The 144179-nt window shown below is 34.7% G+C and overlaps 1 protein-coding gene across 1 annotated transcript; it reads left to right on the top strand.

Moving 5' to 3' along the window:
* The first annotated feature begins 44521 nt into the window (after positions 1–44521).
* On the top strand, positions 44522–113294 carry LOC149542480 (potassium transporter 10-like). The gene is made up of 9 exons (XM_089797422.1): positions 44522–44808; positions 70806–71031; positions 71326–71571; positions 90521–90571; positions 91067–91327; positions 91447–91499; positions 91635–91749; positions 91841–92095; positions 112042–113294. Exons 1-9 carry the CDS (start codon positions 44680–44682, stop codon positions 113085–113087), a joined length of 2382 nt encoding a protein of 793 aa, XP_089653548.1. The 5' UTR covers positions 44522–44679; the 3' UTR covers positions 113088–113294.
* The last annotated feature ends 30885 nt before the right edge of the window (positions 113295–144179 follow it).

A 144179-nucleotide genomic window follows, 5' to 3' on the forward strand; every position in this document is an offset into this window, starting at 1 on the left:
CTTATGTTCTTGGGTTTTTATGGCATGTGAACCAATTTGGGTTCTTGGCTTCCATCAGGTGCTCCTTTGAACTTCACCACTCCTCTCTGTGTAGTCACTTATCAAGGATGCATTCCCTTACTTACTCCAACCATTGACTTGTACAAACCAATCAATCTTACAAGCGTTCTTGTTACTATTCTATGCAAACTCCTAGCCAAAATGCCTCTACACTCACCTAGGGCTTGCTGGAAAAAAATAGCTCCCCTAGAAAAAAGAACCTCAAAATACATATTTAATTTATTTATAATTTCTCTTACTTGATTCCAAGTGTCCATTTAATTTCAACCACGGGAATTCAAGTAGGGCTCATATTTACATAATTGGCATTGTTCAGGACAACGAACCAAAGGAAATTAAAGATTTTGCAAAATGACAAACAACAATTCAAAATATTAAAAATTAACCCCACAAAATTTAACTACATAACAATAATCAACATCTCAATGCCTCACATTAATCCATTCAATCCATTCAGAGTCTGACTAAAGGTAAAAGTCTCTCTGTCATACAAAATTCAATGTCTTTTCCAATGCAAACCGTACAATCTAACAACCAACTCCCAAATTAGGGTTTGTCTAACCTTAAACATGTCAATCCCTCATGTTTTGATCCTAAGGTCAAGCTTAGGAGTCCTTTAGAGCTATTTCCTATATTTTAGGAAATGTTGTCATGACAACTTTGCAAAGTTGCAAAGTTGTCATGAGAAACTTTACATCTTTTTGCAATTTTACATTTCTACTATCCTGCCATGCACAATTTGACCCAAATCACATCATATGATCATAAAAACACTTAAAAACATCAAATTTATAATTCCCACTCCATTTGAAGACTTGGTCAACCTTTTACTCATGTTGACTTTTATAGAACTTAGCCTTAGCCTTACTAAAAATAGACCACAAGCATGACTCTAAGAGCACCTATCTACAAATACAAATCACACCTCACTTGGGACCTTATTAACATTCCTTATTAACTTTGTGGTTGGATGGAACCACCTACAAGCCAAAACTAACTAGAATCTAAACAAGATCCTAGGGTGCTCTTGCACCACTTGCCAAGTGAGCAAACATGATGTACACGCTACCCAAAACCTATAAATGCTTCCCAAGGATCTTAGTGCATGAGGGGGATTGATGGGAATTTTAGGCATTCAAATAGAGGGAGAAGTTTGGGAAGTGGGCCCACCTACCAAGGTCCCCTCCAAACTTAATGAAGTTAAAGTTTTTTTGTTACATTATTTTTTTTTCAAACCTAAGACAGACTTGTGTGGCATTAGGATGAAATATGGGGAGGATGGAGTGTGGGCCCCATGTGGGTCACATCCCCAATTCCCCAACTTGCCAATATAAATATCATTTTAATATATTTTTTATGATTTTTTTAAGGGTGATTTATTGACATATTTTATGTTTCATTTTTATTTTCTTTTCTATTAATATAGATTTCTAAATTTGAAAGGTAATATTCTAGGACTATATTCTATGTGAATATTATGAGATGAGTTAAATCTTATCCCATACAATTTCCAGAAAGCATTGCTCTCCCAGAAAACGTATGGGGTGTGTAGTTTTTCTTTCTTCTTAGCTTTCTAATGGGATTTTTATTTTTGCATCATTCCTAATTAGTAGTTTACTAATTTGATCATCTAAAAATGTATTTAACCATTAGTTTTTATTACATGTGCTTTACTATAAACCACATTAATCTAGTTGGTAAATCTTTTTAGTCCATTTGCTCCATTAGGATTAAGTTTTAGGAATGATACTTGAATGTGAGATGCTTTTTTCTTCAATTTTACAAATGCAAATGGATTTACACAATAATCAAATTAAATCATTGAAGTGATAAGGATTTTAACTACAACATCATATTGAAAGGATCTCCTACATGATAGAAGAAATTTAGCATTTGTCTATTTTTAATACATTCTTGAAAATAACAAGTATTCCAATCTAAATACATTTTATTTGCTCCTAGATTCATTTCATGATGAAATTGGAATATTTGGATCTATAATACAAGATCATGAAAACTATTATTATAATTTAGGATATCTAACAGGGGGGTGAATAAGTTAGCCTCATGTCCAAATGTACCAATTCTAATTTCAACAACTTCAAATAGATTAATCAATCTCAAATATCCACTTAATCTCTATAGCATATCATTAGCAATTTAACATTTCATGCAATTACTTGACTCTATGTCTCTATATGTGTCAATTTCTAGTAAGTAAACTACTATAAAATATAGCATGTAAAACACTAACAAATACAAATAAAAGTAACACTTTGACACCAAAGTTTAACCTGGAAACCCAATTTGGGAAAACCATCAAGTAACATGTTGCCAATTTTTCACTCTTCTGAATTGAGCTTGGTTAAGAGCCAACCCTAGTAAAGGTTATACAACACACTATTAAATGTTACCCTTTTAGAGGATTTAATCACCCTATTAGGAGTGGCCCTGTTAGAGGACTTTAGAACATTCCATTGGAATGTCACCTTCATTAAGGCATTTACAAAATGAATGTTAGGTCAACCTTGATTAAAGGATTTTGGATTGATATAATGATTAGAATGTAATAGTAGGTTTGATTTATAAAGTACAACTCACTTTGCAAATTCAAATCTCCATTCACCCATCTATTGGTTCATTGGCTAGTCTCCATTGACATCTTCATCACTAATGTTCTTGGCATCTCCTCAAGTAATCACTCTTCACCAAACTCTCCACACTTCACCTCTTCTATTCTCCTCTTCACAACTTCTACTTGAGATCACCATTCAACCACAAAAAACCTTAAAATTCATTCCTTTTTCCCCCTTAAATAAGTAATTTTGATCTTTTTCACTTGAACATCACTGTTGATCTTAGGGTTAGGTTAGATTTAATGAATCCTTCCATCCTTTTTGTTCACCTTCTTCTTCTAAAAATATCTGATCAAATCCATGCCTTTGATCACTTAACAAAATCTCCTCCTATATTAAATATGCCAACTCATCAATCCTTATCTTCCATGCACTTTGACTAATTTAAAATTCTAACTATGCCTGCCTCAAATTCAAATCTTTCTCAAACTATAACTTTTGATGTCACTCGAGAATCACTGTATTCTTTAGCTCGATCATCACTGTGTAGCTCAACACACACTATATTATCTCACTCGACATCAACAGGCTCACTTGGCCATTACTACACTCAATCATTACTATGCTTCTTCATACATTTTCTCAGTAATAACTAACACTTAGCTTGAATATTTTGCTTGACTTCTACATAAGTTCCTTAATCTTCTGCTTCAACTCCTTCATTTACTTTGAAATATTGATACTCATTCAAGCTTATCCTTTTGACTTGTTTTAACTCTTAGTTTTATCCAATTGTCTTCTATACTTAATCTATTGATTGAACAACACATTCTCTTTTCTAGGACTAACTTATCAAGTGCTCATTGTAATTTCATTATACTTAACTCAACCTTTCACTAGGTCATTTCCTGATCTCTTCATTTTAAATAATCTTCATCAATAAAATGACATGGTAATCTACATTGTTAGTAAAATGTCTCTCTAGTAGATTTGACACTCTATCTTATCAATAGGTTTGACATTAATGACAACATAGCAATTGCTCCAATTATAGTTTCCAAAAAACTTTGTCTTTGGCATTGATAGAAAAACTACTTATACTTCACTAGTTACCATGCAATCCACTATATTTATCTTCTCTCTTTCTTAGTTTCATTATGATTCTCATCTATGTAGTCATAGAATGCTCACTTTATGAATTTAGTACATACTCTTTCTTTGTAGCAACATCATATCTTATGCTAACATATGTTTGTAAGTGTTAAATATAGGCCTCTAAATCCACACATACTTCAACGTGATCATTATTTGTTAGTAACATCTCGGAATGAACATGAGATTGTCCATTTAGTATGTCTACACAAGGTGATCTTTTGCCTTCTAACTAGACGGGGTTTTACTATTCCCTCTTAGAATTAAGAATTTAGTAACTAGACCAAACTAGTGCAAAGGATTTGAATGAATGAAAATGCAATCTAATCCATTTTTATTTATTTTTTAATGCAAAGATATGGATTAATCTAAATGAATTTAAAATTAATCTAGAAACAATGAAGAGTAAGTTAAGCTAAATGAGTGAATTGTAATCTAAATGATGAGAATTTAAGCAAAGTAAATTCGAATGCAAAGCACTTAAGTGATCAATCCAACAATGATTCAATACTCTTCATATGCATCCTCCTCAAATGAGAGTTCGGGGGTCTCTTTTATAGAATCTTGGACCCGATCAATGGTCAATATTAAACCAAGTGTACGGTTTAGATTAGATGTGACATTGAGTCCTCCATTTTTAATGGAGTTCAATGAGATGAAATAGGAGATAACATTGATCCATTCAAATATGTGCTCATAATTATTTTTATAATTAATTAAATAATTAGTTTCAACAATTATGATGAGCATATTTGATTTAATCAATATATTTAATTCCTTTTTCATATCAGATAAATTAGGAAAGAATATTGATCCATTAAAATATGATATCATAATAGAATATTCTAATTAATTAAATAATTAGTTTCAGCACTTATGATATACATAATTAAATCAATGTATTCAAATTCCTTTTTTATGTGTATTAGCTAAAGAGGGTGGATTTAATTTAATTAAAGTACTTAGGACTTATAATTAAATTAATTCACTTAGGAGATTAGTTTAGCTAATTTCAATCAATATTTAGGAATTAAATAAAGTATGTGATTAATATAGATTAGTGATTTTTTGTATTTGACACTTGGTCAAGTAGAGATGATCATAATCAAAAATGCCTAGTACAATAGGTCTTAATTTGATCAAAAAATAGATGTTGAAAGATTGATGCACCAAAATTGATTCAGAATACCAATGTGCCAATTTAGCAGTATTACATTTGCTCGTCTTTGAATAAATGTGTGAGCAACACGTTGATTCAAAGAAATTAGAAATCTAAAATATAGACCAAGAGCTGAGATTGATTTCGAGATTGATGATACTGAGACCAATTGATGAGATTTTTAGGGTTATCTCTAAAATGAAGCTTAACCCTCCAGAATCTAGATAGAACACCTAGATACCAGTCTTATAGAATGAAGATTGTCAAAATTCACAGACTTGTTCCCAGAATGAGATTAATTCTCAGGAGTTGGGATTAGAATGCCCTAGTACTTTTCCATTAAAAGATGACAAGATTAATCATGATTCATAGAATTATCCTCAGAATGAGGCTTAATCCTCAGGAGTCAAAATTAGAATACCCCAATGCCTGTCTATTAAACTGTGATTGAAAGAAAAAGCTTAGAATTATCTCCAGAATAGAGCTTAATCCTGTAGGGTCTAGATATAACACCTAAATATTGGTCTAGAAAAGATAACAAGACCTATTCATGAGTCATAGAATTATCCCCAAAACGAAGCTTAATCCTCAAGAATCCAGATAGAACACCTCGATACCTGTCCATCGAACTATGACTAGAATTGTTACAAGTTTGATCAATTAATCAATAATTAAGATTAGATAGCATATGATGCTAAATAGGGGTAACAAAGATTCCTTGAGTGATGATATTCCCCTAGCGATTAGGACATTATGTTTAGATTAAGTTGAAGCCAGATTTGAAAGATTCAATGATGTAATCATCTTGCCCCCTCGGGAGGGAAATTGGAAGATGACATAGTAGAATAGTGATACAAAATAGTAGATTGAAAGATATTGAATTTGATCAGAGATTTAGAAGAATGTTGAGTAGATCAAAAGAGCATGAAGAAATTTTTTAGTGGATTCAGAGTGATTTGAAGGTCTAATTGAGCTAGTTTGACCAGAATTAACTAGAGTTGACTTTTTTCATAATTTTTTGAAAACGTTGGAGAAATGTTGAATGGATTATATTCCAAGATTGATAAAGTATTAGCAAGATAGACTACACCAACATTTTATCACGTCAGTCCCAAATTTTCAAAGTGTGATTTTGAGTTGTTTAAGTGTGTCAGATTTTTTTTTTTAAATCTCAAAAATGAGTTCAGAGAAGTCCAATTAGTGAGGGGGTGATTTTCACATCCATAGGAGCTCTTTGAAAAATTAGGTCAAAACCTATATAAGGACTCAAAGGGTCATTTTAAAATCATTTGTGCATTTTTCTTTTATGGAGAAGGAACTCTAAGGTAAAAATGGTGGTCCCCGTGCACACTCATGGATTTGAGCATTCCAAGTGACACAGCTAGCCAGCGGACTATGGTCCTCTAGTGAGTAAGTTATTAACCTCTAGGACATGTCAAATTTCACACTGTTTGATTAATTTTTTGCTTATTTTGATGAATTTCAAATTTATGTCGTTGAGGTCCTCATGTGAGGACTTGATTTTTATGTGGGAGGCTCTAGGAGATCTCATGCGAAGAAGTGACACTAGCTTTCTCACATGAGATGTGGGGTTTCCTCACATGGGAGACACCCATTTGTCACGTGAGAAACTCTAGAAATGAGGGTATGTTGAGCAATTATTTATTTTTCTCTCACACATGAATATTTTATCATGTGCAGTGTAGGGTTTCCTTGTGTGAGAATGTATAACTTGCACGCACGATTGTAAGGTATCGTGTGGAATTGGGAAGTCTCGTGCAATATTCTGAGCAATTTTGAGTTATTTGCATTGATAATAACATGTTTTTCATGTCATCATATGTCATTGTAGCATGCTTTCAAAATGTTTTAAGAGCAACAATAGAAGCTTGTCTATACTGATCATGTTATGATGTTTTCTTGTTCACATGTTGACTTCCCAGGTGTAGGATTTTGATCCCATTATCCTGGTATTGCAGCATTGATTAAGTAGTTAGGTGCAGTAGAGGTGACACACATTGATACACTATATCTTTGATCTGCGAGTGAATCATGGTTTACTAACAGCTTTAGTGAAGTGTTTCCATTTGGAGATGAACACTTTCCATTTGCCTTTAGGAGAGATGACCATCACACCAGAGGACATATACAAGATACTTTGGATACCATTCCATTGGCTACAAATAGACTATAATACACAACCATAACTGGGGACATTGGCACTGAGGGCCATTTTTCAGGATGATATCATCATGGGCAGAGTTATCCCATGGGAGGAGATAATGCAAGTATATGGTTTAACCCATAGATTGGTAGTGGTACTGGGAGCTTTTCTTGAATGTTATCTAATGCCAGATAGAGGACAACATGGGTTGGAGTGTGGATGGGGACAAATTTTATAGAGGATGTTGGAGAAGCTAGAACATTTTGGGTGGAATCAGTCCATACTAGCCCATATGTTCTATGAGATGCATGAGATCGCCTATAGAGAGACAAAGAGTATGGCTACAGAGGTTTATGTGTTGCAGGTATGGGCACAGGAGCACCTACCCATTATTGAAAAGAGATTGTTTGAAGTGTGGAACCTATCATGGAACAATCATTATTTTGTCAATGATGTCAAACCTATTACTTGTTGGTGAGAAAATTGCTTTTTGGTCTGAATGCTATGATTTGATTGATTGATCAAGAGGATTTGAAAAGATAAGATAACAAGAGTACCTAGAGAAAGGTTGAGCTATATGATATATTAAAGGAGCACTAATACCAAGTAAGATGTTGATGATATGATGTATTATTTATCTATGCAAGGCTAAAGTAAATGGTTACCTAAGCTAAGAAGAAGTATTTTCACAAAAAGTGTCTACGAAGCTGAGCTAAGCAAATAGTGGAAGTCAAGCAAACTCAGTGCAGGCCAAGTAACTTTAGCATGTGTCAAGTGTTAGAAAATCAGTAAGTGTCGAGTATCAAAAAAATATACTAAGTGTTAAGTGTCAAGGAAATAATAGTGGTGACCAAGCTCAGAAGAATTAGTTGATGTTGAGCAACCCAGCATTGGTCGAGCATCGGAAGACTATTAGTGCCAAGTGAACAGTGTAGATGTCAAGTGATAGAAAAATGAGTTTAATCAAAGATTTGACAAATCTGAGCTGACAAAGTTGATTTCTTGAATTATGTGAAGTGTGTGGAAAATATGTATGATGAGTTGGAGACACAAAATTTGAGGTAAACTATTTTGAGGTGAATCTAAGGAAGATTGTAAAAGGAGTTTTTAGAGGGAACCTAATAGAAAGAGGGAGGATTCAATGAATCTGGCCTAACCCTAAGATGGACAATTGTGATTAAGCAGCAAAAGATCATAATTCTCTTTATAAGGGGATACAAAGCTAGAAGTAACTAGAGTCGTGAAGAGAGAGGAGGTGTTGTTTCATATGGTGGTCGAAGGGATGAATCTATAATTGACATACTAAGCATGAAGGCATGAAGGGTGAACAAGAAATCAAAGACAAAGGGTATGAATGCCAAGTAGAATGGAGGACTAAACCAAATATCTGTAATCTACAAGTGAGTTGTATTTTGTTATCAAATCAAGTCTTGTTGCTACTTTCTAACCATAATATTAGTCTGGATAAATCCTTTGGATTAAGGTTGACCTAACAGTCATTTGTAAATCCTTTAACTAGGTGAAATTTTAATGGAATGTTCTAAAGTCCTCTAACAAGGCTCACTCCTAACAGGGTGATTGAAATCCTTTGATCAAGGTCACATTTAATAGTGTGCATTGTAACCTTTAATAGGGTTGGCTCCTCACAGGGCCCACTTCATAAGAGTGAAAATTGGTAGCATGTTATTGGTGGTTTTTTCCCAAATTGGGTTTCCACATTAAATCCTTGTGTTAAATTGTGTGAATGAGTTTGTGGTGTTTCATGCTTACATAACTGCAAAGTTATTTTGACCTAGGACAATAGTCTACTAAGTTATGGAAGTATTGAATGATCTAGTCAATGCATTTAATTATATGTTTGGCGAGAATTGAAAAGTTCTATTTGTACATTTGGACTTTGGATAGTTGATTCCCCCCCTCTTAGTTATTCCAAATATTCCAACAATTGGTATCAGAGCTTTGGAGCTTGTGAGGAAATAGTTTGAAGGTACTAAAAGCTAAAGATCAAGATGTACAAAAAGGAGGTACCCAAGAAAAATAAGGAAAAATTTCTAGCATGGAAAATTTTGATAAAGTTGCATCTAGGAGGACTTGGGGAGTTTTCCTTATCAACTATAACTACCGAATTTGAAAAAGTAACTCAAGTTATGACTACACAACAACTGAAAGATAAGAAAGAGCACAATCAGGCAATGTTGGAGATTGCATCTGCCCTAAGCTATTTAGAGTTTGATGACATCAAGGAATGTACTACTGCTAAACAGATGTGGGATGCCCTAAAGAAGATCTATGGAAGTGATAAGAATGTGTTGAGAGACAATGGTTGTTCCAATCACATGATTGGAGACAAAAGTAAGTTCAACTCTCTTGTACATTATTATGGAAATAGTGTTAGATTTGGTAATGATGCACCCTATCTGATAAAAGGAAAAAGATCAATAAAACTAACAGATAAGATCATATATGACAATGCTTACTATGTGGAAGGACTTAACTATAATCTTTTGAGTGTGTCACAATTGAATAGTTTAGGATCTAAGGTTGAATTTGGAAACATAAAGGCTAAGATTTATGATGCTAATCGTGAACTCATTGGGAGTGGTGATCAGACTAGAATCTATTTTATCTTGACATGAATGAAGCTACTTGTCTTGTTATAAAAACTAATGATGTATGACTATGGCACAAAATTTTATATCATGTTAATCTTGATAACTTGGTCAATATCAGTAAGATGAAGAGAGTTAGAGGTTTGCCAAAATTGGAGAAACCTAATAATGTGATTTGCAAACAATGTCAATTAGGCAAGATGACAAAGTCTAGCTTTAAGAGTAAGATTCATACTTCAAAGGCAATTTTAGAATTAGTTCATACTGATCTATGTGGACCAATTAATGTGCAAAGATACAAAGGTGACAAATACTTCATGTTATTTGTTAATGATTATTCTAGAATGATGACTCTTATGTTTTTGAGAGAGAAATTTGATGTTTTTCAAATGTTTAAGTGGTACTTGGCTAGAGTTGAGAAGGAAACTGGCAAGAGTCTAAAGTGTTTGAGATCTGACAGAGGTGGAGAGTTTACATCAAATGAATTAAATTTTTTTTGTAATGATAGAGGAATCAAGAGACATAACTCTATACCAAGAAACCCTCCACAAAATGGGATAGTTGAAAGGAGGAACATATCCATAATGGATTGTGTTAAGACACTGATGATAGAGAAGAATGTTTCTTTGAAATACTAGAGAGAATTTGTTAGTACAATTGTCTATACCCTGAACCAAGTTCAAGTAAAGAAAGGTACAAGTATTACACCTTTTGAGTTATGGTATGGATACTCACCCAATATCAAATATTTTAAGGTATTTGGAAGCAAGTATTACATTCTAAAGGACAACATGAAAGGTAAATTTCATGCTAAAAGTGAAGAAGGCATATTTTTAGGCTATTCTACAAGAAGAAAAGCTTATAAGTGTTAAAATACTAACACTAAAAAAATTGTGAAAGTGAAATGTAAAAGTTGATGAGTATACATATACACATGAAGACTAACCAAAGAAGGAACATGAAGATTACAAGAAATTTGTATACTACTATGAAAGCATGCCTACTGATGATTCTAAAAATCAAGTTGTTAATCAACAAGAATCAGTGACTGTCGAGTCACACCCAATGGATGTCAAGTTGCATTCAAAAGCTGAGTTGCAAACTGATTCCGAGAATAGTTTATAAGAAAGGAATGATGAATTACCTAAGAGAGATGTACACGGTGAACCTAAAATTGAAATTCCTAAAAGGCCTATTGTTGAAGAAAGAAGAATAGAACCAAGATTGTCAAAGTATGTCAAAAGACATCACCCTACTAAAAAAATCATTGGTGGAAGAGAAGATGGACCAATGACAAGGAATAGATTGAAAAATGATACATGTTTTCTGAGTATACATGAACCTAGATCTATGAAGGATGCATTAGAATATGAAGACTAGATTAAAGCTATGAATGAAGAGATTGATTAGATTGAGAAGAACAAAACTGGGTCACTTGTGCCTAGACCAAAGAATAAGAATTTTATTAGAACCAAGTGGGTGTACACAAAAAAATTGGATGAGAATGGTGAAGTAACAAGGAATGAGGAAAGGCTAGTTTGTAAAGGCTATGCTCAAGAAGAGGGAATTGACTATGGAGAGACATTTTCCCTAGTTGCAAGACTGGAACGTGTGAGAACTTTGCATTCTTGCACTGCATAAAAATGTTTCAAAGTTTATCAAATGAATGTTAAGCCAACATTTCAAAATGGTATACTAGAAGAGGAGGTTTACATTGAACAACCTAAAAGATTTTTTGATCCTAACAATAAGAACATGGTATGTAGATTACACAAAGCTTTATATGGTTTAAAGAAAGCTCCCAAAGCATGGTATGAAAGATAATATAATTATCTTGTGAAAATTAGTTTTGAGAAGATTGGTGACAAGATCAACCTATACTTGAAGACTAAAAGAGGTAAAGGAAATTTAGTAGCTGAAATATTTGTTGATGATATCATATTTGGAGGACAAAATGCATTGTGTAAGATAGTTGTTGATGAAATGATGAAAGAAATTGAGATGTTTATGTTTGGAGAGATTAAATTCTTTGTTGGTTTGCAAGTGTATTAGACAAAATATGGTATTTACATTACTCTATCTAAGTATGTAAAAGAAATATTAAAAACTTTTGTATGGAAGATTTGAGACCAATTAGCAAACCAATGGTAACAAGACACAAACTATCTAAAACAAATGATTCTACTAAGGTTAATTAAACATTGTATAGGTCTTTGATTGGCAAATTGCAATATGTAGTGCATAGCATACCTAATATTGCTTTAGCTGTTGGGATTGGTGCAAAATTTTCTACAATTCCTTAGGAGAATCACTTAACGGCTGTCAAGAGGATAATGAGATATCTTAAAGGGATAGAAGACTATGGTCTATACTACAATAAAAATGACAAATTTGAATTAAGAGCCTATACTGATGTTGATTGGGCTAGAAACATTGATGACAGGAAAGTACAAGTGGTGGAGCAATTTTCAACAAAAAAGAATAGTTACCTAGACTAGTAAGAAACATAATTGTATTTCACAATCTACTATTGAAGCTAAATATGTGGTTGTTGCAGTGAATTATATTAATGTGGTGTGGATCAAATAATTACTCAAAGGTATGAAAGAAGAAATCACCAAACCTGCGATGCATACAAAGACAAAGTACATAGCATTCAAATATCATTTTTTGAGAGAATTGGTCTGGGACAAAGAAGTAAGAATGGAATATGTGAATACAAAGGAACAAATAGCTGATATATTCACAAAGGCTTACCTAAGGATGCACATGAATATTTAAGAGGTAAACTAGGGGTGATACCCCTATCTCAAGCTACTTGAAAAAGTTTGAGTAGTGCCCTACATCAACTAAGTTGAATGTCATATTTTTATAACTTGGTGCAGTGGATCTTACTTTAGGATCTACCTAAAGTAATGTAGAAGCTGAAATAGAAGATTTAGTCACAAGTAAGGTGATAGAGGGAGAACATAAGTTGATCATATTTGCATGATGAGATGACAAGCCTTTGGCATTGTTTTCAAAGAGAGAGATATTAGTATCTATATGAAAATAGATAGAAGGAGATATACATGTAAGAAAGAGGGATTATATGTTGATAGAAGTCAAAAGGAGAGATACATTAAAGGATAATTGAACAAGTTTACATTACCCTATCAAAAGGTAGGACACATATTGTATTGAGTTTCTTTTTGGTATAGTTGTTGGTTAGGTTTTTCATCAATGCCAAAGAGGGAGATTGTTGAAAAGAGATTGTTTGAAGTGTGAAGCCTATCCTAGAACAATCATTACTTTGTCAATGATGTCAAACCTGCTACTTGTTGGTGAGACAATTTCTTTTTGGTCTTAATGTTATCATTTGATTGATTGATGATATGATGTATTATTTATCTACTTAAGACTAAAGTGAATGGTTACCTAAGCTAAGTTAAGAAGAAGTGTTTTCACAAAAAGTGTCTACCAAGCCAAGCTAAGAAAATAATGGGAGACAAAAAAAATTAGTGCAAGCTGAGCATAATTCATCATGTGCTGAGTGTTATAAAATTAGTAGGTGTCAAGCATAAAAAAAATACAATAAGTGTCAAGTGTCAAAGAAATAATAGTGGTGATCGAGCTAAGAAGACCTAGTTGATGTCAAACAACCCAATGTTAGCTGAGCATCAAGAGACTATTATTATTGAGTGAACAGTCTGGATGTCGAGTGACAACAAAATGAGTTTAATCAAAGATTTGACAAATTTGAGCTAACAAAGTTGATTTTTTGAATTATGTGAAGCGTATGGAAAATATGTATGATGAGCTAGAGGCACAGAATTCAAGGTAAATCATTTTGAGGTGAATCTAAGGAAGATTGTAAGAGAAATTTCTAGATGGAACCTAATGGAAAGAGGGAGGATTTAATGAATCTGACCTAACCCTTAGATAGATGATTGTGATTAAGTGTCACAAGATCATAATTCTCTTTATAAGGGGATACAAGGCCAAAAGTAACGAGTTTTGTTAAGAGAAAGGAGCTGTGGTTTCATATGGTGGATGAAGGGATGAATCTACAATTGGCATACTGAGAAAGAAGGCTTAAGGAGTTGAAGGCTTGAAGGGTGAATGAGCAATTATAGATGAGGAATGCCAAGTATAATGAAGGACTAAACTAGAGATCTGTAATTTGCAAGTGAGTTGTATTTCATTATTAGATCAAGTCCTATTTCTACTTTCTAACCATTGTACCTATCTAGATAAATCCTTTGTATTAAGGTTGACCTAACATTCATTTTTAAATCCTTTAACTCATCAAGAAATCAACAAATCCTTTAGCCTAGGATAATAATCTACTAAATCATGGAATTATTGAATGATCTAGTCAATGCATTCACTTATATGTTTGGTGAGAACTGAAAAGTTTTATTTGTAAATTTGGACCTTAGATAATATATTCCCCCTCCCCCTCTCAGTTATTCTAAATATTATAACACCCATCATGAGCCCAATATGGGAGGATGAGTGATAGCCTCGCAAGCCTTACATTTGTAGAGACTAAGGACAAATGACTCAAAATTCTCTGGGTAAGACTGAGTAATGATGGACGCAATTAGATGATATGGTTGTAGTGATATGGCAGCCTTTGTGAGAGATAGAGGCATGGGATGATGCTTGAGTACATCTTGATTATATGTTTTCTTCTTGACCACTGATTGGTCATTCCATACATATTATTTAGAAGTTTCTATTGACACGTGCGTGGAGGCATTATGATCATCCATAAGACATATCAGAGGAGTATTGTATATACACCCACTTCATCAAGGAGGTGAAGAAGGGGTGGTTAATGAGACAAGACCCAAGGAGGACTATGATTGATGTATAGGGTATCACATTGACTCATTGGGATTACATGGCAGAGGTCATAGATGGAGGGATGACTCTTGAATATAGATTTTTTTTTTTGAGTCATCCCTTTCGTTGATTCACATATCTAGTAGGAATGGCATTACTAGTGTAGCTAGTTTAGGCACCACAACAATAGGGTCTGAGAGAATAGATGACATAGGTTCTAATCCCTTCATAGAAAATGAGAGTGGATCTATGTTGGTGGGAGTGGCTCTAGGAAAGAGGGAGATCAAGGAGAGATGGGAACCTTGGGTTTCATCGAAGGTAATGCTTAGAGGAGAGGGTGGATGACCAACCTCCACAATAGGTAGAGAAAGGTGTTGGAGATGAGGAGATGCAAGATCAATGTACTCCTAAGCCATGAGGTAGAGATATCCTGGCATAGACCTAAGATGCCTTAAGGAGATCTAGGGATCAAGTGAGGATAGCATAGTAGTAGCTGGGTGAGCTTCAGATCCAACTATTTGTTAGAGATACACGCCTAGTAGAGCAAAATCAAGAGATTTGCGAGCTTCAAGAGCACCTAGAGTAGAAATGGGATGAGGTTTGTATACAGACAACGAGAGTGGCATATTGTTATGTGGCTTATATTGGAGTGGTCTTCAAGGTAGAAGAGCAGGTGCCTCATTTTTTGGAGTATGCCAGAGCATTAGAGGGTGCACGCCCTATAGCAAGAGTAGATGCACCTCCTCCTCCTCCATCTAGGGATGAAGGATAAGGATGTAGTTAGGTTACTCTCTTCTATCTTACTTTTGATCATGATGTAGCAGTATCATTTTTGTATCATTCATGAGATTGATAGTCCTCAAGTAGCACCCATTTTTTTATCGACGTACATTCTAACTCCATTATATATATGAACATTTTTTTCTTTTAGTACCATTGTGTGTGTCACTCTTTTTCTATGATAGTTTTTCATACATGAGTGTGTAGCTATATGATTGTGATGGATGCAAATTGATTTGATGTATGAATCTATAGTGCAGATGAGATTATGCAAATTTGATTAATGAGATATGATGATATGTAGATGAAAGATATGGTAATGCAAAATGTATATTGACTAACATCTCCTGCAGGTTTCACATTTCTTATGACACGTGCTTCATCAAATTCATAAAGATTGACCAAGGGATCAAACGCTTGTGTAGTAATAAAGAAACATGATACATTGAAGAAATAAAAAACCTGTCAAGTGGAAAGATACAAGTAAAGAAGTAACCGAAGATATGCAATTTGAGTATGAAATGCAACCCTATGCTAAATGCAATCCCTGGGACTGGTTTCAAAACTCGTAAGATAATTTTCATCACAAATCATTTAGTTAGACCCATAAATGTCATATAATTTGCACTGACATTGCAATCATGAGAATTTGAATGTGAGATGTGTCTTAGTTTTGTCAGGATTAGATGTAAGAATTAAGGCACAAGCAACCATAATGACTAGACAATATGTCACTTTTAATGTAGCAAGCGAACATAAGCATTAGAGCATAAACACTAGGATGATCAAAATGTTTCTTCTTTGAAAACACACTAGAGATGCAAGAGATCCTTCTTATGCTAAGTAATAAATAAGTATTGTGTCTGCAATAACCCTTGCATTCGTAACCTGAGACAGAAGTGCACTAAGTATACTCGCAGTGACCCATATATTCACTTATTAGAATAAGTGTTAGTATTATATTATAGCATAGGGAATTCACTCAAAAATCAAGGAGAAGAGCCAAACTCACAAAAGTGTTTGTATAAAATGAGTCAAGGTATTGTTAGAAAAATGGATTATTGAGGGGGGTGGTGTGAATCAGTAATCTACAAACTTTAGTTGCCAACTAGATATTATTAATTACTTTAAACCATGCATAATAAAGCAATAAAGTAATGCTAAACAATAACAATAACAATGTACAAAGATAACTCATAACACAATATTTTGTTAACTAGGGAAACCCTGGCCAAGCGAAAAACCTAGTGGGGATGATACCCATTTGGATAATATATTGATATATAAGTTCCTTGTTAGAGGATGGAACTTGTTAGGAGTCAATGAGAAAATTCAGTATAAGCAGTCCTTGTTGGGAGACTTTGAATCCCTGTTAGGAGTTATAATATAATGTATGCAAGATGAGCCCACTTCCCAAACATGCAATTTCAACTACAAGAAGAGCTCACTACTCAAACAAGTAGTTTACTATCATTTGCCTTCCTTGTCTGATCTTTGATCTTTAGCTCAATCTCGAATCACCAGATAGCTCATACAAAACTTCACATATACTGCTTTCACAAAAAGTTCACTTACTTCGCATAACTTCACAATCACAAGCACACTTCTCATCATAAGAATTCCTTTGCATAAATACCATGCATTTACATAAATTATTGTTGGGTTGGCTAAGACCACAATTCACTTTTCCAAGTTAGAGTAAACATCTAGGATGTTGGCCCTAATTGGACAAGTAATTTTTTTGTAAACTAAATAATTCTTTCCTTCAATTCCATTGTCCTACATCATCAAAACATGATTACATATGTTTCGTACAGTCTGTACAAACTTTTGAGGTTATACACATCATCACCAACATGTATACTATCTCCATGTAACTTCACTTGTTATAATATGACATTTGCAACATGTTATAAACAAAATAATACATTGTTGTAAACAAATTCTATAATTAGACAATTTTTTGATTACCAAACACTAAGTATCTTTATTTTTGAGGTTTCCTATCAACATGTACATCACATGTTTCCATTAATGACAACAATTACATATCACAATTAGCCAATTGTCAACAATCTCCCCCTTTGGCATTGATGGAAACAAAATAGGGAAAATTGGCTAAGTGACAAAACTTAACTATCAAAATAAACATTGCATCTATTATAACTTGTTCAACTTTACATATATGCTCCACCTTAAATATGCTTTATACTTTTACAATCTTCACATGTATTTCTCCCAACAATCTCTTCTCTTGTCATGCATACACTTTTCACTTCTCTCCCCCTTTGACATCAATGACAAAGGTCAAAATGTCAAGATTTTGTCCAAAAATAGTCAAAACTATTGTCCTTCCTTTATGTTGAAATAATCTTCATACAGTCATCAAAAATAGTCTTCAGACTGGCTGTACCTTTTGTCCATGTCTCTTTGGTAAATTCAGCTGATGTGAGAATTGTACATAATGCATATCATGCAATCTCAACTACATTGATATCTAAATACGAAAAGTTTGTATATGTGTCCTTGGCCTTCACACATTCCTATAGCTGCTTCTAAACAAAAGATAACTTTAGAGCAATAGATAACTGGATCCTGCTGTGAACACTGGCAACTTGACTCTCAAAATCATCAACTTTGCTAGATGAATGTTGGATTTGGCTAGATAAAGCCTCTAGCTTACTCATCTTAGTCTCTAACTGACTGTCCAAATCTTTAGTTAGTTTGTATGATAAGGTACACTTAACATACAAGGCTTTCCCTTCCTGCTGACATTTCCAAAGTTCTTCTATGCATGTATCAAGATTGACTAAGTCATTCTTGATATTTTGGTAGATATTGCTAAACAAGTTAGCATCATGGGAAATTTGAGCCTTCACCTCTGCAACATTCAAAAAATTAGTAAACTCTTCATTGAAAGACTTTAGCACTGCATGTGCTCTCTGTTTGGGGTTTGACTCAGTATGTTGTACTGTCAAAGTACTATGCAGTCTATTGGTCACTTCCATTAATGATCTCTACAAACTTTTCACCATTTTATTCTTTTGTAAAAGTTTAGATAAGGATGAAATCAAATCAGTTTGATCATCATCATCAATAGCTAAACTAGAAAGAGAGAACATAATAGATGAACTAGATGGTTTAGTCTCATCCACCCTCTATTTCTTTGTTGCTTTTTGTGCTCTTTTCTCTTGCTCTTCTTTCATTTCCTTTTCTTCTTTTTCTCTCTTCTCTTTTGATCTTTTCCTCTCTTCTTCTTCAGTTTTCTTTTTCTTCTATTCTTTTGTAATCTTTCTCTTTTCTTCATCTTCCTTTCTTTTCCTTTCTTTCTCAAGCAATTGCTACTTGGCTTCCTCTATCTTCTTCTTTTCTTCTTCTAGTAGCCTCTTCTCTTCCTCAATTTGTTTCAACTTTTCTTCAATATCTTTAGTATCAGGTACATTTGGTTAAGAACTACCAAATGCATCGGTATCATTAATGTTAAGAGTAACATTGGTTTGATCAATCTTCATGGTGTCACCACTTACTAATACTTCCAAGGTTCTAGGAGTTGGAGGAGATGCTGCTTATGACTCTGACATCATCATATTGATAGATGTTGTTGTCTCCTTTCTCAACTTATCCTTCTCACCAACCATAAATTAGAATGGCCTCAACATATTCCTCAAATATGATGTAAGCTTATTCAACAATCTCTTAATTTCATCCTTATCATTAGTCTTGTAGATAGTCCTTAGCATAGATTTCTAAAGTTCAAGGTCTTTTTCCCTTGTGGGAGTCTTCTTATCTATAAGTATCTCATAGACTTTTTGGTTCACTACTCCTTTGATATCTTTCATACTAAAATCATTTGCTATAATATATCTCACAGTAGATATATCAATCTAATCCTTCTCAAAATTATTGTATAAGTCATAAAACTTGTTCATCTGAACAAAGTTTCCCTCATTGGCAATCGTTGTGTTAGTCTTCTCAATCTTCAAGTTCCAAGGTTGTTGAGCTATGTCTGTTGCTTGCTTAGGTGGAGTCATCTTTTTAGCTTGTTTGGTTTCCTATTCCTCCTCTTCTTCATCACTTGTGTAATGCCCCGCCAAGGGATCCAAAGAATTAACCTAGAATTTCACTAAGTTTAGTAGCATTTTTTTTAAAAAGTAAATACCACATATAACTTATGCACAATAACGGAAGCAATAGTAATGTCCATTTGAAAGTAAGCATAACATACATAACAGATTACATTCTTTAAAATCCCTTAACGTCGAATAACATACATAAATCCATCTAGTACAACATCCTCATGAAATGATAAGTCCAATGTTTACACATTACATTTCAAATACTCAATCATCCACTGTACATGTCACAGGGTATGACAAGCTCAAAGAATATACATATGTAGAATAAGGTACATCATCCTACTCTAATCCATGATACATCAAAGTAGAGATAATCACATGATACAGCATCATAGAGAACATATACATCCATCATAAAGATCAAACATAATAAACTAAGTGCACGATTCCTCCCAACCATCAATAGCATCATTAGACCATCATGGATCCTAGCCATCCCTCTGTGCGTAACATTCCAAATCACCGAAGAGATCATCGGTATTACATAGTAGGAATGTCACTCCTAATAAATACAAAATCATATGTAGAAGTAATCTAACATGCAAATAAAAGCATAAGATAGCATCATCTAACATATGCTAATCATCAATGAAAAGGATGCATATCCACCATCATCATGAAGGACGCATCAACCACGATGTCTCAATGAATCTCAAAAATGATAAGAGTAAAAAATACACTACCACCCGACCACGTGATACCAAAGTGGTCCACTCCCACCGTGCTAAGGAGATAATCTCAAGTCCCAAACAGGCTATCAAAATCACATAGCACAAATCTCCATAAGTCCAGGAATCCTAAAAGTATACTAACTCAAAGGTTCCAATCACAAAACTGACATCTAATCCCAGAGGCACACAATGACATGTAAGAACCTACTATGCAAGCAGGAAAGTGTCATCGCATTTATCACGTACAAGTTACCCTGGCAATTAGCTAAACTCCACGGGTCCATACTAATTTCATGCGGCCACTAGTATCCTCTCATACTGACGAGGCATACTATGAAATGCAAGGTCGCAACCATGCGTCTCACTACTCCCATCCTAGCCTATACAAGCACTCAAGGCATGGGCGAGAACAAAACACTTATCTTTTTAGGTTCATTTTGTTAGTATTAGGTGTGCATGTTATCACTTATTGATCCAACTTACAATGAGTTACCTTGGCAGCCTCTTAGGGCCCCGGGCCCCATTGCAAGCCACTTCCCGTCACTACATGCAGATATCCTACCCTAATGCTCATGGACTCATAAATCTAAAAATCACAAAAGATAATTTATAATAAAATCATCAAATATGCATAAAAACATCAAATCTCCATGAGCAAACATCCATAGAAAATCATGAACACAATAGCTCTCTATTGGCAACTGAAGTATCACTGATAATCAAATATCCAATGGTTCTCAATAACCAAAATATATATCTCAATCATACTGATTGAAGACTCCAAAAATGGTTGAGTTAAACATGTCACAACATGACATCATCAAGAATAAATCCACATCTCAGTCCCATCATGGCGACTAGAAAATAATCAAGGATAACTGATCGATGACCAAAATAATGGCTAGGTCAAGAGTCTCATACACAAGAATCTCAACTATAACAATCAGTAATCACATCCAATACATAGAGCATTCCATCACAAACCATGGTTGGGTTTATAAAGATCGAGATTAAAACATCATCATGACATCACAATCACATAACCCCCAAGCCTCTGATAGACGTCCTATACTGGTCAACACTAGTGAACCCAAAACCCAAAACAATAACATAAAGAATACACAATGTAAACACATGTTTTGGTTTTGCTAAGTTTTCAAATTTGAATTTAAAAGTCTCAGTTTACGTTTTTCCAAATTATATTAAGTGGAGAAATTTCACATTTTTCCTAACCCATGTATTTGTTTGATAGATAAAAGTTTCTCCCCAAAACTATTAGACTCAATTTTCTAATTGATCTAATAATATTTTGTTTATATAACATTGTTTGAAAATTGACACTTTCAATGAATCAAAACTTCGATTATATATTCTAATAACTAATCTTAATTAAACTGAGTTTAATTAAATTAATTATTAATATCTCTTCATAATTGACAAGCTCAATATCAATATTTTAAATCATTAAAAGAGTGATCCATTAATTTAGAACTTTATAATATTCATTTATAATTAATTATATATACATATATACTTATATACATACATACATATATATATATATATATATATATATATATATACACACACACACACACACATACATAAATATATATATATATATAATAACATTTAATAATTAATGATATTGCAACAAAATCGAGATTCATATCCAAATCTCATATGAAATAACGTTGCAAATAAAATTTTATATAATTAAAAACCAAACTCAAATTGCAATGTGATTTTAAAATCGCGTGGCCCAATATATCCGCATCGCAAGTACACTGCGAATCGTAGGTACCCTGCGATCTCGCAGGCCTGCGGTGGGTGGGGTATATAATACCTGCCCAACATCATATATATATTTTTTTAACGCGATTTTCAATAACATTTTTTATAAAAACGTTCCCATGCGATATGATATACTATTAACATGAAACTCTATCGCGATTTGACATTCTATTATTATATAAATAAATAAATATATGTATATATATACATATGTATGTATATATATATGGGTATATATATGTATATATATATGTGTATATATATATATACACACACAGAGTTTATCACCATCACAACACATACATACATACATACATACATACATATATGTATGTATGTATGTATGTATGTATGTATGTATATAATGATATATACGTATATGTGTATGCAAATTCACAGTTTACTTAGAAATTCTAATTTTCAGAATTTTCCTTTAAATCTTTGATCTTCAAATTTATCCAATAAATAATCTAATGGGTTTGGCTATGAATTTAAACCCTAGCCCCGTTTTCTTTCAGATCTATGCATATAAAGATTTCCACATAAATTCAATTGCCCATATTGAGAATGCATACAATAAAAATATGAAATTCCTCAGAAGACATATGGAAGACACGAAGAAGACAAGGAATGCAAGATGTGGAAATAGCATAAGTAAAATCACAAGAATCTACCCCAATTCTAATGCTAATTTGCTCTTCCTCAAAAAACTCGTAGAGCAAGCTCCCTTCTTCAGAATTCTTGAATCCTTCAATGCTCCAATTGCACTCCAAACACTATATCTAAGCTTCTGTGAATGCCTGAATATAAAGAGCTTTCAGGAAACGTCTAGAATGTTTCTAGAAACAACTAGAAGGTGTCACCAACTAAGCATGGGTCTTTTCCAACCTTCAAGATGAGCCATAGGGTTGTAGACACCATGCGCTTAATTAATGCACTAACCCCCGTGTTGTTGACACATGAGAAATAGAAAAGTGTGTTAACTTCCATGCAAGCTTATAACTCCAATCCACTTTTATATAATTTCTATCTAAATATTTATAACTTTCATCTTAACTTTTATAACTTTTATTATTATTATTATTTATTTATTACTTTATTATTATTATTAATTTTAATTTCTAATTTTCTTTTATTTAATTCTTTGCTCTCAATTAATTCTCATTTAATTAATTATAGTCAAAATATCAAAGATCATGATATTTTATTAATTTTCTCCAAAATAATTAATTTATTAATTAAATCCATTTATTAAGACTTAATTAATAAACAATTCACCATAGACCTCCAAGATAAAATATGAAAACCCATCATAGAACAAATCATACAAAATCAGTCTAAAGGGTTAAAAATCATGAAATATGTCATCCGACACATTCGGTGGATACTCAACTCTAATACTTGTCCTAACTCACTAGGACAAATGGTTTAAGGGTTTGGGATTTGGACTTGAGAATTTATCTCCCTTCTCTTATCATTGAGATAGTATAATAGGGTACACTCATCCTGGCAATTCAGGGAAGTTGATACCCAGTACCTGCAACCTGTAGAAAAACCATGCATGTACATACAATATATATAATGCTAAGCTAAACAGACAATGGCAGGAAGTGGTGCATCGTGTAAATCCTGACTAAGCAGGTGACTATGACTCCCTTCCTTAACCACATCAGAAACGCCATACAATATGAAAACACGCACACCATACACATGCAAGTATGGGGTAAGTATCCATAATAAAACACATGAGATAATATACCATCTAACTAATCATCATTAATAACTGAAAACAATGTAATGATCATCATACATACATGAAATGTAAAGTCTAAATGATCTCATCATATAACTACTGAATCCATAAAATAATGTCTGATAGTGTCAAAACAATACCACTAATCCATCAACATAAAACTAGTCTATTAAAGTCTGATAATAACAACACTGTCCAGAAAAGATGTGAACGAGGGTAGGCACTACAACTTGACTCAGTTGTCACCAATGTTTTCTGCCTCTTACGAGGTCCTGTGGCCATCTGTTTGACTCTCTTTGCCTTTGAAGATACTGCTTCAACTAATCTTTTTTATTTTCTTTTTTGCTCTCTGGGCTAAACATCAGATACTGGTGCACATGGTATGCTCTGCTCCGAAGATGTCTCAACAACTAAAACTGACAAGGTTTGTATGTTTAATACACCTTGCTTTAAAGTCTGTCTCATAGCCTCAAATTCACTCTCTAACATTCTGGCCTCAGATAGTGCCTTCTTCATGATTGACTCAACCTTCTTGTGTGATGCCTTCTCTAAGGTTGCTTGATGAGTGTTAGTAAATAGTTTTTTTTCCAAGATTTTGACAATTTCAAAGGAAAGATACTTGCATACTAACAAATTGAATTCCTAATTACAAGTAAGGAATTCTTTGCTTGAGATTTTCTTTATGTTACACAAGGTGCAGCTAACCTTTTTATGAAAATATAATCGTTAAATCCTCTATTGAGGGAAAATCTTCCCAATGAGTATTTTACTAAAAATATTGAAAATCTTTAAATTATCTCATGAATACAAGATAAATGCAAATGCTGAAAAACCATTTGATTTTAACAATCAATATCAACCACACGATTCAATGTTAAAACAACAGATAACTAGTGAAGTAATACAGATTCCACCTCCCACAACCTTCAAGATTTAAATTAGATAATTCCATAACACACAGGAAATGTAACTTCACTCCCACATAATCATACACTCTCAAGAATACAAATCATCATAAAGCAAACAATATTATCTACTTTAGGAAGCTTTAACAAGTCAAACTATAGAATTTTACTTTAATTGCTACTAATCCAGAAAATTTTCTATTCAAAATTCACAGAGCATCAAAACAAAAGTATTTTTGTTTTTAGTCCACTAAGAGATTAACCCTATTAGATATTAAATATTACATATTTGTATGGCATTGGGTTGGATAGTTGTCCAAAATTACCCCGCCAAGAGTAAATTGTCTCTTAGTTAACACAATCGTGTTAACTGAATTGCATAAAAGAAATAAAATAGGAGAAAATAAAAATGCAGCTGCCTAATGAACATGTGCCATGTCAGGAGGACCCATCAACACCAGTCACGATTCTTGCAGCTTTCCATGTTTCGTATGTAATGGTAAATGTAGAGATAACTGACTGATGAGGTAAGACAATGTACGCAATCCTCTACTTCTAGACTTCCTTTTCCCTCTTCAGTTATGTTATCTTTTCTTCATGCATCTCCAAATGTTTCAGGTTTATTATCAGCATAGCTTAAGTATGGGTGACATTTGAAAAATTCTATCTACATGGCACTTTCTTCTCCTAAATCTCTTGGAATTTCTTTTGGACTTCATTCATAAATTCTTCCACAAGGGCTACAGAGTCACTTTCCTTACCCGCACAATGCTTTTTGAACCACTTCAGATCACCTTGGATTATTTTGTCCACAAGCTTAAGACCATCTAAGATTTCTTTGATTTCACTTACTACCTAGACCAGTGCCTCATTCTTCCATTCAATATAATCTTTTATCACATGCAGAGTTTTATCATCCAGACCGGCTATAGGACATTCAACTTAGAATCTTTGTAATCCAAATCCTTAAATCTCCTCTATCCAAAGCACCACTTTGACCCAATTTTTTCTTTCTTTCTCAAAGCCTTCATTATTGGACTCCACCTTTTTGATGATGGCAGTGGTTTATTTTGAAACCTTGTCCAAAAGACATATCTTCTTTATAGTTTCACTTAGGAAAAATTGCAACCATTCTTCAAACATTTTTGCAACAGCTTTACATTTCTACAAATTATCTAGAAACTATTGATTGGCTAAAGAAGATACATTTACAATTGTTGACATCTTATTCAAAGGTTTGGGTTCTAGGTGCAGGATAGCATTGATGTATTGCACCATGCTCCCCATTGCTTCTTTCATATCTTGTTTATCTTGAGCATCCTTCTAAACCCTATCTACAATCTTTTTGTTAGAAGCTTCAAAAAAATTCATATCCACTACATGATTCCCCTTTCCAAGATCAATCCTTGATACCTAATAATCTTGAGGAGTGAGGTCCTTAGGTGAACTACCTTCTAGTGGTTTGGCTATCTCGGTTGACTAGTGTCCTAAATTTTTATCAAACTCTATCATGGATTCTATTATATCTTTCTTGGTTTTGGAAGACTTTCCCAAGCATTTGCTAACCAAGTCATCGATAGGCATTGACAGGGGCACCAAGCTTCTTTTCTTCTCGATGGAGATCTCTAGCCACTTAGGTGTGGTAGGGTCTTTTCCTATCATGGGAGAACTCTTAGTTAAGATGAGGGCACCTGGTTGAGTACCAACACTTTCAGGTAACTTTTGAGGATATGGTGTATTATCGCCCATGGAAGAACTAGGAGATTGCTCAAGATTTGACTTTGTTTTGGAGGGATCTAGGTCAACTGTCATTTTGTCCTTTCCTTTGCTTAGTGTTATTTTCTTAGTACTCAAGCAAGTTAACCTTTTGACCTTTGGCACCTCTTTATGAACTTGAAGTTGAAGTGGTTGTGAAGTTGCTTTAGCTTCAACTTCAAGAGAACCTGCAACAGGATCATCAATACCTGGGTTAGTTATGGCCTTGGGCTTTGAATGTACCTTTTTATGTTTGGCTCTTAAGTATTTCTCTGGGGCCTTAAGGGTAGTTATCTCAACATTCTTTGACATCAACCACTTTTTAGTTCTCCTTAACACTTTTGAGGTACGAGAAAGTAGATCATCCTCTTCTCTTCTAGTCCAATCAATTTCAAAGATATGCATGCATTCAATTTGATCAACATAAAATGGGTCAATCACTTCTTCAACTTCATCTTCCTTTATCCCATGGGTGTTGAGGTTAACTTTAAACATGTTAATCTGGCTAGCTGTCAACCTAGACCATAATCTTTTTCTGACTTCAAATTCATCAGGACAATTGGCCCAATCATCTTCCAAATGTAGAACATGGATTAGGGAAGATGCATGCTTAAAATTATCCCTAGCAAAACTTGTATAATCAAAATCTTCTCTAGGGGAGTAAGGTTTGAGGCATAAGCATGACAATGCATTTTTTGTTAACAAAACCTGCTTGAGGTTTGAGCATCTGTAGTGGCCAATTTCAATTGGAAATATGGAAGAAGAAGACTTTTTAGTGCTTTCAGGAGACTCTATCACAAAAACAAACTACCTACATATCTCAGATAAGACAATGTTGTCTAAATAATAGCGTGGCAACCTAAGAAGTTCACCAAAAAAACCTCCAACTCTGATATACATAAATTTAGGAAACTGAATATAGAAACAACCATAAATCTTGATGGCTTGCATTGATTCTTCTGATAGCATATGATTTTTGTGTCCTTGGAGCTCAAATACTAACATCTTGAGGAATACATCGTTAATCCTCCTAAATTCTTTGCAAAATTCAGTTGCTTGGAGATCTTTGTAGTATTGGAAGATGGTCATTTCATCGATTAGGGCATGTGTGGAAGTCCCTCTCATTCCTTAGATGTCACTAAAATGTAGATTAAGAAGGAGCACAGGAAAAATGAGTTGAAGCTACTCACAACTATGAGGCCCTTATATAAATTTTTAGCTATTAAATCAGCCCAGTCAATGAATTTTTCACCCTCAACGATCTTTTGAATAAAGAGGTACATCTAGCTCTCCCAGTGGAAGGTGTGATCATTACCCTTGACTCTATTTAAAATTAACACAATATCTACAATCTCCCTAATGAAATGCTCAATAGTCAAGGGTTTGGGCAATCTAGAGCCTCCTTCAGCTAGTTTCAAAAGCTAGGTTTGTGCCACAATAGAATCATAGTCCTTCTTTCTATCACCATATAGGTGTTCTGCTTCCTCAAGTGTCCAAGGATCGTAACATTCTTTGTGAGGAATCTTTAGAGCCAAACTGATATAACCCTATTTATCCTAACCAATACCTCCCCAGAAGCCTTCTTTATGCACTTGGTGCTAGGGTCATAGTGATTTGTGCATTCGACAACCAATTCTAGACACTCTATGGCTGATGGGAAGGTGGCAGCTTCGAGTGACCCACTATTGGCTAATTTCTAATGTATGGGCCCATACTAGACATTTTTCACCTACTCGACTATATCAATTGGATTCTTATTTACTAGGAAAGTATCCCAAATTTCGGGGAGGAAACTCAAGAGGCATGTTTTTTCTAGCTTAGGCATCTTAGGGTGGAAAAGTTTCATGGTTTAATTTGAAAGATGAAAGATATACAGAGATAAATAGAAGTAGCTAAATGAAAACTAGGCACAAAAATGATAGAATAAAGGATAATGCACTTACAGTTCTTAACAGAGCTCAACCTTCCACTTTCCTTGCTTACCAGTTGACACCGAGAGCTCAAAATGATTAAATGAGCAATTATGCAAGCCACATAGGTAATTGTAGGAAATGATTTCTTGAAAATCTCAAGATAGAAATGAGTGGGCAGAATTAGTTATAACAAGGGTCTTGCCTGTACCTAACAAGACTTGCAAGGTTATTTGCAGTTAATGCCCATAAAATTTGCACACGGCTCTACATCTCACGATATCACCAAATCTAAACACCACCTTTTCTCATAAAAGTAACCATACTTTGGCACGATTTTTTACAGCTGTCACATTTATTGCCTTTTATGTCTTTAAGATCACCATTGGATGGGACTCATTCCTCACCTCGTAAATGAATTCAAGACTTCTTAATATATAACCTTCGAGAAAACAAGCAATCGTTAGAAAAACAGGAAGTTGAGGTTGAAGTTGAAGTTTCAAATTAACTCCTACTTCAACTCCAACTTTGAGAATATGAACTCATACTGACAAGTAAAGACTTTGCCGGAGTGACGAAAACTGGGTGGAGCTGAACTTGAACTTGAAGTGGCTTAAAACTTCAAGTTTGACGTCAAGTTAGAAAAAGGACTTTGGGCTAACAATATTGTACATTGCAAAAAAGTGTAGGGTAACAATGAGCATGCTAAGTCATCTCATCATAGATGCCAAATCTATATTCTGCTTTGTCTTTGTCTAAATTCAACAACAAATCAATGTAGTTAACTACAACATCATCACTCAACTCATAGCTCAAGGGATCTAAAAATGCCTCCCAAGGTTCCATTGCTTGAATATAAGTATGATCTGTATCAACTAGAATACATATATCCTCGTTGAATCTGTCCATAGTGCATCTATCACTACTCATTATATTTGTTATTGATAAGTAGGGAAATCTCTTCAGTACATGGAAGAATATGTGATTTATCAATGATTGGAATCTAAACACACCATTCTTTGTTCTCTTAATCTTTTCAAGGTTTTCCAAGAGTTACATCCTCAGTATTTCACTCAAATTTACTTGCTCTTTCTCTACACATATATTGTAAGTTGCATATATAAATCCAGCCAAGAGTTCATTTATTTTAGAACTTGCACAAATTGAATAAGCAACAATTGTGCTAATAAATCTCACATCATCCTGCTTGATGGAGCTAACTACCATAGCCTTCCCATTGTATACAACCTTAGTATAACTTTCTACTTTCTTCTTTATCAATTTCTCACCTATGGGTACACTGCCTTCTTTGCTAAAACTAGTTACCTCATGTATAAGGTTAGCTAAAATGTCTACTACATTATCTTGCATCCACAAATTTCCATCATCTATCCTACTCAATATGATTTGAGTCCATTCATTTGTATCTACCTCACAATAGAAACGATACTTAAACAAGCCTAATTATTTTAAATGTTCAAATTTGGGCTTCACTGTCATGTCATGGTTAAAGACTAGTTCCATATCCTTATTCATATATTCGCTGCCAATTGATTCAAACTTGCAATTCAAATAACTTTCTACGTCTTTCAAATAAACTACGTTGTTCAAAGTGGTAGACAACATAGAGTTAGGGTTTCCTTAATTAGGTTTTATGAAAACTATCTTAAACTTAGGTCTATCTTCATTTTCAACACTGTGTACTACTGACATATCCATGATCTTTATCGAACAATATCTTTTACTAAACAAATTTTGCAGAAAAATGAAAAATACCTCTGTCTAAAAATAGGGTTTGCTTCAAAATCACTCTAACAAGTCACTTCAGAATGCTCTTCACTTTGAATGTGTTCGCAATGAAATAAAATCAATTATGTACTCCATTTATCCCTCAACTTGAACTTGCATTAATTGCATACATTTACAAATATGAAAAAGTTGTTACTTGTGTTCTGCAATTAGTTAACTTCTCAAGATCATCTATCCGATCTTCGGATGTCACCCGAGGTTTGCTATAGCCTCCTTCCATTATGACAAATATCCTCAAAACTTTGCATCATGAAATTCTCTGCAAGAACTTACTTTTCATCTTTTCTTATAGAATCAATTCTTACTATAATACCAGTAACTCTAAATTCCATCATAACTTCTTTAGATGAGCTCCAAATCACAAGTGAGCTTAAGTATCATCTAATCATAACTAAATACACCTTTTCCCAACTTTTTTGCCTCTAATTTGGTCTCTGAATGAAGTTCTCAAATACTAATGTTGTGAACAAGCTTAATTCAACTTAATTGAATCAAACTCAACAACTGACTTCGATCTTCCTGTCTCATCATCATCTAACTTTTCTTTTGAAATGTCTATTCCTTTCACAAATGCTTCATTAAGTTCTTCTCGAATTTCACTCGCAACATTTCTCTGTTCTTCATTGTCTTTGCTAGTTCTGGAGTTCCTTTCATGGTTCCTTCCATCATATCTTCTATTCCCAAAATTTCTTCCATTATTTCTTCTCTGAAGTTTCTGTCCATTCTACAGTACTTCGTTGTGTGTCTGAAGTTGTTGCATAATTGACATACAAGTGCTTTACTTCTAGGATTTTGTTGATCATTAGGTGCATGACAATTTTGAGCAATGTGTCCTAAGTTGTTACACGTATAACAAACAATTTGTCTTCTATGTTCATAAGATTGTCCTTCTCTCGATGTCCTTTCATTAGATCTTCTTCTATCTATAGGGTTAATATATCTAGACATTCTACTATTTCTCCTATCATTATCATACTTAGGTTTCCTATAATCAATTGCATTATGACCCAAACCATGACAATTATGAAAATAGAAGTCCTTAACATGATTGAATAACTTATTAGTACAATTTCTTTTCATATGACCTATTTCATTACATAAGAAACACTTAACTCTAAATTCATACCTGGTTTCCTTAGGAGTTTCCACTTGCTTTGATTCATCCAAGATTTCAACTTCCTTGTTTTGCTCAACTTATTTAGGTTTCTCAAAAGATTGATTGGATTCAATCTTGTCATCAGATTTGTCTTTTTCTTTTGGATCTAATCTAATATTAGGTTTCTTTGTAGACATGTTCATTAGATAGCCAAGAGCAGTCTTTTCATAAGAAGGTCTTTGTATAGACATTGAATCATCAAGCTTTTCTTTGCTAGAATAAAGTTTCTCAAGTTGTTGTTTACACTATGTCAATTCACCTTTCACAATAGTATTCTACTTAAGGAGTTCCTCATGATCTTCTTTCAATGTTTCAAGTTCAGATGTTTTCTTTGCCAGACTTGCTCTCAAACCTACATTTTCAATCTTCAAATCATATTCAATTTTGCTAGGATCATTTCTCAAAGTCAACTTCATATTTGTAATCTTCAATTCATGCTTCAAGATCTTGTACTCTGTCTTGAACTTTGAATAGTCATCATCATTAGTTTCAAATTCTGTAGATTTAGACTTGGACTTCAGATGCTCAATCTTTTCCTTCAACTGATCAATATATACTTTGGAGTCTTCATATCTATCCTTTAACTTATCTCTTTCTTGAGTAAGGAGATCAATTTGTTCAAAAGCTTCTTCAAGATTCTTCATCAACTATTCCATATCCATAGGGATCTTACTTAAGTTGTTAAGCCTCTTCAAAGTAACTATGCTTTGATACCAATTGTTAGAAATAGGGATTACTGAGAAGGGGGGGGATGAATTAGTAATCTACAAAATTTAGTCGCTAACTAGATATTATTACTTACTTTAGATCATACATAACAAAGCAATAAAGTAATGTTGAACAGTAACAATAGCAATGCACAAAGATAACTCATAACACCATATTTTGTTAACTAGGAAAACCCTGGCCAAGGGAAAACCTCGGTGGAGATGATACCCACTAGATAATATAATGATATATAAGTTCCTTGTTAGAGGATAGACCCTGTTAGGAGTCTATAAGCAAATTTAGTATAAGCGATCCTTATTAGGAGACTTTGAATCCATAATAGGAGATTCCAACCCTGTTAGGAGTTGTAGTATAATGTATATAAGATGAACCCACTACTCAAACATGTAATTTCAACTACAAGAAGAGCTCACTACTCAAATAAGTAATTTACTGTTATTTGTCTTCCTTGTCTAATCTCTGATCTTCAACTTGATCTTGGATCACCAAATAGCTCATACAAAACTTCACATATACCGCTTTCATAAAAAGTTCACTCACTTTGCATAACTTTACAATCACAAGCACACTTCTCATTGCAAGAAGTCCTTTGCATAAATACCATGCATTTACATAAATTACTGCTAGGTCAGCTAGGACCACAATTCACTTTTCCAAGTTAGAGTAAACATCTAGGATGTCGACCTTAATAGGACAAGTAATTATTTTGTAAATAAAACAATTCTTTCCTTCAATTTTTCTATCCTACATCATCAAAACATGATTATATTTGTTTCGTACAAACTTTTGAGGTTATACATGTCATCACCAACATGTAGTCTATCTCCATGTAAATTCACTTGTCATAATATGATGTTTACAACATGTTATAAACACAATGATATAGTATTGTAAACAAATTCTATACTTAGACAATTTTCTAATTACCAAACACTAAGTATCTTTATTTCTAAGGTTTTTTGTCAATATGTACATCATGTGTTGCCATTAATGACAACAATTACATATCACAATTAGCCAATTGTCAATGGGCACACACGACCATCCAACATGAGATAGAGGCTCTTACAATGGACACCCCTTTTATATGTATGCTTCAGATCATTGGAACTAAACCATCAAGAAGAAATCAAAGAAAAGATCATGCCCCCACTCCTCACTTATCTATTCAAACTAGATATCCTTGAGATTCTCAAAGGGAAATGATAAATCAAAAGAAAAACAAACAAAGAAAAGCTCAGCATAGCTCAAACAATTTCAATGTTTCCATTTCAGTGTCAGTTTCATTAGATTAATTTCAAGTGTCGATGTTCAGAACATATGTAAGAAATCTCTTTAGTAGGAGGAGGACAATAGATAGACTTAGTTAGGACAACTAGTGATGGATGTCAAAGAGGAATCTTCATTGAGAAGAATCTTAGTAGGAGACTAAGTGATAGTAGATAAATACAACTAGAACAACCAGTGACTGACATGAAAGAGATCTACTTCGAGAGGAATCTCAATAGTAAATCAAGCAACAATAGACATATACAGCTAGAACAACTGGTGACTAACACAAAAAGGATCTTCTTTAAGAGGAATCTCAATAGTAAAGTAAGCGACAATAGACAAACCTAGCTAGAACAACTAGTGACTGATGCTTATGAGATTTTCTAAGAAATCATATGGTGTTGCCCTCAAACCTATGCCTAGATTCAATCCATGTGAGTTTTGAGTAGAGTCTCAAAGATGACTAAGAATGTATGCATGAGAAAAAGTAACAAACTAAAGCAAGAAAGCAACTGTACAAGAGCCAAAAGATGCGTTACAAGATGTAGCATTTGAAACAAGAGGTACCTATTTACCAGGTTTTCACCTTCTTGACAGAGATTTTATTTTTGCTACCACGATGCTTGTTTTCCAGGTTCTCATCAATGACACTTTTCTTGTTTTTCAATTTTTTTAAATTTTTGAATTTTTTTTGTTATTACCAAGGTGCCTATTGCTAGGTTTTCACCAAGATAATAGATTTTTTTGGGACTTTTAATTATGTACAAAGAGCTTCAAAAGCAAGTAAGCAATAGAACCATTTTAGATGAAGGGCATTGGTCACCTCTTTGAGCGAATCTCCTTCAGTTGTTGAGAGTTGACAAGCACCAGATCCAAACACTGTAGTGACTATGTATGGACCAAGCCAATTAGGTTCAAACTTCCCTTTCTGTATCTGTTATTATTGATTCTTAGGGTTTTCCCTCAATACAGGGTCACCCACTTGGAAGTCATGTGGTTTGACTTTTTTATCGTAGCTTTTAGACATTCACTTTTGATAAGCTCATAGATGATCAAATGCCACTTGTCGATGCTCATCTAGTAGTTCTAGCTCTTTTAGTTGAGATACTCTATAATCATCATCAGTGATGAGAACTTTCAGAGAGATTCGTAAAGTTAGAATCTCGACCTCAATGAGAAGCACAACATCCACTCCATATACCAAAGCAAAGGGCATTGTTCACGTAGGAGTTATGATACTTGCTCTGTAAGCCTATAGAGTCAGATTGGTCTAAAGGTGCTAGTCCCTTCTAGATTTGTTAACTGTGCGATGTAAGATCTTAAGAATAGCCTTATTGGACACTTTTTCTTGTCCATTACCCTAGGGATAATAGATGGAAGACCAATGTTGCATGATTTTAAATTTTGAACATAGCTCCTTGAGATCCTTATTTTTAAATAGTCCCCCATTGTCAGTAATGATGGAGGATGGTACACCATACGTGCAGATGATATAGTTGAGAATGAACAAAGCTAGAATTTTTCCATTAGCCTCAGAAATAGGGACTACTTCTACCCATTTTGTGAAGTAGTTTGTAGCCATGATAATGAACTTGTGTCCTTTTGAAAAAGATGGATGAATCTAACCCACTAGATCAAAGGCCCATTGTTGAAATTGCTAAAGTGTGATGAAAGGAACTAGCTCCCTAGCTAGAGCATGAATCATATTTCCATGGACATGGCACTACTTGTTGAGAAAATATTGATACAAGTATGAGGATGTGTTTTAATCATTGTTTTGTTACTGATGTCAAACTTGCTACTTGTTAGTAAGACAACTGCTTAGTTGATTTGAGTACTATCATTTGTTTGATTGATGAAGAGGATTTGATCAAATGAGATAAAAAGAGCACCTAGAAGAAAGGTTGAGTTATGGTATGAAAAAGGAGTGCAAAGATTAGTTAAGAAGGACAAGTAAGAAGAATTGTGTCTACCAAGCTTAACCAAGTACACAATAGGTGCCAAGAAAAGTTAGTGCAAGTTGAGCATAAAATCAGTTCGAGCTGAGCAAAGTGAAGATTCAGTGTATGCCAAGTGAACATAGTGTAAGCCAAGTAAAGTTTAGTTGGTGTTGAGCATCAATAAATTTTAATGTTTGTTGAGTTAACTAGTGTTGACCGAGTGGAAGAACAATATGGAAGCTGAGTGACAACATATTGATGCCAAGTTCCATTATTCATGTTAAATCATAGATTCAATGAATTTGAACTAACTATTTTGTTTTCTTGAATTGTGTGGAGCGTGTGGAAGATAACTATGATGAGTTGGTCACATAGAATTCAAAGTAAATCATTTCGTGGTGAATTCAAGGAAGGTTGAAGAAGAAGTTTCTAGAGGAACCAAATGAAAAAGTGGGTAGATTCATTGTATCCTACCTAATCCTAAAATGGACAGTTGTGGTTAAATGAAAAAATATCTTAAATCTCTATTTATAAAGAGAGTTGGTTAGAAGCAAAGGTTGTCATGTGTGAGAACCTAAGGAAGACAAAGAGTCTAGGGTATTGCTTCATTTAGTGGCCAAATAGAAGAGACTGCAATGGGCATGCAAAGCAATAAGGCTTAAGAGTATGAATGCTTGAAGGGTGAACAAGCTATTAGAGCTGAAGTGTGTGAAAGCCAAGCATAATGGAGGACTGAAATAGAGATATGTAATTTGCAAGTGAGTTGTAATTTGTTATTATATCAAGCCTTACTGTTACTTTCTAATCATTATATCAGTTTAAGGTAAATCCTTTGGATTAAGGTTGACCTAACAGTCATTTGTAAATCCTTTAACTAGGTGACATTCCAAGTGAATGGTCTAAATTCCTCTAACAAGGTTCACTCCTAACAAGGTGATTGAAATCCTCTAACTAGGTCACATTTAATAGTGTGTATTGTAACCTTTAACAGGGTTGGCCTTTCAGAGGGCATCGTTTAGAAGAGTGAGAATTAGTAGCATGTTATTGGTAGTTTTTTCCAAATTGGGTTTCCATTTAAAATCCTTGTGTCAAATATTTTATTGAATATGTTATGTTTCATGTTTACATTTCTACAAAGTTGTTTTGAACTAGGGCATTAACCCAAATTTTAAGAGTTGTATGATCTAATGAATGCATTAATAATAAGATTTTATGAATATGGGTCTACTAAGCATTGAAAAGTTTTATTTGTATATCTAGACCTTGGATAATTGATTCACCCCCCCCCCCCCCCCCCCCCCCGCTCTCTAGTTATTCTAAAGAATTTCAACACTATTTGCAGGACTTGGATTATTTAATTGCCTCTTTCTCCATATCTAGCCAATAGTAACCAACTCTAAGAAGTTTACGAGCTAGTGTCATACCATTAGAGTGAGATCCACAAATGCCTTCATGTTTATCTATTAATGTGTGTTTTGACTCATTGAGTTATAGACACCTACGGAGTGTACCGTCAAGACCTCTCCTAAAAAAGTTGTTGGCAATGATGACATATCGTCATGCAATATGGATTAGGTGACATTTTTCATCCTAGGTTAGATTATCCAAAACTATTTGGTCACGTAGGTAAGCATATATATATATATATATAAATGATGGTATTGAGATGAATTGTGTCCTATAATAGAACATATCATTTAGGATTTAGATGAATCATAAGTAGGGTAGTATAAAGTCTCCACCTCGAATTCATGTCAAAAATCATTTTCAGGCATTTGTAGTATTGAAGCGAGAGTAGCCATTGCATCAACCACCTTGTTATCTGCCCAAATATTTTTTTGAAAAGTGACATGTGCAAAGTATTTTTTAATTCATCAAGCATTTTTTTTTGTAAGGTGTTAACTTCTCATCCTTTGTCTGATAAACATCATTGACTTAATTGATTACCAACTAGGAATCACCAAAGATATTTAATTCATCTACCCTCCATTCAACTACAATTTTCATGCCATCGACTAAGGCTTCATATTCTACAATATTGTTTGTACAAGGAAATAGAATCTTGTATGCCTTAGGCAAATAATATTTATGTGGTGTTATAAATAAGATTCCAGCACTAGATCCTTGTTGTGTGAAGGAGTTGTCAAAGAAAATCACCCATGTGTTGATTTGTTAGCAATAAAATAGATTCATTAGGGAATTCAATATTCAGTAGTAGAAGAATTTGCATTTGTGCTTTTGCTAATTGATCAACAACCTAGCCTTTGATAGCTTTCCTTTCTACATATTCAATATCAAACTCACTCAATATTATGACCCATTTAGCTAACCTTCCTGTCAGAGTTGCCTTGCAAAGAAAATACTTCAATGGATCAATTTTGGAAATTAGTCACATAGTATGATCAAGCACGTAGCATCTCAACTTTTGGGAAGCAAAAACAACTACCAAGCAATCTTTCTCAATAATGTTGTAGTTCATCTCATAGGAGATCAACATACAACTGAGATAGTATCTAACTCATTCCTTGTTGTCATTTTCTTCTTGTGCTAGCAAGATGTTAAGAGACGACTCTGTTGTAGAGATATACAAAATAAGAGGCTTCCCATAAATAGGAGGCATTAGGATCAGTGGGTTGGCAAGATATTATTTTATCTCCGTTAAGCTTTGATCACAATCCTTGTTCTACTTATTACAACCTGAAAAAGATGTATTATTGATATGGTAGAGTAGTAAAATGAATAATCCTTCAATTTTTTTTGGTTTGAGTTTATTTCATACAAATTTGAGAAAGTTATGAGCATTCTATGGATGACAATCTTTTTCAAATTATAGTCATATTGAAGCAACATGTACAAATACTTAATTGTTGTTTCAAGGGATGAAACTTATATTTCTTGAAATATGAATGAATAATATTTCTAATGAAATTTATTTAGTACATTTTTGTTAAATTTTTTATAAGTTATGACCATTTTAGTGAAAATAGGTTTTTAACCATCTTCAATGGAGTCATAGAAAATGGGTCTTGATGTAGAGACCATAACTTTGGATTCTACCGTTGGATGTTTTTGAGTTTTGGAAATGTTGCTGGAAACCTAATTGCTACTAATGTGGACGGTTGATTGAAGAAATAAGATTTGGTTAAAAAGTAATGAATCTTTGCATGCAAGCCTATCTCGCATGGCAGAATTAAAGTCTATGTTTTCAAGATTGATTTGTTATTTGATGGATGATTGTTGTTGGAACTATATATTTATGCCTCTAGAATGTTAAATAAATTATATTTATGATAAAAATTCATGAGTGATTTTAGTGTTCTTGAAGGATTATTTGATACTTGCATCAAGTTTATATTCAAGCACTTAGATCTAGAGTGGCATGGGTTAAGCCTTTGGAATATGAGGTTAATATTGATGACACTAAGGACATCATTGAAGCTATACTTAATAAGCCTATGGATCGTGAAGCCACTTATTCTGGAACATATAATGAGGCTAAGGCCATATTTGAGCTTGAGATAAAGCTACCTCAAGTAGTAAGCAGAGGAAGGAAGAGGATATAGAAAATAATCAAGAATGCCAAGTCATCAAGCTCTCCTCTAATGCTTATTGAGGGAAAAGGAGATGATGTAGAAGATGAAGAGGATGAGGATGAAGCAAAGGAAATTGAATCTGAGAAAGAAGAGCCTCCCAAGAAGAAGGGGAAGGTTATTATAACCAAACCTGCTAAGTCCTCCCCTACAATGTTTACAAGAAGAGCAACCAAGTCCAAGAAGAAGTTGAAGTTAGGTGAAAATGAAGTAGAATAGATTATCTTCAAAAGATCTGCACCTACACTTCAAGAAAAATTAAAGAAGATGGAAGGAGTAGGCATGACATGTTTTAAGTCTCTTAAGTATGAGACTAGAAGTGAAAAAGAGAAAAAGCATATTGAGGATACACCATGACAAAATTGGGCAAGTGGAATTACTAACCTTATGAGCTTTCACAACAAATTTATGATGAACTTTTGAATGCATTTAAACCTAGATGGGATAGTGCAATGAAGATTACTAAGGACATCTATGAACAAAATTTGAGAGAACTTATGTCAAGTGTCAGTGAAAAGGAGTTGAAGGAATCCTTGAAGAAGAATAAGAAGAAGTTCACTCTCAAATTTAACACATGTTTGATACTTCTTAAAGACATTGAATCTATGGTGCAGTCTACTTATACCACATGGAAGAGCATCTATGGGTTGCAAAAACCCAGTGACTTTGTGATGCATGTTGATGACAAGGATGGTGAAGATGAGGATGCAGACAAAGAAGTATAAACAAAGGATGATGAGATAGATGATGTTGATCTTGATGATGAGGAGGAAAGTCAAGAAGCCACTAAGGAAAGTCTTCCATAAATACAAAGTATTGAAGAAACTAATGTAGAGAAGATTGTGTCATTAGTTATGACTTTATTTCCTCACTCTCCAAGCAAAGCCTTAGTGCAATTAGGCTCAGAGAAGGTTTCTACCAAGTTGGTTGAGGTCAAAACTGCTATACCAAGCACATAACCAATCTTTGGATCTCTACTGCTGAGTGTTACATTGAGTGAGTGGCCAACACTTCATCTGCTGAGTGCAAGTTTCTCCATCATCAGGCTTGGCCATGCAACAACAAGGTATTCCTATTGTCAATGTTATTTCTACATTTATTGCTATTCCATCTATTTCTATAATAGTTTCAATATTGAGTCCATCCATAACAAGTGCAATGGCAATTGAGAATCAGTCTCAACCGAGTACTAAAGTTCTTAATAAGGGTAAATAAAGTGTTTCTACCATTCGAAAGGTTAAGGGTAAAGAAGAAGAGGAAGAAATTGATCTGGATGAGGACATTGTTATTCCAAATTAGGATATCTCTATCCTCACTCTTGATCAAATGGATACCTTGGGAGAAACCTTGAAGAAAAGAGCTAAGCAACAGAAGCTTAGAGAAGAAAAGAAGAAGAAAAATCAAGTCCTCGAGGACATAAAGAGCATATTTGTTGATGCTCTAAGTATTGAGGTTGATAGCAAACAACTTATTCTAGATCAATTAGTTGAAATTGTCCACAAATATAATGAAGACTTGAATAGACAAAAAAAAATGTTGCAAAGAGCTGAAAGAAAATTTGAAAATCAAGTTTTCGAGCAGGTAGCACAAAAGATTGCTATAGATCAAGTAGAGTTGTCTACTATTGTTACTTCATTGGAAACATCTATCAGTAATGTTGTTTCATTATTTGTCAAACTGAGTGACACATCTATCTTCACAAAGGAGATCAAGGATAAATTGTCCAAGATAGATGAACATATGAAGGCAAGTGCACACTGACTGTCACTTGATCTAAGTTATAGTTCTGCACACTTTACAAGGATCAGATATCTGACAAATCTCTAGGTAGAATTATTGGGGGAAGAAGCCAAAATTAGGGCCACATTTGTAGAAATTCAGGGCATGATTCTTCTAAACATGGACGCATTACAAAAGCACATTGCATATGCAAAAACTCTCATCCATGATGATAACTTCTCCATAGTTGACCACATGATGGAACTATCAACAAAAGTATAGATAGCCTTGCATGCAACTAAGGTATTGAAAGATAATTGAGACAAGACTATGGTACTAATTTTGAAGGTACATTTTGATTTCTTGTCACATTTTGGTATTAACATGTAGATATTATACAGCTTTGGCATTTATGTCAAAAAGGGGGAGAATACTATTGGAAAATGGGGAGAAGTGTGTGTGTGTGTGTGTGTGTGTGTGTGTGTGTGTGTGTGTGTGTGTGTGTGTGTGTGTGTGTGTGTGTGTATTCCAATTGTATGTATATAGGAAAGATATATGTATGGGGAGTATTATAGTAATATGTAGATACATGTACAGATAAGCGGAAAACATCTTTACAAAAGCAATTTTGAAAAATTAGAAAAACAAAGTATTTTACCGAGCTACAACAACATGAAGTCAAAACTAAGTTGAAGACATAGTATGGTGATAAAGAAAGTTTTTTGACTTGTAATTTTGAGTATTTAGAATTTTGGTTTGATAAGTATTTTTGTCACTAATGCCAAAGGGGGAGATTGTTGATGTTAAGGTCAATTTGTCTATCAGTGACTCGACACTTAGTCAAATGGTTACATTGCTATTGTCGAGCTCTATAGTTTCTACTAAGCTTATCATTCATCCAATAGTGTTAACCAAGTGCCTCAGTTGCTATCAAGTTAAACAAACAGGTTGTAGTTCATGCTAGGCTACACAACATCTACCAAGCACCAAAGACAGTTTACAATAAAGCCCGAGCGTAGCAGTGTCTACCAAGCTCTATAGTGTTAACCAAGCTCTACAGTGTCTATCGAGCTCACAATTTTAGCTTAGTGAATCTAGTGTTGACCGAGTCATGTAGTGTTAACCAAGCGATTCAATAGTTATCGAATTTCTTAGTGTTCACCCGAGTCACACAATGCTAACCGAGTTTGAGCTACTCGAGAGTGATTAGTATGGATCGAGCTTCAACTTCAATCAAGTGCCAAAGTTTTTCAAGCATTGACAGTGTTTTCTATGTATCAGAACATCATTGAGTTTATCTTCTGAACCTAAGTTATAGCAGTTCGATCGACTTTGTGAATTATGATGAATTTGGTATTGTAGTCGACTTTAGAAGGGAATGGATTGGATTGGTATATATGTAATGCATTGTATCATATCCAAATAAGTATGCAAAGAAGAATAAGAAGGATATGAGTGTGAATTGAAGAAGGCTACAAGCAATATAAGGGACAAAAAAGATTTATATATCACAACCAGGTGATCATTATAATAAAAGGAATCTCATTCAACAAATTAGAGTTGCAAATTAGAGATCAGCCATTGATTCATCCTAACAGGTGCATCAATCAAGTCCTTTAACCAGGTGGACTTAACAGTCTTTTGTTAAATCTCTTAACCAAGTGCATACTTCATTATATGTTTTCAAATCCTTTAACAAGTTGGACCTCACAGTCCTTATTGCTCCTAATAGGGTAGATCACTAGAAGTGGTCAATTGTAAGCCTTAACAGGTTAACTTTATACTGTAGTACTAAAGCTTGTGGGTATCATCCCAACCTTAGTTTTACTTTCTAATTGGAAGGTTTATGGGTATCTTGTGTCAAAGTGTTATGAATGTTTCGTTGCTTTCATTCTTTCATGCATGCAATTAGATCAAAATAATAAATGAGTGATTAATTGGTGAAGTAAGATAAAGTTTAATTAGTTTCTGATTCACCCTTCCCCTCTTAGTAACCTTGCCTACCTTATATTTTCAACTTATATATGGATACACACGTATAACTATATGTGCGCGCGCGCGCGCACACACACACACACACACACACACACACACACACACACACACACACGTATGCATATGCACACACCATGCATCTGCATGCCATATAAATAAATGCGTGTGTATATACATCTATATATATGTGACCAAGCTTTGATGCCAAGTTTTGATGTCACACACATAAGTAGATGTATATAGACACATGCATATACATAGATGGTTGTATTTAAATTTGTGACCAAAATTTGACACTTGGTAGAAGGGTGGTTGGTGTTGCACCAAGAGATCGATATTTCAATGCCCAATACAACCAGTAGACTTATAGAATCCACAAGAGGTAGTTAGCCCCTTGTCACGAACCTTGAGGGGAGCACCGAACCATTGCAAAAAAACCCATCTTCATTTCTATTTGTAACAGAATTCTAACCCATATATGTGTATATGCACACATTTAGGGGTAGTCTATGAATGTAGTCTGTGCACATGTGCGCTTGCCTATCCTTACACCCACACACACAAATCCATCTTCATTTCCAATTCCAACCATAATTTTAGTGCTTACCCTAACAATAACTATAAAGTAATGTTATACCTAGCTTCAATTTCTTTCCTAACAAAAATCCCAACCCTATTGCTTATTCTTACCCTACTTATAGTTCTAGACCTAACCGTAATTGTAATCCTAATCTTGGCTGTAACACTATTAGGCTTATTATTAGGATCAAAGCTAGATTTATATCATATATTAACCATAATTCTAATTATAACTTTAATCATAACCTTGTATCTAACTCGAATCTTAACTCTAATAATAATTCTAACCATATTTTTAACCTTAATCCTACCATAACCATGTCCTAAAATTCATTTTTTAATCTTAGTCACAACCCTAACTCTAATCCTATTTCAAACCCTAATCATAATCTTATTTTTATGGATAAGTATACTCTCAATCTTAAAATTTAATTATCTAAATAATATACAAAAACTAGTTATCTTAAAATCTTAGATGCCATATCTATATATGTCATTAACACGCATATCTTTTAAAATTCTTACATAGATTTAAAGAATGATACTCTTTTGTTTGAAAAGGTCTTTCTACTCATATATGACAAAATTATTAAGAATTTTAAAATTCTTACATAGATTTAAAGAATGATACCCTTTTGAAAAGGTCTTTCTACTCATATATTACAAAATTATTAAGAATAGATACCTTAAAAAATATCTCTCAACATATTTTATATACTTTAATAAATTTATAGACTAATGTTAAATCAATTTTATTATCTATACACATTTTTATTAACCTAAATTCTAACATTTAAAAAAAAATTATATTTGACTGCAAATATCAGAATAAAAATTGCAGCAAAATACTTCTACTAGGTTCCGTCCGTAACCTCATCACACCTCATCAAAGATTCTCATATGAAGGTTCCGTGGAACAATCAATGCCCTTCAACGACTCGTACGAGATGAATAGATTGTTATTAATTAATTTAAACTTTAAATTAATTGATAAATTCAGAAATCCATCAAATGAGGTGCATTCTTTCGACTCTTTAGCCAAGGGCCCCCATTTATACCTGTTAGCGATAGGGACGGTATTAAGAAGTGTAACATATGACCAGCAGAATTGACGCTGCTAGATATAAAATGTTCTTCCAAAATAAGAAAAAGCAAAGAAGAATTTTACCTTTTTCGAGAACGAATTCTATTCCGTTCGGAAAAATTTACTTTGCGGATTGGGTTGACCCACCTCGGATCCGTCATGGTCGTTTTTATGCATACCTCGCGAAACAAATTTAAAAAGAAAACCACAAAATAAACGTTGACAGGTCGCGAATCGATTCCCGCGGGCCATACAAATGAGTGGCAATGGCAACACTTGGTAGTGCGGGATGACCCCGAATTTTGTCTCCTCCATGAAAATGAAATGCTCTGTTGGTCCTATCTCTGATTATACTGTTCGCATATATATGAAAGTGCCCAGTAGGAGCAGATTTATGAAATCAGATTTCTTCTTCTTTATTTTTTTTGTATGATGCAAGGATATGCTATAATCTTCTGCAAGTTTTCCCCTTTTGTAAGCTCGGTGCCCGCGACTTTTTATTGTAAAACCTTCTTGTAGTTCAGAGCCCGCGACTTTCACACAAGAACGAAAATGACATCCATGGAGATTGAAACATATGGGAGCGGCACCAAAGGGCGTATGTGGTCTCTTGATCAGAAAATCGACCAACCCATTAACGACGTGGAGGCCAGACATGTTAGAGCTATGGATAACAAGAAGGTCAGTTTGCTTGTTAAATCTGAATAAAATCTGATTGTAGTTTTTAGTCGTTCGCTTGAATTTATGTTTTAGAATTTCAATTTAGTTGAACTGCCAGAGTGTGATTGTGTTTGGGAAGGCGAGGGGGAGGCTTTTTTATACTCAGGATTCTAGGGGATATTTGGAATCTGGAAATTTTATTTGTCTAAGTAATGTTAAAAAATGATTCAGAAATCATAAATAGCATTCAAGGAGTGATGCATAAGAAAATTAATAGAATTTAAGCATAATCTTTTGTTATTTATCAATCTGTGCATGGCATACTGTTTAGAGTGATGCATAGTTGTCTCTGTGTTACTATACTTCCTTCTTCTGATATATGATACTAACTATAGATCTTGATATATAAGTAAGTAAATAGAATTTTAACATAAAGTTTTAGTATTTATCAATTTGTGCTTTCTGTACATGGCATGCTGTTTAGGGAGATGCATAGTTGTTAATATTCTACCATACTTCCGTTTTCTGATATCTGATGCTAACTAAAGATCTAGATAAGAATACACAGTCATACAAAGATCCAGAAAGTAGAGGAATGTTATAAAAGATGACGTAGATGTTCTTCTATGTGGGACTCTTTTCCTTGTTGAGCCGTGATACAATTTAACAGTAAAGTCTGCTCCTCAGGGAGGTTCTAGGAGGGGCCCACCCTTATAGACTTGAAGGCAGTAGCACCATCGTCGGCATTTGGGGGTATCATATTTTATGAGTTGATCTTAGCTGGTTGGGCCTGAAGTATGAAATCCTGACAAAGCTATTGATGCAGACTGTGCTAGGTTTTGGTGTGTGATTTGATGATGCATGTTTTATGTTCCGAAAATTGTCCATGACTTTGCCGTTAGATGTTTGTGGTATACAGTGAAGATGGATTGGTGATCTTAGATGTATAACAAAACTATGGAGGTGTTTATTCAAATTATAGACCAGAAAATATGGATTGACGTCAGTGAAGGTCACAGAAAGGGCTTGGTATTATAGTAAAGAGTTATATTTAGAGAATCAATTTAGATCAGTTTCTGCACAAAAATGTGCAAATAGATTGGAAGAAACCCCCTTAACAATAAATGGATCCCGGAAGTTTAAAGCCTTTTGGTTGTTGATGTTGTCATGTGGAGTTTTGAACTACTGACCATGACCTTGAATATTGAGAATCGTTCCCAGTAAAAGATCTTAAGTAATAATTATTAATTTATATTGTAGAGTTTAGTCTAATCTTTTTGTGTTAACCATTAGTTCTAAATTCATGCAGGCATTTAAGGTTGCAGGTGGATTGGAAAGATGTGCAAATCTCTCTCTCTCTCTCTCTCTCACACACACACACACACACACACACGAAGGAAGAGAAATCCCCTTGTGGAGTTTCACAAGATGATTCTCATTCCTCAAATTGACAGTTAAGTGTGGCCTTGACCTAGAATCTAAACACGACTTTTACCATTTTATTTTTTGAAATTTAGTATTATAATGATAGTCAACTATAGCTCAGAGATTGGGCTTCTTAAACTACCATTCACACTTAGACATTGGAATTAGAGTGGTCTATCCTCTATAAGTCTATACTAGTGGCTCCCATAGGAGCTGGTCAAGCTAATTTGGACATGGATGCACCTGAGAGCAGATAGCTAGGCCTAAATCCGTGTCTTCTGCAGTAAATGCCCGAGTCACACTGTCCAGCCTCAGTGGATGATCTCTATCTGATCTTTTGAGGGATTCAATGCCTATGCCATGACCCTCTAGAAGACTAAACTGCAATGGACTTGCTGGGCTCTGTATATACTTATTATGATAATAGATAGCTTCTATAATCAGTTAATGGTTATCTGTTTGTAATCTATTGTAAATATTAGAATGTCTCTAATATTAGTTAGTTTGTAGTTATCTATTAGCTTTCTTTAGCTTTCTTTTAGCTAGAATATAATGTTTCTATTCTTTACGATCGTTTCCTAAGGAAACATCGTTCAATTTTTTTGTATATATTGACCTCTTAGTCTCTGCTAATAACAAGCAAGTATTTTACCAATTACAACGTAATATGGTATCAGAGAACTAGGCCTAAACCCGTGTCTTCTGCAGTAAATGCCCGAGTCACATTGTCCAGCCTCAGTGGATGACCTCTATCTGATCTTTTGTGGGATTCAATGCCTATGCCATGACCCTCTAGAAGACTAAGCTGCAATGGACTTGTTGGGCTCTATATATACTTATTATGATAATAGATAGCTTCTATTATTAGTTAACGGTTATCTATTTGTAATCTATTGTAAATATTAGAATGTCTCTAATGTTAGTTAGTTTGTAGTTATCTGTTAGCTTTCTTTAGCTTTCTTTTAGCGAGAATATAATGTTTCTATTCTTTACGATCGTTTCCCAAGGAAACATCGTTCAATTCTTTTGTATATATTGACCTCTTGGTCTCTGCTAATAACAAGCAAGTATTTTACCAATTACAATGTAATATGGTATCAAAGCCACTTATATTTTTTCAAAAATCAGAATTTCTTTTCTGAAATTATCAAACCCTATTTTCAAAATATTTTTTCTAAAATATTTGCTTTAAACTAGGGTATCTGAGAATATTGACCATCAATATTCACATTTTTTTTTTTGGCCGTTTTTGAAAAAAATGTGACTGTTTTTTAGGTATTTTCATCCATTTTTTCTGCACATCTAGGCTGGGAGCGATGCCAAGGGTTTCTTAAAAACCCTCAGTAACAAATTCGCACCCAAAACTGTGTTTTTGCTGTAGATTCGCCATTGATTTCAAGCTTTTTCAGCCGAAGACATTTCTGTTTGAAACCCTAATTTTTGGGCTTAAATTTTTTTTCTGATCAAAGATTCTTCGTGGGTTTTTCAAGAGCTCAACAAGGTTGTCATTTTTTTCTGGGTGCCTCAATTTTTGTGCCTCATTTTTCGACCCAGCGGATCCAAGAACTAATAACATATTCTTTATGGGTTTTTTCGAGTTTTCTTCTGGGTACCCCTTCAATTTTTCATGGTCTTCGATTTTTTTGCCTTGAAGTACGTGCCTTCACATATTTTCACGCTTTTTCATTGAAAAGCATGCTATGGCATCTCTGACTACTATTTTGTTTGAGAGCAATTCAAAATTCAATGGTCGGAATTATGGCACTTGGAAGCAACAAATAATAACAATTTTTGAATATTGGAATACTGATCAAATTGTTTTGGGTGTTGCACAACGTTCGGTTGCCCCTAGTACTGATCAGGATACATGGGATCTGAATAATCGGGAGACGGTGATGCTTTTCAAATTATCCGTAGTTGATGATTAACTCTCTTAGATTCCATCCAAAAAGATAGTTGCCGAGATATGGGCGCATCTTAAGAATCTTCATGAGACTTTTGACAAAAGCAAAGTTTTCTTTTTGAAGAACACTATGTTTTCTATTATCATAGATGAGCGAACATCGCTCCAGGCTCACTTGAATAGGATTTAGGAAATTTGTGATCAACTGCTTGCCATTGGTCGCAAGATGGAGGAAGAGGACATTGTGGTTATCACTCCCTGGAGTTTACCTAAGTCCTATGAGCATTTTATCGAGACTCTCAACATCACGTCTTTTGGTGTTGATCTAAAGTACATAGATCTTTGCACACTTTGCTTCAGCAAAATTGGTGGAAACAACAGTTCGATAGCAGTTCTAGCTCAACCCCCACAGAGCAAGCCTTTGCTGTGTTAGAAATAATAGTCCACCAAGATAATTGAGAGGGGGGGGGGGGGGGTAAGTGAATTAGTTATCCAATTAAAACATTTATCAACCTTAACTAATATTAACCATGCAATCAAAGTAAACAATAACCATAACAAGATGCACATACACAATTACACCAGATTTGTTAATTAGGGAAACTCTTGATCAGAGGGAAAACCCCAGTAATGATGCCCACAAAGATATACTGATATATATATTTCTTGCTAGAGGATGGACCTTGTTAGGAGTCTATAAACACATTCAGTAGATAAGAGTCCCTGTTAGGAGACTTTGAATCCCTGTTAGGAGATCTGAACCTTGTTAGGAGTTGTGCCAACCCTATTAGAAGTCGAAGAAGGCAAAAGGACCCATTGTCCAAATAACTTCTGGGGCAAGACCACTGAACTTCATTGTCCAACTGATCTCTCAACTATTCCTTGCAGAATAATTGTTGGTACTGTGCTTTATCCTCTTTCCTCTGTCCTGTCAATTGGACCAATCATTGTCAGACCTTGTAGACCAGATCACAAACCTTGGATCCAAATATCAAACCTCGAATCTCAGAATAAAACCTTGGCAACGGAGTTTTCTCCAACTTCGCTCTGCTCTGCTTATCTTTGCCTATTAACTTGTTTCTCTTCTATTCCGCTCTTCGTGCTTCATGCAATCATTCATACGATCAAGGGAAAATGTCCTTCCTTTATATTGAATCCATAAAACAATTCCCTGAGTCAGCTATTACACCTCAATTAATTATTGTAAGACCTCATTAAGAACACGTTATACTTAGCGATAACATCAATTAGTTGTCTTGTAACTTGAATAACTTTCTGAACATGTAATATTATGATGAGCGATCTTAGCCACGTCTTCACCAACACGTCTTCTACATGCCTTTGACCTTGCTTCTTAGAATAACAACTCTGCTAAGAGATATAACAAGCTTACCAGAACATGCTTCTATAAACTCTATTTCAGAACAATTTTCACCAAAACTTGCATAACTTCTTTCGGACTTAATATCTTTAGCTCCCAAGGTTAGCTGCATATACTAGACACTTAGTAGTATCTCCCATTAACCTCGCTAGTGAAAATACTCAATGATCTATCTGTACCAACTTGATCTTTACTGCTTTTGTTCTGTTAGATATCATAGAAAATTGCTATGTTGACATTAATGACAAACACAATCATGAATGTAACATATCATCATGATTCTACATTACTCCCCCATAGGAATATCATTAGCATTCATACTTCCAACAATCTCCCTCGTTGGCATTGATGGCAACATAGATGAAAAACATCTAGTTCCAAGAATACCAATTGTTAAAGACCATTATCCTTTCCTTTCAAATCCTCTTCATCTATCATTCTCCCCCATCGATATGCCTCAATGTGCTTTGTAACTTCTTCATGTATCAAAATGTTTTTAATGTTGTAATCTCTGCTCCATTGACATCAATGTCAAAGGTTTCAGCAACCATCTATCTCTGCAACAACTGTTTCTGACCTGCTCAAGTGTCCAAAGACACTGTTCAAAACAATATCTATCAAGAGTCCTAGATGGCTCTGTCCATTATAGATACTCCCCCATACAGGAAGCATTAGCATTCAGTCTAGACAAACAATAGTACTCTATATCATTGGATTGATGCACTTTTACATCATCTACTTTGATATACATAGGGGCATAACCCCTAGCATACCTCGCAAATACTCAAAAGTCTCTTTGGGAAGAGGCTTGGTGAAAATATCTGCAATCTGCTCTTTGGTGCTTACATACTCGAATCTGATTTCCTCTTCTGCAACTTCCTCTCTCAACATGTGATATTTGATAGAAATGTACTTAGTCGTAGAATGCAACACTAGATTCTTAGACATATTCACTATGCTTGTGTTATTACAATGTATGACAACAGGTTCATTGAATTCTATCTTTATATCCTTCAACATTTGCTTCATCCAAACAACTTGATTACAATTGTTTGCTGCTGCAACATATTCTGCTTTTGTTGTACTCTATGAGATACAATCCTATTTCTTGCTTAACCAAGAAACCAATCTTCCTCTAAGAAAAAATGCTCCACCATTGGTGCTCTTTCTGTCATCCATACTGCCTGCCCTATCAGCATCAATATAAGCATATAAAGTGAAATCATTAGATCTGTCATACCAGAATCTGAACTCTGGTGTTCCTTTCAGATATCTAAATATCTTTTTAATTGCTGCATTATGTGCTTCTCTGGGATCAGCTTGAAATCTTGCAACAATTCCAATTGCATTCGCTATATCCGGCCTTGTGTGAGTTAGATATTGCAATCCTCTAATCATAGATCTATACTTCTTCTGCTCAACAGTAGGTGTCTCATCCTTTGTAGATAACTTGCGTCCAATTATCATAGGTGTTCCAACTAGTTTACATGTTTCCAAACCAAACTTTTTCAATAGATCTTTCAAATACTTAGTCTAAGAAATAAAGATTCCTTCTTTATCCTGCACAATCTGTAATCCTAAGAAGTATTTCATTTCCCCTATCATACTCATTTCAAATTCTTTTTTCATTTCTTTTGCAAACTTGTCACTTTCATTATCATCTCCTCCAAATATGATATCATCAACAAATATTACCAAAATCATCAATCCATCATCTATTTCTTTTCAGTATAGATTACTGTCTGCCATACCTTTGCTAAATCCAAGTTTTGTCAAATGCTTGTCCACCCTTGCATACTAGGTTCTGGGTGCTTGCTTTAAGCCATACAATGCTTTCTTCAATTTGCATACCATGTCCTTGTCATCTGTTAAAGGAAAACCTTCAGGCTGTTCTATGTATACCTCTTCTTCAAGTTCTCCATTCAAAAATGGTGACTTGACATCCCTCTGATACACCTTGAATTTTTTATGTGCTGCATAGGCTAAGAATAACCTTACTGCTCCAATTCTTGCCACAGAAGCATAGGTTCCATTATAGTCTATTCCTTCTTGCTGTGAGTAACCTTTACATACCAATCTTGCTTTGTTCCTTACAACTTCACCTTGTTCATTTATCTTGTTCCTAAATACCCATTTTGTTCCTATCACATTCTTGTCTGCTGGTCTAGGGACCAATTCCCATGTCTCATTCTTTTTTATCTAATCCACTTCTTCTTACATAGCTTGCTTCCAATAGTCATCTCTGCATGCCTTATCTGCATTCTTTGGTTCTACTTGAGATATCAGACATAGTTCTTCATTAATCCCACTTCTTGTCATCACACCTTTATCTTTGTTGCCGATGATCTGCTCTGGTGGATGATTCTTTATCATATTCTTACCAGAAGTAGGAGTTGTTATCTCAACTCTTAGCTTAGTTGTAGGTCCGAACTTTGTTCCTACTTTTGCTCCCTTTCCTTCTGCAAATCATTATTAGTCTCAAAGAATACTCCATCATTCCTTTTAGTAACAACATTCTCATCATCAGAATTGTAGTCAACTATTCTTTCTTGTATCCTCAATTTCTCATCAACTCTTACATTTGCACTTTCAACAATAGTCTTAGTTCTCAGATTATAACTTCTGTAAGCTCTGCTTTTCAACGAATAACCAAGAAACATAACTTCATCACTTCTAGCATCAAATTTACCAACATCATCTTCTTTTTTGATATAACATTTGCTGCCAAAATTTTTGAAATACTTAGCTGTAGGTGAGTGACCAAACCATAGTTCATAATGGGTCTTGTTTGTGTCTTTCCTGACTTGAACCCTGTTCATAGTGTAAATTGCTGTATTCATAGGTTCTCTCCAAAACCACTTGGATACATCATTCTCAACTAACTTAGCTCTTGCTGCTTCTGTTACTGACCTGTTTCTTCTTTTTGCAATGCCATTCTGTTCAGGAGTCTTCAACTCAACTCTTTCTTCTGCTCTAGGATTGAATCTTTTCTCTTCAATTTGATTCCCATTATGCAAACCATTGCTAATGATAACTTCCACATTTTCATGGTTAGCTTTTGGATCAACAATAGTTACCAAAGCTATCTCTTCTACTGCTTTCTTTTTTACCAATTTAAGTTCGTTATCTTTATCACAATCATTCAAGAATCTTTCCATACTTGCTTTAAATTCTTCATCTTCATCAGAAAGCGAACTCTTTCTAGTTTTCCTTATTCTCTTAGGGCATCTAGATGAAAAATGACCAATCTCATTACATGTCCAATAAGCAAAAATTTTCATACCTTCTTTCTCTCTTTTCATAAGTAGATCAATACCTTCTTTGATCTCCATGTCTTCTTCGGATCTCGATCTATCTTTACTTGTGCCTCTATCCAAAAACTCAGTGCTCAAATCTGTACACAATTTTGATCTCTCACCAAGAAGCTCCATCTTTTGGGTGTCGAAATTTCCTCCATCAAACTCAGGACTATCTTTTCTAAAATAACTTGCCACTGATCTCCCAAAGCTGTTAAGCCTTATCTTGAAGGACATGATGCTCTGATACCAATTGTTAGAAATAATAGTCCACTAAGATATAACTGAGAGGGGGGTGAATTAGTTATCCAATTAAAACATTTATCAACCTTAATTAATCTTAACCATGCAATCAAAGTAAATAGCAACCATAACGAGATGCACACACACAATTACACTAGATTTGTTAACTAGGGAAACCCTTGATCAGAGGGAAAACCCTGGTGGGAATGATGCTCACAAAGATATATATATATATATATATATATATATATATATATATATATATATATATATATATATATTCCTTGTTAGAGGATGGATCCTGTTAGGAGTCTATAAACACATTCAGTACATAAGAGTCCCCGTTAAGAGACTTTGAATCCTTGTTAGGAGATTCCAACAAAGTTTGGAGTTGTGCCAACTTTGTTAGGAGTTGTAGAAGGCAGAAGGACCCACTGTCCAAGCAACTTATGCTGTCCAAGCAACTTATGCGGCAAGATCATTGAACTTCACTATCGCACTGACCTCTCAACTATTCCTTGCAGAATAATTTTTCGTACTGTGCTTTATCCTCTTTCCTCTGTCCTGTCAACTGGACCAATCATTGTTAGACCTTGTAGACTAGGTCACGAACCTCGGATCCAAATATAAAACCTCGGATCTCAAAATGAAACCTTGGCAACGAAGTTTTCTCCAACTTCGCTCTGCTCTTCTTATCTTCGCATATCAACTTGTTTCTCTTCTATTCGGCTCTTCGTGCTTCATGCAATCGTTTATACAATCAAAGGAAAATGTCCTTCCTTTATACTGAATCCATAAAATAATTCCCTGAATCGGCTATTACACCTTCTCAATTAATTATTATAGGATCTCATTAAGAACATGTTATACTTAGCGATAACACTAATCAGTCGCCTTGTAATTGAATAACTTTTTGTAGGTGTAATATTATGACAAGCGAGCTTAGCCACGTCATCACCAACATGTCTTCTACACGCCTTTAACCTTGCTTCTCAGCATAAAAACTTTGCTAAGAGATATAACAAGTTTACCAGAACATGCTTCTGTAAACTTTATCTCAGAACAATCTTCACCAAAACTTTTATAACTTCTTTTAGAATTAATATCTTTAGTTCCCGAGGTTAGCTGCATATATTAGACACTTAGTAGTATCTCCCATTAACCTCGCTAGTGAAAATACTCAACGATCTGTCCGTAACAACTTGATCTTTATCGTTGTTCTTTTGTCAGATACCACAGAAAATTGCTATGTTGACATCAATGACAAACATAGTCATGAATGTAACATATTATCATAATAATGATCTAATCATGTTTCTACAATACTCTCCCATAGGAATATCATCAGCATTCATGCTTCCAACATGCTGCTAAATTCTTTCAGAAGGATAAAGGTAAGTCTTAAGGGTCTTCTGAGTAGAAGTCTTTTGCTCCAGCCTCAGAAGGCTCCCGGAAGAAGAACATTCAATGCAACTATTGCCACAAGTTTGGTCATATGAAGGTTGAATGTTGGAAATGCTTAGCTGCATAGTCTAAGCAAACAGGTTTGCAACCCAAAGAAGATAGTTTAGAGCACACTAAGCAGACAAAATCTGCCTTTTACACCTTCATGGCTAAAAGACTTGCAGATCATGTGAAGTCGCCTGTTTGGTACATTGATTCAGGTGCCTCTCGTTACTTCACCCACTGCAGAGATTGGTCCACTGACTACCTGCCTTGTTCATATTTTGTTATTTTTGGTGGCGTAGAAGAGTACACCGTTGTTGACAAAGGCAACATTCATATTTAGTGTGCTGGGAGGAATCTCATTTTCCTCGATGTGTACTACGTTCTAGGGATGGAATTAAATCTACTCTCAGTCAGTTAGTTGCTACGTTATTCTCCACAGTTGGATGTCACCTTCAGTTCACATCACTATACCATGACTAATAGGGCGACTCAGTCTATTGTTGTAGTGGGTCTTGAGGATCATGGCCTTTTCCGACTTACTGATTTTGGTAATTTTTGCGACTTAGCAATGGCTGCTTAACGGTTTTCTATTAGCATACTTTGGCATCAGCGGTATGGGCACTTGAATGTGCATCATCTCTCTCAGCTTGCTCGGGAATAGCATATCCTTGGTTTGCTAGAGATTTAGACTCAATAGCTTGGAGTTTGTGATGCATGCTAGGCTAGAAAGCAACATCGCACACCTTTCACTAGTGGCGATTCATGCTAAGCTTCTTAGGTAATTCAACTTGTTTATGCCGATATTTGCGGCCCTATGGCCACTCCTTCTGTTCTTGGGTCTAGGTATTTTTTGTTGTTTGTTGATGATTTCAGTAGAAAAATGTGGCTATATTTTCTTAAAAAGAAATTAGATGCATTTCCTATATTTCAGAAGTTTAAACCTTAAGTTGAAAAAGAGTCTGGAAAATCTATTATTCTCTTAGATTAGACAATGGGGGGGAATTTTTTTCTAATGCATTCTCTAGCTTCTTGGATACTCGTGGCATCAAATGCCAATTAAGCACACCCCACACACCACAACAGACCAGTGTAGTTGAATGTCGGAATAGAACAATCACCAAGATGACTTGATCCATGCTCGAACATAGACATGTTCAGAAGAAGTTTTGGGCAAAAGTAGTTAACACCACAATTTATCTTTTGAACCAATCACCCACCACTCCAGAAGAGGCCTGATCAGGTCACAAGCCTAGAATTAGTCACCTGAAAGTTTTTGGCTGCCTTGCTTTTGTTTGGATCCCTGATGCGTCACGCACCAAGTTGGATGCCAATAGTCAGAAACTCATGCTTGCTGGATATAGTAGTCTTCACAAAGCCTACCACTTGATCGACGCTGGGACATCTTGTCTCCTGTATAGTCATGATTTAGTCTTTGATGAGAAGCGAGGACTATTCATGCCCGTTTCTCCTGTTCGTGATCCAGCAGACCAACCTATGAAGGGTCATGATTTGGGAGTTAGGCTTCCATTAGGTTTACCTGATGGGAGGGCTCTAGTAGCCCATACGGCTCCAGTTATACCAGTGAACCCTATACATACACCTCTAACTTCTCCTACAGGATCCCCTAGATTTGTAGATGCTTCACCTGAGTTTGATCCATATTCTTTAGATGAGGAACCTGATTGTAGAGCATTTCCTGATACTAACGTTGTCCATTTTCCTCTCTGGCCTAAGTTGTGGGCTAAGGCACTTGCTGATCTTCGTGATGACGTGCTCATTAATGGGAGAATTGTGCGAAAAAAGAGAAAACCTACAGAGTCAGTTAACTTTTCTCTCATAGCCAACATTCACAATGTGTTTGAACCTCAAACATATTCTGAGGCTAAAAGAATTCCAGAGTGAGAACATGCCATGACATTTGAATACCAGAGTCTGCTGAAGAATAAAAACTGGGTCCTTTCTGATCTTCCACCAGGGATGAAACCCATTGGCTGCAAATGGGTTTACAAGATCAAATACAAATCTGATGGTACTTTGGATAAGTGCAAAGCTCGTTTAGTTGCAAAGGGCATTTCTTAGCATCAGGGCATTGATTATAAGGAGACCTTTGCCCCTAGTACAAAGATGAGCACAAATAGATTAGTCCTAGCCGTGGCAGCACAGTTTGGTTGAAAGGTCCATCAGATGGACATCAAGAGTGCTTTCCTGAATGGTGATTTTCACGAAGAGGTCTACATGACGCAACCAAGAGGTTTCAAGGTTGCTGGTAAAGAACATCAGGTTCTGTAATGTTCCCCATCTTTTAGACCCTCAATGGAGTTCTTAGCTTTTCATTCTCTGAAGGCTAAGTTTAGAAATAAGGAGAAATAAATTAAATTAAAGTCAATAAATAAATAAATTTAAAAGTGACTATATTTAATTAATTTAAGTTTCTAGAACCACAACTAATTATTGTATTGGAAAGGGGGAAGCTTCTAGAGAGTGCATTTTCTAGAAGCACAACTAATTATTGTATTGGAAAGGGGGAAGCTTCTAGAGAGTGCAATTAAATAATATTTTATTTCCTTCTAAAAGAGTGAAAGAAAAGAATAAATAGAGGTGAGAGCTTGATTATTAGGCATCCGATTATTGTCAATTGCATTTAATATAAACTTGGGAGAAGAAACTAAGGGTTTTTGATTTCGGTTAGCCATTGGAGAGCGTCAATTCTTCAGTGTTGCAATCATTTGAGGTGGTGAAATATCCACTGAATTTGGCATTCAGGAGAGCTTCATTTTGGAGTTTTGTTTGTGCTTAAAATGGAGAATGCATTTATTGCTGGCTGCTATAGTGCCATGGATAGTACCCGCACTACAGTACTTGGCTTGATTATGATTGCAATTTCATCTCCTTCATTGGGCGATTTGTATATCAAGTTCTACAATCAATTTGCATCATTTAAATTGGTCATTTGGCATTGTAAAGGTGGCTGTCATAAGTAGTTGTAGATGCACATTTTATATCAGATTTACTGTGGTTATTTTTTCCCATCACTTCATTCGTGGGGTGGGCCTTTACAATAGCTATAGATGCGGTGGTGTTCATGTTGGGGTGAGTCCCTATCTATATCTTTGGGGTGGGCGTGGGATCAAAGAATTACCCAGTATGGCTGGTGAGTTTGGGGGGGCCCTTACCCTTATCCTTATCCTTTCCTTTCCTTTAAATAGTAGGGGTAGGGCCCCCCCTTCTAGATTACTGTAGGGGCCCCCTTCTATATTATTTAGGCGACAAATTAAGGAAGGCCCAGTAGTTTGAATCACAACTTTGCATGCAAAATCATAACTCTCCAGAATCGTAAGACCTCTAGCCATCGATTAGATCTACACCTCTGTAGTGGCCCATAGAATAGTAGGGCTTTAGTAATAAATACCGTAACCATAATTTGTGGGATAGACAAACTCTACTCTAGTTTCATCCATAGCTGCATCTGGGGAGAAGTGTAACCAATCATTTAAAGGATATAAATGCTTGGTTATTTTTAAGATCTATCCCTTCGCCCAACACTACTATTAGCCTCTATGCTGGTTTTTTTTTTATTCGTTTCTTTTAATTGGTGTGATTCACCGTACAAATAATGGTAGGCGTACCTAATTCTTTTCTTCTAAAAAATGATCTATGAAAAAATCTTTGATAAACAATTTGAAGCTAATATTTATTTATTTATTTTTTGATGGAGGGTTTAGACCTGCGAGGAAACCCAATGAGGCACGAAGCTTGTCAGCTACCAACCAGCTAATAATTTTTGATAAACAATTTGAAGCTAATAATTTTTGATTCTCAAGAAGAACAATCTTTATTGTGCATTTATCTTAGCTATCATTACATTAGGTGCAAATTATAGTCATTACAATAATATCATCAAACTTAATTTTAAACATCGATATTTGAATCAGTATTATAATACTTTTGTCAATTTAAAATCTTTAATCCAAACAACTAACTTCTAGAGCAAAAATGAACAATTATGCATTGTTGTTGGTAAATTCTATATTGTAGCTGACGGGTAGAATTGTATCCGAAAGGGCACGTGATTGTTGAGTCACCCCTTCGGGAAAGTATATGTACACCGTCCGGAAGGGACTTTGGATCATCGTCATAATAATTGTAATCATCATAATCATATTGTAAGCATTGGAGTGCATATTGCGTATATGAATAAAGTATCTGTTCTGTGTTATATCTTACTGTACTACATGCGATAAGTATCCTTTTATCCTGTACAGTAAATATTTGGTGCCGTTGGCAGTCGAACTTGGAACGAATGAAGTGTTATGAAGATTAATGCCGAATCTGCTTAACAAGGATAGGAATAAGATAAAAGATAAGGATGAAATACGCACAGCACAGGAAGTTTTAATTTTAGCACAACAGGTGGAGCGTAGACCAAAGCTTCAGCAGATTACCGATAGACACTGAGGGGGTGAAGGAGCACAGACGGAGGGAGTGCATTCACCTAGCAGACCGAGGAATTGCTAGAAGAGACTCGACAGTGATTGAATTTGGTGGAAGAGTCAAGGGAGGAGTTCCTTAACTTGTATACGCCGAGGGTAGAGAATTTGAATGGAAGGGAAGTAACTCGCACGACGCGAAGTGACGAAGGAGCATAAGCGTGGAGTGAACTCTTCGTTCCCGATACACCCGATGAACGGATACAGGCAGAGAATCGAACAACTTCGCTTGAGGAAGATCTTTTCTCACCAAGTAATGTGGTTGTTGGAAGTAGGGTGGTTGTTTGAAGCAATGCGATTGCTCAGAACAACGTGGGTGCTCAGAGCAACGTGAGTACACAACAGGTACCATAGAATCAGAAGAAAGTAGCAATGGTAGGACCAAAGGAGAAATTGCCGAAGTTTAATAGTGACGGGATGAAAGCTCCAATTAGACACTACAAGACATGTGAAACAATGGATGGCAAATGGTGTAACGGACGAGGATGATAGGGTCCGATAGTTTCTAGCGACCTTGTGAGGTGTAGCAATTGATTGGTTTGCAGATGCCGATCCTCAAAAATTAACTACATGGGTAGACGTTAGGAAGGAGTTCATAGCTGAGTTCCGACTGCTAAGGGACAACAACAAAATTGTAGCAGAAATATACAATACAAAGTAGGGAAAGAACGAAATGATCTATGTATATGCAAGAAGGCTGAAAGAGTTGGTGGGGAAGATGGAGAGCCCACCGACTGACTAATTAAAGAAACGATGGTTTGTTGAAGGGCTACGGTCGACACTAAAGAAGAAAATGAAGATTGTACCTCCAACATCATACACAGATGCGTATATTAGGGCGATGGACTTGGAGAGTGAGCAAAAAAAAGCAAGAAGAAGAAGCACAAATTGTTAGACTTAGACGATTCATCGTCTGAAAGTTGCAGTAGCGACGAAGAATCAAGTAAGAAAGTTCGAGCGTTGCAGAAGGATATGCTACAGATGATAAAGTAATTTAGAAATTTGAAAAAGAGTGTCGACTCAGTGAAGGGGGAATTGTGGTGTATGGATTGTAAGGAGGAGGGCCACACAAAGTGCTCCCTCGAAAAAACAATTTTGTGACATCTGCCAGATTGCAGAACACTCCACAAAGGAATGCCCGTTCAATATGAAGACAAAGGGACATCAGCAGGTACTACTGACGCAGGAAATATTCGCTGGAGCAGGAACAAGCACAAACAATAACGATGAAACCTTAGGAGGATGCCGCAACAATAATTGGCTTAGAAGGGGTGGTAATAATAATAACAATAATAACAATGGAGGCTGGAGTCATACAATACGATTTGAGTGGATGACTGATGATACAATGCCGTGCGTGCAACCTTTGGGGGCACTTCACCAGAGATTGTATCACGAAGGAAATGCCGCAGTTGTTATGCAGATGGTGTGGTCCAGGAGACCACGAGGATTCGAAATGCCCAAAGCAGGGGGTGAACTTGTTAAGCATCGGAACATGTGATGAGGAAAAATGTGCGACCACCTCTGGGGGCACTTCACTAGAGATTGTATCACGAAGGAAATGCCGCAGCTGTTATGCAGATGGTGTGGTCCGGGAGACTACGAGGATTCAAAATGCCCAAAGTAGGGTGTGAACTTGTTAAGCATCGAAACATGTGACGAGGAAACTTGTTAAGCATCAAAACGTGTGATGTGACGCAGGAAGTATTCGCTGGAGCAGGAACAAGCACAAACAATAACGATGAAACCTCAAGAGGATATCGCAACAATAATTGGCGCGGAAGGGGTGGTAATAATAATAACAATAATAACAATGGAGGCCGGAGTCATCCAATACAATTTGAGTGGACAACCGATGATACAATGTTGTGCGTGCAACCTCTGGGGGCACTTCACCAGAGATTGTATCACGAAGGAAACGCCATAGCTGTTATCCAGATGGTGTGGTCTGGGAGATCACGAGGATTCGATATGCCCAAAGCAGGGGGTGAACTTGTTAAGTATCGAAACATGTGATGAGGAAACACTAGCCATTACGTGTGAGCAAGCAAAAAAAGCAAAGTACCCTGATGTAGAGGAAGAAAACAGGAGGTTGTAGCAAGCACACACAGAGTTGGAAAAACAAATGGAAAAGGAGAAATTACAAACAAAAGACACTGCTGACACCTCGAAGAGGAACCTGGTTGAACAAAACATGATAAGGCAGGCAATGCAGATAGAAGTCCCTATAAAATTAAATGACCTTACAGTGCCTCAGTTACGGACGGTGATTCTAAATATGACACCACTTCCTAAAGCAACAAAGGAAACAGGAAAGGATGGTAGTGGAATGACTGCAACAGACCCAATGCTACTAGCACTCATGACAGGAAGACATCCAACACTGGTAGAGATGGGTATCCTGGAAATTGTACTTACGGACTAAGTCACAAGATTCGGCGAATATCAAGCTTGATATTCGGATATTGCCGAATTTGAAACTTGCCTAAAAAATTCGTTAAAATCCGCTGTTCATTCGGCTGCCAAAAATGGACTTCATCAAATAAATTTAGAAATTGCCGGCAGAGTTTGTAGGGTGTCGTTGAGCAAAAATGTCTATAAAATCTGACGCGAATGAGAAGAAAATCCAATTCAAATGAGCAGAGTTTGTTGAGGCCTGAAGCGTTTGTCCCGCGTAGAGTTTGTTGAAGCGGTGTTTTTCGTTGAAGCGACACTTAACTCCTCTCCCGCGTCCTGCCTTGAACCCTACGCAAGCCTGCGATGCATTTATTTTTCGCGATTTCAATAGATTACATTCCCAATTGCTCTCAAATTGCTCTCAAGTTAAGAGTTATTTCTGAGTAGTCGGTTCCTTTCACACTGCATTTTTCATAATTTAAGGACCTGCTTTTACAATGAATGGTTGTTTTTCATTTATTGATTTTATTATATTATTTGATTTTTCTAAGGTCGGACGAGGGAAATATTCTGAAATTTTGTTATATTAAGATTTATTTCTCTTTTGAATGATAGATTACTTTTTAAAGTTCTAAACTTTATATTTAAATAACTTTTTCCCTTTATAAATATCAAAACAATTTTAAACTTACTTATGTCTTGCTAATTCAATGCTGATAATTATGCTGAAATGATACAGTTTTATTTTTGTAGATTTGTAACTTTGTAATAATATGCATAAGTTTTTACTTTTCAATAGGTATTAATTTTATATTTTGTTTTGTTTTTTTAATATAGTTTTTAGATATAAAATTTGTATATAGTTTTTTATTAATATAATTTGTATAAAAAATTTATTTCATTTTATATAGTTTTTGAAATCAATTTAATCCTTTTATAATTCTTTGTAATCTATTTTGTAATAGTTAATTCAATATTTGATTATTCTTTAAAATTGACTTAAAATAGTGATATATTGATTTTTAATTAACATAGTTTGGAAAACTTTTAAAATATTAGAGTTTAGAGAAAATTAGATTGCTATTAATATGTTTACTTTATTTTGATTAGTAAGTTTATAATTTTTATTATAATTTAATAAATAAATAGATATATTATAATATGTTTAATAAATGTATATTTCAATTTTTAAATAATATAATTATTAGTGTAAAAAGTTGAACTTTAACATGTTTAATTTTAAATTAACATTTTTAAATTATTTATTGAATTATTTTGTTTTAAAGTTTGAAATAATAATATATTGTTTTGTTTTTAATTCTATAGATTGTAATATGGCTCCCCACAAATCAACTTCGGAGGCGTGGAAACATGTGACTCAAAACGGTCCTAATAAAGCTCAGTGTAACTTGTGTTAGAAAGTTATTACTGGAAGTTTAACAAGGGTCATGGATCACTTGCTTGGTATTACAGTAGGTAAAGGTGGGGGTGTTACTGCATGTCCAGGTGTGACCCAAGAGCTTAGGGCGATTTTAGAGAAAGAGTATTCGTCTTCTATTGCTCAAAAGATGAAGAAGGCACAAAAGAAACAAAGAATTGAAGACGTCTCTAGATTCACATCAACTATACCGTCATCTTCATGTCTACCTCAGGTTGTAAAGGCAACAAAAGAGAGCGGAACTCTGAATAGCTTTTGGAAACCATGTGAGAAACAAGTAGTTGATGATTTACTAGCTGATTTATTCTATACTAGTGCAATTCCTTTCAATGTAGCTAGAAATCCACTTTATCGTGTTGTATTTCAAAAGGCTGGAGAGTTTGGCAAAGGGTACATACCTCCTTCTTCTGAGGCTTTGAGAACAACTCTCTTAGAGAGGTCAAAAGATAGAGTGACTGATAAATTAGCGGTGGCCAAAGCCTCTTGCAAGGCAACAGGGTGCACTATATTGAGTGATGGATGGTCGAATATCTGTCAAAGACCATTGATTAATGTTTTAGTGTCTTGTCCCGAAGGTGTTGTATTCTTGAAGGTTATTGACACTATGAATCATAAAAAAACTTCTGAATATATATTCAGATATTAGAGGAAGCAATTCTTGAAGTAGGGGTTGCAAATGTGGTTCAAGTGGTTACTGATAGTGCAGCAAATTGTGTGGGAGCTGGCAAGCTGATTGTAGAGAAGTACCCAAAAATTTATTGGAGTCCATGTGTAGCTCATTGTTTGGATTTGTTGCTTCATGATTTGGTAAAATTTCCTTGGATACATGAAGTAACTCATAGAGGAAGAGAAGTTGCGAATTTCATACGAAATCATCGTCTCACATTGAGCCTTTACAGGGAACATGCATCTAGAGAGTTGTTGAGGCCTTGTGATACAAGATTTGCTTCATTTTATATCACTTTGAGAAGAGTGGTTGAAGAGAAAGCGGCTTTACGATCTGTAATTTGTTCCAATGAGTGGGAAAATTCAACTCTCTCAAAAAGTGGTAAGGAGAAGATGATAGAGCAAATTGTTTTAAATAGTAGCTTTTGGGAAAGTGGGGCAAAGGTTTTAAATATATGCGGTCCAATTGTTGATGTGCTTCGCATGGTTGATGGTGACACTCCTTGTCTTGGAATGCTTTATGAAAGCATGGACCGTTGCAAGGAAGCTATTCAGAGAGCACTAAATAATGTGGAAGCAGAGTACATAGAGATATGGGAGACTGTTGATTCAAGATGGAAAATGATGCACACTCCTTTACATGCAGCAGCTTGCTATTTCGAGCCTAAATTGTATCACATTGATAGACAAGGTGATGCTGAAATTATGGCAGGGTTTTATGAAGCCATTAGTAGATTTGAACCATATCCAACAATCGCATCTCTAATTAGAGAACAATGTTGGAAATACAGAAAAGCGAAAGAGATTTTTGGAATAGCAGCAGCCAAATATGATATGACACGAGATGAGGTACCTAGTTATAGATGGTGGATGAGCTATGGGGCAGAAACTCCTGAACTTCAGAGATTTGCCATTCAAATTTTGAGTCAAGGAGCAAGTTCATCAGCTTGTGAGAGAAATTGGAGTTGCTTTGACCACATCCATTCCAAAAAGAGGAACAAGTTGTTGTCTGGAAAGTTGGGAGATCTTGTCTATGTTCACAGCAATTTAAAATTGCTTATGAACAAATCAACAAATGAGTCATCTTCACAACAACAGACTTTGGAAGACATAGCAGTACCAGACGTAGATGAGCTTGACTTTTTTGAGGAAGAATTGGGTAGTGATACTGATGATGATGCTACACCATTTGAGCCAAGTGCTCTTGATTACTTCGAGCTTTCTTGAAGCTATTAAGTCTTGACTTTTGATTGTACCTTCGCAACAAAAAAATATCTTTGCTATTGTGATTTCACATGTTTCTTATGTTTTGTACCTAATAAATGCCTATTGGGCTTATGAAGTTGTGAGATCTATTTAGCAATTTTTACTATTTTGATAATTGATAAGATATATTACTTCTAGAAAATAATTAAAATTGTATAAGGCGAATTTAATTCGAATTCTTTCCTGAATTTTTATTCTTTCCCGAACTTCATTCGAATTTTATAGTTGCCGAACTCGAATTCGAATTCGAACCTTGTGACTTAGCTTACGGACACAACAGTAGATGGAGGGTCAGGCGTAAACGTGTTACAAAAGGATATATGGAAAAAGTTGGGACAACCTACGTTGTGGCCACCTACATTTCAATTACTCACTGTGGATCAACACGGAATCAAGCTGTTGAGAACCTTGATGGCACAGCCTGTAACCATCGGAACACAACCATTTCTATTAGATTTTGTGGTCATTCCGCTAAAAAGAAAAGGGTATGATGCTATCCTTGGACGGGGTTGGTTGGTGCAAGCAAAAGCGAAACATGATTGGAAACAAAATCCTCTATCCTTGGAACATGGAGGCCGAAGATTTGTAATTGACTTGCATATACAGATGGTAGGGCAGGAAGCAGCGTTGTCGAATTCCTAGGGCGAAGGTGAAGGGGACGACGAAAGGAAGAAGAGAATGAAACCTGATGAAGAGGGAGTATTGAGACTAGGAGGGTCTAACGATGACGACCTAGACTAGGTGAATGACCTACTCCATTGTCAGATGGAGGACTACGAGCTCTTTCTGAGCTGTAATATGTTAAGGGTCAACGAAGGTGAGAAAGGAGAGGAAAATGAATGTTTGAAGGAATATAGAGAAGCAGAAGAAGGAAAGGCGGTTACGACTAAAGCTGAAGGAAAGAACATACTGTACGAACCCAACAAAAGGAAAGATTCCACCATATAGTACACGGTGAATGGACCGCGCGGAAAGAAAAGGTTACATTGCACCATAGATTTAGTAGAGGGGTACCGACGACAAGGAAAACACATTGTATGGTTTGCACAGGAAATAGAGAGGAAGGGCTTAATAGAAACTTCAGTAGTACGGAGTGAAGGTTCTAAAATCAAGAATACAGTTATTGATGGCAAGGAGTGCAAGACGACGGAATTCATGGTACCAACTTTAATGATCTCAATTGAGAACAAGTTGGGAGATATGGAAAGTCTAAAAGAAAGGTTGTACAATTTAAATAAAATGGATGAGCAACGACTGCAGGCACAATGGGCCACAAAAGTTACACAAAACAGTTGTAAGGTATGGCATGACAAGCATTTAAAATTGAATAAATTTCAACCAGGGTAATTAGTTTTGAAGTATAATGGGCGGAATGAGATCAAACCAGGAAAGTTCAAAATGAAGTGGGTAGGGCCATACAAGATACGCGAAGTTGGCAATAATGGAGCAATCGAATTGTGGACGTTAGACGGGAAGGAAGTGCCTGATGCAGTGAACGAGTCGAAGCTGAAAATCTACCATGAAAGAAATAATGTGCCTCCGCATACGAACAATTGGGAGAGTATAAAAATAATAAATATTAATGTATATATGTAAAAATAAGTGTAAAATAAAATATTTTAGAGTAAACTGAAGAAAAGAGATAAATACTAATATGCGTAATGAGGAAATATGGTAGTAGGACAAGCATACCGTACGATATCAAGAAACTAGCAGGAAGTATGCATTCAACGCATACGGTCTTGGCTAGGAAACACGAGAACATTTCAAGTTGAATACTGTATAGCTACAAGGAAGCAGAGAAGGCATATAAACTCATCATATGGTCAACTGAGATTGTGAAGAAGTATTGTACGGCCAGCTAAGAACGTAGAAAGGAGAACTCATCGTACAACCACTCAATAGAAAGGAGGAGCTCATCGTACGTCAACAGGAAGACATAGTCAATCGTACGAATGTACGACACAAAGGAAGCATTATAAAAAAGAAGAAAAAAAGGAGAGACATCGTATGGAGAAAGCATGAATAAACACATCGTACGGTCTTTACGACCTTCACACAAGCGAAAGAAATATGGGCGTATTGCACAACCTTGATCAGGACACCATACGACGGAAACGAGACAGGAAGAAGTGACTCGATCATACAGTTGTACAGTATAAGGAGGACAATAAAATAAACACATCACCGTACAGACAATAGAACATCGGGAGTGATTCCGTACAGTTGTACGAAGATAAAGATTAGAAGCATGCAAGCCAAGTCCATTGTATGGCTCATACACGAGTTATAGGTGGTTGTACGACCACCGTTATAGGTGACGCAAAACACTTAGCAAGTGAGACAATATTGTACGACCTTCGAAATGAGAAGAGGGTACAAAGAAGTTATAAAACATCATTTCATGACCGTACGACATAAATTGATACAAGAGACGACATAGAAGAAGGGTGATAGGAGGTTCTAAAAAATAACAAAAATAAACGATGACAAATCAAAATAGCTGATAATGAATAACGTATGGTGCCGAAGGGAAAGACATAAACAGGTAGTGAAGAAAACATAAGCGGTTGGCAAAAAGAGTATGGGATCGGAAGAAAATCACAAAAATGGCGTGTTCCATGGACTTTTGTGTGGGTTTGAGGGTGCTATTTTGGTCTTGGCGGTGGGGGCACTACCCCTCAACTCCGCTAGGGGCGTTGCCTTCTAGACCCCCAGTCAGTTCAGTTATCAGTTGTGGGAAGTGTGACTAGTTGATGAGACCTAGAGTTGCTGCAGGCATGGAGTGTTTGTATGTCAGAGGTGGAGAGGGCATTGGAGAAGCCTTTCGAGAGGGGTGCTATGCTTTGAGGCACTCAAAGTAGGTGTTGGACATGAGGCTGTTGTGGTGGATGCATAGAGAGCTCGGAAGGAGCTGCATCCAGTTGGAGGTAGTAGAGCGACACTTGGCTCAGCGTACCCACGAGTCAGAAGTGGAATTGGAGGCATAGAAGGTAGTATAGGTGGCTATCAAGGTTAGATTGGCTAGGGAGACAATATTGTGTTAGCAGAGGCTACAGATGCAACATGTTTTTGGAGACTAGTTTGGTGCAAGCATGGGAGGAATGTGAATTTGATGTGACGGAGAAAGATCTATTTTGTTAGTCACAGTTAATGTATTCCATTTTGTTAATCTGTTGGTAGTTGTCTTCCGGAGATGACTTTACTTTTTTGGGGGGGGGGGGGGGGGGGGATGATGTTGTTGGTAAATTCTATATTGTAGCCGACAGATAGAATTGTATCCAAAAGGGCGCGTGATGGTTGAGTCACCCCTTCAGGAAAGTATATGTACACCGTCCGGAAGGGACTTTGGATCATCGTCATAATAACTGTAATCATCATAATCATATTGTAAGCATTGGAGTGCATATTGTGTATATGAATAAAGTATCTGTTCTGTGTTATATCTTACTGTACTACATGCGATAAGTATCCTTTTACCCTGTATAGTAAACATGTACATGAACACATACAATTGTAACATGGAAACCCAATGCGGGAGAAAACTACGACAAATTAATTGCTTTATATATAACTTTGATCTTTTACAAAATTTTGTAGGCTCCAACCTACAAGAGGCTCCAACCTTGAATTTTATGAGCACCAACCTGCCGAAAGCTACAACTCCCACAGTTCGCAGGCTCCGACCCAATGGAAGCACCTACTCCCACTTCTGATATTAAATCTGAATTTCCACCTGTCTTTGTTGCTTTTGCAACTGATGATGGAAACTATGTAATTCCTTTTGCCTTGAAGTCAACCAATATTCCTCAAATAAATATATATTATTTGGCACTCCACACGCTGCTTCCGTGATTCTAATTATATATATATCAGATTTAATATCTGAATATATATATTCTTCTAGTTCTCCTCTGCTCCTTCTCTAGCTACTGACTTATTTCTTTCTCCATTATTCTTCTATTATTTATATCTTTTATTTATATAAATGCGACTTTTCAAATAAATGAGTCATCTCTTTTAAAAAATAAATTATATACTTTCATCAAGCTAATCATACTAAAACGCCTTCTATTATATTATTCTGATTTGATTAGTAATCCATGGTTCCCAAGAGATAATTTAATAATATTTGTTATTCATGCCCAAACCTTAATCGAGTCTTCCTTAAGCTTTTGACGGGTGAATTTATCTGCTGAAACCAGGTTCGATAATGATGACTGCCACTAGGTCTAAATACTCCAGATGGAAGGTGATATCCATATCATATATCTATTTGTAGACTGTCTTACTCTGCATATTCCACAATTGCTGCATATTATTAATACTCCCAATGCAATATATCGTTTCCTTATATGTTATCAGTTATGTCTCGATCAAGTTTTGTTGATCATACCATTATCGCCTGAATCATCCGCAGACCTTTAATAGCAACTTGGTCAGCCTTTGATTCTTTCAATCAATGTTTTATATAAATTTCTGTTCCTTGTTATTGCAGGTTATACTATGTAGCACTGCAGTACATCTTTTGTGACGTGGAATGCCAAAATTAGTTGCTGAAGTAGCATGATGGTTATCAAATATTTTGTTTTTCACCTAATACTTCATGATATTCTGGCTGTGATTTAACTTATATGATAATGGTCTTGCTATGATATTTTCATCGTATATGTTATATCGTCAAAGCTTCATCTTTTAATACTGGGCAGTATTCCATAACTCGTAGCTCACAAAAAGAATGTCACCGGTGCAAATAAAATATGTATACTGTATCTGTTGCTATACTAGTCCTATTACTGTTGATGATCCTTAATTATATACTTAAAATGCTGCCTTCTAATATTTGCATCCACGATACTTCATATACAGTTGCCATGAAACTCCAGAAATTCTTTATATGCTTAATATCACTAGAGCACACATTACTACAGCAGACGTACTACCTCCGCACTCCATATGAGGTGGAATAATATTGCTGGAGACTCATTATGTATTTGTGATTACAACCTGTGGCATAAAAACCTTGTCTCTTTGTTCTTCACGTTGACTCCTCTTTGTTTATTGAGATTACTTGTGTGTCTTTGTTGCTGACTTATAAATAAGACTCAGTCATACTCTCTTCAGCATCTGTCATCGACCACTTATCGCTACTTTTGGTTTTCTTAGAGATTTGATCTTCTTGTGATTCCATCCCGATATCCTCCATATAGGTGTTTTCACAAAAAACCTTTGAAGGACATCATTCAAACCTATATCCTTAGATCTTTTCCTTTTATTTGCCTGATTTTCTTTAATACATATTGTTGCTATGACTCTTCACTGATCTGCTATATATTACTGTTTGAATATCTTCATGCTGCATATAATGATTTTCTTTTCATTGAATCTATATTCCAGTACATTAACCAAATAGTCTTTTAATATATATATATCAAATCTGCATCTTACTTGACATCAATGACAATTCTTCCATCAGAAATTAGGTAGTTGACACATTTTTGTGAAAATTGTATTTTCTCCAAGTGCCGAGTGAGTGAGTGTGAGGAGCATTAATGATATCAGTGATTTATAGAGAAAAATGGCAACCTTTTTTCTTTGTTTTTTCTGTGTTTCACAGTTCAAATGTGTTTGGCAAGATAACTCGCCAAATTTCTAGAGAGTACTCGCTAGAAACTTGGCAAATCTGACTGGTGAGTTAACTCACGAGTAACTAGGCAAAATAAAAAAGTGGCGAGTCTTCACCCATTTGGTTGAGTACTTGCCGAGTTTACCAACTATGATTGTAAGCACATTCTCCTTAATGAAGATAAGGAAATAGGGGGAGAATAACTCCATTCTGTCAAGCTGGAATGATTCCCTCTAAAAGGATCAATATTATTTCCCCAAAATATCCTTCAAATTATTAGTTGTGAATGCAAATGTAAATGACATAGTTGATGTACATATGATTTGATTAATAGCAACTGCACGGAAGGTTCTTGCTTAAGAATTAGAATGATGCATTTCTTGCTAGTATTTCTAAATATCAAAATACTAACATTTTGATTTTACTTCATTGTCAATGCAGGAACTATCATATTTGATGATTCTACGTCTTGCATTTCAAAGTCTTGGGGTTGTTTATGGAGACCTGGGCACATCCCCACTATATGTTTATAACAGTACATTTTCAGATAACATTCCTGATAGTGATGATGTGATGGGAGCTCTGTCATTAATTATATATACATTAACCTTGATTCCTTTGATCAAATATGTCTTTGTGGTCATGAGAGCTAATGACAATGGAGAAGGTAACATAAGAGGACTGCACATCGCATTCATAAAATTAAAAATATTGTGCATATATGCAGCTCAATATCCCAGTTTTATCATCTGGGAATCTTTGACATTTGAACCCTGAGATCTTGGTTTATTTTAATCAATTTTTTTGATCCATTCTGATCTCTATGCCTATGCATATATCAAGCTTAAATATTTTGTTTTCCTATCAACCTTTTTGTTTACAAGTACTAGTCATGCTTGGCTTCGTAGCATTCATTTTAAATGTAATTTTATTAAAAATATCTTACATCGCTATGTTGTAGGTGGAACATTTGCTCTATATTCACTACTCTGCAGGCATGCTAATGTAAAAACTATTCCAAATCAACACCGAACAGATGAAGATCTTACAACCTACAGCCGCCATACAATAAAAGATAAATCATTTGCAGCACGAACAAAAAAATGGCTGGAATTCAAACTCTACCGCCGAAATGCACTCCTTATTCTTGTTCTTGTTGGTACCTGTATGGTTATTGGTGATGGGATATTTACTCCTGCTATATCAGGTAGTTGATTCTGAAGAATTTGGATTGTCTCTCCTTTCTTTCTGGTGGTTAGGATTGAATAACATATATTTATTTCAGACTCAATCTTCTTCTATATACTTTTCCTTTTGCTTGTTGAATATTCAGATTGTTTCCGATCTCAATTTTGTAATGATTTATGAATTTACTGATAAAGTGAAATCTAACTAATGATATAGATGCAAAGCATTAAAATGTCAATTTCAGGCCATCTTACAATTCAATTTACGAGCTTTATAGTAGTATGAAATTAGCTTTATTTGGGAGCACCATCACCTCCACGAGGACTTGACATATAATAGGAATGATGGAGAGGTGATAGAATAGTGCCAACCATGTATTTTTAATGACCGCAAGGAAAACACAGTAGCATAGAATGAAATTAAGTTGCAGATCTGGTCTTGAAGAGCTCAATGACTTAGAGACAAGACATTCTTTATATAGATAGTGAAGAGATGATTAGCTTGCAGATTTGAAATTTAATTATGGTGTCTTTTTAGACAAACAATATTTCAAGATAAAATTTAAACTATTTATGGATTGATTGTTATAACCCCCAAATGAATCTATTGTAAAATTTGAATTTCTCATAAATATCAAAATTTCCATGATATGAATGTCAAATTAAATATACATAATAAATATGTGTTGCGAAATTATAACTTACATGTCTAATTATTTAATTCACTTTCACATATATATAAATATATATGCATATCTATATATATACATACATGTATATATATATAAATGCCCTTAACCAAATAATATAAAGTATTGAAAAGAACAAGAACAGCAACAGCAGAACTCCTTGTATTATTCGCATATGCCAAGAGATTACATACAGATGATAAGATGCTTTACAATGATCCCAGATGGGTTAGAAATACTTCCCGCCGAACCTTCCCGAAGGAGTCTGTTGGTTACATAACAATACTAATCTACCTGTCGGCTACAAAATCTTTACCGACAACATTAGCCTATCGGCTGCAGAGTTTCTACTGACAACATTTTTCATGTAAAAAGATTAGTCATTTTGCATCTAGATGTCCAACTAGAGTGCCTAAATATAATCCTAAGCCTTATACATCTAAATATACTATGGAATGCTATTATGCTAGTGAAGGAGTATTAGATAATGATGATGATGAAATTGGTTTTATTGCCATTAAAGATGAAAGTCTTGTAAATGAGGACTAAACATTAGTTTCACATGTTGAGAAGAAATCAGAATGGATCACAGACAATGGATGTTCATATCATATGACAGGTGATAAGTTTGTGCAATTGAAGAAGTATGATGAGGGAGTTGTTAGATAAGGTTGATTACAATCCTTTTTTTGATTAAAAGCAAAGGTTTTATTACTCTTGATGGTAAAACTAACACCGATGATGTCTTATTTGTTGATGAACTGAAGCATAACTTGTTGAGTGTTGATCAGTTTGTGGATAAGGGTTATTATTTGCAGTTCAATGATGGAAGATGTACAATCAAAGATCAGCCAAGGAATATGATTGCATTTGGTACTATGTCCAAAGGTAATGTATTTCAGTTAAATCCTTTTGAAGTAAGTTGTTTTGTTGCAAAGATTGACGATAGTTGGTTATGACATGAGATTTTGTCATGTGAACTTTGATAATATGGTAAGGATCAGTAATTTAAATGCAGTCAAAGATTTATCTAAGATAGTGAAGCCTACTAACATGATTTACAAGGAATGTGTGATGGCTAAATAGACCAGGAGTAGCTTTTAGAGAAAAACACATTTAGTTAAAGGAAGATAGGATTTGGTGCATACAAATCTGTGTGGTCCTACTAAGACAAGAACATACTATGGTGAGAGATACTTTATTCTTTTTGTTGATGACTATTCTAGGATGATGTGGGTTGCATTTCTCGAGGAGAAATCTGAGGCCTTAGACAAGTTTGAGATTTACAAAGCGAAGGTAGAAGATGAATCATTTTTGAAGATCAAATGCTTAAGATCAGATAGAGGTGGAGAATTCACATCAGATAGATTCAATGCACATTGTGAAGAGCATGGAATTTTCAGATAAACGTTAGCTCTTAGGCTTCTACAACAAAATGGGGTAGGAGAAAGAAGAAATAGAACAATACTTGATACTAGGACTGATATTTGAAGGTAAGGTACCTCATGTTCATTAGAGAGAAGAAATTACTTCTATAGTTTGTATATTGAATAGAATTTAGATCGGACGTGGTACAAGTAGAACTTTATATGAATTTTGGTTTGGTCATATACCATTAGTCAACAATTTCATAATTTTTGGTAGCAATTGTTATATCAGAAAAGATGATGAGGTATGAAAGTTTGATTCTAGAAGTGACAAACGTATATTCCTTGGATATTCAACTAAGAGCAAAGCACATAGATGTTATAATCTAAGATTGAGGAAGATGATTGAAAGTGCTAATGTGAAGATTGATGAAAGATTTCAAATACAAGAAAGAACATTTGATTATGATTCAGATAATGAAGCAAATCAGGTATCTATAAGTCAAAACTCTAATCAGAATTAGAATAAAGAACAAGAGTAATTCTTTGAAACTGATAATGGGATACTGGTACAGATTGAAGAGCCAAGAGAAGCACCTAAAATGATGGGAACACAACCCAAGAACAGAATGGAAACAACAGAAAAGGGAAATTATATTAACTGAGAAAATAAGCTAGTACAAATAGTACAGGAAAATAAACTTCAAAACATGCCCTAAGGGCTTACAATGGCATAAATCTGGAGATAAATTCTCCTTATGGTACCTCCTCTCAAACTCCACTCCGAACTGCCTTTTACAATGCCAAAAATCTCCTTAAATAGACCTCGGAGGGTTAAGGACTAGGAGTACATTCTAGAAAGTGCTAGTAGGCATCCACCGACCAAATAGAAGGTTCCAAAAGCGGCGTTAGAAGTCGGTGCAAATCTAGAAGAATCCAGAAACGGTAACCGAACTTTCGGGAGGCATAACTTTTGAACCGTAGCTCCGATTGACGAACCGTTTACATTTTTGGAAAGCTCTCGAAGCGCTCTATAGCCCTATGGACAAGCTTTGCTCGTCCCCCATTTTTGGTCCTTTTTGAAGTCATTTAATGCCCCTAACCTGACTTTGAAGCATTCTTAGGAGGTCTCCAAAACCCGAAAAACTGCAATAACTTTCAAACCGTGGGGCCTTTTGACCTGATTCTTTTTCTGGAATGCTCTAGATCACGATTACATTCATTTGGCCAATTCACACCTTCTAGGTCACCAAAATGATGGCCAAATTACATGCTCCTATTTTTCGGGATTTTCAAACACACTGATAGTGGAACTGTGAGAGTTGGAACCTTTATTTGACCCAAATGGGTATCCAAAAATGTAAAGACATGAAACAGAAACTAAGTCTAAGTACATTTTTTTGGGTGACACAGGATTGCCCTTATACCTCTGGATGCTCCTGCATCATAGAACCCCAAGCTATGTCACTTTGAATCATTAAAATCCTTCTAAAGTAAGTTGTTTTGTTGCAAAGATTGATGATAGTTGGTTATGAACAAGAGATTTTGTTATGTGGACTTTGATAATATGGTAAGGATCAGTAATTCAAATGCAGTCAATGATTTATCTAAGATAGTGAAGCCTACTAACATGATTTACAAGGAATGTGTGATGGGCAAATAGACCAGGATAGCTTTCAAAGAAACACATTTAGTTAAAGGAAGATTGGATTTGGTGTATACAAATCTGTGTGGTCCTAAGACAAGAACATACAGTGGTGAGGGATATTTTATTCTTTTTGTTGATGACCATTCTAGAATGATGTGGGTTACATTTCTCAAGGAGAAACCTAAGGCCTTTGATAAGTTCGAGATGTACAAAGTAAAGGTAGAGAATGAATTAGTTTTGAAGATCAAATGCTGAAGATTAGATAGAGGTGGAGAAATTGCATAAGATAGATTCAATGCATATAGTGAAGAGCATGGAATTTTTAGATAAACATCAGCTCTTAGGGCTCTACAACAAAATGGGGTAGGAGAAAGAAGAAATAGAAAAGTACTTGATACTGCAGGACTATGATATTTGAAGGTAAGGTACCTCATGTTCATTGGAGAGAAGCAATTACTACATCTGTTTGTACATTAAACAGAGTTCAGATCAGAAATGGTACAAGTAAAACTTTATATGAACTTTGGTTTGGTCATGTGCCATTAGTCAACTATTTCAAAATTTTTGGTAGCAAGTGTTATATCAAAAGAGATGATGAGATATGAATGTTTGATTCTAGAAGTGATAAAAGTATATTTGTTGGATATTCAACTAAGAGCAAAGCATATGGATGTTATAATCTAAGATTGAGGAAGATGATTGAAAGTGCTAATGTGAAGATTGATGAAACATTTTAGATACATGAAAGAACATTTGATTGTGTTTCAGAGAATGAAGCAAATCAGGCATCTATAAGTCAGAACCCTTACTAGAATTAGAATCTTGAACAAGAGAAATTCTTTGAAATTGATAATGGGATATAGGTACAGATTGAAGATCCAAGAGAAGCACCTAAAAGCCCAAGCTATTACAATGAATCATTCAGATGATTAGATCATTGGTAATGCTAGTAGTGGTGGGATGATTAGAGCAAGGATGAGAAATGATTATGTTTAATTTCACAAGTTGAGCCTAAAAGTAGTGATGAAGCATGTAGAGACGAATCATGGGTTAAAGTGATGTAAAAGGAGTGGTAATAGATTGAAAAAAACAATACATGGAAATTGGTTCCTAGGCCTAAAGATACAAATGTTACAGGAACTAAGTGGGTATTAAAAAAAAAATGAATAAACAAAGTGAAATAGTGAGGAATAAAGCAAGGTTAGTTTGCAAAGGTTATTCACAACAAGAAGATATTTGAATAGACATTTTCTCCTATGGCTAGAATTGAAGCAATAAGATTATTTCTAGTGTATATAGCTAATAATAATTTCAAGGTCTATTAGATGGATGTGAAGTTTCCATTTCATGATGGAGAACTTGAAGAGGAAGTATATAGTGAGTATCTGATGGGTTTCCTTTGACAAATCAAGAAGACATTGTTGGAAATATAAGAGTAACTGAGAGGGGAGGGGTGAATTAGTTACCTCTTAAATAAATCCCATATCCCTTAGATGTCAACACAAAACATAAACTGTACTAAAAATTATTGTAGCTCGGTAAACACACAGGCACTCGGTTAATACTAATAATATCTTGTAACTCGGTAACTACTGAAATAACAACTATAACTTGGCAAATGCTTAACATGCAAATCTTAGGATATTATCTATGATTAACCTTAATTAACTTAGTTGCATACACATGAAAGAAATAACATTTACACAAGTGAAACCAAGATTTAACGTGGAAACTCAATTTGAGAAAACCACCAATTGCAAGTAGTTATTGATTTTCACTCTTCTGAAGTGAGCCTTATTAGGAGCCAACCCTGTTAAAGGTTACAAAACACACTGTTAGAGGATTTAATCACCCTGTTAGGAGTGACCTTGTTAGAGGTCTTTAGACACTTCAATCTAGAAATGCCACCTTGTTAGAAGATTTACAAGTAACTGTTAAGCTAACTCTATTAAGAGATTTAGATCATTGTTACAATTGTTAGAGAGTAATAATGAGATGACCTGATTTCTGATCCAACTGTATTGCTGATTTCATAGTTCAATTCTGAGTCGAATACTTGATCCTTCCTGATCGAATGTATCTTTGCAGCTCCTCAAGGATATTTTGCTTATCCTTTTAATTCGCTTCCTCTAAGCATCTTCTATTCTTCCATATACTCACACATTCATTCCTCAACTTGACCTTATATCATACACATTGTCAAGTCGGCTTGAATACATCTTAGAATAATTAATATTCATCTCCTTAGTCGACTAGAACCAACAAACAAATCCATTAAACTCAATATGCCAAAACCAGAAAATCCTTTGTTAGCCGACCTTGCTCAGTAGACACTAACTCAGAAATGATTTTCCCGTGTTAACCAAGTGAACATGGTTAAAATTGCATCTTCACAAACTTACTTTAGTGACCGAGTGACTGGTTCCATCCAACTTCTGCGAACTTCTCTTCGACGCCTGAGTGAACTTGGTAGACATTGTCTTCTAAACTTGGCAAACACTGGAATGCTGGGTAGACCTAGGAAACTGTCTTCATTACCCGAGTGAGCTCGACATACACTGACTGGTAAAGATATGACATTTTGTGTAACATCAAAGACAATTTACAATTAATCAATTGTTTTCAACAATCTCCCTTGTTGGCATTGATGGCAATATAACATGTCATAATGCAACGAAATTTTAGAGAAAACTAATAGTAAGGATAATATCCTTAGTTTCATTTTGATTCTCATCCATGAGAACTCCGTCTATTTGTGTGAACTCCCTTTTCTTTCAGTTTCTCCCTCTGTTAGCAAACTCTGCCATTTTGATATCAGACCAAGTTCATTCTTCCTCTTTGATATGACACACACAATTCTCCCTCTATAGAAAATTTTTGTGATATGACAACAAACTCTCCCTCTTTGACATCTCATGCCAAAGAAAATATACAGTGAGATCCAATGTACCTCATGCATAGATTCATATGCTTCTGCTCTTTTATTACTACATCAACTTGACTGATCTTCAGCATGCACTAGTTGATGCATCATTCAATTTTATGTAGTGAGCTTCAGATAGGGGAATAACCCCTAACTTACCTCTTAGATACAAAAATGCATCCTTAGGTAATGGCTTAGTGAATATGTTTGTAATTTGTTATTTATTATGCAATGTGCTTGGTCTTGGCATGCATCACAAGATTCTTGATATATTAATTGCACTGGTGTTATCATAGAAGATAAGATAACCACTGGATCCTTGATCTCTACCTTCATACCTGCTAACAGTTGCTTGAACCAAACAACATTGAAACAATTAACTACTGCTGCAACATATTCTATCTTTGTTGTAAATTGAGAAATGCAATTTTGCTTCTTACTTGTCCAAAACACTAGTCTTTCACCAAAAAAGAATGCTCCACCACTGGTGCTCTTCCTGTCATCAACACTGCCTGCTCAATCAACATCAGTAAAGGCTTTCAAATCTAAAGTGCCTCCTTTCTTGTACCATAATCCATAGTCTTTAGTACCCTTTAGATACCTCATGATTCTCTTGATTGCCATCATATGATTTTCTTCAGGATTTGCTGAGAACCTTGCCACCATACCAACTGCTAATGCAATATCAGGCCTTGTATGCACTACATATTGCAGTTTTCCAATCATTGATCTGTATGTGGTTTGATCTACTTTTTTGGAATTATCATTCTTGGAAAGCTTGTCTAGTCCAAATTTCTTTAGTATTTGCTTGATATATTTGGATTGAGTAATGTAGATACCATCTTTCTTCTGTTGAATTTGCAATCCAACAAAGAATATTATCTCTCCAAACATGGACATCAGAAATTCCTTACTCATTTCCTCTAAAAAAGCTTTTCACAAGTCATCATTTTTAGTAAACAATGTGTCATCCATAAAGATTTCTACCAACACAATCTTCTTGTTTAGTCCTTCTTTGATATATAGGTTGTTGTTATCATTTGCCTTTTGAAAACCAATCTTCATCAAATAGTTATGAAGTCTTTTCATACCAAGCTTTGGAAGCTTTCTTGAGACCACACAATGCTTTGTGCAACTTACAAACCATATCCCTTTTGTTGGAATCTACAAAACCTTTAGGTTGTTCTCTGTAAACTTCCTCTTCAAGAATTGCATTCAAGAATGCAGATTTCACATCCATTTGATAAACTTTAAATCCTTTATATGCAGCATAAGCAAGTAAAGTCCTAACACCTTCTAATCTTGCAATAGGAGCAATAGTTTCACCATAATCAATACCTTCTTCTTGAGAATAACCTTTGCATACTAACCTTGCTTTGTTTCTAGAAACTTCTCCATCTTCATTTAACTTATTTCTGAAAACCCACTTTGTGCCAATTACATTTTTATCCTTGGGTCTAGGAACAAGAATCCAAGTCTTATTCCTTTCTATTTGTTCTATCTCTTCATTCATTGCTTTAATTGATCTAGGTTCAAATTCAGTAAGCAAATATGCACCTTTCAATTTGTTTCTTGTCATTGTACCATTTGACTTGTCTCCAATGATTTGATTGTGCATGGTGCCTCCTGACATATCTTGCTAACACAGGTACTTTGGATTTAGAACTTGTTCCACTGGCGTTGCTGTGATCTTCTGTATCAAGTTCGGGTCCCATTGTCTGCGATTCGGGTCCTTTAGACTCAGTTTTCTCTGGCTGTAACTCGGTAGCTTCTGATTGAGATTCGGGTGCTTCAGAATGTGACTCGGTTTGCACTAGATGCAACTCAGGTGCTTCTGGAGATTTTGGAGACTCAGGAGGTGAAGTGTGCTGACTTCTAATTGGATTTGGCAATGTATCAAGTTCAAAGTAAATAAGCTTTCTGTAATCCTTAGATTCTTTGCTGCTCTCTTCTTCACTCTTTTCTGCAAACTCATCAATCCTCACATGTGCACTTTCTATGATCTTATGAGTGGACAAATTCAAACATTTATATGCTTTACTTCTGTTGGAGTATCCTAGGAATATGCTTTCATCACCTTTGACATCAAATTTACCTTTCACAGTCTTTTTCAAAATATAATATTTGCTACCAAATACTTTCAAGTAACTTACATTAGGTTTGTAGCCATACCATAGTTCATAAGGAGTTTGATTTGAGTATTTCTTCAGCTGTACTTTGTTCAAGGTATGCACTGCAGTATTGATTGCTTCCTTCCAGTATTTGATTGCAACATTATTTTCTATCATCAAAGTTCTTGCTCAATCCATGATGGATTTGTTCCTTCTTTCAGCTATACCATTCTGCTGTGGTGTACCAGGGGCTGATACTTGTCTTTTGATTCCTCTTTTAGTGCAGAATTCATTGAATTCATTGGAAATGAATTCATTGCCTCTATCTGATCTCAAACACTTCAGCTTCTTTTCTGTTTCCTTTTTTACTCTAGCTAGATACCACTTAAACTTTTGAAAAGCTTCAGACTTATCTTTTAGATACATTATAGTCATCATTCTAGAATAATCATTACCAAAAAGAATAAAGTACTTATCTCCACTATAGCTCTCAATTCCAATAGGTCCACATAGGTCAGTATGCACCAGCTCCAAGACTTTTAGAATGATAGTTCTTGCTTTTGAAACTTGTCTTGCCTATCGTACCAATTTGACAATTTTTGCATAGGCCCATATCAGGTTTCCTCAAGCTAGGAATACCTCTCACTCTTGTTTTTGGTTATCTTGATCAGATTATCGAAGTTCACATGACACAACCTTTTATGCCATAATTAACTTTCTTCTACTTGAGCAATGAAACATGAACTTTTACTAAGATCTAGGTAGAATAAGTTACCTTTTGTTTGGTTACCAGACCCAACTAGATTTTCTTTTTTATCTAGCAACTTGGCCTTCCCATTCATTAATTCTACCTTGAATCCAATGTTATTCAACTGTGCCACACTCAGTAGATTATGCTTTAGTGCTTTAACCCAATAAGCATTAGCACATCTAAGTTCATTGGTTAGTGAGATACAACCTTTTCCTTTTATGCGACATGGTTTATTGTTTCCAAATCTTAAACTTCCACCATCATAATGTTCCAAACGTTCAAACTTTGTTTATCACTAGTCATATGATGAGAGTAACCACTATCAATAATCCATGTATCATTTTTGCTAACATGAGAGATAAGTGCCATTTTATCATCATCAGATTCATCTTTTACAACAATATAGAGCATTTCATCATCATCACTACTATCTGAATCTTTAGCCATAAAACAAGACTTCTTACCTTTTTCTTTGTAGTCCTTGAAGTTCTTGAATTCCTTTTTGCCTTTGTACTTGTTGTGCTTCTTTTCATCTTTGTCTTCTCTGTTTGGACACCTTGCAGCGACATGACCAACTTCTTCACAAGAAAAACAGATTAGAGAAATTTTGCCTTTGTACTTTCCTTTGCCTTTGGGATACCTTCTTGCAAGCAATGCTTCAATGGATTCAAGATCATTGTTAGAACTGTCTTCCTCTTCACTTTCAAATTCTTTTCTTTTAGACTTTATAGCTTTCTTCTTGAGTGATAACTTGGCTTCAAATGCAGACTCAAGATTGCTTGAACTAGGAGTATAATTATCATAGTTATCTAACTCAAATGCAGTCAATCTTCTTACTAGAGCATCCAAAGTTATCTCAATTATTTGGATCACATCTCATCTCTTGAATAACAGACAGTCTAATTGCATACATAGGAAGAAGGGTTCTGAGTGCCTTGCTTATCACTGTCACATCATCGATTTTCCCTCTAGAGGCTTTGATTGCATTGACACTAGCTTTGATTCTCTCAACATAATTTGCAATGTTTTCATCCTCTCTCATCTTCATCTGATCAAACTGACCTCTCAAGCTTTCTGCTTTGTCTCTTTTCACATTATCATCACCTCCATAGATATCCTTTAGTTTGGTCCACATGTCATGAGTAGTAACACATCCTTTGACCTCATCAAATTCAGCATAGTTAAGAGCTGATGCAATGTCAATCATCATAATGTTATGATTTTTCTTTTCACCAATCTCCTCCACAGTCAATGTTCTAGTAGGAGCCTTGTAAGCATTGTCCAAATATTTTAAACTTGAACCATTGATGGTTGCCAGGTGCAACTTCATAAGTTCCTGCCATGCCTCAAAGTTATCTCTGTTCAGCTGAGAATCTCTCTCCTGTAAGACATTCGGATCTTTTAGCTTAGGTCCTTGAAACTTTTTATGCAAGCACCAAAAGCTCTGATACCAATTGTTAGAAATATAAGAGGAGTAACTGAGAGGGGAGGGGTAAATCAGTTACGACTAAAATGAATCCCAGATCTCTTAGATGTCAGCACAGAACATAAACTCTACTAAAAATTACTGTAGCTCGGTAAATACACAAGCACTCGGTTAGCACTGATATGTAATGTCCCCATCTTTTTAGCATCTCAGTAGAGTTCTTAGCCTTTACATTCTCCGAAAGCTAAGTGGAGAAATAAGGAGAAATTGATTAAATTAATTATTTATAAAGTCATTAAATAAATTAAAATTAAAAGGTGACTTTATATTTAATTAATTTAATTTTTTAGAAGCACAACTAATTATTGTATTGGAAAGGGGGAAGCTTTTAGAGAGTGCATTTTCTAAAAGTACAACTAATTATTGCCTTGGAAAGGGGGAAGCTTCTAGAGAGTGCAAATAAATAATATTTTATTTCCTACTAGAAGGGTGAGGGAAAAGAATAAATAGAGGCGAAAGCTTCATTACTAGGCATTCGATTATTGTCAATTGCATTTGATATAAACTTGGGAGAAGAAATTAAGGGTTTCTGATTTTAGCTAGCTATTGGAGAGTGTTAATTATTCAGTGTTGCAACCATTTGAGGTGGTGAAATGTCCACCGAATTTGACATTCAGGAGAGCTTCATTTTGGAGTTCTATTTGTGCTTAAATTGGAGAATACATTTATTGTTGGCTGCTATAGTACGCGTGAACAGTGCCATGCTATAGTACCCGTGCTATAGTATTTACGCTTGATTCCGATTGCAACTTTCATCTCCATCCTTGGGCATCATTGTTATCAAATTCCTCTTGCAACTATTAGTAGTTAGCATTGTAATTTTGCTGTTGTAAGTGATAATTGAAAATCAAATTTGGCATTGCTGTAGTCATTATTGTAAGCCCATTTGTCTTGGGAAACTGATAGCAACATTGTACATGGGAATGAATTCAATAAAGGAGATATACGTTGCATACCATTTGTTTGACGAAATGTCCATCTAATAGCATATATGATCAGCATAATAGTTGTATGCCAGTTGTTTGTAAAAATGTCAGTTGACTGTAGGTATGCATTCTATATCTAGTTTCCATGTATATGCATTAAAAAAATACCAAAAAGAACTGCACTTGCATATTAGTTCATTGTAAGAGGCATTGTAATATCATTTGCGAACATTCTAAATTTCTTAGCATCATTCAAACTATATCAAACAAATCTGAAACACAAAAAAATTAGAAAAGAGAAAGACAACATACAAGTGTTTGACAATATTCCTTGAGCTAAAATCAGTCAGTTTGGGCAAGGGATATTACATGATAATATGTTGATAATATGTTGTAACTCGATAACTATTGAAATAACAAGTGTAACTCGGCAAATGCTTAACATGCAAATCTTAGGATATTATCAGTGATCAACCTTAATTAACTTAGTTGCATACACATGAAAGAAATAGCATGAACACAAGTGACACCAAGATTTAACGTGGAAACCCAATTTGGGAAAAACCACCAACTGCAATTAGTTACTGATTTTCACTCTTTTGAAGTGAGCCCTGTTAGGAGCCAATTCTGTTAAAGATTACAAAACACACTGTTAGGTGTGACCCTGTTAGAGGATTTAATCACCCTGTTAGGAGTGGCCTTGTCAAAAGTCTTTAGACACTTCAATGTAGAATTGCCACCTTGTTAGAGGATTTACAAATAGCGGTTAAGCCAACTTTGTTAAGAGATTTAGATCATTGCTACAATGGTTAGAGAGTAGCAATGAGATGACCTGATTTCTGATGCAACTGTATTGCTGATTTCAGATCTCAATTCTGTGTCGAATATTTGATCCTTCTTGAACGAATGTCTCTTTGTAGCTCTTCAAAGATATTCTACTTTTCCCTCTAATTCGCTTCCTCTAAGCATCTTCTATTCTTCCATATACTCACATTCAATTCTCAACTTGACCTTATACTTATATCATACACATTGTCAAGTTAGCTTGAATACATCTTAGAATAATTAATATTCATCTCCTTAGTCGGCTAGAACCAACAATCAAATCCATTAAACTCAATATACCAAAACTAGAAAATTCTTCATTAGCTGACTCTGCTCAGTAGACACTAACTCATAAATGATTTTTTCGTGTTAATTGGTGAACTTGGTTAACACTGCATCTTCACAAACTTCCTTTGGTAATCGAGTGAGCTCGGTTAATACTGGTTCCATCCAACTTCTGCGAACTTTTCATTGATGCTTGAGTGAATTCGGTAGACATTGTCTTTTGAACTTGACAAACACTGGAATGCTTGGCAGACATAGGAAACTGTCTTCATTTCCCGAGTGAGTTTGACATACACTAACTGGTAAAGATATGACATTTTGTGTAACATCAAAGAGAATATATAATTAATCAGTTGTTTTCAATAGACATGGTTTGCAAGTTGAAAACATTGTACATGGTTTGTTGCAAACTCCAAGAGCTTGTTATGTAAGATTGAACATGTATCTTATACATTTGGGTTTTAGAAAAGGTAGTGCATATAGTAATTTGTATTTGAGAACTAGTCCTGAAGGTATTTTGACTATTGAAGTCTTTGTTGATGATATTGTCTCTGGTGGCAACGATGAAATGAGTAACAAGTTTTCTGAGGAGATGAAGAGTGAATTTGACATCTCTATGATAGGAGAGATGAAATTCTTTCTTGATTTGAAAATAGCTCAGGACAAGGATGAGATCTTTATATCACAAAATAAGTATCTTAAGGACTTGTTGGTAAAATTTGGAATGGAAAATTGTAATCAGTAGGTACTCCTATGGTGTTAGGTTCTAAGTTGACTTCTACTAATGATTCATCTGATACATTTAAGACTAGATAAAGATCTATGATAAGAGGATTGTAATATGTAACTTGTACTAGGCCAGACATATCTAATATAGTTGGAATTGTTGCAAGATTTCAAACATAACCTAAGGAAACTCTCTTAGCAGTTGTGAAAAGAATTTACAGATATTTGAAAGGAACTGTTGACACAAAAGTCTGCACCCTTGCCCGAGGAACTACTTCTCAGGCGACCTTGTGTAACATGGAAACAACCTCCAAGTGTGGGACTTGCGCTCTGAGGCTGAATCTCTGGAGAAGGCCGACTTCCTTACTATCAGGATGCACCTAAACTACCACTGGGAAGGAAAAGGGAGAAGGAGAATTGAAATAAATTGTAGTAAGGGAAAGGGGGGGTGATGCACCAAGATAGAAATAACAGTTACAACTCTGCCTATAGATGCACTACACATCAATGAAAGCCCATAACACACTAGTCTTGGCTCTATTCTATCTCCAAGAAACCATATGTAGGTTTGGAATTGGTTGAAGTGCTGAAAAGAAAGGAACTTCGCTATACAACAATTGCCAACAGACTTAACACAACATGTAGATCTGAGAAAATGGAAAAGAAACATTCACTACAAGGCAAATACATGCACTAGTAAACAGGAATGGCAAGAATAGGTAAGGAATAGAAATTTCATTAATGGAAGGCAAAAGTTGCAGAGCATAATGCTGCTGCAAAATACAAATAGAGAAGAACCTGGAAAAAATATTTACAACTTGCCTTTATAGATCAGGCATAACTCAAATCTAAACTATGAAGTTCAAACCCCAACCCAAGGTGGAGTTAAGTCACAGAGAGCAGCAATAAATGAATCTCAGAACAAAATTTGATCTTGAAATACAATCTGCTGTAGAAGTGACAGGAAGAAACGAAAATCAACTCATCCAGTCGTAAGAGATCAAATCCAAAAGATTTGATCATTACGATCATTAATGAGGCATGGAGATGCATAAATGTCGTGGAAACAAGGCCAAAGAATATCATTCAGCATTAAAGAACAGTCCTTGTAACATGTCATGGCTGCAACAAATAAATCCGCACCACTGTAAAAAAAAAATGCGGGATGGGATAACACGCAAGTTAACCCGCCGCGAAAATATAGAGTTGACCTGCATGGAATAAATTTGATTTGCCCCCAATAGATGTGAACCGTCAATGTGGATCTTCATTTTGAAATAAATGGCTCAGATTCTGCAAAAATCTCCTCAAGAGATGAATAAAACCCAACCATAGATGCTATCTTCTTCATTCTCCAATGGATGGTTGTGATGCACTCCTAAATATCCACAAGATGCTCCAAAATCCAACGGCCATCGTATCTTCGCAAGAGGCCCAAGTAATGATGCGAAAATATGACCACCATTTGATTAAAAGCAGCCCAGCATAAGAAGAATCCACCACGTGGCATGAAACTGTTGGTCGACACATTTCTCAAACGCACGGTTGAAGAGGCAGCAATGATTTCGCGATTTCGGAAAGAGCAGAAAAGTCATTCTCCGAAATGGAAAAAATTGTTAACGCCAAATGTTAACCCCAGCAAAAAATGCGCATTAATCCGCAACTTGACACATGAAGGAAAAACAAGCCAACTCGGTCAATGAACAAACTGAACTAGTTTGGTACATGAAGGAATTGAGCCAACTCGGCTCTTGAAGTGACCGAGTTAACACGAGATGTTAACCCAACCAAAAAGCGTGTTAACCCACATTAAAGAATCCAGCCCATTGAAGATCTCTCAGATCGGTTATCAGTGATGGGCTGAATGGGGGGCAAAAATGGCCAAGAGGAACTTTGGACTATGGATTATTGTATGACGGATCTAAAGATTTCACTTTGTATGCTTATACTGATGCAGTTTGGGCAAGTAATCTTGATGACAAAAAGAGTACTAGTGGAGGAGCCTTCTTCCTAGGTGGGAGATTGGTTTCTTGTTTGAGTAAAAGGCAAGAATGTATATCTCAATCTACTGTTGAAGAAAAGTATGTTCCTACTACAAACAACTGTACATAGTTGATATGGATGAAGCAAATGTTGAAGGGCATTAGTGTAATTTGATGAACCTATTGTTATATTTTGTGATAATATGAGCACTATTAATATGTCTAAGAATCTAATGTTACATTCTAAGACTAAGCATATATTAATCAAGTATCATTTCTTGAGAGATAGTGACAGAGAAGGAAGTGAGATTGAAATTTGTAAGCTCTAAGAAATAGATTGTAGATATCTTTACTCAGCTTTTGCTTGACACCTTTGAGTATCTCAAAGATATGCTTGAGGTGATGGCCCTGCCTCGTGAGCATGGATTGATGCAGGTATGCATCAATCTAGAAGTAACCAGATAATATTCATATGCCTAGACTTGATGCTTGGTTCTGCTCTTGAGGGGGAGTAGTTGCATTGTGCAGAGCTAAGCTTGAGAGCTCTTTGGATCATTTTTGTTTTCTGTTTTGTTGGCACTTGGTTTGCCTTTTTGATAGCAGGTTTTCTGCTTGGTTTAGAGGAGTTGCATAGATCTATATCACTGGAAGAAAGTCCTCTCTTGTTTTAGAAGTTTGATATTATTTTGGTACTTGTTGCCATATATGTCAAAGGTGGGAGAGATCATGTGAAAAACCTCTATCTGAGGGAAGTATTTCCTAGTAGGAGAGAAGTATGCCCAAGGGAGAGGTATGTTGAGGATATTCGAAAAGTTGTATTTGGATGATACTTTTTGATTGATGGTTTTTCATACATATGTTGTGATCAATGCAAAAGGGGGAGATTGTTATGGTTGTTAAGTTGGAATTGTTGTTGACATGATGATTTGGTCATAGGTTTTGTCATTGATGTTAGCATATGTTTTCGAGTTTTAGAATGGAGTTAGAAAGACATAGATTTTGTGAGTTATAGGCTATTGATAAAAGAAGTATGAACAATGTACAACATTTTTGAGTATGCAAACTTGGATATGTGTCGCAACTCTTTATGTGTTTGTTCGGAGAAGATACAATTGTTTTAGTGAAGATTGGTTGCAGGTCAATGATAGAGAATTATGCCAGAGTTAGTTGCTAAATTTTGGGTATAACATGTTGGGAAGTTGGACTCAAGGATTGCAAGCTTAGTTCATGGTAGAAGACTTTATTAGTGCATGGATTAGGATTATTGGATCATTTGGTTCTTGTTATAATGATTGCTAGTGTGTGGTATATGGATTATTGTTTTAGAAGTTGACGAGGTGGTGTAGTGTGTTGATTAATGTGGCGAGTGTTAATTATAGATCATGGCTTGTTATTTGATTTATGTAATTGTTGTATAATTCTAATAGGTGTCGTCTACATTAGCATGGGTCTATCTATTTATTTGTGCATTGGGGAAGTCCTAACAGGCCAACCTAATTGCTTGTTTGTAACTTGTATGAAGGAAAGTATTTCCTTGTTTGTAATGTGTGAAATGGTTATCGTATGTGCGAGCCTTGGTACTGGATATTAGAGTAGAGCTGAAGGATTGTTAGATGCTTTGGTAAGAGGTATGAGTGGAATCTATTATCATTCCTAATGTACTTCATTGGAACTGTTAGGACAAGTGTGTTGTCATTAGTCAATTCATTATTTCAATTTGTAAATTTTTGAAGGTGGCTTTAACCTTCACATCTCAGACAGTGAGTCTTCTTGAAGGTGGATTTTCATTTAACCTTCTCTCTTCAGTTAGTGTGCTCTATCAGTGAGCCTTTTGTTCTCATCACCTCCTAACAGGGCATTCCATTAATGGGAACTTGTCTTTTAACAAGGACAATTATACTAAATGTGTTGTATTGACTCTTAACAAGGTCAGGTACTCTAAAAGGGACATTTTCATATTTGTGCATGATCTTGTGGGTATCATCTCTGCTGGGGTTTTTTTCTTAACATGATTTTCCTTTAGAAATAAAATCCTTATGTTATGGTGTTGACTTTCATATTGTTATACATTGTTATATTCTTGATCGAGGATAAGTTTCAGAAGTTTGAAGTTTATAATTACTGCACACAACTGCTTCACCCCCCCTCTCAGTTGTGAGGTGTAGGTTGTGATAACTAAAACATGTAAGAACTGAATAGGCATATTGTGCGTATTTTGAACAGGTAATATTATTGGATGGGATGTACAGTTCTGTAGCTTTCATTCTGGTTGGTGATTGTTGCATTTGGGCACATTGGTGGCTGACATATCTGTCTGCCATATTTTGTGACTATCGAACCTACTTGACACGTGTTGATTGTGAAGTTTGCATGACACATTCACCAGCCATCGAATTCACTAGCCATCGAATTCACTTAAAAGTAAACATATTTTTCAGCCATCGAATCTGGATGGTTTATATTTTGACCGATTAATGCACATCATTTTACTGTTTTCTCAAGTTAGAGATGCCAGAGGGGTTTTTTGTGGTTCAAATCATCCTGATAGTTTCCATCTTTTGAGCGATTAGTGTGAGACTGAATTATGACTGAAAATCAATTATTTCAGCTAATCAATTCCTGATCTGATGTAGCTCAGTTGACGTGGTTATTTTATTATCTTAGATAGCTCACTTCTAGTGCTCAATAAAATGTAGCGGGTAACCTGATACTGGCAGATTGGCAATATGAATGAAATTAATTTCTGTTTCATAGGTTCCTTGTACATTATGCTTTTAATCTTTACTGGGATAGGTCATTCAAATATTGTTTGGTCTTTACCCATATGCACAAACAGGTATTGTAAGTCATAAACATGAAAAGCTTAACCTTCCCATGTATACCCCAAGGCCAACTCAGTGTTCCATTACCATGCCTATTGTGACTTAGCAATACATTGTGTCAGATCAACTGTAGTCTTTCAAAGTTAAAACTTGGATTTTACAAAATAAGTTTGTTCCTGAACAACCTGATTTTGCATACTTGTCTATCATTTAAAACACCTAGCCAGATTCTGTTTAAGACAATTAAGGATTTATAAGACATTTACACTGACTCTATGGACAATCCATTTTGTTATTATTTTTAATTTTTATTCCTGTTTCAAATCAGCCTGAGCAATATAAATATCTTACCATGTCTTATTTATGTATTATTTATATTATGCTATTAAAAGAAGAGACTGTTCTAATGAAACCTTATGTTTTTGCAGTTCTTTCTTCTGTTGGTGGTATCAAGGTAGATCATCCTAACATGAACGATGGTAAGCTAATGCAAATCTGTTTGACATAAATGCTTGCTACTTCTGATTATTATTCATATGATATAATTAATTTAGTTCTTATTAGTAGTCAACCATGCATCATTTTGGAACTAGCGTGTTATTGGTTTTGATGTTCAAAAAATTATTTATTTCAGAGCTTTCATATTCATAAAAAAACATGAAACTAAATTATGTTCATTAAGGAAATGGAAAACAACTCAAGCTAACAAAAGAAAAATTCTTAAATGGGGTTGAAATGTTGAAATGATAAGTTTATACTTCTACCTCAACTGTCTTTCTTGGCAGCCCGTGTTTACACGTGACATGCTAAAGTCAGTTAGCTAAACGAAATTCTAGGACATACTTCATCAAATGACATCCAATAGTATTTTAATGACATTTTGTTTGTTGTAGAAACTGATGGATAAAACTGTGGCGCTATCCCTATGATATATCATACATCTGATATTGCTGACAGTATTTTAATCCGTGCAGATGTAGTGGTGGTTGTTGCATTAATCATCTTGGTTGGTCTTTTTAGTGTGCAACACTACGGTACAGACAAAGTTGGATGGTTATTTGCACCAGGCGTTCTCCTTTGGTTCCTATCCATTGGAAGTATCGGAGCTTATAATATTTGTAAGCACGATACACGTGTCTTGAAAGCTTTCTCCCCTCTTTATATAGTGCGTTACTTCAAAAAGGGAAAAAAACAGAGCTGGGTTTCTTTGGGAGGGATTATGCTCAGCATAACAGGTGGGAAATTATTTTTCTATGTAATTTACTTGTGTGTTGTTTTTTTGATGTCTTATTTTGATATTTAATGTACTTGAGAAGGAAAACATGTCTTGCAATAAACTTCATCATTATTTCAGGTACGGAAGCGCTCTTCGCTGATTTGGGTCATTTCTCAACCACAGCTGTTCAGGTAAAGTCCTTAATATTAGTTAAAGTAAGAGGCTTCTGTACTCTTCTTTCATTTCGATTTTTCAAGTTCCCACATAAGTCTTTTTTCTTACATCTCGGGGTGCTTTTCATAAAATCTCCCCAATTATTTATGCAGATTGCATTCACTTCAGTTGTATTCCCTTGCCTGTTATTGCAATACATGGGACAGGCTGCATACCTTATGAAGAATCCACTTCATGTTAAAGAAGCCTTTTATAAATCCATTCCAGGTTGGTCTTATTCAATTACAATCTAATACCTTTCCTTCTAGAAAATAACATCAATCAGTATTAATTTTTTGGTGGTTATGCTGTCCTATAGATGCAGTTTATTGGCCGGTTTTCCTCATTGCAACTTTAGCTGCCATTGTTGCTAGTCAGGCAACAATATCTGCAACTTTTTCAATTATCAAGCAGTCACTTTCACTTGGTTGCTTCCCGAGGGTAAAGGTGGTTCACACTTCAAAAGATTTCTCTGGACAAATTTATATTCCTGAAATCAATTGGATTCTTATGGTTCTCTGTATCATAGTTACTGCTGGCTTCAATAACACAACTCAAATTGGAAATGCATATGGTATGCTTACTAGTTTTCTTATTAGCTTTCCCTACTTTTGCATGTTATTTGAAAATCTCCTGATTCCCAATTTTTTTATGAAATCTGTTGATTTCAAGCTATTGAGAAATCTTGTGGTCATCTCTAGACTTCATGTAAAGAAGTATAGTTTCTTGACACCTTATGTTATAAAAAATGGGAAAAGGAAATCAAACATAAGAGTTTCCATAGTACAGGGAAGTCGAGGTTAGAGGTTGATGCCGTGATGGTACAAGAAATTGTGTCTCCTATATGCTGTGGATGCTTGACCTTAAGTGTCTATGGTTCAAAGTTGAGCAATAATTGAGCAGTAGTAAACTGGAAAAAATGGAATGCTTTGTAAGATGCAAGAACTGTTTTAAGGGTTATATATAAAATTTTGTAAATTATTTACAGCTAAGGAATGTGGCTGTTGATTTTGAATTTAAATAAGTAGAAAAGGAAATGAATGTTTCTCATTGTTTTTTAATTTTTTTGTTCTCCTTTGAAGCCTATTAGCTCGAATGGCCTAAATCATCTCAAAAAGGACCAAGAAATAGAAAATGCTTGTTTGCCACCTCTTGGAATTGGAGGAATCATACCTTAACGATTTTTTTAGTCCTCATCACTAGTTCTCTGTTGTTAATGGTCAAATTTGTTGCCCCATTCCTTACAAAATGTGTGGTTTGTCAATTGATTGTGACAAATTTCTTAATAGGTGTGATGATATCACCTTGAATAGTGTGGCTTCCCTTTATGTTTGAGTGGGGCTGGTCCCTCTTATGATGGTGTGTTTTGATTTGCTGTGTACTTTTTACCAGGAAGCAGAAAAGAAAAGGAAGGTAGAAAAAGAGAAAGGGAAAAACCTTAGATAAACTGAATATGCAGAGGAACCCTTGTATAAGTTAGAGAGGAGGAAAAATAAAGTAGATTAGTAGCTCCTTCCCAAGGGCAATGAATGTGAGTTTAATTTTTGGAATGGAGCTGCTGAATTCTCATGAAAACACAAAGTTGAAAAGTTTTCATCAGATCTGGGAACATGTAGGTGATATAAAGCTTCACCATTTGAATCCTATTTAGAAACACCTGTCTGAAATATGCTCTAACTTGCAAATTCCAAAACATTTTTTGTTGTTGAAAAATATTCTTAGGTTAGAGTCTTAGACATTGAGGAGCTTCAAAATTTATCATTACTATTTGGATTCTGGAAATCACAGTTCACCAAATCAAATCTCAGTTCTGTTGTCAGCAATTTTGTATTTCTGAAATTGGGGCAACACAACAATTTTTTTCATAAATTCGTAGTTTAATTCTCTAAAGAAGGCATTTTCAGGGTGTTTTTCAAAGGCAATCGATCATACCTTGAGCAAGAAAGTGGACCTAACTCCAGTCTTTCTGCTCATAATCAATTTTGAGCCAGAAGGTGGGCTAACCTCAATCTTTTGCCAATTATCAATCCTTAGCTAGAAAGAGCACCTAACGCCATCTTTCTACTCGTAATATATTTCAAGTTAGAAAGTGGGCTAACCCCATCTTTGTGCTCATAATCCATTTTAAGCTAGGAATTGGGCCTAAGCACATCTTTCGGCTCATAACTCAATTATGCTCCCCCAGTCGCAGTAGTTTAAAATCCTAGTCACAGAAGCCCTGAATCCCAGTTGCAACAGTTAAATCTAGTCATAGATTTATATAATTAAATATTAATGTTTAAAGAAACATAATGAGGTCGACCCAGGATATAAATAATTAGTATTTGAGGTGATCATAAAGGACCGACCTAATTACAAGAGTAAATTGTTGAGAAGACTGCCAATTAAGCTAAGAAAATATAATTATCAGCAGTGGCCACCCCTATGAAAAGTCACCTAACTCTTAGAAGTCACCTAACTCTTAACAAGTTGTCCCTCCTAGAGTTGCATCTATTGGTAATTGAAGGGTGTAAATATATGCTAAGATGTGTTAAAACTAGAGCCCAAATATCAAAGATGATAAACAGCAATAATAAAGAGCCAAAACTGAATGAATAAACACCTGAAATATCCTGGGAAAACCCTTATAGAATGAAGGCAAAAACCCAGCCACACAACAGAAAATATCATTTTATTGATCATAAAAGTTGAAGTGTACAATGTCATTCGCTTGATGTGATATATATAATGTATAGAGAGACTCTTCACATTACGACAAAAGGTCTCTTTGTTAATGTTTTAGCATCAGTAGAAGTAAATGATGCTTATCTGATATTCCAATCTGTGTTTTCCAGATAAATTGTTATTGCTGATTCTTATATATATAATATACATTATATATGTAATATAATATATATTATATATTATGCATTATATATCTTATATATATAATATATATATGATATATGTAATATAATATGTATTATATATATTATGCATTATATATTATTATACAACAATATAATAATATAATATTATATTACATATATGGTTAAATATATTAATATTATATATTAAAGTTGAGTTATGCATATAGTTATTTATAAACTAAATGGTGACTAACTATAGAGACATGTCTGTTCATGTCTCTTGAAGAGACATGTCTCCTCCTCTCATATTATACATATATGAGATCCAAATCTGCATTTGAAAATCATTAATTACAATGGCAATGAAAATACATTTGCAGAAACGATCTTAGTTATTTTAACATGGTATCAGAGCCAACTGCATATGTAACAAAGAAGAGTACAGAGGATCATTTTAGAAGACCATCCATTTCTAATACAAGTTGATCATTGTTGAGAGAAGCTATTCATTTTTGAGTCAATCCCAGTGTTTAGAACCCCAACAAATATTATGATCGTATGGGGAGATTTGAATAGTCTTATTCAAAGATCATTAAAGAGTAGGAGAATATTAAGGAAGATATAGATTTATCTATATAGGAGTTTCTTAACTAGTGATAGGAAAATTGGTGCCCACGGGAGTATGAACACGACAAAGGCAGTGAGTGTGTAAACTCAATGCATACACCACAGAAATCAAGGTCAACTGTCCCGTGAACACAAGAAAAATTGTGACTTGTAATATGAGTCATCGACCCATGGGGGAATGGAAAAGAGGACAATTGTGTTATAAGAAGTATTACAGAGAGAAGCTAGGTTAGAATAAGAAACGACAAATGGGTACTATCAACATCCAAGTGGAATACAATAAGTGGAACAACACAAACTAATACTATCATGGAAACCAAACACGTGTGGCAGAAGGGATTCAGACGTCATCAACATATCAAAGTAGTTCGAGCACTGGTTATTTAAGAGGGATCCACGCTATTAAATGGTAAAGGAATAATAAAGGATCCCGTGCACGTCAAAGGATAAGAGTAAATAGGAATGCAAGGCCAATCTGAGGAGTCGTCCGACTCGTGCAAAAGGACTCGTACAAAAAGATAAGTAGGCGAAGTCATCAGATCAGTGGAGGAAAACAGTCTCTACACTATTCGTTTCCTCCATCAGAATCTATGGACAAGATTTCATTTCACGACCATGGAAGTGTGTTGTTTAAAACTAGTCTTTGGAAACTTATAGTGCTTGAAAAGAAAAGTTTGAACTCCATACTACAAAGTAATTCTGCCGAGCAGACACAAATAAAGGTTTTTAAGGCATTTAGAGAGGACGTAGATGGATTCTTAATATCTTCCACTAATAAGGCAGAAACCGATAGGCTTGCAACCCAAAAGAGAACTTTAAAAACATTGGGCAGCAACAAATTTAATAAAAGAGAACCCTCTCGATCACTTGGTTTGCGCTTCTAAATCGAATAAAGGGAACATCCTTGTCATGATGTCTAGCGTCGATGAAGCAACAAATAAAGTTCCTATCTATACTAATGTACCACAATCCACAAACAAAAGCTGAGAGATAAAGACGGTAAGGAGTTTTTCATCATCACACTATCGGGTACCATTCAAAATGCCTACACCATCAGAAGTGGCAGGTTGTGGACATTGTTGTAGAATAAGACCAAGCCACCATATGCACAGAGTGATGGCTTCATAAACTTATGCTTGGAATGCGTGTGTCCAAGGAGACTTGATCCATGTATCCGGCACTAAATTAGGAGTCACCGTGGACAATTACGCAAGAAGTTCTAAATTAATATGTGATGACCAGATTTGAAGCATTAACGACAAGTTAAACATTGCGGATGAAGTTCAGATTTTTAATTACTATAAGCTCAATACAAGATGAGGGGCGATTGATTAAAATATAAAATGAAAACATTAAAGTTAAAGAAGATTATTAACTTTAGAAGAGGTGTAATTTATTTTCGAAGGGATATAAGTCTTAACGTGAAAAGTCACATCTCGAAGACATACATTCGATATAAACATATTCGACAAAAATGTATTTAAAAGAAAAAGAAAATGGGAGGTAAGTATAAAGGTGTATTACTATTTTAAGTCTTCTTTATACATCATTTTTATATAGATATGTAAATAAATGAGAATTTATAAGGAGAATATCTTAATGATATTTAATAATTTAATATTATATTTTGTTACATATAAATATGTTAAACAATATAAGTTATTAGTATTAATGTGAAGTACTAATATTGTTATTGAAATATAAATGAAATGGGAGGAAAATATGTCATATGAGGGAAAGTCATATATATATAGAAACTAAGTATTGTGTTATCTTAATTCTAGTATTGAAAATAAAGAGAGATGTTATAATCATTTATGTTGTTGTTAGTAATGGGCATGAGTTCAATTACTAACATGCATGTTGACATTCTGATTTATACAACCAAGAGCTATATACCTTGATCTTTTCCTCTGAGAATGTTGTTGCAGAAATAGAGGGAGATCGAGATTCAGGAGGTTAACATTTCAAGCAACATTGAAAGAGAGGGAGAAGATAGAGAATATGATTCAGCCAATCTTTAGTGATCTCGATCATATTGATTCAGAGTGAGCAAATCGTGTTGTGATAGAATCTTCAATGATCGATAAATTGTAACAGTCAAGAGGACTGTAATTTCATGCAACTATGTGATTTAATGTGTCTACCCTTGTGGACACGTTTGTGTTCGCTTATACTACTAAGCTTAAGGTTTGGAGCATCTATGGATGAAAAAAGCAAGTTGTAACTTAGAAATGATGTGAAAGTGTTCAAAGATATACGAGTGGCAACTTTACTTTGTGGGGGAATAATAGGCAATGTTTCATTCCCACTTGAACCATTCTTAGAAAAGGAGATATTCCATGATCCTCATGGGTAGATAAGTACTTGTATCTTTTAGATTTATCTATTCATTTATTTGTAATTCTATACATACTTTAAGGATTATTTGCTTTGATCTTCTTCTTTATGTTTAAGAATATTCTTACAGGAAAAGAAGGTTGGTACTTCGAATATGCTACCAAATATTGTGCAGACTAAATCTAATGATAGTAGTTCCAAGGACCCTAATGATCAAGATAGATCTTGAAGCAAGTATCTTTGATGATTGAGATTATGAGATTCTTCTACATTAAGAGGGAGTATGACAATTCTTCGAAGGCAATGCTGGAGCTTAAAAGATTGATACTCAGAGGGAGTATAGAAATACATGTGGGTGACTGCATGATGTTGATGGGCCTACTTCTACGTATATCAAGAGGGAGTGATGAGTTTGATAGGCATCCTTGGGTAAAGAGAGTTTTTGAGGAAGTAACAAGAGGACCTGGCTTCCCAGGATTGATGTTCAGAGGGAGAATTTTTTGAGATGCAATCCTTTGTGGATGATATCATCTCTATGAGGAGAAGTTCTAAAGAGAAAAACTTGGTATGATTTGTAATATTGAATGTTGAATTAAAAGTTTTCAATTCATGTGAGTTTATGCTTCTATTGTTGTTTAGTAGCATCATATATGTAATGAAAGGTGACAATCTTTCATGGACATATTTATTCAGAAGGTAATTATTTACAAGGTGACGATCTTGTAAATAATAGGCTTGTTACCATGGACATCTCTAGAGATTGCTTTGGGCAATTAGAGATCACTAGTAACAAAATTTCATGGACATCTCTAGACATTGCTTCGAGCAATTAGAGATCATGAGATTTTATGTTATCATTATGGACATTTCTAGACATTGCTTCGGGCAATTAGAGATCATAGGTGACATTTCCATTGTGTTTACTCTAGATATTGTTTCAAACAATTAGATATTATAATATACATTATGATAGTGTTCATAACATGGTGATTTTTGTTATCTGACTTATAACTGTTTCATTGTGTGAAGATCAGGGAAAGCAATTAGGTATTCTATACTGAAATTCTAATGGTGTATTAGTTCTCCCTTGCTAAAGAGGGAGTGCTAATGTTTTAGCATCAGTAGAAGTAAATGATGCTTATCTGATATTCTAATCTGTGTTTTTTAGATAAATTGTTATTGCTGATTCTTATATATATAGTATATATTATATATTATGCATTATATATCTTATATATAATATATATATGATATATGTAATATAATATGTATTATATATATTATGCATTATATATTATTATATAATAATATAATATTATATTACATATATGGTTAATATATTAATATTATATATTAAAGATGAGTTATGCGTATAGTTATTTATACTCTAAATGGTGATTAACTATAGAGACATGTCTCCTCTTCTCATATTATACATATATGAGATCCAAATCTGCATTTGAAAATCATCAATTACAATGGCAATGAAAACACATTTGCAGAAACGATCTTAGTTATTTTAACACTCTTCACTTTCCCAATACATGACTTTTTGTTTTTAAAAACGACTCTTCACATTTCCATGCCTCAATGCATGTTGTATGACACATATCTTAATATTTAATATTACAATCTATCATAAATGTCCTTTTAAGTTGAAGGTGACGATAACGGTATTAATGCTTAGAGATAGAAATCTCTATCGCAGCTACAATCTTCAACACTTCCTCTTAGCCAGAGAGAGATCTTTAGCTTTTCAATCACACAAGGCTGAAACCAAAATGTCAATGAAAAAATCTAATCACATGGATCCTATAAAATTTCATGGAATCACTCAACATAAAAACCTTGCAAAAAACACAAACTATTTTCATGGAATCTCTCAACATGACACTAAGAAAACAATTTACTCATTTTTAATAATCATGGAATCACTCAACATGAAAATCCTACAGAAAACACAAATAGTTCTCAACATGACACCAAGAGAACAATTTACTCATTGTTAATAATCATGGAATCACTCAACATGATAGATTTGTAAGAGTCGCAGCTAAACCTTTTATCACAGACTCTCAGTGTGAACTGTCATGGAATCTCTCAACATGACAGTCGACTCCCATCACGGAATCTCTCAACGTGATGACATTATTGACTCTCTCAACATGATGTTCATTATCACATAGTGAAAGAGTTATCATATCTAATCTTACAATCTCATTTATTCACACAAGAATAAAAATAGGCATAACAAAATAAGACTTGGTTCCATTTAAGTCTCAAATTTTACAAATACCACAAGCATCACAAGCATATATGAGAATGATGGGGATCCCATAAGCACTCCCTCTTAATTATGTGAGCTTCTCTTTGAAGGTTAAATCTCCCTCTAAAGGTCAACATCTCCCTTTGGAGCTATAATCCATATCTTGTTGCATCTTCCAACCAATAGAACTATTAATAACTCATAACTTCAACTATAATAGAGATCAATAGCCATACAATATGATCAATACTCAATATAAAATACTCATCTCTTTGGAGATTTGAGCCCAACAAGAGATGATGACATGAAGATAAAGCCCAACTTTCAAACTTTACTATTACAACAATTTAGATGCATCAATCATATAAAACTTATCGCCTAGTAGTTGATGAATGTACAAAATTCTGGAAAACCATTCTCAATTGGTATTCGAAACGTCTCAAGCAAAAGCAGTGTGATAGTTGCACTACATGCAATTCTGCCTCTCTACCATTGTAATGATGTAGATGCTTTTCCTCTCAATATTGTACATACAAAATATTTTTGTACTAAACAAAACAAAATGAATTTCACATAGGATGCCACTTCTCATAAAAGTGACTCTAAAACGGTTTACTGACACACCCAAAACACTCAGCATCAGATATCGATAATTTCCAGAACTACGCTAACTCCATCAAGCTTAAACAAAACATATGAAGATACTAATCTTTCATAACCCAGAGATAACAGTTAAAGAAGGAAACGATAACTGGGAAAAACCCATGACCATCAAGCTTAAATGGAAGGACCAAACAAAAACAAGTGACAACATGGAAAACGCATTGGGAAAACTGCTATACAAACATGCATGCACCTCTAGAGGTCAGGTAAAAACCAGGATTTAATTTTAAAAAAAATCCCTAGCGTGAAGGAGACACACGCTTGGTGCCATTAGAGGGAAATAACACTAGAAAATAATATTTGAGCATAAGGAATGACAATAGAGACCCCCTGAAGATGAAGACGTGAGAAAACATTTAGTGGCGAGATCCACTATAATCAAGATGAAGCCAAATCACATACAATACACAACTCATGGTTAAAGAAAATAATTTGAGAAGAAATTTATCCATCATATCACTCTACAGTCGACTTCCTTCATTGATCGGCAATAGAATAATCGCTTTGAATATAGATGGAATGCACTTTGAAAACGACACTAAGGATCAAGAAAACAATATCCATAAATGCATGAAAAATGATTTCATATAGGTGTCGAGCGAATGACACGATCTGAGTGAACCAAGACAAAACAAGATGACGAGAACAAACACCATGAGAGAAGCTTTAAGGACATGGGAAATAAAGAAAACCTCGACAAGAAGGAGATTCGCGACAATTACGAGCAAACAATAGACGACTAACATAATGGAACCGATCTTGATGAAGGCGGTGATTTAAAAAAGAAAATGTACCATATCAAAACAAAAACAATGAAGCCAAACAACCAATCGATGCCACATTGATCATACACATTAGAATCGGAGTGGAGTCCAAGTATGCTCAGTAAGAATGATGCAAAAGAGCAGAACCAAAGAAAAAATAAATACATTGACTATATTGGTTGCCAAGCCAAGGAAGAAGCGAAGTGCTTGATGGTGATGGAAGATGAATCAAAGCAAACATTATGGAGCGAAACTGACGTATATAATAAATATACGAACATGAATAATAAAGGAAGCCTGAGAAGAAAAGAAACGGTGAACGATGGATGCCAAGTCATAATTAAAACCAATCACCTCTACCACATTATCATATGCAAAGAACATATATACACGACATGTGAAACCTCAATACAAACTGATGGAAAACATACAAGAAGCAGAGATACATTTAGCATAGGAAGAAATGACGATGGAATATTAAGAGGAATAACAATAACTTCCTTGACATGGCACAACTCAAAAGAAGTAGAATAAATCCCATGAACAATCTGTTGATGCGAGTTTTGTATCACTTACATAACATATTAGGATTTGAATATTCGATACAGGATATCAAACATACAACTCCTCTCTTGAAAAGTTAATGCTCATGAGACATGAGTATTACTCCAATTTTCTTTACACTGTTGGATACTTGCTCAGTTTTATCGATGTGATTTGCTGGTAATCACGTAGGCGGCCTTACGCTATTCATTCAAGGATGACTTGGGCTTTGGTGGAATGAAGCTGATGATGACTCGGTTTGTGAAATGTGTGGAGGCAAATAATGTTGATGGTGGTGGTGATGGAGGATGTGTCTGCCAGTGATGATGTTGATGGGAAAGCAATGGTGGTGGAAGGTGAATGGATGTGTTCTGATATTTGACTAACTTCCCTAACTTCCTTCTCTAAGCTTCGACTACCCAGCTGCTCACTATTTTACTCCTACTCCTATGAATGGAAGGTTAGCAAATGGACGGGGATCGAACCTAATGAGAGCTGACCAGCGGCCTCACTTCCACAGGTGCAATGATTAAAAGGAATAATAAACTAGTTTACCACACAAAGCTTCCCAGCTAGCCGCTAGGATGCTAGTGGCCTAGTATTGACCCCTATCAAACATTTACCAATGCTACCATACAACTATTCATCTACTTTAACCTCACTTAAACAACTTGAAATGAAACCAACTTTAACAACTTGAAAAGAAATCTAACTAAGTGGAAGTAGAAAACATGCAATAACACCCAATGTTCTTGATCAACATGCAAATCGCAACAATGAAAAAGAGCAATTTTGGTATTATCTTCGCAACAATTTCTTCAACACTTTACAAATGAGAGCAAATGGCCTTTTATAGGGGGCCAAAAATACAATGAATGGTGGAGATCAAAACAAGATCAACGATCCAGATTGGATCCTAAAACCCTAATTAGGGTTGCCACCCCATCGGCCAATGAGAAGCCGCCACCTCATCAATGGACCAATGAAAAAAGTGCAAAAAGTGGCAACCAATGAGAAGGCACCAAATTGGTGGCCAATCAGAAATAGACACTTGTCCTATTCTAGAAGAAAGGGGAAATTTGCCACTTGGGCTTACATCAAATGATCTTCTAATATAAATCTTCCCTTTTCTTTCATTTTCTTAGCTAAGGCAATGAACTTAGCTAGCCTTTCGTTAACTTCTTCCATAGGAGGACAAGGTGTGTACTTCGCCCTGAGTTCCATTGACTTCACCACGCTGCTTGCTGCTTGTAGCATCTTTTCATGATCCTTCTCATATTCATTCACAAATCCAATAAGGGCACTGAGAGAGGAAAGGGTGCTCAAATGCTTTTTCTTGATAGCAACCTTTCCCAACTCATCCAACCTCAATCCAAAATCTGTTTCATTGACATCCTCTTCTCTGATGTTTTCAAAATAAGGGGCTGCTCCATTGTAGCTCATCATGGTTGTAATGGAAGTGTCGATGCCTAGGCCGTGATGTGCAACTACCTTTTGTATATCCTTTTATGGTACCGCCATTGGTATTGGTTATTCGCCTCATTTTCAAGAAGAAGGGAGTTTTGGGCATCATATCCTCTTTGTCTTTCTTAGTGTTTGCCCGCTTGGGATTCTTACTTGCACTACCATCCTCCATGCTCGTCGCCCTATTACGGGATGGTAGAGTGGTGGACCAGAAGGCAAGAAGAACCAAGAGGAGCAATTTTTAGACTAAAACGAAAGATGGATGTCAGCTTAAGGACCCCTTGCAACTCTAGATGATGAAAATTACCTCTACCTATAGCCAAGGGGGATTGTCCTTCTTTTAGTCTGTCCTTCATCCATATCATGTCCACTGTACCGATATTGGTGTCGGTTATTCTCTTCATTTTCAAGAAGAAGGAAGTTTTGGGCATCATATCCTCTTTGTCTTTCTTAGTGTTCGCCCGCTTGGGATTCTTACTTGCACTACCATCCTCCATGCTCGTCGCCCTATTACGGGATGGTAGAGTGGTGGACCAGAAGGCAAGAAGAACCAAGCGAAGCAATCCTTAGACTAGAACGAAAGATGGATGTCAGCTTAAGCACCCCTTGCAACTCTAGATGTTGAAAATTCACCTTAACCAATAATCTTACAGCGACTTTTCGAAATCTAGGATATGACTTTCAAGAATTTCAACTCCCCTTTGCAAATCAGAAATTTATTATGCAATTCACCTCCAAATAAAATTACCCAACCTAGGGCCAAAATCACAACCTCTTGCAAAAATCAGAATTTTATCTTCCACAAATTTCGGCTCCGACAAAATTCGGCTCTCACAAAATTTGGCCCCCACAAAATTTGCCAAGCAAGAAGAGTGTAGATCTACTTTTGCAAAATCACCAACACCTTGAGAAGGAGAAGTGAGAAGTGAAGAAGAAATGGGAGAGAGGCCTCCTCTTATACCCAACTTTCTTCTTGGACCCTGGGAGAAAGAAAAACAAATAATTAATGCAAAATTATGGCCCACAATTAAATACTTAACCAAAATTAATTTTTCCATGATGAAAATTAACTTTCTAAATTGCCAATTAATTCTAAATTGCAAAAAGAAATTAAATAATGCCTTGGAGATGTTAAATATTTCCATTTAATGAGGATTTAGCAATTAATACGTCATTAAAATTGTATTTTGGCTAACCAAAAGCCATTTTTCAATATTAAATTACCAATTTCATTAAAGGCGAAAAGTTTTCAAGGCAACTTTAATCTATTAAAGCCATTTTTTTGCAATTTTTACCCAAATCGATTTTGCCATGACAATAAATTTTTAGCTTTTTAACACAAATAAAATTATTTCTCTAGAGCCTAAAATCGATTTTGCAATTTTATTTCACCATCGCAAAAATTAATCCTTTTCACTAAAAATAATCAAGATTTTACAAAAGACCAGATTTAACAAAATTTTCATTTGAAAATTATCCAAATTTATACAATTATATCCAAATTTTCAAAAGAAAATGTCTAAGTGCAAAATTTACAATTTTATCCTGCCAAGTTGGAATTAACTTTGAAATTTGTTCAGCCTAAGGATGAAATTGGTGGCTCTGGAAAATCAAGTTGAAACTGGGTGAAAATAAATCTAACCCTCTCCCCACTGGCCCTGAAGGTGTCCAAGGCTCAACATTCTCAAAATTGTTGGACAATCCAAAAATTTGCCGAGGCAATAAAAAAAAGGGGGGTCCCCAAAGAATTTGGGGCGATGGTGTGAAAACCTCACAACACAATCAAAGATATCATAGGAACCAGAAGGCACATGAAAACACTGGAGAATGAATATGAAGAAAAGAAGAGACCATAGACCATCGATATACAAAATAACTGAAAGCAAAAAAAAATACTGCATCTAAAAATGCCTTGAAGAATACATGAGCATGAACTGAAAAGACCAAATACAGGATAGAACCGCAACTACATATATTACCACTTCTAAAAAAATATGAGACTACAATCCTAATACAGCTATTAAAGAGAACTCAAGTATCAACCCCTCTTGAGAGAGAATCAGGGCTAACTTAGCTCTGATACCATGTTAAAACTAGAGCCCAGATGTCAAAGATGATAAACAGCAATAATAAAGAGCCAAAACTGAACCAATAAACATTTGAAATATCTTGGGAAAACCCTTTTGGAATGAAGGGAAAAACTCAGCCATACAACAGAAAATATCATTTTATTGATCATAAAAGATCAAGTGTACAATGTCATTTGCTTGATGCGATATATATAACGTATAGAGAGACTCTTCACATTACGAATGAAGGTCTCTTCACTCTCCCAATACAAGACTCTTTATTTTTAAAAAAAGACTCTTCACATCACCATGCCTCAATGCATGTTGTATGACACACATCTTAATATTTAATATTACAATCTATCATAAATGTCCTTTTCAGTTGAAAGTGACCATAACGGTATTAATGCCCAGAGATAAAGATCTCTATCACAGCTACAATCTTCAACAAGATGGAGGTTAAAAACGGGTAGGGCATTCGGCAGCAGAAATAATCAAGATAAAAGGCAAGAGCCTACAACACAATGGTAAATTGTGAGCATCTCTTATGCGACAGGTTTTGGGTTCGAGTCTACTTAGTTTAACACATAATAATAATTAACTTCAACAAATAATAATAAAATAAGAAATAGTCTAGGCTTAGGCCCATTACCTATAAAAAATAGAAAAAATCAAGATAAAGCAGAAATTATCTAAATAAAAAGCAGACAGCAATGATTAGAATACCCTAAGCAGCAATTAGTAAATAAATCAGAGACTGTGACCAAATTGTGCAAAGTAAGCAGCAATGAATATCAATAATAGTGGTTTTAATTAAGGGTGACTTACTGGAGTAAAGGAAAGAAACTAAGTTATTAGTCTAGACTAATATTGCATGGACAGACTGTGATGATGCATCACAAGCAGCAATAATCAATTCCATTACAAGGTGGTGCATTTAAGAAATCATTAATTTCAACTGTTAATTAAGAAGCATCTCTATTGACATATTCAATGAGACAGTCCCTTCTGAAAAGTTTATCTTTTTCCAAAAGATGCCTTATTTAAAGAGAATGATAATATAAAAATAGGGAGGGCCACAATGGGAGATGACTGCAAGTGAGAACATAAGTAAAATATCATTAATTCCATTGCACCGAGTTAGTACAATAATTCAAGCAATCAATCAAGGAAGGTGATCTGATTAATATCAAAGCAGAGAAGAAAGTCCGCAGTGATAAAACCATTCAAGGAAAATTGGCATCGGGGAACATAAGGAGGGATTGAAGTATATACAGCAGCAAAGAGAAGAACAGAATGGAGATTGAAGAAGTAATCAGCATTCAGTCAAACAAAAGACTACAAACTCAGAATTCATATATCAAACAGCAGTTTGTAAACTTATCAAATTTGTGGCTCTAAATTGATATATAAAGTTGATAATTTGTATTCTTAAATATAATCCATACCTTCTTTGGGAAGACTCGGGCAATTTAGAGTATGTCCCACTGATGCTTCACTCACTGTGTAAACTATTGGGATTCTAGCACTTCTAACACTGTTAATTGTAACAGTTTACCTAATAACATTGACAACTCATTTTCAGTTTTTTATATCAGCTCTTATGTTATTTAATATTGGTCCATAATAGATATGATGAATGCTTTGTATATGAATAATTACAAATTTCTGTATTTTTAATTCTCTTCTTTTTGTTTTCAGTCAACATCACTTGCTGTCCCTAGAAACAGGTCTCCCATCCGTTACCATTGCAGAAATGCATCCTGAAGCCCTCAGTCGTCCCTGTCCTGGAAACACCATAAAACATATTCATACATATTACACACAAACACATTAAATTAATACATGCTTGGAATGTGCATTTAAAAAAGAGTTGGAGCAGCTCAAGCCCTCTAGAGTTGAAAAAAAAAAAAACTTTTAAAATGGAGAGAAATTCAATTTCACTTTCAGATAATTTCTTGATAAACAACATCATAAAATTAGGAGAATTTTGGAAATTGTCCCATATCCAGCTAACTTGAAGAGTTTTAAATTTTATTGCTTGAATCATATAGAATTATATGTCTTATAAGTTAATAATTGTTAAGTTTATAACAGTTCTATCATACTGGTCTGAGAGTGCAGACCGCACCATAATCTTCTTTCCTTGAATACCATTTAAGACATTATATACCTTAAACTTGATAAAAGGATGGGCAGCAATTCTTGATAAATATTAATGTTTAACACTAACTATAACTTTACAGTTATGTTAGTTAATGTTTATATTATCTCCATTGGTCACCGATTTATGGAAGTGTAGTATGAGCTGACCTAGAGAGGGTCATGTCCCTTTGAGGGACATGCCCTTTGGTCATGGTATGTAGGTGTTATTGTAGTTTGAGGACACACAAATAACATAAGTTTGCTCCTTCAAGCAATACTACCCCATACAAATTTATTGCAAAGGCAATTAAATTCAGATCAGCATTCAATATTCTGATAACTCCTTTTACATTAAGAAGTCAACGAAGATTATCCATAGCAACCCAAGGATATTATAAAAAATCTGATTTAATAACAGAATCTGCAGAAACTTTACATGGTATCAGAGCACTGGTAGTTGAACCTAGGCTCTGCAAATTAAGTTATCAGACCTTATATATATCTAGCATCATTCTCCTATCTTCAATGGCATACACATCAGGCCCGAGGACAGGTTTGATGGGAAAAAACACTTTGATGCCTGGAAATTTAGAATTATGATGATTCTTGAAGAAAATGATGTAAAACAATTTGTTGAATCAGCATCTAGACAATCTATAGTTGAACCTCATAAATCCTTCTGGATTAAAGGAAATACTAAAGCCATTTAGATCATATTAGATGGAGTTGATAAGGATATTGTACCTATGCTAACGAAACATCAAACAACATACGCTATGATGAATGCACTACTAAATGCATATGAGGCTAACAATGCAACTAGAGTTCTCGCACTAAAAGGACAACTAAATCACATACAAATAAAGAAGGGAGAATCAATGATTTCTTATTTCCTAAGGGTTGCCAACCTAAGAGACGAACTTGCAAGTATAGGAACCATCATTAGTGACACGAAACTAACACTAATGGCTATAGATGGATTACCAGATTCATGGGACACTTTCGCACAAGGAGTAAGTGCCAAAGATAAACTTCCTGACTTCAATAGACTTAAAGGAGATTGTCTCCAGGAAGAATCTAGAAAACTAAAGAAAGGGGGGAAATTGAAAACAGAAGATGAAGAACTTCATGTTCTTAATACAAACTCCTATCAAGGCAAGAAGAAGCATTTCAAGAAGAAAAGGGGTTATCAAAAGAATGACAAATCTAAGAAAGATCTATCCAAAATAAAGTGCTTCAGATGTGAAAAGTTTGGACACTACAGATCTAATTGCCTTGAGAATTCTAAACAACAAGTGAACTGTACAAATGTTACTAGGGAAGAAGATAACTATGATTCTGAGAATTGTGTATTGTATATGTCACTATCAAATGAAGTCTCAAATAAAGCATGGGTGATTGATAGTCGATCATCTAGACATATTACAGGATACAAAGAAGCACTAGACTCTATATCAAAAAAAGTTAATGGCGAAGTCACCATCGGTGATAATTCAACACATTCCGTCAAAGGAATTGGAAATTGCACCTTGAAACTAAAATCAGGAAGTTCTCTTCTTCTCAAAGGAGTACTCTATGTACCAAGAATAAAAAGAAATCTAATCTCAGTCACAACACTTGAAGATGATGGACATAATGTTGCATTCATGGATGGTAAAGTAATAACCTGGGCTAAGAACTCCTCAATTAAGAAAGCAAAATTGATTGGTTAGAGAAAAGGGTATTTGTATGAATTAAATTCAAAATCTAGTCGACCTATTCAAGCCTTAATTCATGAAGCTGCGGACATAAATGAAATATGACACAGAAGGTTAGGACATTTAAATTTCAAAACCTTATCAACTATGGAGAAGATGGTTACTGGTTTACTTAAACTAAATAAAGACCACTCAAGCATATGCAAAGGGTGCACTTTGGGTAAGAACACCAAAAGTCCATTTCATGATAGCACTAGAAAAACCAATAATGTTTTGGAATTAATCCATTCAAATTTATGTGGACCTATGTTTGTTCCTTCTCTTAGGGGATTTTGGTACTATATTTTGTTTATAGATGGCTTCTCTAGGAAAACTTGGATTTACTTCTTAAAATGCAGAGAATCATAAGAAATCCTAAAGAGATTTAAAGAATTTAAAACATTAACTGAAAACTTATCAAAACATAAAATTAAAACTCTTAGAATTGATAATGGAGGGGAATACACCTCAGATATGTTTAAATTTTTTTTTGTAAAGAAACATGAATTAAGAGGGAGTATACCGTTCCTTATAACCCAGAACAAAATGGGGTAGTAGAAAGGAAGAATAAAACAATTATAGAAGCTGCTAGAGCTATGATATTTGATCAAAATATAGAATATTATCTTTGGGTAGAAGCCTCTTGTATTGGTGTTTATATTCAAAACAGGAGCCCTCACTCCTACCTTAGAGATAAAACTCCTGAAGAAGTCTTTACCAAGGTTAAATCCAATATAAGTCATCTTAGGATTTTTGGGTGCTCTGTATATATCCATGTTCCAAAAGAAAAGAGAACTAAGTTAAAATCCTCCTAGAGGAAAAGTATTTTTGTAGGGTATAGTAAAACATTTAAAGCATATAAGATTTTCATACCTGGACAAAAAAATATTGAACTTAGTAGGGATGTAATTTTTGAAGAAGATCTAGTATTCAAAAGAGCCCTAAGTTTTGAAGAACCCTCTCCTTTACCTAGTTTTGAAAGAAATACCGAGTCTGAGCCTTAAAGGGAGAACATGGAAGAAATTGAAGATGAAATTCAAAACCTTAATCTTGGAGAAACTCAAAACTCAAAGAAAAGACCACCTTGGGCCATTAAAATAGTCAAGCACAAGACTTTGTTGCACCTTCTGGAACAATCAGATCAAACAAAAGACCCAAAAGATTTTCTAGTTATACAACAAACATGAATGATTTGTCTAAATTAGAACCAACCAATACTTCATATGCAATTAAACATACAGCTTGGAAAGAAGCTATGACAGAAGAATACCAATCTATTATGAAAAATGATATTTGGGAAATTGTTCCAAGACCTAAAGGAAAATTTGTTGTTTCTTCCAAGTGGATATTTAAAATAAAGCACACTGCTGATGGTAGCATTGAAAAATATAAAGCTAGATTTGTAGCTAGAGGATTCTCTCAGAAAGAAGGAATTGGTTATGAAGAAACTTTTGCTTCTGTTGCCAGATACACCTCTATAAGAGCAGTCCTAGCCATTGCAACATCAAAGGAATGGAAAGTATATCAGATAGATGTAAAAACAACATTCCTAAATGGAAAGATTACAGAAGAAGTATATTTGGAGCAACCCGAAGGATTTGAAACTCATTGTTCTAACGTTTTTGTTTGCAGGCTCAAGAAAGCTCTCTAAGGGCTTAAGCAGGCTCCAAAGGCTTGGTATGAAAGAATTGATAAGTATTTCACCAGCTTAGGATTCTCCAAAAATGAAGCCAATCCTAATTTTATTGTCAGGCTATTGACTGTTATGGGCTCCACTATCTGTATTTATTATTTAAGAGGTGACGATCTCCGAGGTAATGAATACTTGTATAAAAGACATTATGATAGATCATGATCTCTCAGATAATATATTGAACAGTAGAGAACTACTGTTAGATCTAGGTGAGTTCAAGATCATTTGTGACACAAGCATTTCTATGCCTATTAATCACAACTTGGATAAAGGAAGAATTTATTCTTTAGACTTATTCTGTTTCTGATAGATCTTAACTCAAGATCAAGTTGTAATATAGGATTACTAGTTCCTATGAGTCACAACCTAGATAAATGAAGAATTTAATCATTCTTCGGATTTTATCTTGTTTGTATTGCATTGCATGCAATACTGACATCACTAGTATAAGTGATATGTCATATCACAAGATGGTTATATGACTTAGTATCATGTGTTCCATGATGCCATTTGTTCAAAAGATTTAGATAGATATAGAGTATCAATCTATGCTTATTCATCGTAATTGATGATGCTAGATATGTTATCTCTCAGTATGATTATCAAGTTAAGAGGGATTGTTAAGTTTATAACAGTGATATCATATTGGTCTGAGAGTGCAGACTGCACCATAATCTTCTTTCCTTGAATACCATTTAAGGCATTATATACCTTACACTTGATAAAAGGATGGGCAGCGATTCTTGATAAATATTAATGTTTAACACTAACTATAACTTAATAGGTATGTTAGTTAATGTTCATATTATCTCCATTGGTTGGCGATTTATGGAAGTGTAGTATGAGCTGACCTAGAGAGGGTCATGTCCCTTCATGTCCCTTTGACGGACATGCCCTTTGGTCATGGTATAATAGGTAGGTTTCATTGAAGTTTGAGGACACACAAATAACATAAGTCTGCTCCTTCAAGCAATACTGCTCCATATGAATTTATTGCAGAGACAATTAAATTCAGATCAACATTCAATATTCTGATAACTCCTACATTCAGAAGTCAAAGAAGATTATCTACAGCAACTCAAGGATATTATAAAAGCTCTGATTTTATAACAGAATTTGCAGAAACTTTACAATAATGAAGGGAAAATGTGGGATTTACTAGTTATACAGTCATATAATGTTGAGCTTAATAACTTAATGTACAGCTTATTCTGAATATGTAATTTGTGCAGTGTTGATGTCCAGGTACAGTATGTGCTTCAGAGAATGATTCTGTATTTGAATGTGTTTTCTGGCAATTAATATTTTTGAAGACTATGATATTCATGATTTTAATGAGCATTTGGGTTGCTTACAAACAGGTACTGCAGTTGTAGGTGTTATGCTAGTGACAACAGTTTTGATGGCACTTATCATGTTAATAGTGTGGCGCAGCAACTGGCTTCTAGTGCTCATTTTTTGCGGGTTCTTCTTGCTTGTCGAGCTCATATACTTCTCAGCTGTCTTGTTCAAAGTGGACCAAGGAGGTTGGGCTCCACTTGTGATTGCGTGTGTATTCCTCATAATCATGTATGTCTGGCATTATGGTACACTGAAAAGATATGAATTTGAAATGGAGAGCAAGGTTTCTATGGCATGGATCTTGGGTTTAGGCCCGAGTCTTGGTTTGGTTAGGGTTCCAGGGGTTGGCCTTGTATATACAGAGCTTGCCAATGGGGTGCCTCACATCTTCTCCCATTTTGTTACTCATCTTCCTGCAATACACGCTGTGGTCGTATTTGTCTGTGTGAAATATCTGCCTGTAAATACTGTTCCTCAAGAAGAACGTTTCCTTGTAAGGCGCATTGGCCCCAATGAGTTCCACATGTTCAGATGCATTGCAAGGTATGGTTACAAAGATCTGCATAAGAAAGATGATAACTTTGAAAAAATGCTCTTGGACGCTCTGTCCCAATTTATCAGGAACGAATCACTGATGGACGATTTCTCAGACTCTGAGGAGTACACCCTTGGGTCACAGCAGCAGTCTCAAAATGCTCCTAGTCTCTGCACAGCAAATGGAAATTCAATCTCTTTAGGCATGGTATCGGCAGATTCTTCTAATGATTCAATTATCTCTGAAAGATCTTCTCCACATCAACAACGAGGTTACCGTGTTAGCTATAGTGCTCCTCAACCTCCATCATACAGAGATGAATTGCAATTTTTATCTGAGTGCAGGGATGCTGGGGTGGTACATATCCTTGGAAATACTGTTGTAAGAGCAAGGAGGGAATCTGGTCTAATTAAGAAAGTTGCAGTTGATTATATCTATGCATTCCTTAGAAGGATATGCAGGGAAAACAGTGTCATTTTTAATATCCCTCATGAAAGCCTTCTAAATGTAGGCCAAGTCTTCTATGTGTAAGGGAGACTAGATCAGTGTTGAAATAAATTGAGTAAAATGTATAGTAAGTTGCTCCTAAATTCCTAATGCATGCAGAATAAGTAGCAAAGCCTGCTATCTGTTGTACTATATTGCTCGTTACTAATGCATATCCTTATTCTGCATCTGATTGAATAGTTTCAATTGTAGATTTTTAAATAATGAATATTTACAGCTTTCACAGTATAAGTGCCCATTGTTTCAATATATGGGACCAAATCTACACTATTAGTCAAGTGGCAGTGGGTTCAGAAATGCTGACACCTAAATGCAATGAGGCCAGGTGTAAGACTAGTGGGATCTTGGTGTAAGCAGCACCCGCTATACCTTGGCAGTTTACTTGGGGATGTCAGTCGTGCTATGTGGAAAAGGCAAACATGGTTTACTCCGAACTTTTGCAAATATGTACAATGTACAAATAGATGTATACGTACATATGGGAAGTGAAAATGATTGTTTTGATGTGGAACTTATTAAGAATCTGCTAGTAAATATTCAAATATCTAACAATTTGGAAATAAGCCTCTTCAAAAATAAAATAAAATTGAAAACATCAATAGTACTTGAATAGTACTGAAGCTCCTAACTAGAAAAACTGGCTTTTAACTAGAAAAACTAAAAATTGGCATATATATAGATATAACTGTTAAGAACAGAATTTGCACCCGGTACTGAATTGAATGAGTTAAGTAATTTCGGTATAACATGAGAATCACTTTGATGTGGGACATGCAGTTGAAGTGAGACTTCCGGTTTCTAGGCTGGTTCCTATCAGCTGCTTCACCTAAAACTTGAAAACTTGTGAGGGAAAGATAGAAAGATAAAGGAAAACAAAAACTAAACCTATGGTAATGCACCTAAAGTTCAAACCAATGATATTCAGAGAACTTTTACACTTGAAAACCATCAAATAATTTTCAAATTCACACAGCTTGCCTAACACATACATGCACATAAGTATTTTGTAGAAAGGTTGGAATGGATATTTGCTCAGTAAAGGAAAATTAATCTTTCACAAAAGAGAACACATTACATCGACTCAACACAACTTGCAACCTGTGCCATACATTTATCACAGAAAAGGCACAAGAATGAGACAAAACTGAAAGGAGAATAAGGCTTTCACTAGCAGTTTGATCAAATCACACGAACACAACTCTGCAAATGACAAGAAGAGAGAAAAATCACTAAGAGCCAAAATTGCATAAGAGAACTCACAAATGAGTTGCAAAACTCTTTAAACTCCAACTCCACCTCTAGTGGTCGAATGCTAGAAAAAAGGTTCTAAAAATGGGGTCTAGAAGCCATGAAAGGAGGATATCTGTTTTGAGAAAGTTGTTCCAACCCGTGGGGAACTCAACACTTGCGTAAAATGCACTAAAAATGCCTTGAAAGCTCATAGAAATTCTTCAACAATCATGATAAACTCCTAATTCAAGTTCTTTCTAAACTCTTTCTAAAAGCCTATATACCCTCCTCATGTCTCCAAACCAACTCAACTTCTACGAACAAGTCATTAAAAGTACTAAAGACCCTTTCCTCAAACTCAAATTTAACAATAAAGATCTGCTACCTCTATCCTTCTTGAACAACTTTAATTTATAATAAATGTCATCATCCCTTGTCACTGAGACTTAATCCAAGATACCTTCATTTGGCATAAAATTTGCCACCTCTTCTCTTGACCCCATATTGCATCTAAGACTTTTAACTTCACAAGGTGATTTATAACTATATCACTGAAGTAATATTAAATTACATTTTTAGAATAATTGCAATATTTACTTTAATAAAATGAAGACTCTTCTAACTTAAATAAATAATGTATAGAATTTGGGTTGATAATAACATTATTCATTATTTAAATAAAAATGCCTCTTATTTTCAGATTCATGAAGAGGTATTAATATAACTTTGGAGTCTGCCCTTTTAATGACCTAAACTTCATCATTCTTCTCCATTTGATCCTTCTGGAAGAGAACAGAAGAAAGAAGAAAGCAACCACAACAAGGGTTTTCTAAATTTTTAAAATTTTTTCTAGCTGCCTTTTTTCATTGAATCAGTTGAAGACTGTAATCTCACATTTTGCAGGCATGGTATGTATTCCTTCATGAGGTCATTTTAGCTTTGAAGTTTCTTGGAATATTTACTTTAAAAACACGTGACTTTATTTATTCAGCAGTATGTTCTATGATTTCTGCCCTCACAGGTTTGTATTGTGGTCGTATTTCCTACAATGGTTTGGTTCGAAATTTTTTTGAGCTCACCATTGTTGGATTTTTTTGTTGATACGTATCTACGCTGCTTTCATGGCACTTAACCTAGAGTTGTGATAAGACATGTTTAATCATTTTTGAAGCCTATTCTCCAACTATGACTAGGTCTTTATGGTTGAGCAAAGTGTGGCTTGCTTGTTGCATTTGGACGTCATTATTTGTTGCTACTGAAGCTATGAGTCTTGGAAATTTTCTCTTTGCTACGACTGATATGTTGCCATAGCTAAATATGGAGATTTTTGCTCCTTTTAGTTGATGGGACCACCAAAGTTTTTTCTCTGAAAAATTCTCCATTTTCTACTTTAACATGAGCTGAACGTTGAAACACAAGTATAAACTCATGTCTTAAGTACACGAGCTATTCCATTACTTCATATATTTCAACAAGGAAATGGATTTCTTTTGCTGGAGTTGACACGTTTACACTATTTTGCCAATATTTGACTCTTTTCATTTATGCACTCGATTCTTCTTTAGTTTCCTTCCAATAGATGTTTCTAGATGATGAGAATTTTCCTTTTTTCCATTATTGCTTTCTAGGTGCATAAAAATACATGAATATGGTGATTTATTCTTTGCTTCAGAATTTGCTGTTGTTGTTTTGATTGAAGAATGTCACACTCTTTTTCTTCTGCATTTGATCTTTTCATACTTGATTGCTTGATGCTTTGGTGCCATTTGAAATTATAATGCTCAATAGGTAAAATTAACCCTTCATGTAAAATCAGACGAGACTCTTTTTTCCTATGAGCTTGCAAACTTTGGAGTAAAGAAAATCTCAAACAAAAAGGAAACGAGAGCCTATCCTTGTACTTAAAGTGATTGAGGAACACAAAATGAAATTTATGAACACGCTTAGCTCTACCATCTAAAATAAAATACTCACGGATGCAAGAGAGTACGTCCTGCCAAATAACATTAATCTGACCTAGTTCATAAAAATCACCGTTCTTCTCTAGATTCTTTTCCTCTTCATCCATTTTGGGAAATTTTTTAAACACAACATTTGAAATACTTGTTTCTTTACTGAACTTTATGCCTTCCTTAGGCAAACCTGTCACCTCAGCTATGCACTCTTTAGTCAAATGCACTATCACCCCATGCAGGGAAATCCTATCTTCAATCTAGTTTTTTAAGAACGCCTCTGTAACATGAGGTTTACACCCATGAAGGCGCTCCAAATAAGTGGCGACATTACCCTTTTATAGAATTTGCTAAACAGAAGCTTTGGCCTTCCATGCCTTACAATTTATTGGCTCCTATTTTCTTGGTTCTCCGCCCATCTCCAAAGACTTCGAATTACTGCAAAAAGTCAAAGTTGAATAGACACGAAGAAATGATGATTTAATCAAAGACAATACATTAATTAAAACAACTGAGGCACACATTAAAACAGAGACGTGTGAAACCAAGATAAAAATCACATTAATGTACTTCCTCGTGGAGAGAACATTGACATCCGTGACCCCACACCCATATATCATTAAATTGCTAATCTTAGCAAATCTTTCCCTTCGTTGCATGAGTTGTATCATAATTAATAAGGGCTTTCAAATCCACATTCCTACTTAAGTCACCATGCCACATCATCTTATACCCCTTTTGGACAGCCTGGTTGGCAATCTAGTCAGCCATCGCATTACCTTCACGGAAAGAATGAGATATAATCACTTATTCAAATTTATTCATTAAAGATTTAATTTTCATAACACTAGCTTCAATCGACCAAGTAATCGAATTTTTATCATTAAGCATACTGACAATGTTTAAGGAATCTCCTTCCATCTAGAAGTTCCGAAAACTAGTTTCCCCTGCAAGCCTCATTGTATATAGAGTTGCAGTAGCCTCAACTTTATGATTGTTAGAGATACCAATAGGTATAGCAATAATATCTATTATATTACCTGTATGATCTTTCAAAACTCCTCCACAACCTACTTTGCCTGGGTTTCCCTTAGCAACACCATCAAAGTTCCCTTTAAGCCATCCAATAGGGGGAGCCTTCCATCTAGTCTTCAATCTTGGGTCTTTTAAAAAAAAAAATGTAAGAACCTTTGGATAACATTGGATTGTTAATTTGAAAGTCTTGATCGCATCTTCTCTGAGATTTAAAACTTTCCTTTATTGCCCTAACAATATTTTGGCCAAGCACCCACCTTGGCATTTCTTTATTTCTAAAGATTCTGTTGTTTCTTTCTTTCCAAATACCCCACCAGAGATGGGGAAGAGTAATCTTCCATAGAAAATCAACATCAGTATCCTTAGATGGACAACTCCAACTTTTAAAATAAAGTTCAACATTATTTTGATGAACCCAAGTTATGTTCGAATAATTGAGAATAGAGCTCCATACTTGTTGACTGTAAGAATAGTTTAAAAATAAATGATCTCTATCTTCAAAACCTCCTTTACATAAACTACACTTGTTAACCACATTAATGCTTCTTTTTTGCAAATTATCTTAAGTGAGAATTTTGTTTTGAAGCAAAATCCAATAAAAGATATTTATTTTTGGTATGAGACCCTTTATCCAAGCTTAATTTTGTCCATAAAGGTTGATTACCTTTTTCCTTAGGTTTAAAAATAGAAGAAACTTTAAACTGGCCACTAGGATCAATAGTCCATATCATCTTATCCTCCTGATGGGGATACAACGAAAAGGCATTCAAACTAATATGGATGTTATGAAAACCCTGGTCAACATCAACCAAGTTAACCCAACTGTTGTTATGTCAATAATGTCCCACAAAAGTCCCATACAGTTGTTTACATCTGTCAACTTGGATTCTATCCTCAAAGTCCTCAATCAGGGGATGATCCATTAACCAAGAATCTTCCCAAAATCTTACCTTCTGCCCATTTCCAATTTTCCATGAATAACCTTTGGTTAAGGTACTCTTAGTTCCCTGAACAACTCCCCAAATAGTAGAAGCGAAGAGAACATCAGGAGATGATAGAAAATCAGATAAAGAATTAGCATAAAAAAGATACTTATGTTTCCATATAGTAATCCATTCCTTGTCATCATGATAAACTCTCCATCCTTGTTTAGCCAGAAGAGCTCTATTCATACTTTGTATAGACCTGATTCCCAATCCACCTTCCCTGATGGGCTTACAGATTTGATCCCAGGCAACTAGAGCCATTCTCTTCCTTTCCTTAGTTCCAGTCTAGAGAAAATTTCTTTGAATTTTATCAATAGTATTTGCAAATTTCACTGGTATTCTGAAAAGACTCAAAGCATAAGTAGGGATACTTTGGAGATAGGCTTTAAGGAGGGCAATTTTACCAGCTTGACTCAAAAGGTTACCCTTCCAACCCACCAATTTCTTGTTAAATTTCTTTATGAGATCTTCCCAAAAAGAATCAGGAACTTTTGGTCCCAAAGGAAGACCCAAATAAATACAAGGAAAAGATCCTATTGAGCACCCTAGAATTTTGGCAATTTGTTTTGTCTTGGAATAGGGGTATTAATAAAAAACAAAGAGCTCTTGTTCCAATTTACCAACTGACCTGAAGCAGAATACTACAAATTAAGGGCTTGCTTAAGATCTCTAGCTTCCTTGACTTTAGCTTTGCCCATGAAAATAATATCATCGACAAATTGACCATGAGAACAAGTACGAGGTTGAGAAGAAGGCTCCAAATCTTTAATATCCCCTTGTAAATCCAATTTCCCAATATATCTTCCCAAGCAATTAGCCATAATAATAAAAAGAATAAGGGATAAAGGGTCTCCCCTGTCTCAATCCTCTAGAAGGACTAAAAAATTCAGTAGAACAACCATTCACTAAGACAACTATAGAAGTAGTAGAGATCAACTGATAAATAAATTTTACAATCTTATGATCAAACCCAAAGGCCTGTAAAATCTTAACGAGTAAATCCCATTCAACTTTGTCATAGGCTTTTGCAATATCAACTTTCATGATAAAACCTTGATTATTAGAACATGATAAAAAATGAATATTCTCATGAGCAACAATGACACAATTAAGAATTTGCCTACTTGGGACAAAACCATTTTGTTGAACAACAATAAGAGAAGGAAGCACCAACAATAACCTGGATGTGAGGACTTTTGAAATAATCTTGTAAAAGGAATTACTGAGACTAATAGGCATGAACTGGTCTGGAGAATCAACCCCAATCTTTTTAGGAAATAAGACATGGGAAGATAGAACTGATTTTCTTAAGCATTCTTTTTGCCCCAAAAAATTCCTTAACAACATCACAAACATCTCTTCCAACCAGCTTCCATGCCTTCTGGAAAAAGAACATGGGAAATCCATCTGGTCCTGGCGACTTGTCCCCTCCTAAGGAGCAAACAACTTTTAAGATTTCTTCTTCCTTAGGAATGGAACCTAACAATTTATTTTGTTCCTTAGTAATTAGAGAAGGAATCACCTTTAAAAGTTCAGCCTGGTGAGCAGGATCAATGTTAGGGTCAGCGATCATTAAAGAAGAAAAGAAGGAGACCATGTCTTCCGAAATATCCTTTTCCTCAGTAATCTTCAAATCACCCTTTTTAAGATATGAGATACGAGTTTTAGCTCTATGCTTCAGAGTAGAAAGATGAAAAAACCTAGTATTCTTATCTCCTTCATTTAGCTAGATCGATCTGCATCTTTGCCTCCAATAGATTTTCTCTTTAGTAGCAATGTCATGATATTCTACAAATTTTTCATTCTCTTCTCTTACAAGGTTAGAAGTATATTCTTCCTTCTGTATCTTGTCCTAGATAATTTGGAGATTTTCCTTAATACTTGCTGTACTCTAAAAAATATTACCAAAACATATTTTATTCCATATTTTAACCTCCTTTTTAATATTTCTTAATTTTGAGGCCACTCTAAAAAGAGCAGTTCCTTCAACATCTATATTCCATCATTCAACCAATTTACTTTCAAATTGTGGATGCTGCATCCACATTTTTTCAAACCTAAAAGGAAAGTTTTTCTTGAGATTTATCTTATCAGTAGAAAAAATAAAGGGAAATGATTTGACCCAATTTTCTGAAGAGCCTCCAGTTTGCAAACAAACTCTTTAGTCCAATCAAGAGAAATAAGAGCTCTATCCAATCGAGCCTGAATGCAATCATTACCTAGCCTCTTATTACTCTAGGTAAACTCAATTCCATGAAGATCCATATCCATTAAACCCTCCTTGTTAATGAAGTCCATAAGATCCAGTCTCCCTTCCAGCTCACTCACATTACCTCCCTTTTTTTCATGGTCATAAAGAGGAAATTGAAGTCCCCTATGAAAATCCATCGACCAAAGTAATCTTTACTCTTTATATGAGAAAGAGTGTCACGTACCTTTTTCCTAAGATTCTTAATATTTGGAGCATACATATTAACAATCTACCAATCATTATTCTAATCAATGCTAGTAATTTTAACCACCATGAAATGTTTACTAGCATTCAACACAGTTCCTTAGTAATAAGATTTCTTCCATAACATCAGAGTTCCCCCTAAAGCTCCTTCTGAACTGCTTGCTTTTAAACAATAATCTTTAAAAGATTTAATTTGTTCAACTCTCTCCTTTTCCATCTTTGTTTCTTGCAGTAATAGAAATTCTGGGTTATACTCTCTAACAAAATTCCTAACAACATCAAGTTTATGACTACTATTCAAACCCCTAATATTCCAAGTAATAATTTTCATATCTATTTTTTAAGGGTAAAATCGAGAATAGTTGCCTATCTTCCATTAGCAATATTCTACATACTTTTCATTTCTCTAGTTCTCTTAGAAGATTTCCTTCCAGGTTTCTCCAGAGTACCAACATTTGGTTTCACTTTGGCTTGCTGCTCCAATTTACTACGAGTCTCCACTCCTTTAAGAACTGTAGTACTCTTCTTTTCTATCTTTTTCCTTTCACTCAGTTTATGTTTAAGATCCGTACCTTCCTCCTTTATCCCCTCAAGCTCAAATTCATTCCTAAAGGGAACAATTTATTTGCACAGGCATTTCGAGAGACTTTGGAGTAACATTTTGATTTTTAATCAACTGGAGATTCTGAGAATCTTTCGGCACCCTCAATTTACTAGAGTCAAACAAAATTTCCCCCTCCTCTAATTCATCCATCTCAACTAGATCTTCCTAGTTTGCATCAGTCTTTTGATAAATTACTAGCTGTTTTGTCATATCCATTATATTTTCTATATTTTGCTCAGCTGATGTAGATTCAAGCATCATCCCAACCCCCTAATTTTCAAAGCTCAAGTTTTCTTTCAAGGCTGAATTTGACATTTTACCAGTAACTTGAAATTCCAAGTTCAATTTATCCTTCATATCTTTCATATGAGTAACTTTAGGTTTCCAAAATTTCTTTTGGAATTTTTCTTCTTTCTTTTAATCTTCCTTTTCAGCTTAGGATTTTTCTTGCCTTTATTAGGATAGTTTTTCACCCAATGGCCTTGTTTTTTTATAGGCAAAGCAGGTATTTGGAAGATCTTCATATATAATTTCCTATATTCTTTTCCCTAGTTTTGAAATTAGTTCCACTTTTTCTGAGAGGTGATTCAAGTTTTCCACTTTCACATATAATCTGGCACTTTGAAGTTTAGATTTCGAGGATGTTGCATGATCCATAGTAACTAGTTCCCCAAAGGAGCTAGCAATTCCTTTAAAGATATCTTCATGCCAAAATTCTAAAGGAAGTCCAGGGAGTCTAACCCAAATCAGTTTAGTTAAGAAGAAAGCATTAGTTAAATCCATATTTGGCTCCCATTTTTTAATAGTGAGAGTACTTTTTCCAAACAACCATGGACCTCCACAGAGAACCACATTCATATCTTCTTTACAATTAAAAATAAATGAGAAGAATCCATTCAACAGAGGGGCTATATCGACTTCACCACAGATAACCCATTTCTGTTTAGTCATTTTTTTCAAAGTTTCTATATCTGGTCTAGCCCCCATAACTTTTCCCACAAGAGTAAACTCCATAGAAGATATAGAGAAATCAATGATTGGGTTTGGAATAAAAATTTGGAACTCACCTTTCTTCCAGACAGATTTTGAAGTGACCGGCAGGAAGGATGATTTACCACTAGGTTTCCTACTAAATAGGGAAGACCATGTCCTTTGATCACTAAACCCTTTCCTTAACTCTTCTGATTTCCTCTCAAAATTGACCTCCACACTCTCCAAAGGATTCTTTTCATTCTCGAATACTTGACCAGGCATGTGATTTGCAGTGGAAGAATCCAAAGAAAGACCCTGGACCCCACAACTAGTGGTATCAACATCTGTAGTTTTTCAGTATTAGCCAAATTATTCTCGATTCTTCCTTCTGTCCCATTAGCTTTTGCTAGATTTTCCTCTATTTGTCCTTCTGTCCCCCTAGAATCAGTACCTCCTACTAGATTCTCCCCTATCAATTTCCCGCCTAGCAGGGAATCGACCAATTCAAAAACACTAAGAGCACCAGCCATGAAATATGCAAGGATTGGTATTCAAACTATTCTGGATCAAATAAAAAATGATGTTGACATACTATTGTTCTGATTATCTTGCTTAATACACTCAATTGCTCATCCCGAATCCTTTTGTTTGCATACAAAACACCTTTTCTTGCAGACTTGATCTACTTCTATCTAGTTCATAGCTTTCAACCCCATGATTCCTTTTTTGTTCCCAGTGTGACCATGCTGTTCAATTAACAATAGTTCACTATTTTGTTATTTTAACATATTTTGTGAACATATTGCTACTGTCATTCAGTAATACATTCATGAACCTGAAGCTCTATTTAATTCTTTGTACTTGGGGATAATGCAATGATTGATATATTTCATTTTCCTTTTTTATGCAAGTGTAATGATATGATAGTAAAGTAGACAATAATGTATGAGATGAGGTTTCCTCCATTGCTTAGATTTTTTGATCTAACCCATTCTACATGTTTGCAGGACACGGTTCATGAATCAACTCAATGTAGCAACAAGAGATCTGAATAGGAAAAATAAGATAACCAGTCATTGCATCAAGCAATGGCTGGTTCCCCTTGACTCTCTACATCTTTCTTTGCTTTTCCTTTCATTACTTGGCATTTGCATAGATAAGAAGCATTATTATCAATGGACTACTCTCACAACCAATTGTGTGAGAGGCTTTTACTTTCAGCATTTTGTTTCATTTCATCATTTGCAAATATTAGTTGTATCTATCTTGATTAATAATACAAGGACATTCTTGTGTGAAATGAATGACATTCATGCACTTTCTTTGTCTTCATACTTAAATTTTACATGTGTGCAAATTTTTGAGTAACAATAGTATCAACATCACTTCAATAGTCCTGACGCTTTTAACTAGAAAAACTAAAAATTGGCGCACATATGAATATCTCTTGTTTCTTAAGACCAAGCAATATGCTAATTAGTTTTTCATTTAGTTCAATTTTTTCACCCTTGGATTTTGACCTTGGGACCAAGCTCAAAGGAAATCAAATCCCACAAATCTGCCCAAATTCAGAAGACATACTAAAGTGATAGAATTACATGCTAACACTTATCCAGGCATGCTTACATTCTAAAATCAAGTTGATAATATGGGTAGTGCAGGTGGGGCAAATCGATTACCTTTCTTGATGTAGCCTATAATTACAATCCCTTGCATTGTAGGTTTTATCAGCCACAATAAGGTTTTGCAAAGTGAGAATCATACACTTGTTCATTGACCAGTTCTACACATTGTCTTGATTTCTGGGTAAATAAGACTTTGATTGGAGGCGACAATTTTCAGTTATTGCATAGAAACTTGAAAAATCTATTGATTTGAATGAACATATACTTGGCCAATAAAGAGTTGATAAAGAACCTCAATGGCTTGCATTTCATGTAGATTTTTATTATTGAACTCTACTTTTGATTTTACTTGTATATGTTACAAATTTACCATAATAAATTCAGAGTTTTAAGGTTTGTTTTAGGTTAAAAAAATATTTTGAAGGAAGCAATAGGATTGAAATACAAAGAATACACCATGCTATGATAAGTTGGTAATCATGGACTAAGAAAAATACTGATATGAATATTTATTGCATCTAGGAGAATTTATGTTTTCATGATCATTGCAGAGGTTTTGTGTAGATCTTTGTAGTCAACAAAAAATGTCGGGGACATAAAATGGTTAATTGGTGATTGGGGAAGTGAATCCATTCTATTTTTGACCTTTTTGGTGGCACAATAGTTTGGGGCAACTGAATATAAGGAATTTGGAAGCTCAAAGAAGATTCTTGATGGATAGTCCTAAACATCTAGGGAAAAGATTAATTCAAATAAATTTGTTATCTGTTCTTCAATCAACATTAGCAGATGTTTGGGTTTCCAAATAGGATTATTTCCAAATAAATATTTAGGTATGGGCCTCTTTCTTTTTAAGGGCATGGTAGACATATTCCAATAGCATAGCCTCATAGAAAGGTAGGTGTCTCAACTTAGCAATGAGAAATTTCTCAAACCAATATTACAGTTCGTGTGCATTCAACCATTTTTATCATGCATTCCCTCCATTTTTCTTTAGGCACATCAACATGATCGTGCAAAATTTCTTGTGGCGGGTCTTTGAAAAAGACCTCTAGCTATTCTTCACACAAAATGGCATTGCCATGACATGACATGGCATGCATTTATGGTGGGAAAACATGGTGAGAGGAGACATCGATGGGAGGTGGCAAGGGGATGAAGTCAAAAATGAAAAGAGTAAGGTGGATGACAAACGATGAGGGGTTTGTCAGCGAATGGTCCAATGCCATCAATAATTTTAAAAGAAGGCATTCAAAATTAAAACTATTCTTCATTGCGATGATCACTAATGAAAAACACACTTTAACAATTTAAAAACATTTTCCCCCTATTTTAACATTTGAAATACGTTGCGACTTGCATAAAGTTTGTTTGTTTATGAAACGTGTCCATGTATGAAGTTGAGCTACCTGGAGTCAATCTCATAGAGGTTAGAGGAGGATATATTTGGTAGTCACAAAGAGGCACTATAGGAGGTTGGGGAAAGGAATTTAATATGTAAGTTTCTTTTACAAAACCTCATTTTTAGGGCATTTCTAAGTTGCAATGACACTTTGTTTTCCAACTTCTTGTGAGGGGCTCCTAATGTTTTGTGTAATAGTAGTGTCATTCATTCATAGATAGGTTCATGGGAATTTTTTGGCGGTCTAGTTGTTAGTTGCAATGGTTATATCCTTTTTTAGGTGTGTATATCAAGCCCTTACAATATTTTGCTTGTCTGCCATTTTCTTTTGGGTGGACGATTTTATTTAGGGATTTTTTATGCTTATTCATATGTGATAGCTTCAAAAATAAATACTCTACAAAGTTTAATTATTTGAAAATAGTGTAGAAAACTATCTTGTTCTTAAAGGTACCTTACTCAATGTTTTGAACTTCTTAATTTGTGTAATGATAGAGGTAGAAAACAAAGATTTTGTGGGTGGTCTAGTTTATTTTTGGTGTGTTTGTTTGGGATATTTTGATTATTGGGGAGATTGTTGGAGGGTAAAATTATTGCTAGTTATGTTTGGCATTAATGATTTTCCAATGATGTCATTATGTGGGTAAAAGCACAGATCTGTGTCATTGTTTATGATACCAAAACCTGTTTTGGTCAAATCTCATTTCTCTATCAAAACTCAAATTTTTTCAAAAACTAAAAATACCCTTTTATAGATCTCAGATTCAATATCATCATTATATAAATTTTTGAGTGTTTTGATTAGTTATAATATGTTATAATCTCAAAATATTATAAGTTGATATTTCAACATTTCAGAAGATGCTCCCTCAAAAAAAGAAAATAAATAGTAAATCATATCAAAAAAATTAAAAAATTATATTTATATCTTGAGGAGAGAATCCTCTTCACAAATATGCAATTTTTTTTCAAGAAGGTATAGATTTGATAGGGAAGTTTTGACGGGAGGAAAAAATTGTTGGATTCTAATAAGGTCGAACTTGAGTACTTATAACAAAGAAAATATACATAAAAAATAATTATTTCTTTTTTTGTTCACTAGCTATACATGTCATCTATAAAATATTTTCAAATCAGAAGAAAAATATATTATTTGCATATACTTGTTTATGGTTTTGATTTGGTTATAATTGATTCACCCCCTCCCCCTCCTGCTCAATTGTGTGTGGTGCATTATTATCACTAACAAATGGGTAGAGCTCTTTGGTCCTCTTTTTGAAGCTAAACAACTTGAGGAGATCATGACCTTTAAGAATGATGGTTTAAAGTTTGATGGAACAAAACTATGCCCTATGGAAAAAATGATGATTACACGCTTAATTTGTATGGGTATAGGGCATTGGAACATCCTAAAGGATCTCTACTAGATTCCAGATCTTGTGAATGCAAATCAAACACAAATGGATTTTTTTAATTGTAATATGATTGCTAAGGATGCCCTACTCAAGGCTCTAATTGATACCTAATGTACTAATGTGATGGAACATGGGACTTCTGATGAGATTTGGGTAAAATTTTAATCACTTTATGAAGGAAACAAGTTTGTGCAACAAGCCATGTTACAAATTTTAAATGAAAGTTGGAATCTATGAGGATGGGTGAAGATGAGAACATCAGGACATATGTGTAGAAGATGCTAGAAGTTGTTTATACAATTAGAGCTGCTGAAGAAGAAATCATGTCAAAATTTCTCAGATCCTTTCCATCTTTCTATGGCACCAAAGAAGAAACCGTGTCAAATTTTCTTAGATCCTTCCCATCTTTCTATGACCCCAAGGTTGCTACTATCGAGTAGATCAAAATAATTAAGGTTGTGACAAGATAAACACTTGTTGGTAAGTTATTTTTTTTGAAATGAATAAACTTGGAGATATTTTACCTAAAGTAGAATTGACATTTAAAGCTACTATTTCTAAGGGAAAGAATAATATTGATTATGATAGTTCTCCAAGCTCTATGAGTTCAAGAAGACTTGGTAGATATGCTAAGGAATGAGAAGAAAATGAAGAAGAGGAAATAAAGCAAGAAGAATTAGAAGCCATGCTTGCAACAATGTTACCAAGAAGTGAAGGAAAGTATAAAGGAAAACTGCCTTTGAAAGGTTTTGCATGTAATAATATTGATCATTTTGCATCTAAATTTCTAGAGACAGTTCGTAAACATAAAGTAAGTTTAAACCTATATATTAGAAGAAATGTTATTATACTACTAATAATGGTGCTATTGACAATGAATTTGAAAACAGTGAGCATGAAGTTGTATTTATTGCTATTAAAGATGAAACCCCTATGATTGAAGAAAAAGCCCTAGTTACTCGAATAGAGTAGAAGGATGAATGGATAATAGACAATGGATGTTCACACCAAATGGAAGGTTATGTGAATAAATTTGTGAGGCTTGATAAATATGATGCTAGTGATGTTATATCTGCTGACAACACTCCTTGTTTGATCAAAGGAAGAGGTTTAGTTACTCTTGATGGTAGGAACAATATTGATGATGTTTTATTTGTTGATAGACTAAAGCATAAACTTTTGAGTGTTGGACATTTGGTTGAAAAAGGTTACAATTTACTATTTATGGCTAGAAATTGCACTATTATAAATGATTTAGGAATTGAGATTGCATTTGATACAAAACCTAGAGGTAATGTATTTCATTTGAACTCAAGTGAGAATAGATGTTTGGTTGTGAAGATTGATGATAATTGGCTATGGCATAAGAGATCTTTTCATGTAAGTTTGATAACATTGTGAAGATCAGTACTACTAATGATGTTAGATATTTACCAAAGTTGATAAAGCCTATTAACACTTTATGCAAGGAATGCACTATGGGGTGAAAATAAGAACATAACATAGCTACATAAGTTTTAGATTTGGTTCATACAAATCTATCTGGTCAGACTAAGAAAAGGAATATGTATGGCGAGAGATATTTCATTATATTCATTGATGATTATTGTAGAATGACGTGGGTTGTATTTTTGAAGGAAAAGTCACAAACTTTTGATAAATTTAAGATACTTAAAGCAAAAGTTGAGACTGAATCTGGAATGAAGCTGAAATGTTTAAGATCAGATCATGGTGGAGAGTTTACATGAGGAGAATTCAATGCACATTGTGAAGAACAAAGAATAAGGAGACGTATGTCCACTCCTAGAACCCCTCAACAAAATGGGATATAAGAGTGAAGCAACAAGAAAATCCTAGATATTGCAACGACTATGATGTTGGAAGGAAAAGTACCTTAGATGCATTGGAGAGAAGCTATTTCTACCACGATTTACACATTGAACATAATTCATATAAAACATGGCATTGATAAGACACCTTATAAACTATAGTGTGAACACATGCCTATAGGTAAGTATTTTAAAATTTTTGGAAAAAAATGTTTATTAAGAGAGACGATGACATAGAAAAGTTTGATCTTAGAAGTGATGAAGGAATATTCCTTAGTTATTCTACTAAGAGAAAAACCTACAGATCTTATAATCACAGATTAAAGAAACTTGTTGAGAGTGCTAATGTCAAAGTTGATGAATGATTTTAGATACAAGAGAGATTGTCCAGTAATGAATTAGATGATGATGATGATGATTTGTTATAGGTCATAAAATAGAAAAATAAGAATCAATATAGAGATCAAGAAGGTTTAGTTGAAGAAATTGGCAATGGAATTGAAGATGATGATTTTCACGCTTTGAAGACTTTGAGGTATGTAAGCTTACTCATACTAAAGATTAGATTATTGAAGATGATAAACAATGAGTTATGACTAGATGTAATATTTCTACACATCAAATTTGTTTCATTTCTACACATCAAATTTGTTTCATTTCATAGGTTGAGCCTAAAGTGTTAATGAATCTTGCAAATATAATAACTAGATTAAAGCTATAAAAGACGAGTTGGACTAGACTAAGAAGAACATGACTATGATTTTAGTTCCCAAACCTAAAGAAAAAGATATTGTTGGAATTAAATGGTGTTTTAGAACAAGTTGAATGAAAATGGTGAAGTGATTAGAAACAAAGTTAGATTGGTTTGAGAAGGATGTTCACAGATGAAAGATCTAGATTTTGATGAAACATTTGTACTTGTTGCTAGAATTGAATTTGTTAGAATGTTTCTTGCTTATGTTTCTTACAAAATTCCAAGGTATATTAGACCAAAGGTTAAATCAACATTTCTAAATGGAGATCTTGAGGAATAAGTCTATGTTGAGAAACCACATAGATTCATAGTTAATCAAAAGTACATGGTTTAGCGATTGAAGAAAGATTAATATTGACTTGGTATGCAAGGTTGTAAAAATATTTATTGAAGCTTGGATTACATAAGGTACTGCAAACAATAAATATATTTTAAAATTAATCTAATATCATTTTGATCATTGGAGATTTTGTGGATGATATCTATTTTGGTAGTGATGATAAGATGAGATCAGATTTTTCTAATGAGATGGAGAAGGAATTTGAGATATCTATGGTAGGTGAGATGAAATTCTTGCTTGGTTCTCAAATTACTCAAATTGAGACATGGATTCATACCACATATAAATTATGTACAAAAAATATTGAATAAATTTGGTATGGAAGGTTTAAAGCCAGTTGTATAGTAGATATGAAGGAAACATATGTTCTTCTATTAAAAGGATATTTAGATACCTGAAAGGAACAATTTATTATGAATATGGTATGAAAGAGATGATTATTTTACACTTTATATAAAAAATATTATTATCATAACATGCTAAGTCTAGAGTGGGATTGTATTTTCTATCATTTGATGGGTATGGGGAGGATATTCGATCAATATTGTTAGCTCGCCCTATTATTATGAGAAAGCTTTTAGATGGTCCATATTGACAAGTGAGATTTTTTTGGAAATCTAATGGGAATGTAGGATGCTGGGGGTGGGGGCGGGGGCAGGGGGCATGAATATGAATCTTTAATATTTTTACCACTTCAAACATAAACCTTATTCACACTTAATTCACCATGTACCTCAACCTTAACCTTAACCATGCATCATCATGTCATAACATGTAATATCAGATATAACATCTAATAACATGAATAACATGCATAAATAAGTGATCAACACATAACACAAGATTTGGTAATGCATAAACCCTCCAAGGTGAAGGTAAAACTGCAGTGTTGATAGCACCCAAAAAATCTTCACCACTGCAGCAATAAAGTATGCCTTTTAGGGCTATAAATTTGATCACTTTTGATGATCTACCTTGTGAGGGGTATTTTGTGTTAAATGCTAATAAGAATTTGTAAGTCTACTTTGATTAAAGGATTTTTACATGACAATAAAGTGAGCAGTCTGTTAGGAGATTTACAATAGGCCTATTAGTACCACTCTGTGAAGATATTCACTTGATACACTTGTTAGAATGTAATAGTACCTTGATCCTTCAATTTTCACTAGAATGCTCATAACATGTATTCTCTATCCAAATTATAACCACCTCTCTTGATTGATTTACAATAACTCTTCATTACACTGCTTGGTCACCATACTCCTTAACACTTAACTCCATTGATTCACCTTTAGCTTCACATTCATGCATTCCTCTTGCTCGAAAAAATAATTATTGGCTTGAAACCCTTATTAACCATCTCACAAAGCTTCTAGATCTTGATCAATGATTAGGATTCATTATTTTTGCCGCATAGTCTTCCTATTTTCTAATTGGTTGATCATAGAACATAGGGATTAATGATGTGTAGTCACAAACGTAATTACCTCCTTGATTTTCTCCTCAAACATAGAAACACATTTCCAACTCAAAAAAAAATAGTTTACATATGATTATATGCCATTCTAAACTCAAATTAAAAAACTGAATTACTTGGCACATATACCTCATGATGCTCGGCTATGCTTGTTTCTTCATGTTGTTCTTCAACATGAACTATGCTTGGCTTGAACTATTTCAACTTTGAACTACTCAACTTATATAGCACTCAATTGATATGATGTGTTTCCCTTAAGCTTCTTAGAAAAAATAATGTTTGATGACTATGTGTTTGACAATTGTATCTGCCTTATCACATAAACTTGTAAACTTCTGCACTTTATGACTTGGCCTATATTGTGGCTTGATTGCAGTGTTGACCGACCAACTCTTCCCAGTAAATGACTAAGTGTTTTGCACTAATAGGAAATACTAAGATTTCCCTAAGGGTCAATAATCTCCCCCTTTGGCATTAGTGGCAAATATACATATCATGCTCAAACTCTATCATAACAAAACTTTGAAACATTAACTTCCCCTTAGGTTGTACTCCATACTTGTAATTCAATCATCATATTGTTGTAACTTGTATTTTCAAAATCTTGTTCAAAAACCTCTTTGTTTATAGTTTTCAACTCTGGCACTTTTTCCTTATTACTCCTTTTGCTTTAGACAAAATATACATAATATGTCAAACTCTGTATACATCTCACCTTTCATACTCATACATATTTCTCACTTTTTTTTGTCACTTATGCCGAGTAGTGATACGTGATTGTCACCTGGGGAGTATATCTAACTCATTAAAAAATGGGTGGTGCCATCTGATAACAATAGACATTGTATTATCCCAAATTTTCTTGACTATCTCAAGAGTTTGTTGTTCAATCTCCAGTCTAGCTATGAGATCCACCATCTTATCTGCAATAGACACTTGTGGACTTTGGATGAGATATTTTTTAGTTTGTAAATGCCTTTGCATTACTTCCAAATGAGGTAAAAATAGTACTTAAATGGTAGTAACCTCATTCCTTATGTTTCATTCTTCATGTAGCAACTTTGATTGTTTCCTTGCAAAAGTCTGATATTTGAAAAATAAATTGAACAACAACTAGGACCCAAGTTCATATGTGATCCACAATTCTTTAGATCTACATCTATTTTGTCCATTTTCTCCGTTATTTCCTTTGTAAATCTTGGAACATTGCAAATTTTTCCAAACAATGTGGTGGCACTAATAACCAATTGTTCCAAATCAATGATTGTAGTGGAGATCTCAACCTTCTTGATTGCAATTTCAGTAGAAACCTTCTTCAATACATTATTCTCAATTCTTTTCCTACCACTGTATAAATTTCTCTTATGTATCAATGTCAAGGTCATTAATCTTCTCCACTATCCTAATTAATTGTTCCGTGATGGGGGTATTCTCATCCAAATTATCAACAACAATAACAAGGAATATATCTTTAATGTCATACAATACTTTCCTTTGTTGATGCTCTTTTCTCATCTCCTCTTGCTTTACCTTCCTTGCTTAAATTTTTTTGAGTATTATCATCTAATCATAATCTAAATTATTTGTGTCCCAATTAGGGATCAAAATATTCTCATCTAAAATAAATTTTTTACCCTTAATGGCTTGAGGTAAATGTTTCACCTTCTTCTTCAATCATTTTCCTTTAGAGTCTGGTGTGTTGGAGCTTGAAATAGTTTGATGTTCTTGTATTTAAATCTCCAGACTTAGCCTTTAAGTCTCACATTTTGTTTCCTCAACCTTCTTAGGCTCTTCATCTATCTTCTTTTTCTCAGGTTTGTGCTCTTGTTGCACTGGTTCATCTTTATTCTCCTTTTCATCACCTACTTTGAGTTTACTAGTTGAACTCTATTGTCCTGCTTCCTTTTCTCCCTCCCATAGAGGTCTTGTGGAATGTGGTTTGTCACCAGTAGAAGATTGATATGCTTTATCTTCCTAACTCTTTTATTCTTTCTCACCCTCAATATTAACATTTGTATTTCCATTTGTGGCATCATCTTTCTATTTAGGATCTTGGGTGTTCTCACCTTCATTAGCCAACAAACTCTGTTGCTCATCTTCACCAATATTCTCATCACCCTTACTGACATTTGGAGTCAATGAAATAACATGAATAGATGGGATAATAGGTGCTAAGTCTACTTGTTGAGTGCTTACTTGTGTATCTATCTTAGTATAATCCTTTACTTGTACAATCATAGGGTTTGGATTTCAACAAAGCTTCATGTATTGCCTTTAATAATAGAGCTTCCTCCTTCCTCTCTGGCCCAGTTAGTGTTGTGTTCTTTTCTAGCTCAGCCTCAACATTATCTCCAGTTGTTGTATCTTTGACTAGACTAACCTCTGTTTCATCTTCAATGGTGAAAGTTTCTATTTGTTCTCCTCCTTGTTGATTAGTATCATCATTTAAATCTTTAGTATTATCCAATTGAACCTTTTTAGAATTATCTTTTCATCCTCATCCTTCTTCTCATCATCAATCATTAGTGCATATATCTTTTTCCATATTATTTTGCTATCTTCTACTATATTTTCCACACTGTGTTTCAAAATAAACAATGATATTCTCTTAAGAACAAATTTACTATTGTACTTACTCATTTCCTTTGGAATTTCCTTTCTGCTCTAATCAGGCATAACATTTTCTAGAGTGCCTTTTCTAATTTTCCTTTCAATATTCAACGCATACTACCATCTTTCATCAAGCTTATTATAAAGCTCATTAGGTATGAGGTTACCTAACTACAAAGGTGTGTATTTGAATGTTTCCATCATGTCCAAAACTGCCTCTTCTATCTTTGCATTATTTGTAGTACCCAATGTATCATACCTAATGAATTTGAATCGAGTCATTCCTACACTCCCCTTGATGTTTTCACAAAGTTCATCTATGTTCTGGGGTGGTTTTTGCACTACAATCCTAAATTGTCTAGTATCCTTTGATTTGGCTCTTTCCTAATCTTCTTCATCATCCTTGGGCATAACAATCTTTCTTCTTAGTTTCTTTGTAGGCTTTCTTGGTTTGGATTCCTTTGTAATATTATTCCTCTTTGTTATCTTTCCACCTTGAGTAAGATTTGTAATATTTGCAACTCCTTTCTTGGGATTAACCACTAGAGTAGTAGATTCCCTTATCCTTTGTCTAGTTACTTTTAGTGTTGTAAGGATTGGCTTGGTGATACTTTTGGTGTTCTTTCTTTCCTGAGGCTCACTAATCACTATCTCTTTGCCTTTTCCTTCTACTTCCTCTTCTTCATTCTCTTCTTCATCTTCATCACTGGACACATCTTCACCCTTACCCTTGGTTATTTGTAATGGTTCCTCTTTCTCCACTTCTTCACCAAATGTTTTCTCCAAAATCCTTATCATACCTTTTTGTTTCTTCTCAATCTTGGGTGCATTGATCTGCACATTGATCTTAACCTTTTTTTGTCTCATATCTACTAAATGGCTCGACATCCTTATCAATAGGTTCAAATAACAAAGTTGTAATTGCTATAGTCACTTCATCAATGTTAGTCTCATATGGAAATGGTATTAGCCATGCCATCCTAGGTATGACTACCTAAATGTTTGTCCAATCAATATCCACTAAAAAAAGTTATAATAATATTTATCCACTAAAGATGGGGTAATCCTTGTCTTATTTTTTATCCTTTTCTTAAGCTCTTGAAAGTAACTATCCATAATTTTCTCAAAATTGTCACTTAATTGAGTGATGTATTCATTTATTGGCGTGATGAAATGCTTCTTCTTGTTCCATGCAACATTTCTAATGGTAGGAAAATAATTCTATACATAGAAGAATATGCAAACAAGTAGAGACCCAAACTTACACATAGTATTTTTTTCTTTTCTAATGCTTCCCAAATTCTTGGCTAATTGTGTTAATTGTAGGTCGATAAGGTCATATCTATGATCCTTCTTCATGGTCTTCCATGCTACGTCTACTAAAACACATGGTACACTATTTGGTCAACTAGACTGATGGAGCTTATGTGCAATGACCCTCACTGCAAACTTAATCTCTACATCCTTGATGGTGAAAATCATCATTCCTCTCTTATTCCATATCGCCACTTTGATTTCTTCGATCACATCCTTTCTTTGATAGAAAATTGTCTTAACCTTGTTCATGATAGGGTACCTAGTGACTTGATGCATGATCTACCTTGTAATCTTGATAGGTCCACCTTCCAACCATATCTTCATGTCATGGATTTGACTCAAAATAACTTTAATCCATTCAATTTTGAAAACCCTATAACAATTTAGGGCATTAGTTAACCCTTTCTCAATGATGTATTTATGTTCTTCCTTTAATTTTCCATCAACACACAACTTCTCATAAGCATTCCTTAACTTAGAATCAATGACTTCACCAATCTTACACATATAATGAGATCTTACATCATGAATCATAATTTCCCTTGGAAAGATTGAAGATAGGGGACCAAACAAATCTTCTTTCACTACAATATCTAGACATGCCTTAACTTATGTGGATTACATGCCTTGTTTCTAATTAATTGCACATTACTAACCTTTGATGACTCTCCCTCGTCTACAACAAATGAACTTGATGCCATTTTTCATGTTTAGGATTTGATCTTCAAAACTTGTCTTTACTTGGTATTAACACAATTGCATTAAATCACTTTCAATACCAACAACTCGCTATAAGATCTTCACACAATTGCTCAACTTTTTTCAAAAATTGCTCAAAATATGTCAGCTCTTAAAAAATTGAATTCAAGGTGATTGAAATGATTAATTTTTTTTTTATAAGGGTCAAAAATTGGATTTAGGGCCTCATTAATGCTTTGCACATATAGTGGGTGCAATACAGGTTGTCTTGGCCAATATTGCAAATCTCAGCTATAACACTTCAAACTCCTCCAACTTGACTAATACCACAACTCAGTCATTACTAACTATATTTTCTTGGTCACATAACACTTTTATTATCAATACCAATACTTAACAATTATTAACTTTTCAACTCAACATCCAAACAAATCCACTCTTTATACCACAAATCTATCTGCATATATCTCAACTTATGATAATTTGGAATTTTATGCATTTAATCTTAGGAATCAATTTATGATTTATAAATTTGAAATAAAGTTTCATACATACCTCTTTATTTAGTTTGAGGTGTTGGTATCACCCGATCCATTGGATTAGGTGATCACAACTTCATCATTTGCACTGTTACATCATTCAAATTTCTTCTTTTAGGTTTTATTCATCTAGTTTATTCTTTAGCATTAACCTTTTCTTTTCCATTATTATCTTCACTATTTAATGTTGGTGCTTGGTTCATACACTCTCTAGTGAGGTGACCGATCTTCTGACAGTGAAAGCATACTGGACCAAAGTTTCTCTAGTTTCCTGATCTAGCTCTGAAATGTATCCTTGCACAATTTTTTGTAATATGCACATATTTTCCACATAACTGATAATTGACACAAGTATTGTAATCGCAATTTGTTGCATTACCTTTCCTAGTTGCATTGCCTTGACTTTTGGGTGTCCAACTAATTTTTTTATTAGATCTACAACAATGTGCCTTGTGACCATACTTCTAACAAGTATAGCAATTTCCTTCAAATCTAGATGCAACTAGTGTCTTTAATCTATATTCATATGCATGATGTCCATTATTCTTGCAATTAAAACAATAACCATTGAATTTAGGTTTGGGATTGGACTTACCAGTTTTACTCCTACAAACATTTGTTGTATAACCTAGGTTTCCTTAGTGATAACATGTACTCTTCTTATTCTTTGGTTTTGCATTGCTTTGTTCTCGATGTTTTTACAGCTCTCCTTGCTTGGTAGATGATATGGACTCGATATTGTAATTACCCAAAAATGGTCATCTAGACTATTATCCCCCTTTCTAGAATTTTTGCTTAATTTATTAATTACTTATTCTTGATCAAATCATAAAAAATCTATTTATTTGATTATAACCTAGGGGTTGACCACTTTTTCCTAAGTTCCCTATTTAATTAAAAGAACTCGATCTCTTTTAATTAAATAAAAAGCCCCACTTTCCACTTATCCTAAGTGTGCACACATAAAACATTATTCCTATTTTAAAAATAAGAGGAAAATACATTTTTGTCTACACATGAATGTACAATTTTCTATGTGAGAGGAATCTTCTCTTTTAAAAAGAACTTTAACTCTCCTCCACACATTTCTTTCCCTCTCAAAGTCAACTATTGATTGTGATTGGTGGAGATGCTTATGCACATGGATCACTCAAGATGTGTTCTCCTCCCTTGATTATGCATCTTTTCCCTCATATCCCTAATGTCTATTTATCTTTAAAAGGAGGACTCTCTCCTCATTTTATCATCTTAGACTCTCATGCTAATGTTATGCTACATGTTTTCTTGGTGACTTTGGAGCTTTAAAGGACTTGGAGAATTATTGCACTCTTGCATTTTATTTTAGCTCTCATTATACTTGCATTATGGCATTCTTAGCTTAGTTTCCTTTATGCTTTATAATAGCTCAAATAGCTCAAGAAGGTAGGATTTTGACTCTTCATATTTGATTAGCTTACCTTGTGTTGGTGTTTTAATATGTTATGATTTCAAATTACCCTGATGAGAACATAATACATCTAGGGGTAGCTACTTTCCATTTGCAACATATCCTTTGGGTCAACTATAAGGCTAGACACTTTTTGTACTTTAGGCTCTACAAAACTTAGGCGGGTGGACCTATAGATTCTTCATATGGTACTAGTATTCAAGGCATACAATGAATCTAAAACAAAGCAGAAAAAAACCCTTATATCTTCTATACTTATACAAAGATCATAGACATGAAATAGCTAATAACATGACTTGAGAAATTGATAAGCTAAGTGAGGGAATCTTTTCAACTCTTAAAAGGAAAGGGAAATGGATGATTACAATTTTGATTTCAAGAAATCTCCAAAATATGCAGCAGTAAGAACAAGTTGATCCTGTAGCTGATCAATGCCTTATCTATTTGGTAGTTCCACAAATCACACACATACATCTATGATACCAGTGACATATTCCATACATCAAGATATCAAATCTATCTTATCACTTTGTGAATTAGACATCGATGTTCATAAAGACCTCATTCTCATGACATATCCTTCTCAAATAACCAACAACCTTGTCAAATACATCAAACATTTACTTGGATCTTTGTTCCAATAACTAAACATATGAGACATACAACCTTGAGGGGGTGTAAAAGGGTCTAAGTTCTTTGTCCCTAAATCACATAAAATTGCAGATTACAGAGATAGGATATGAGAATCAGAATAAAACTAAGGAGATTATTTCTCATTGTATTCATTTCTTTGAAACTATACATTCAAAAGACATGTAAAAAACTCATAAAACCACTAAATAGATTAGAAATATCTATATTAGCTTAACTACCGTTGTTCATACAAGAAAGAAATATGCTAAAGAGAATTGGTATCACAACCATGAGAAACTTTCTCCAGAACTAGAACCCTAGTCTCACAATAGTGAGAAAAATCTCAAGATTGGAACCATTGCAATATATGAGAAAGAGAAAGATATAGGAGAAGAATGAAATCCTAGATCTAATCTGGAAGTGACATGTGTCCACTTGAATCTTCATTCCCTGCTGTTGAAAAATGTTTCTCATCTTTCTACAACTGAAATTTGATATGATTCTCATCATTATTTGTAACAAACTTGGAATTATCTCGTCCTTAATGATAAAAACCCTTACTTTGCCAAAATATCTAAAATGCATTTGAAATGCTGATAATACCTTCATCAAACTGACCTGGAATGAGAAAAACTACCCCTAACTACATTCTTACTACCTCTGATGTTCACCTAGTTCATCATTTCATCATACATCAAATTTGAGCTGCTATACCTAAATGAAACTGAAAAATGGATACCTAAGAAAAGAGCTTGAATAACTTGAACTAATGGCTTCGTGTGCAGAAAAAAACTCCAAAATTAGAAAATTTTTTCTCTCCTAGTTCTGATGATATGTAATAGTGTTATATTGGCACATCAAAGATGCCCCGAATCTCAAAATGAATTTATGGTTCCTAGCATGACTCTAAGATTGCATTTTTAGCAAATATTTAAAATTAACCTAAAGTCAAAAATTTAGATTATATAACATTTTGATTTAAAACTAGGTCCATGTTTAGAAATAAAATAAATAATAAAAAATTATTATTTTTTGAATTTTAATTTTTTCTCTCCAGAATTTCCTTTGGGTCAAACTGGGTTTGATCGAGCTTGACATGTGTCATGCTCTAATTGGTTGGCCTCTTGCACCATCATCTAACACATTATCCTGCCTTAATACCCTTCTACCATGTGTTAGTCTATTATTGGTCCATATCGCCTCATCAACATTAGGTCTACCACCTAGGCACTTCATGGCACCACTAGATTCATCCTTGTTCTGACACATTTTCCTAGGTCTTCCACCATGTGGTAGCCTCTGATTAGGGCACCATATCACTATGCTAGTTAGCATGGTCACCATGTCATTGCAATATAGTGACATCATGATATGTGACACCTCCATCCACATTATTGCCTTGGGAATTGTGCTACATCATCCTACCACATCATTGGCCCTGCCATGTGGTGCCTGGTCGCTATGTTGCTATGGGATCTCAGTTCCACCATGTCACTAGTGACATAGTGACCTTGCACCATGTGTCACTATTTGTTGATGTGGCCACCTCAAAATCCACACCAAGTTTAGGGTCCTTGCTATGTGTCACCTTACGGTTCATTCTTAGGTTGCCACTTGTCATGATTTCATTTGTTAGGAGGATCCAAATCATCATTCAAATTTGTGCACATGGTTCAAAACTTTGTTATGATTGCCAACTCAACAGACCCCTCGGGCCCCATGCGTGAAGCGTTAGGCTTACAAAAGTCATGTCTCTTAAGACACTATACTAAAGTGGGTTAAAGTATTTAAATCAATGAGAAAACCTTCTCGCCATGAATGTGGGATATATCCCTCTACCTTTATCTTTCCACTATTCCACTTGCATCTTGTGCCAAACCCATTTCTACTATTCATACTCCACATCTCCTTTGACTATGATTTCCTCAAGTTATAACACAAATATGAAAGACTGAGGGTGCTTTACAACCATAGGTGAAGGGAGTAATTTAAGAGAACCATCAAAGCTGCCTCCCCATGCAACTAGATGCCTTCTAACCTTGGCTACTGCTAATGAAAGTAAGCACCATAAAAAAAATTGTCACCACGTAGGATTAATGCAAAAAATTTGAGACTTTGGATGGAAATGGGTGGACAATCTCTTCCATGGCGCACAAAAGAAAGACATGCTCATGGATTTTTTGGAGATCCTCCCACCCCTGTTAGAGTTTTAGATGCAAGTCTCCCTTCTTCACTCCACACTCAGACTACTAGGTTTTATGGTTCTACTAAGAATGGAGATTTGGCTTCAATTTTAGCCATTAAACTTGTTGCACAACTGCCAGAGCTCCCCTTTCTGAAACAACGTGAAGAGAAACCTTCCCTTTCATCGCATCTCTTGCATACAACCAACTTGAAATTCTAATTATGCCATTGGAGAATCGGGCCTGGGCAAAAGGTATCTTAGGTGGGTATAACATGTATGAATGGAGGCATAAATAGTGCCTACTTCTCCTTGTTACACTGTGGCTTTCACTTTCCTTTGATTGGTGGTCAAAGAAACCTATGTTCATATAATGGTCTTGGTTCTTGCCTAAACTCATCTGACCAATCAATTTTTGTGTTTTGGAGACATTAATTGTGCATATTATGAAATATGTTTCACGCATTAGTGTAATCTCCTCTAGATTTTGTTTGAGTATTTAGTTTCATTGCACATATCTAAAATTATAATTTGTGCTTGGGATTCTCCATCTCCAATGTTTTAATTACCAGTGGTGATGTTTGACCTAGTCATTGCTATGGGGAAACATAAAAAAAGATATTCCAGACCATTATCCATGTTCTACCACAAATAATAAATGGTTTTACTTGACTAATCACCTTTATCATAAAGTCCATACCACTACTAGTCGCATTATTCACAATAAATGTGATCATGTCACAAGATATGCCTTCACTATTTTGTTGTAGTATGGATCTATATATCTGTTTGATCAAGAATGTTAATATGTTCATAGAATTTTTTTGTGTCCTCATGGCTATTATGTCTAATGAAGACACTTTTATTCCGCAAGAATGACATTTCAATTTGATGAAATCAGTCGGGCCCCAAAGTGGATCCAACAGAAAAATAATTCATTTTTGAACAACTAACATCTCAAATTGGTCCATTGAACACCTGACTATGACTGAAATCAATCTGCATCATTTGTTCAACTTTTAAAACTCATTTTTGCCTCTTTTTGCAAATTGTCAACTTCATGCCAAGGGGTCCTTTGACTATCCTTAAAAATTGATTGAAATAGCTGATTGAACCCTCAGAGCTGACATACTAGTTCTTTGTTCCATGTTCTCCTACCCTGTCAAATCTCATCTCATAATGAATTCTCAGTTAAATGATTTTGATTGTCAAAGTTGCCTTCTTAGAACTACTTGCAAGAAAACATGTCAGAAAACCATAAATCACGTTTGATTTTGGCTTTGAATATAGGTCAAAATGACACTTGAGGGCTTGAAAACTAGGGCATTAGTACAATTTCATAAGGAGAATATAAATCTGTGATTTGGGCTCATGAAAAATAACAGGGCACATTTGGTGAGTGGTTAAAGTGGGCTACACAAATTTTTAGAATTAGGAACAATGGCAGAAAAACAATTTTTGCAAATAGAATGGACCTGGGAAAGTTTGTAGATGGATTCATCAAGACTTGCAAACTGACAAAATTAAGGAATTTTTAGAGTAGAATGCAACATTATAATCCATTTGATCTCACCTATCACAGATTTAGAGTTATGACATCTCGAACAGGGGTACCAATCAATCTACATTTCTTGACACCTATAAAACTTTATAAATTATATTTGGAATCACTGACCTCTAGAATTCAATGCAAAAGGAATTTTCTCATTTCAGTCAACTAGGTCAAAGTTATAACTAGTCAAATAGGGCCTCCCAAAATTTTGAATAATTTTACATCAGCATGACAACAATAAACAATCAACTTTGAGGGATTCAAAACCTAGTCAAAACATATCAAAATGACTTGAAATCTGAAAAATAGGTTCTCTAATAGACATAATAAACACTTCCAAAGTGGTGAGTCATGAAACATTAATGGGTGCTAGATATTCAATTGCAAACTAGGCCTCTTGTCACTGTTTGACAGAAACAAAAATGCAGATTTGGACATTGTTCAAAATGAAACTTCATGGAATGACTCAGAATGAAAATTTATCTTTAGGGGACAAGTGGATATGCTAAATACAAGGTTTTATAAATATTAAACACCTCTTGGGCCTCAAAAGGACAACCAGGTACACATGCATTAAATGCACTTTAAAGGGCTCAAAAGCTTGGAATGGTACTCAAATCGGGAAGGAAATTTTAAGTCCCAACACCTTGCATCTTACATTTCATATTAGTGTAGCTTGAATTACATTTCATTTGCATCTTGATTCTTGGATACTAAAAATCTTGCTCCCATTTTTGAATCTTCAATTCTATGTTGCACCTTGCAAGGGTTTGCATAAGTTAGGTTCATTTGAGAGCCACCATACTACTATTTTGCACTTATGCACATGATAGATATGAAGCTATAAAATACCTCTCAGGTATCCCTCTCCATGGGATTCTTCTAGGAATAAGGGTTTATAGAAGTGTGTCCACATTTTTGACATACATTTTTGGTGCCCACTATGGGGCTTGAACCATGTTTCTAGCTCCATTTTCTCGCATTTGTTTGTGCTTAGTAGCTTGATTTGCTTGCATTTATCATTTCTAGTTTTTTACAACCACTTATTGTATCTACTCAAAGTGGTTTTGCAAGGTTATCATTTTAATTTTTAAGGCCAACCCTTGTGTAGGTTGAGTTGAAGGCCAAAACCCTAGTTCTTGCAAGATTTAATGATATCCTTCAAATCCATTCGATTTTAGATTTGAATTTTTTTCGCACATTGGGGGTAGTTTCGATATGTCTCAGTCTAATTTTTATATTTTTTTGAGTTGATTTGCGCTAGTCATAGTTTTTTATTTTTTTATTTATAATTTTTTTTTAATACTCATAAATCAGAAAAGTTTTCAGAAAACTTTACATTGTTGGAAATGTCTCTAAATTCTATAGGGGGTCAGTTCTTTATATTTTTAATTTAGATGTAATATTAGGGCTCAATAACTTGAATTGAAAACAATTGGTTGATTTTTGGAAAATGGGTCCCTAGGGCACAAATTAAGAGATATTTTTGAATTTCTTGCATTTTTGGAAAGATCTATAGTTTTTAGTAGGGGTGTGTTCTTTATATTTCTATTTTTGGGCTTGAAATAATAGGAAACAAACCAGATCTTGTTGACTAGGTCAAAAGCAAAAAGTAAACAATGGATCATTTTGTGATTAACTTGCTCTTCATTTGCATACACTTTCTTGGAAGACAACTAGATTTTTGAGGAAACTAACAACTTTCTGTTGTAGGTTTTACTTGGTTCTTATGCCCAAACCTTGTGGTTTTGTAGAAACTTGCTTGCATCTTTGCTAAGGGACATTCTTAAATAAATAAGGTCTACTAATATTGTTGCAGGGCTTCCCAAGTAAAAGAAGAAGAAGAATAAGATCTTGTGTGTCTTATTTCATTTTCATGTGCAACATTTACTAGTTGTTTTATTTTATAGGCACATAAAACCCATTAGTAAGGGTTCATTGTTGGTGGGAGAGTATGCTCTTCAACTTCTAGGTGAATCAAAAATCTTGACCGTTCATTGAATCAAGAAAGTGGGTGAGATACTCCACTCTTTAGTAGCTTTAATTAACTTGTTTGGCATG

This window comes from Cupressus sempervirens, chromosome 8, assembly GCF_028749045.1.
Source record: "Cupressus sempervirens isolate cs-2001-9-10 chromosome 8, ASM2874904v1, whole genome shotgun sequence".
NCBI classification, from domain to species: domain Eukaryota; kingdom Viridiplantae; phylum Streptophyta; class Pinopsida; order Cupressales; family Cupressaceae; genus Cupressus; species Cupressus sempervirens.

What these genes read in the sequence shown, in the direction of transcription:
- LOC149542480 (XM_089797422.1), top strand. Translation starts at nt 44,680, where the DNA reads ATGACATCCATGGAGATTGAAACATATGGGAGCGGCACCAAAGGGCGT. An exon ending in TCATCCTAACATGAACGATG is followed by an intron (nt 90,572 to 91,066) that starts GTAAGCTAATGC and finishes TAATCCGTGCAG; the next exon opens with ATGTAGTGGTGGTTGTTGCA. An exon ending in CTTTTATAAATCCATTCCAG is followed by an intron (nt 91,750 to 91,840) that starts GTTGGTCTTATT and finishes GCTGTCCTATAG; the next exon opens with ATGCAGTTTATTGGCCGGTT.